Raw genomic sequence first — 113,565 nt, 5'->3', positions numbered from 1 at the left:
TTGTGTTAAAAGTATTCATATTTTTCAAATTGCTTTATTCAAAATGATATCGTACAAATTTGAGTAACATGATTTCTTAAAAATCCTTCTACTAGAAGCGTCCAAATATTCTTTTTAGTTTAGCATTTTAAAACCCTTCAAAAATAATAGGTCAAGTTTATGAACCCTATCCATTTTTAACCCATTTTAGTCCAAGTAATTTTTGGGCCAATTCTAGCCCAATTCATTTAGTAATTCCGTCTATTTTCACCGATTTCAAGTAGCAGTAGAAGTAGATTACGTAGTAGTGGTAGCTTGTGACCTCTCCTGCCTAACCTGCTCATTTGACACATAGTAAGAACCTAAAAAGTCGAATTTATCAAGTTTAAATTTTAAATCCTCATCTACAGGCAAAAAATGAGTATTAATCCAAAATAATAACAATATATTCCGCCATACAATTATTAAGTAGGAGCCATTAGAAATCAGTTGTACTATGCAATAAATAGAGTATGATGATAGTTTTTTTGATGGTTACAAAGTTACAATGGTAAAGAAATGGATCTTGGGCTTAATTCCACCTAAAAGCTAGTTTATGAGAGAAGGATGGTCCAAGTGCATATAAAGAGACCACCTATCTCATCAATCATCGATGTGAGACTTTTTTATTCTTCAACATCCCACTTCACGCAGTGACATGAGCGTCCTGCTCTTATACCATGTAAAAAAATAAATATTGGGTCTAACTCAACCCAAAAGCTAGCTCATGAAGAAAAGATTGTCTAAATTCATATAAGGAGACCACACATCTCAATAACCATCGATGCGAGACTTTTTCTTTCTTCAACAAGAATTAATCAAAAACATAAAAAAAGGCCTTTCAACATATAGGTAATTGTAATGTTGCAACACCATATTTAAATACATAATTTTAAAAATATAATGAATTCAACGCTAAGGATCTCAACGATTGAAGACATGCCTCTAATCTCGCCACTGCTTTTTATGCATGATGGAATTAATAAAATTGAATTTTTTTGAGCAATTGTAATATATACGTGGCACAAACCAATTTATTTACTCTAAATTCAAACAAGTATTATAAAATTTATTCATCCAAAACACAACTTATGAAAACATAGAAACTTTTATTACATTACAAACAAATACAAACATGAACTTGTATGGTTTTAGTGCTGCTTCAATTTCACTAGTGTCACTAAATAATATCCCAAATACTCTTGTAATTATATTTATCATAGTAATTAATCATTTCACTACTTAATTATTTATGCGTTATGTTAAGTTTGTAAAGTCCTATGACACTACTCGGACAAGATATATCTATTTAATTCTAAGATAATGAGTACAATACTTATTAGAGTTGTGTAGTAAGTTACTAAACTTTTTTTTTTTAAAAAAACTTTTTAATATTTTTATGGCAGTTGAATCAATTTTTAAAATTATCATGAGATATTTTATTCCAAGATATCTTTTTTTATCTCCATAACATAGGGGAAAATAGGCGAATGCGACATTTCATCATCAGATTCATCTAAATTTAATATTGTTGGTCAAGCGCGAAGCATAGGTTTACATGTAAAATTTCATTAAAATTGAACAAATATTAAAATTGATATAGTTTTCGAGTTTGAAATGTGCACTTTAAAACTTCAAGAAAGATTCCCTCTTCAAAAGTACTTGTTTCTCAATTACATTTCAAATGATTATTAAAGGTGTGTCGGTAGGAAGAAAAATATTTTCTTAGAAAATGTTTTGAGGAAAATAAATTTATTTTTTAATTTATTTTCTTGTGTTTGATCTGTAAGTAAAAAATATTATGCTCAAAATATTTATATATAATCTAGACAATACTATGAGAGGTGCAAGTGACGGGATATAGGGTGGTGAGGATGAAAATCAGGAGGTGCGTTGGAGGATGGAGAGGAGATGATGAATTTGGAATAATGTCACTTATGAAACTTGTTTTCCTTACTTCAATTAGAGAAGTCATTTTCTCATTATTAAAGAACTTATTTTCTTAGAAAAAATATTTTTCAAAAATTCCGACCAACCAAATATGAGAAATTGAACATACCCTAAATACTAAAAAAAAATAATCCAAAAACTTGCAATCCAGGCTAGTCTTTTAACACAAGGACAAGGAAATATTCCATTTCTTTTTTATTTTCGACTCGATATTCAGTATCAGCTTTGGACTAATGTTCTCAAGGCGACTCCATACTTAGGCTCAAATTTAAAACCCTTGATCAAAATTAGATGAATACTTACCCTCTATCACAATAATTTATGATGTAGCAGAGTTGAAAATTTAAACATTACAATATGTGGCACAACCAATTTATTTCAATTTGAACATTACAATATGTGCCACAACCAACTTATTCACTTAAATTCAAACAAGCATGATCAAAGTTCAAACTTAGAAAAGTCCATACAACATAGTAACTAAATAGTACAACCAAACACATCATATGACATAAGATAACACAAATATAGAAACTTAAATTACAACAAACACAAAGATGATCATTTTCCCCCCCAAAGCCTAGAGCTTGAATGGTTTCAATGCTGCTTCAATTTCAGTAGTGTCACTGAAATAATATCCCAAATACTCTGTATATGAAAATGATTTGAATAAAGGTGGATTGCTCTCATTTATAAGTAATTTTGCAGGTTCAATGATGCACTCAATTGGACTTATTAAGCTTCCAACTGATGTTCTATCAGAAGTTGAATTTGTCACAACTCTATGCACTCCAGCTAATAGCTTTCCATTGCTGACAACCTACACAAAATCGTTGTAGTGACGTATGCAGAATTTTTCATAAGCGATATCAATATTTAAACAAGTGAACAAATTAATAAATCACTAGGATTACAAGAGGTATGTAAAATTTCGGCGAAGTACGTGGATTGGAGCAAGGTATATCCTCAGAGTAAGATAATATTAATCGTAGGATTTTCATAATATAAGGAGGTAAATGTTTGATATTAAACAATAGGGTATATTTGCAACTGAATCTTGTGTATCATAAGGAAAAGCTAAAATAAATATCTTCATTATTCTAATTTATGTATCAAAGTTTGAATAGATACGGAGTTTAAGAAAAAGTGGATGATTTTTCATATTTGTGGTCATAAATATGTCATAATATTTGTTTGATTTTAAGACTTTTGTAACGTGTTATCTGAAACACTATATAACATTTATATGACAGGTTAAAGAGAAGTTAACTTAAATCATTTCAAAATTTTAAAAATTGTCATTCTTTTATACACGGACTGAAAAATAAAATGTTGCCACATAAGGAAGGGATATATATATATTTATCAATCAAGATTGTGGTGAAGTGGTAAAGATTTGTATTATTTTAACCAAATATTTTGGTAAGGAGCACTATACTCTTGGTAAGGAGCATTAACACCGACTATACCAAAAAAAAATTTGATGCGAATCAGAATTAGTCGATCAACAAAAAAATAATATGTGTTTGAAGTAAGAAGAAGTATGTGATACCTTTAAGATCAAACCATTGATGACAACAAGTGCACCAGGAATTGGTTCAACACCAAACCATTTTCCATCTTTGGATCTCACATGCAATCCACTTAGTTCTTGTTGGACCAAATTGATAAGTGCACCATCACAATGTTCAGCTATACCTATTGTTGAATTTGGGTCTGGACATTGTGGGTAATGATGGGTCACCATTAATTGAGTTTGGCTATGTTCTTGGCCGAAATACCCAACTTCAAGCCCAAGTCCTTCACACATTAAATCCAATATCCTCAAGCTCAATTTCCTTAATTCCAATGCATATTCACTTATCAGCTCTCTAAAAATGAAACAAAATAAAGCAAGATTAATATAAGGATGTTTTACATAAATAGTCGATTGGATTCACTGTTTATTTTCTCTAACCAGTATACAAAGATTATGAACTGGTTATATGCATATTATACATGAATTGTACATATATCATACTCTGACATGCTATTTTTAGTATATAAAAACACTTGGCCAAACAAAACCTTAGTGTGGGTATCGAACACCGACTTAGGAGATCAATATATAGTACAAGCAATGTATATAATATACCTATATTTTTGTGGTTTTTCAGGCCAAGAATTGATGACATCTTGAGTGAGGGGATGACAACCATGTCCAAAAGTGTCTTTCCAAAAGACAGTTTCCTTGACATTATTATTAGTGTTTGAGCCATTCTTGTTTGGAGTGTATTCTTTTTCAATGTAAAGCTTTGGTCTTTGGTCAATTGATGGTTCAAAGTCACTTAAGCCCTCATCTTTCTCAACAAATTTTGCTTTGTCCTCAATTGGCAGCTTAAAGAACTCTTTGCAAACTGCTAAGGCATCAGCCAATAGGGTTGGTGAAACTCCATGGTTGATCACCTGTTATAGTGAATAAAATTCAATTACGTTAGCGTGATAAAAAGTAATTTCATGATTTTATTGTTCTAATCCGAAAAGTGCAGTGACCATACATAACCTACTATTATTTAATCTCCATATTGTAATCACTACACTATATTCCTAGAATAACTTGTTCACAAATTAAACAATCCCTAAAAGTGCTATAAGATTGTCAACAACTAGCTAGTCAGAACGGCAGACTCCAAAAGTGGATATCAATGTAAAATAAAAAGAACTAGTTAAGACTCCCAAGTAATAAATATTGAATAATGGGTGAAAACTTAAAAAATAATAATAATAGTCAAGTCCCCCCCTCCCCAACTCCAAAGTAAATATCAAATACTAGGTGAGTAATCATAAAAACTAGTCAGAACCCTTTTTAAGATACCAAATGCCACATGAAACAAACAAAAAAAAAGTTCTAAACATTCTAGCCTCTATTATATATAATCCCCACATTATAATCTCAATATAACTTAACTAACTTCTAAAAGTGGTGCTAATAAGACAGTCAAACACAATCTACCTAGATCGTCGACCTGAATACATATACCAAACATTAGATGAAAATTTCAAAAAATTAGTTAGATCTTCAAAACAAATACTCAAAATTAACATCGATGGAGAAATCAAAAGAAAAAAAAAAGATTTCTTGATGTATAACAAGAAAAGAGAGAATATAATTAACCTGAAAGAGACCAAACTCAGCAGAAGCTTTGATGATTTGTTGAATAGAATGAGAAGAAGGTTGTGTTAAATCAATAATTGGAATATGTTTACCAATTGGTACATCTGCGATTACCCTTTTTTCCAATGGAACCACATATTTTTCTGGAATTGAATTCACTTCTGAAGACCAACTTGAAACTAGTGATGCCATTTAATTAATTAATTTTCTCTAAGAGAATAATAGTACTATATCTTAGATACTACTAGTAATTGCTTTGTGAGGTTCCAAGGATGTATTATAGAGTTATTTATAGTGATGATTAGTGTACATGCAATATGTCAAAAGAAAGAAGATGTTTTATGTCAGGTAGGAAAAGTGAATAATAATAATATTTCAGGAAGGAAAAGTAAATAGTTTAATAGTTGAAGTGTGTTTCTATAGATATTTAGTGATAGTACAGATAGGATACTCACACAATTATCTTTTTTTTTGGTTTATTATTCTGTATTTGGTATTTATTATGAAATTTGATTAATTTAAATTTACGTTGAACAGTCCCACTAATAAAATACTCCTTATAAATAAGGGGATTCTTGAATCTAAACTCTGTGCGCGAGTTCAAACTTTAAGGTTTTTAGATTGAATACGTCGTATTTAAAAATCATGGATTCATTATATTAACTACGGATTTGTTATATCTTCTAGTGAATTTTTGCATATAAATTAATGCTTCTTGTTGAAAATAACGGATTCAGATAAATTTATGTGCCATAACTTGCATCTCTCTTTACTAAATAAAGGTGATTTCATACTCAAAATTCGAGTCCAAAACTTTCGATGAGGAGTGAAAAAAATATATATTACAACAACACTATAATTGTTGGTGGAATATACAATTATATATGCAAAACGTTAAATCTTAATAACCTTTTTTTAACAAAAAAAATTCTGGCATACGTAAACAAAATATCTTGTTATTAATAAATTAAATTAAAAGGAAATCATTGGCTATAAGTTACAATGACATCACAATTTTTATTTTCCTTGTTTATTCAGGGGAACACGACGTCGTGTCGGAGATTATTGAGATTTGAGTATTAAACTATATTATTGTGAATAATCTCTTATTTTATTCGTTAGATCTTTCTCAAATCATGTCAAATTTAGTAATATTAAATTATCATTAAACATTCTTTATTTCTTAGGAACAGTGTTTTCAAAAGTGTTTTTGGGGCAGTTCAGAAGCTTTGGACGTATCAAAAATGTTGAAAAAATTCCACTTACTCTCTTCCTTATCCTCTAATTGCCCTCTACTTACTCTCTTCCTTATCCTTTAATTTCCTCGGCTATAAATAGCCTTGCGGATTAGAGAATTAATATACAAAATTCTCTCATTTCTCTCTCTTTTTCTTATTATCTCTCTTTCTTATTAATTTGCTAAGTTACAAAATTGTTTAGGGATAATAGGACGCCAACATATTTAAGGTGTGTTTTTGAAAATTGGACACAACTTTAGGTGATACTTTATGTCATTTTTTTATTATTTTAATATATGCATAATTAATACCACATAACTTCTTTCACTTTTTATCCCGCATAACTTATACATAGATTTCCTCATAAGTTACGTAAGTATTAATTATGTAGGATTACAAAAAACGCAATCAAACATTGTATAAAAGTAATACATGAATAACTTTTATCCTATCTGCAAACCAAACATGATATAAAATTAATACATGAATAACCAAAATTATTCATGTATTAGCTTTGTGTTTATCCCATAATCCAATCGGCCCCTAAATGAATAAGGTAATGAAACGTGGTGTTAGTTTCATTTTACTTTTATATTATCAAACAATTATTAAAAGTGTGTTTTTCAAACTAATAAGTGATAGTTTAGGTATGAAACTCACGCTCACAATATTTTAGGTATTAAACTCAAAAAAGGAAAATAATTTAGGTGTGTTTTTGACATTTATTTCTAAAATGAAGTGATTTTATTTATCAAATTAAAAGTAAAATTATGTATATTTCTTTGTTTCTCCTCTTCTGATTTTTTTCCCCATAATTCAAGAGTCGTTTGTAGCATATTTTCTCGAACGTAGGATAATTTGGATATGTTTGTAATGTATTCGATCGTCAACAACGCCGAACATCACTTTGATATTTTGATTTGATCTAGAGGAAGATCGTCTCTTGATCACTTCACTTTTAAAAAAAGACAATATTTGATGCATTCACCTCTTTAATTTGTGAATATCAAAAAATTTATGGAATATGCGCGTAACACTCCGTAAATTCGGATTAAATTTAATCTAATTAAATGCACGTGGTTGGACCCTATCCGTGATAAATTATGTGGGTATACATGTATTAACCATTATCTATTTTCCAAAAAAAAAAAAACCTTTATCTAAGCATGCTTGTACCAAATGTACAAAAAGATTGAAGTTGATAATAATCGAACAAACCGTGAGGTCTGCAGGAAAATTGAAAAATTTAAGTTGCAAGTTTACTTGAGGAGTTCACACGTTCATAAGAAATAAAGTAGTGAAAATGAGAATGTTGAGATAGATATGTGGGCATATTAAAAAAATATGATTAAAAATGAAAATATTTACGGACAAGGTGGAAGCGACCCTCATGGTGGACATGATGAAGGAAACGAAGCTAAGATAATTCGGACATGTGCAGAGAAGATGCACGGATGTCTTAGTGAGGAGATGTGAGAGGTTGGTTGTGGTGGGTCTAAAAAGGTAGAGATATAGACTGATGAAAGTATTGAGGAGATGTGAGTAGATAAGACATGACACACCTGTAACTTACCAAGTACATGACCCTGACCTTAGATAGGAGATATGAAGGTTAAAGATTAGGGTAAAAAGTTAGTAGGTAATCGAGCGTTGTTTAGTTTTTTCTTCTCGGTAGTATTACTATCACTCTTTATAATTATTTATTGTTTCCTTTGCTTTATTTACCGTATTATTTGTTATTTTCATTGTTCTTTTTTACATTATCTACTTTTTCAATTCTGTATTCCCTCTTCAGACTTAGTTTCAAAATGCTTCATTGCAGCCGATGGTCATTTTAAAAATAATTTATTTATCTTCACGAGATAGGGATAAATGTCTATGTACAAATCGATTTCTCCCGACTCTATTTATGAAATTACTCTAAATATTTATAGATATTGTAATTGCAGTAATAAAAATAAGTTTTATCTAAAAGGTTAAAAATAATCGCAAAATATACGACTTGATTAATTATAAGAGTGATGATATTTGGATGATTATCAAAAATATTATACTTGAACAATTTAGTTCAAATCGTTTGTTTTTTCCTCGTTATCACACCTAATAACAATATATTCACACTTCATAGCAATATATTCAATATAATTTTATAAGTGGGATATGAGAAAGATAATGTATACATAATTCTTATTTTTATTTTACGAGAATAAAAATAACAATTCCTCAACTCAATCAAAAAAGATGAAAATAATTTAATAATAGTAGGCAGTAATAACAACAAGATAATAATTACCTATTCTTTTTATAAATCACAACTTGTATGATATCATTTTCAACTGCATGCTCACTCTAATTGACTGTTCTAATAATTGTTGGAAAAAAAAAACATTATTTTTTACCCCGCAAATATGTCCCTCCAATTGGAAAATATAAGATAAAAAAAGAAAATATTTGTCATCACGTACTACTTAGTGTTAGCCGTCGTTGACAAGTGTGGCTATGAGCATCTTCATCGTTGATCAGTAAAATTTAAATATACAATGATTCAGGAAATAAGATTTTAGCAACCGTTGCATTATTTTAGTCCGTACCATCTTGCTTTTAATATTCTTTTTTAAAATTTCACCTTCTCTTGCCCCGTCAGGTTTTGACCTGTCCTATCATGCTCTATTACTTTTTAAATTCAAAATATAGTTCATATGTCCTGTTTCGTTTCATTAATTATTTACCTTGCTCTATTAAATGGCTAAAATTAACTTTAAATTATTCAAAATATGTCAAATTTACTCCTTCGCTAAATTGACCATTTTTTCTTTATTTTGAAACAACTGTTTGGTCCATTTGGATAGTTGGAGGTTGTTTTTTAGCCAAAAATATAACGCGGGTATCAATTTTAACCCAAAATTATCACGATAGGTAAATTTTATCTATTATAAATAGTTCAGCAATATTTTTGATCTTTTCCCCTTCTTAATATTATGGATGACGCAATAAATCAAATAAGCTAATTAACCATTTGGAAGAGTTTACCAATTTTTTTTTTTAAAATTTAATATTTATTTAGGTGCAAAGAACCTAAACAGTTCAAGCTACTATATTCTAAGCCGGATTCATTGTAATGACCCTCCAGGTCATTTTTCTAATACTGCTTCTGTTTCATCGTTTAGAGCATTTCTATAGCGATCCCAAGTCATTTATGACCTGCTGGCACCGGTAGCACGGCCGTCTGGTTGTCGTTTGGGTTTTAGACCCGTTTCCCTGTTTCAGAGCTTTTATAACTTGAAAAATTGACTTCGATCATAACTTCAGGAAAACGACCTTAGAACGGAATTCTGACGGTTCCATTAGCTCGAGAATGACTCTTTTGACTTTGAAGGTTAGCTTATGGTTGACTTTGGTCACCATTCTTGAAACACGCACTCGGATGGGAATTCTGACAACGTGGTTAGCTTTGAAACATCGAGTTTAGTGTAGAACGACCTTTAGTTCGGTTCTCGAGACTTCCAGGTTTATTTTGACCCCCTCGGTGGATTTTGGTATTCAGAGATGGGACCTACATTTTATTATAACGATCTCTGATAGGAATTTTGACTACACCGACGAGTCTGGAATATCATATCCAATCATATTCCATATAAGGTTTGTGTTTTTACGACTCTAGATGAGTCCGGAGCGTCGGAATCAAGGATTTGATAATTGCTGAAATCTGGTGGTGCGCTGGTGCACCCTCGCCTCTATTAAATCAACCAATTTATAGCATTTACTTGGAAATTAGCTTCAATTCATACCTTGATTTCTTTTTCGTTTCAAGCTCAAATTTGACGATATAAAAGTCCAAATTTAAGAGATTTTCGTGGGGAATCTAGTGGTGAGATCGGAAACGCGAGGAGAATCTTCGTGTGAGGTAAAAAAAATAAATTTAGCTATTGCTCTAGTGATTTTCGGTATTGTATTTTGTTGAAATTGTGGAGGTTGTAACTTGATCAATTATAACCCAATTTGAGTAATTTTGAGGCTAGATTGTCATGACCTAACCCCGTGACTAGTGTCCGAATTGGACCCTCATATACACACCTATTATCTATAGTCAATCGGCAATTAAACATGATATAAGATTTATATGGGTAGCACGTCGTCTCAAACTGTTACTTATATATATACCAAAATCACCTATTTCTTGGGAGTCTTAATTGTCAAAAATAAGATAACATAATATGTAAGCCGACAAGGCTTCCATTCTGAATGTAAACGTCCAAAAACATAAGTCATACTAGTACACCGGACAACATCTATATACAACCTACTCATATGTCTACAGACCTCTAAGAGGATTAACAATAGCATATGACGGGATAGGGCCCCGCCGTACCCCTAAATACATAAATATATACATTATAAGGATTAGTACCCAAAGTTTGGACTCCGAGACAATGGAGCACTTCAAACTCGTTGAGTAGAATCCTAAGCTGGCGGCTCTCCAAAATGAGTATCTGTACCTGCAGGCATGAAATACAGCCCCCCGAAGAAAGGGGGTCAGTACGAACTATGTACCGAGTATATAAAGCATAAAATACCGTAAAGGAGATCACATCTGCAATAAAGATTCAGGAGCTAATCACTGTACCTGTGTCTTATGAAATGAATACATGCATATCATCATCATATATCATACCCGGCCCGTTAGGGAACTCGGTGTCACAATTATATCAATATATCGTTATATGTATATATACATACCATACCCAGCCCTTTAGCAAAGAACTCGGTGAATAGAGTAGTGTACACTGATACCGTACCCGGCCCATTATGGGACTCGGTGCCATAATCATATCGTCATATCATCATAATATCATATTATCATATCACGTACCCGACCCTCTAATAAGGGACTCGGTGAATAATGTAGTGGAATCCATACATGATAACATACCCGGCCTATCGTAGGACTCGGTGAATAATACCATAACAATATGCACGAACAAGGTATCATTAGCAACCTTGTGAAATTTGATCATTATCGGAGACTTAATAGAATAAGCAAAACAGTCCATCATTTGAAAACCAAGACAATAGTCATTATGAATCACACCAATTATGGATTATACTAAAATATGAATTATACCACAACATGAGTTATACCAACTAGAATGGTTGGAATCATACACATGAGTCAAGACATAACAATATAAATTTTGAAAATCAAGAACGGTAGCCATCCGAGTATATCTACGAATAAGAGTTTCTTTGGAATTTAAGCATACGTCATTCGTTCGTTTCATATGGATCATGCCAAAAGAAGAAAATGTTAACTTTACATACCTTTAGCGTTTATACGTATATGCTGTCCAATATTGTCTCAACCTATATTAAAACGTTAAGCACTATGGTTAAGCTATGGACAAGAATAAAACGTAGTCTATCGTTAATAGGTTATTTCTAAAAAAAATTGGACAGCACCTTCCCTATACCGCTCACTTTTCCCACTTTCAAACCAGCCATATAATCATCAATCAACATCAACAATCCAAAATATTGACACAAAATAAAATCTATTATTGACAATAAGCCTAGAATATTTCCATCCGACTCATGTTACCAAAGCAGTAAATTCGGAAAGTCAAGTACCTCACGTTGTATCTAAATTTTGAAAATGAAAATGGCAAAACTGGACTTTATGACCTTCATGAAACATTTATATCTCTGTCTTAAGTTTCCAATGCAAAAGAAATCAACTCAAAAATCATTTTCTACAAAGAGATATCATCAAAATACGAACAACTATACATGAAGGATTTTTCAATCCAGAATCTGGACAGAATTTGTCTTATGATTCATCCTCAGTTTTCGACATAATAACAGCAGATATAGACTAAGACATAAACATAAGAGTTGTAGGTACGTGTATTATCTTTCCAAAACATGTTTAATATCTAAAATCGAAGGTCTACACAATGAGATATGCTCGAATTACTACCAGCTACTCAATTCCAAAAATGGGTTTGAACATTCACAATCTTCATACACCTTTTTCCTCCAAATTCAAGAACAACAACTCATCAACAACATCAAAACAATATCAACCATTATTATACATTATCACTAAGCTAATTCCATCCATTTAATCTACCTAAAACAACCCTTTAACCTATAAATCTCAACAAATCACCAAACTAGTTTATAACACTATTTTCTCCGTTCTAATCCGTTAAAACTCTAACTAAACTTGTCAACAATGAAAAGGAGACTTTAATATTACCTTAAATTTGCAGCACCACATAAAATCTTCTCCTTAGTGGATGATATCTAGCTCAAATTGAAGCCAATGCGACGTACAACAATTTTCTCTTCAAGAGCTTTGAGATTCGGGGCTTTAATTTTGGTCGAATTTGGTTTTTCTCTCAAGAACTTCTCCTCTCTCTCTCTCTCTGGAAATTTTTCTGAATATTTTCTTAGTCTAAAGTATGAAGGAAGAGATAAGAATTAGATTAATTTCGTGGGTATTGGGCCTGACCCGAATTAGAATTGGGTTGGGCCGAATTCACTATTTAGTTTGGCCTGTCAGACTTAAAACGTCTATATCTTATTACTACGATATCACATTTCGTCCCACGACCTATGGTTGAAAAGATATTTCAATTACCTACAACTTTCGTTTTGAGAGTTTTCCCAAATTCCCAAATTATAAAGAGGTTATAGCCTCCCAAAGTCAGCTTACCCGAAACGTGACTTTAAGAAAAACATATTTGATGGCTTCTATTTTGATTTGGCTTAAGAGTCCTTCTTGAGATGTATTTTACTACACATAAATTATTCATATAACTTGGCATCTACAACAAATCATGTTCTTTTAAAATTCAAAATTAAAAGTCCTTGAATTTATAATCGTTAGCTTACGAATAATCCAAAATGCAAAAATACGGAATGTAACATAGATTATGGGGGTTTTCGCAAGGATCGTCATAGTGAATTTGTTTGGGTTGGAAGGATCTCGATTTTTCAGAATTAGATAATCAAGAAGCTGCCATTTTTGACCTTTTATTCGAATTTTGCGAATTATGGTTGCATGCTCGTCCTGCGTAGTTTTCCACCCCGAATTGTGTTATACTATTGATTTGTGAGAGTAGGCTGACGTTTAGAACCTATTTTTGGGGTCAAATCCAAAATTTCAGACGCGCGTCCCACAGTTTTCCATTTTAGACCCTGAAAATCATGAAATTAGTGTCTAAACGACCGTAATAATGTTGCGATTCTATTTTTTGCAGCGTGGCAGTGTTTCGAGGCCATTCGGAAGGGAAAAACTCCGGCACAGTGATTTAAAACTCGCGTACAGGTAAGCTACAACCTTCCTTTCTTTAGATTGAGCCGGAATGTGTGAAATCATGTTGAGATTGATGGAATTTGGATTGGGTAGCTTATCTGTCTTAAGTGTTAGACATCATGTTTAGACTTTTTATCGGGTTTTTGGGTATCTGAAAGCATGTGTATTTTTTCGTTATTCGCCGGTATTGTTAGGAGAGTTGAATGATCATGGTGTTGATATTGTGTAGTATGTTGTCCTTAATATAGGTTGTAAACCTGCTTTAGTTGCCCCGACGTTGCTCCGGCAGACTTAGATCCTTGTAGAATGGTGTAGCGGGCTAGTGCCTAGTAGTTGACCATAGCTAGGCGATACCCTTGCTCTTAATAACACCTTTGTACATAATTCAGTATAATCATGACTTCGAGATGCGTCGGCAATATTAGATTTCATGACCATTTGGCTTCGGCTTCAGTTCAAGTTTAGGTGGTATATCAGTTGGTACATTGAGGAGGATATTCTCAGTACTGTTATTATCTAGTTTGAAAGGAGAATATTCGGCACCATGGGATAAATTATCTTCGAACATCCGAGTACCTAGTCCCAGCCTTCGTTCTGAATAATCGAGGAGCATTCGAGTATCCAGCCCCGACCTCTGTCGGCTTGCTAGTATGACGAGAATTTGGGTACCCAATCCTGACCTCGATCATATCGATGTGTTACGACGAGCATTTGGGTACCCAGTTCCGGTCTTGACAGCACCGATGTATTATGGCAAGCATCCGGATACCCAGTCCTGGCCTTTGCCATGTTGGACATTCAGGCGAGCATCTGGGTCTCAGTCCTGACCTTGACCCCTTGTTCGTTGACTCTTGGAGATTTTGGGTTCGAAAATGATACAGTTCTTCGGTTCCTGACATCGCAGATTTTTGATTCTCAACCTTGGTAGTTGTAGCTATTCTATGTACTCGGCGGGCTTATACGTGTTTGTCCGGGTTTTTATTTAACTTGCATACAAGTGTCCCTGCTAGGCTTATGGGGGCCCAGTTGAGTATAGTTAGCTGTAGTTCTCATAGAGAGCACTCTTTTCACTTTAGATGCTTATGTTGATTCCTATTTAGGCTTATTTCTCTTTTTCATATTGTTTTTACCTTTTCTGCTCAGTCGGCCTATAATGCCTACTGGGTACTTGTTGTCTTGGTACTCATACTACACTATGCATCTACTTTCGTGATGCAGGACCGAGCACCAGCTACCGGCATGGATAGATCGAGCCTGTTGTAGTCAGCTTCAAAGACTAAGGTGAGCACTTGACGTTTTTGGACCATTTCTGTCTCCTTCAGTATGGATGACCCGTCTTTTGCCTTTTGAGACTAGCCAATTGTTGTATATATATTTTCGGTCTACTTTCGGGACTTTTACTCGTCTTTTATTTTATAGAAGCTCTGTACTTGTGACTTCCAGGTTCTGAAAGGGATCTTTAGTTGTTTATATCATGTTTTATTTTACTTCCGCTTATTCTTTCTACTTATCTTTATAATTTGCCACTCTTGTTTAGTTTCTGCCCTCAAATCCATTATTTGAAGTTCAGGATTGACGGATTGGCTTACCTACCGGTGGGTTATAGTAGGTGTCATCATGACCTTAGGAATTGGGTCGTGACACTCATCCTTCATTTCATACCTCAATCCGATGCCTATGGTCAAGTTTTCATAAATCAATTAAGTCGAATTACTAAATATTTTAAATTAAAACAACCAAATATAATAAGAATTTTTGGGATTTGACATTCCTAATGTTTTTGGTTATGTTTTCATGGTTCACCATGTGAATTTAATTGACAAATTTGATTAAATCTTTAATGGAGACCAAAAGTTTATACAAACTTAAAGGACCAAACTTATTCAAAAGCATATTTAGGCTAGTTTGAACCTAACCCAAACATAAGGAACCATTGTTGTCATTTTCTCCTACATTCAACAACAAACTCCTTCCAAAAAAAATTCTCAGATTTAAGGTAATTATTTCGCCAATACATAGTTTATTGAGTTACGAACATGATTTATAGCTAAATTTTGAATGATTTAGTGTAAATTACTTCAAAATTCTTATAATGGTGGTAATGCTATGCATATGTTGCTCTAACTCTTCACAAATATTGTAGGGTGTGTATCGAATTCTCCAAAAGTAACACATTTTTGAAGTATCCGACACAGATATAGCATCATCTTTTTGGAGAGCCCAAGCAACATAGGTAGTATGGTTTGCTCTTGGTTTAATATTGTGATCCAATAGTCTAGTGGTCAATGAGTTCAAATTTTAGCACAGATAAAAAAAAATTAGTTGATTTCTTCATATTTGTCCTATTCTTGTTGGACAAAGTTACTTGGTACCAGGAACAAATCTAGGAAGGTCTGAGGAGTTCAGCTGAACCCCCTTTGATATAAAATTATACTGTTTATACATGATTAAAATTATTATTTATGTATATATAGTAAATATTGACCCCCTTTTTGACTCTTTAAATTTTTTCGTGTATTTACTTTTTCATATTTTGAACTCTTAAATATTGTCCCCCTTTTCTACCCTTTAAGTATGTGTCTGATTATTTCCACTTGAGTCGACTTAAGTCTTTCTTCCCTCGTACAGTCTTGGCTCTAGTAAAGAGAAAGATTGATCTCTCCCTACCCTACCGTGGGAAAAGTAACTTTCTATCCCACCATGCTACAAAAGAAAGAAACTTATCTAAGCACTAAAAGCAAAGCAACAATAAGGAATGGAATGGGAGAAGCTATAGTGCAGATTAGCGCTTCGAATTATTGCTATTTGAATCGGACTTGCTCTAATTAAAAGTTGAGGTATTTCAAACTATTTGTTGACATAGACTAATCGTAACTAAATCTTCAAGTTTTTATTTGTAAAGAAGAAAGTGAGGCAAAATAGCTATATTAGCCTTCCCTGACCAGGATCGCTCCACACCTGTAGCGTTCGTGATCGGCCTCCTCAACTGTGTATCGATCGAAAGACAGAGCGGCACAACCCCCAACCAAGAGAGTATAAATTGACGAAATGAACACTGTGATAGGTACAATGTGAAAGATAAATGGATAATTTGGCGCCATTTGATTTACATACTAGTTATTGAGGGATAATAATATAGAGACTATTATGCAATAAATAAAATACAGATTATTTTCACGTGAATAATAACATAAGGGTTTTTGTAATAGTTTTAGTTCAAAATTCCTATAAATTTAAATTATTTACTGTTAGTGCATATATACTGCATAATAACATCATGACTTTCATATTGCTACTACACATATTTTTTGTGTAAATATTTCCTATGAGGAGTTTTATACTAGAAATCACATATTTGTATTAGCTAGCAATGCAAAGTTGTAATAGTAATGCATAGTTTTTTTTAATTAGAACGTTTTATTAGTAACATGGAGTTTTATGATGGAATTATTTATTCACTCATTGGAAAGTAATTGAGCTCTGAATGATGGATGTGATCATGTGAATAAAAGTTTGTTCAATTCTACCTTTTTATTAGGGGTGGATAGAGCATGTATTTGGTCGTATATAGATTCTAAATTTTTTTCACATTTTTTTGGAGTTTATGGAGTTCGTATAGAATAGGCCTGTTCAAAATTGAATCGAAATGGATAAATTGAATTAAAAAAAAGTTATTGGTTTATCGGTAATGAGTTATTGGTTTTGACGGTTTGGTAATGGTTTTAATTTTTTTTATTATCGGATTATCAATTTTTTAACGGGTTAAGGTTTTTTTAACGGGTTAACCAATAACCCGATAATAACTTAATAATTTATATTTATTATCATTCAGTATATAAAGTCCTTCACTTAGAGTTTAGTTTTCATACTTTTATTTCTTGTTGTCTCAAACTCTCGGTTATTATACAATGTTTTACCTTTGCTTTTGAGCAAGATGCAATTTATCAACTCATTTGCATGGTTCATTTGGTTTGTCACCTTGTTTCTAAGTGATTTTCAGTGTTTTTTTTTTGTGTCAAATCTTAACGGTTAAATCAATAACCAAACCGATAATGATCAATAACCGATAAGTCAAATCGATAAACGTCAAAATCGAACCGAACCGATCGATACACAGTCCTAATATAAAAGTTAAAATTGTATTTGGTTATGCTTAATTTTTTTTAAAAATATTTGGAATAATGTTAATGCTTGAATGTACTTAAATACCACTTCAAAAGTGAAAAGTGAACTGAAAAATAAGTTATAAGTTATTTTTCGAATTTGAAATACAACTTCAAATTGAATTTAAAATTTTCATGATCAAACATCAATTCTCAAATAAAGTGATTATTTTAGAAAAGAAGTGAATAATATTTATGATCAATTACTTCTTAAAGCCTTTCTGAATAATTTGTATTCTCTACATTTGAACATGCTAATATTTTATCATGATTTGTTGCTAAAAGTTAGAAGTCTTTATAAATTTTAAGCTCTTTAATCTGTGCTATTATTTTTATAAGAAATCTACAAAGTTATGACAGGAAACACATATATTATAAAGTGCTTGGAAATTGCGTCCAATTGTCTTCTTTTTTTCTTATATTTTTTTATTTAAAAATGATTTTAAAAAATTAGGGTACGAAAATGAAAAAAGAGTGAAGGCATTTCAAAGCGAACGCATATCAATAAAATAAAAATTCAGATAGTCAATCAATCGAGCTACTAATTTTTTTTGTATATTTGTAATTGTAAAAGCATTTTATTGAATTTAAGGCTATTTCTAAGGCTTGAACCCGTAACCTCCTGGTCACATTGCAACAACTTTACCAGTTATTTCAAGGCTCCCATTCACTCCAAGGCTCCCATCCCCACGGCTTCTTCATATATTTATTTTTTTATATTTTAAATTTCCTTAATGAAAATTATGGTTTGGATGTCCACAGTTGTTCCTTGATTTAGTCATGAGATTCCCATTGTTGAATCATAATTTCTGTAATGATGACTGCAGATTAAAAAAAATAGTCCTTTTAAAAGAAAATTATGTAGCATTGTCTGACTGCGGTTTTATGGAAAAACATGTTTAGTGATGATTCATATGACCGATTTCAATTTATTTGGAAGGCATAGTTGTTGTTGTATAAGAACATACTGATTTGTAATTTATATATTAGATTTTGAAATGACACTCCTTTTGAATGAGAGAGCAAGACAATATAATTCTTGGCGATATACCTTTTGGTAGGAAATTAACGCTTTACTCTTCAAAATGGGACTTATGGATTTCTTGATGTGAAATCGGAGTAGTCGTATACAACATGGACAGTAGACATTGGGTGAAAAACCAAAAAATAATGAATTTCAATAGCTCAACTCATCTCAAAATATAGTTTGCGACTATTTAATTTCCTCCTAGGCTATGTTGTTCATCATCAGTCGGTTCAGCTAATTTCAAAAGATTTCTATCACCGGCATAATATGTTTATTTTTGATGGTGGTTACAGTCTCTTTCCCAAAGTTAGGCTACTTCAAAAGATCAATAGTCTAAGTAGGCGTTTGATTATGCAGTTTGAGGTTTTTGATTTGAAATTGGTATTTGTTTATGATATTTGAACCAAATTTCAACTTCAATCTGAAATTTGATTTTATCTTAAATCCTGCAAAAATGTAGGATTTTAAGCTCACATTTGGTCATAGTGTTTGAACATGAAATTTGAAACTTGAAAATTGTTGGGTTTAATTGATAGGTTGAATGGGAAATTGAGGGAAAAAGAAGTAGAGAGGAAATGATATGTTCTCTCTTATTTTATTAAATAAGCTTTGGTCCCACATAGGTGGTGGAAATGAAAAGTCTCCTATTTAAAAATAGAAGCACTCCTTCATGTTGCTAAAGGGTCAAGAAGAGGGTCTCCCCTCGCGCCGTCGTCGTCGTCGCTCGCTCGGCTTCGGCTTCGGCTTCGGATATGATTGATTGATAATCTTTTTGGACCAAATTTTCATTAAATTTTTAATTAATTAATATTATTTATTTATTTAATTAATTAAGTGGAAAAAATCCTGACCCGCGACCCGTTTCTTCCCGGATTAATTTAAAATTTCCCTCCATTTTTTTCCAACCGATTTTTGAATGGTTGCAACCTTGTCCGAAAAGTTGCAAACCTTCTCAACAGGCAAACCTTTTCCCAACAGGTGCCTTTTCTGAAAAGATATAAACAGTCTATATATATCTGTAAATCTTCAGAATGTTCAATACGAAAATTTTGAACATACCATCGTCTTCTTCTTCTTCTTTCTGCACTTCCTAAAATCGTGTGATATACATCCTTCAAGTGGTTCGCTGTCATCAAAGATTTGCAGTACCTCTACTTTGGTGAGTAAATCGTTCTATCCTGGGAGGAAAAATTCCAAAACCTCGGGTACTTTGAGGGGAATAATTTCCTTAAGGACACACTGTGCATTCAGTGGGCTCGATTCTGTTTCTGCATTAACTTTTCCAGATTCTGTATTTTATTACCTTTACTTGTTGTTACTGGTTTTAATATTTACTATACAGTGTACTAACAATCTTAAGGAAATTATATTATTATTGTTTTCTAACCAAACTGTATTCTGTCTTTGGAGACTAAAACCTGTGTGGTTTTCTACTCCGTATGAAATAAATATTCTGATTTGAAGAGTATAAAAACTTCATTGGAATATTAAAGTTCATACTTGTACAACGATTTGAAGAGTATAAAAACTTCGTCGTTGTTTTTGTAAAAGGTCTGATATTCTGAAATATTAAGACAGTTTGTCTATTTTGACAGTGAAAAGAAATGACAAGTGATACTGCTACTACTTCTGCGACTGTTGCTGCAACAAGCCGCACTTCTGTGCCACCGGCAGAAAAACCAGGAAAATTTTCTGGAGCCAACTTCAAAGGATGGCAGCAAAGGGTGTTCTTTTGGCTTACCACTCTTGGTATGCAGAAGTTCACTAACGAAGATCCTCCTGTGCCCGCTGTTGATATGCCGGCCAATGAAAAATTTATGATTACTGAGGCATGGACACAGGCAGATTTTCTATGCAAGGGCTACATCCTAAGTGCTTTGGATGATGATTTGTACAATGTCTATAGTGCTGTGAAAACTTCTAAAGAATTATGGGATGCACTTGAGAAGAAGTACAAGACTGAAGACGCATGCTTGAAAAAATTTGTGGTTGCTAAGTTCCTAGACTATAAAATGATAGATAGCAGAACTGTTGGAACCCAAGTTCAAGAACTACAACTTATTTTTCATGACCTTATTGCTGAAGGCATGGTAGTTAATGAAGCTTTTCAAGTGGCTGCGATGATAGAAAAATTGCCTCCTTCGTGGAGAGATTTCAAAAATTATCTAAAGCACAAGCGTAAGGAAATGAAGTTGGAAGATCTTGTGATTCGTCTCAAGATTGAGGAAGATAACAAAACAGCAGAAAAGAAGTTGCGTGGAAATTCAGCAATTATGGGAGCGAACATCGTTGAAGATGCTGCTCCAAAGAATAAGAAAAGGAAGCAACCTTTTGGAAAGAATCAGGAGCAGAACAAGAAAAAGTTCAAGGGCAATTGTTATAATTGTGGGAAAGTTGGACACAAAGCTCCAGATTGTCGTCTTCCGAAAAAGGACAAGAGAAAGGGACAAGCCAATATGGTGGAAAATAAAGAAGCTATTGATGATCTGTGTGCAATGCTATCAGAATGCAACCTAGTAGGTAATCCCAAAGAATGGTGGCTTGATTCAGGAGCTACTTCGCATGTGTGTGCAGTCCGAGAAGCATTCTCTACTTATTCCCCTGCAGCACCTGATGCGACGATCTATATGGGAAATTCTGCAACTGCAAAGATTGAAGGATATTTGAGAGTTTTTCTGAAAATGGCATCCGGCAAGGTGGTGACGCTGAACAAAGTGTATCATGTTCCAGAAATGCGAAAGAATTTGGTGTCTGCCGGCCTTCTTATCAAGAATGGATTCAAGTGTGTTCTAGTTTCAGACAAAGTAGTTGTCAGTAAGAATGAAATGTATCTAGGAAAAGGCTACCTCACTGAGGGTCTTTTCAAACTAAATGTAATGGTTGTTGATGATAATAAAGTTCAAGCTTCTTCTTACTTACTTGAGTCAAATAATTTATGACATTCACGTTTAGGACATGTCAATCATAAAACCTTGCGAAAACTGATTAATTTAAATATATTGCCTAACTTTGATTGCAATAAATCAAAATGTCAAGTATGTGTTGAATCTAAGTATGCTAAGCATCCTTATAAATCTATTGAACGGAATTCTAGTCCCTTAGAATTGATTCACACAGACATTTGTGATATGAAGTCTACACCAACTCGTGGTGGAAAGAAGTATTTTATAACTTTTATTGACGATTGCACTCGATATTGTTATGTATATTTGCTTAATAGTAAGGATGAAGCAATTGATGCATTTAAGCAATACAAGAACGAAGTAGAAAATCAATTGAATAAAAAGATAAAAATGATTAGAAGTGATAGGGGTGGAGAATACGAATCTCCTTTTGAAAAGATATGTTTAGAATATGGAATTATTCATCAAACTACTGCCCCCTACACACCTCAATCAAATGGAGTTGCGGAAAGGAAAAACCGAACATTAAAAGAAATGATGAATGCTTTATTAATAAGTTCCGGTTTACCGCAGAACTTGTGGGGGGAAGCTATCCTTACAGCTAATCGAATACTCAACAGAGTACCCCACAGCAAAACACAAACTATTCCATATGAACTATGGAAAGGAAGAAAACCCAACTTGAAATACTTCAAAGTGTGGGGGTGTTTAGCAAAGGTCCAAGTTCCTTTGCCCAAAAGGGTAAAAATCGGACCAAAGATCGTGGATTGTGTTTTTATTGGCTATGCTACAAATAGCAAAGCTTGTCGATTTTTGGTTCACAAATCGGACAATCCTGAAATTAATGTTAATACGGTAATTGAATCAGACAATGCTGAATTTTTTGAAAATATTTATCCGTATAAAATTAAAAGTGAATCCTCAAGTGAAAGATCTAAACGACCAAGAGAAGTTCAAAAGGAAAGTAAACCATCCGAAGAGGATCCAAGGCGTAGCAAACGTCAAAAGATATCTACTTCCTTTGGACCAGATTTTGTGACATTCTTGCTTGAAAATGAGCCTCAAACATTTAAAGCTGCAATGTCTTCTTCTGATTCAGCATTTTGGAAAGAGGCAATCAATAGTGAGATTCAATCAATTTTGAATAACCATACATGGGAATTGGTTGATCTTCCTCCTGGAAATAAACCTTTAGGATCAAAATGGATATTTAAAAGGAAAATGAAAGCTGATGGCACTATTGATAAATATAAGGCAAGACTTGTGGTCAAAGGTTATAGACAAAAAGAAGGTCTTGATTACTTTGACACATACTCGCCGGTAACAAGAATAACATCTATTCGGGTGTTAGTGGCACTTGCAGCTGTATATGGTCTTGAAATTCATCAAATGGATGTTAAGACGGCTTTCTTAAATGGAGAATTGGAGGAAGAAATTTACATGGAACAACCTGAGGGTTTCATAGTTCCAGGTAAAGAAAGGAAAGTGTGCAAACTTGTTAAGTCACTTTATGGACTTAAACAAGCACCTAAACAATGGCATGCAAAATTTGACCAAACAATGTTGGCAAATGGATTTAAGATTAATGAGTGTGACAAATGTGTTTACATTAAAAATACTCCAAATCATGAAGTCATTGTTTGTTTATATGTTGATGACATGTTGATAATGAGTAAAGACATTGCCAATATAAATGCTACGAAGCGTATGCTTGCTAGCAAATTTGACATGAAAGACTTAGGGGTTGCTGACTTAATCTTAGGAATTAGGATCCATAAAACTCCACAAGGTCTAGCATTATCACAATCACATTATATAGAAAATATACTTGATAAGTTTAAATATTTAAATTTCAATGTTGCAAAAACTCCAATTGATATAAGTTTTGCACTTCAAAAGAATGAAGGTAAAAGTGACTCACAATTGGACTATGCACGAGTTTTGGGAAGTTTGATGTATATTATGAATTGTACACGACCAGATATAGCATGTGCTATTAGCAAGTTGAGTCGATTCACGAATAATCCTAATCAAACTCATTGGATGGCAATGAAACGAGTCTTGGGGTATTTGAAACACACCCAAAACTATGCTTTGCATTATAATAAATATCCTGCAGTAATTGAGGGATATAGTGATGCAAACTGGATCACCGGATCATCTGAAGTTAAATCCACAAGTGGATATGTTTTCACCGTTGGTGGAGGAGCAGTGTCTTGGAAATCATCAAAACAGACATGCATCGCCCGCTCTACAATGGAGTCTGAATTTATAGCTTTAGACAAGGCTGGTGAAGAAGCTGAATGGCTTCGAAATTTTTTGGAAGATATTCCATTTTGGCCCAAACCTTTGGCACCCATATGTATACATTGTGATAGCCAAGCGGCAATAGGGAGGGCAGGAAATGTTATGTATAATGGAAAATCGCGTCACATTCGACGGCGACACAATACTGTTAGACAACTACTCTCTAGTGGTGTTATCACTATTGACTACGTAAAGTCAAGAGATAATATATCGGATCCACTAACAAAAGGCTTATCTAGAGAGGCTGTTGAAAGATCATCGAGGGGAATGGGGTTAAGGCCAAGGACAAGTCAACATGGCGGTAACTCTACCTAGTAGACTGGAGATCCCAAGAACTAGGTTCAAAGAGATCAAACAAAGTTATGATTGACGGTTCAACATTGTCAAATAACTCAACCCATTCTCGTGATGATGACAATGCTCAGAAACAAAGGATAAAACCTTAAGGCTTTTAATGAGTTAATAAAGCTTTAAAGGTTTTTTAATGATTATCTAAATCTGACGGAAAATAACTAGATAGTGTGTCTATAGGACTACACGTTTAGAAATCACCTATGTGAATGTGAAGTATAAGCCGCTTCAAGGGGAATGACAGTAAAGGCCCATTCTCTATGCATTCACGAAACCAGGCGGTGTTCATGGCTGAAACGAACACAACCGTGAGAACCATAGATGGTTGATGATTGATTGTGTGACTTATGTTGTCTAGTTATACAACAAAGTTCGACGGTTCAAAGATATCGCATCTACCGATTGATCGAGTATATCCTATATAAGTTCACTATGGAAAGTTCAAAGGGAAACCTACTTATCCAGATGCAATTAATTTTCGCTTGTATATCACACACTTATCCGTGCATTCCTTTATCTTGTAGACATTCCCCATTCATGTGGGGGATTGTTGGGTTTAATTGATAGGTTGAATGGGAAATTGAGGGAAAAAGAAGTAGAGAGGAAATGATATGTTCTCTCTTATTTTATTAAATAAGCTTTGGTCCCACATAGGTGGTGGAAATGAAAAGTCTCCTATTTAAAAATAGAAGCACTCCTTCATGTTGCTAAAGGGTCAAGAAGAGGGTCTCCCCTCGCGCCGTCGTCGTCGTCGCTCGCTCGGCTCGGCTCGGCTTCGGCTACGGCTACGGCTACGGCTACGGCTTCGGCTTCGGCTTCGGCTTCGGCTTCGGCTTCGGCTTCGGATTCGGATTCGGATTCGGATTTGGATTTGGATTTGGATTTGGATTTGGATTTGGATTTGGTCAATTGATATGATTGATTGATAATCTTTTTGGACCAAATTTTCTTTAAATTTTTAATTAATTAATATTATTTATTTATTTAATTAATTAAGTGGAAAAAATCCTGACCCGCGACCCGTTTCTTCCCGGATTAATTTAAAATTTCCCTCCATTTTTTTCCAACCGATTTTTGAATGGTTGCAACCTTGTCCGAAAAGTTGCAAACCTTCTCAACAGGCAAACCTTTTCCCAACAGGTGCCTTTTCTGAAAAGGTATAAACAGTCTATATATATCTGTAAATCTTCAGAATGTTCAATACGAAAATTCTGAACATACCATCTTCTTCTTCTTCTTCTTCTTTCTGCACTTCCTAAAATTGTGTGATATACATCCTTCAAGTGGTTCGCTGTCATCAAAGATTTGCAGTACCTCTACTTTGGTGAGTAAATCGTTCTATCCTGGGAGAAAAAATTCCAAAACCTCGGGTACTTTGAGGGGAATAATTTCCTTAAGGACACACTGTGCATTCAGTGGGCTCGATTCTGTTTCTGCATTAACTTTTCTAGATTCTGTATTTTATTACCTTTACTTGTTGTTACTGGTTTTAATATTTACTATACAGTGTACTAACAAAAATTTGTGTTTTTAAAATTCTATTTTTAGAACTTGAAGTTGTATTTGCACATACATTTTACTTGAGTTTTTTTTGAAGTTTTGATAGGGGAAATCCCGAAAACAAAAACTGGTTGGACTAGTTTTGGAACTTGAATTTTTTTTGAAGACAAATTTTCAATGTGATCCAAAACCTATGGTCAAACAAATATTGAAAAATAAATTTTCAAAATTTTCTTCAAATATGTATGGTCAAACAGATATTAAAAAATAAATTTTAAAATCTAGTCAAAAAATCTATGATCAAACACTAGTTGATTCCAAGTTTAAGTTTCTAAAAAATCTACCATAAGTTTATACTTTGCAGAAAAAGACTGAAATTTTTTAGAGTTTGCAAAAACCGAACCATGATCCACTTGAAGAGACGGTACCATGTTGGCGGATAATATTATAAAATATCTAGCATGTGTTCGATAAAATATTTTTCTATTTTTTTCATGTTCGGTTGGTCAAAATCTTTGAAAATTATTCTTTTCTAGAAAAATAAGAAAAATCACTTTCTTAATAGAATTATGGAAAGCAAGTTCGTCAAGTGGTATTCCACATTGATTGTGTCCATCACACCAAATCTTAATCGCTACCCCGGCCGCCCCTATCCCCACCCCTTATCCATACCTCACAGTGTTTGTCTAGATTATATACAAATACTTTTAGGATAATATTTTTTGCTTACCTATCGAATACAAGAAAATATGTAAGAAATATCTTTCAAGAAATCACTACCCAATTACTATCTTTTCTGGATGACTTCACACTTCCCGAATAAATATTTATATAGCCAATTCTAATTTGTTTGGAATTGAGGCGTAGTTGCAATGGTTGATCATTTATCTTACAATGTCCATTTTCAGTGGGAAAAATAGTGAATCTGCAAATCATGTAGGTTGTAATATTCTGCAAAGTAGGAAGTTGTCTGAGTGCGCTTTTACGAAAATACATGATAAATGAAAATTCATACAACGAATTCTGATTTATTTGTAAGGTATTATTAAATCTCTTCACGCACACATGGCGATATTTATGAAGATTCTGAGCACCATATATAAATATTATACATAGAACTATGTTATTTTAAACTGGAGTTATGCAAAAACATAATGTTGTACTAGCAGGAAACTTTTGAATGAGAAAGCAAATCAACCCATAAATTCATGATCCGTCTAATCCGTTTATTTCTTAGTAGGCTATTTATTAATTGGAATTTAAACCCGCTTAATTTAGTCTATTTTAAAACTGGGTTAATACACAATCCATATTGACCAATGAAAGTTTTTGTCTAAATATTTTTATAAAGACATTTTTTTTATTCGATGTATTTTTTATAGTCACAGTATAAGGGAAAAGGTTTCTTAGGTACTTAAACAAATTATAAGAAAATAAATTTTGAATTTAAAATTTAATAGAATTGGATGCATTGGATTATGGTTCGATCTTTAGCCCATTTCAGTCCATCCCACTTCAGCCCAAATAACATATAAGCAGATCAACGTCTCACTCATTTATTAATTTAAGGGTACTTTACTTAAATTTCATAATGAAAAAATTCAATTACCATTTATCCCGACTTTTTTGGTAATAACCCGAATTCCCTCTTTTTTTCAGATTTTTGATACATCCGAATGACGCTGATACATTGCGATTTGATAATAAGTCATTTTCATGATACATCGCTAGCTGATACAAACCAAACATTGTAATATCAATAAAACATATGAATCAGTTTATAACACCTAATTTATCATGAACACAACAAAAAAGCAATAAAACTTATGTTTTACTGATACATTTTGTGTTTGGTTTGTATCAACTAGCGATGTATCATGAAAAAGACTTATGTATCAAATCGCGATGTATCAGCATCATTCCTATGTATCAGAATAAGAATTTTTGAAATTTTTACAAATGGTAGAGAATAATTGAAAATATAGGACTATAAGGTGTGTAATTTGATAATGTTTTTCTTAATTTAACTTATTTTTACAGTTTTAAATTCAGCCCATTCTATCTATTTGATACTCTATAGTCTAGTTGTAGAAAACTGGAAACTTTCGAAACCTCAAGAGAGAAAACAACTTTTAAATTCTGCAAAATAATACTTCAGAATGAGAGTCTTGCGGCAACAATAAAATTGTGTTACGGGTTTTATGAAATAAAAAAAAATGTATTTCAAGCTTGGACTCTATTATAAGACAAATTTTAAAATATTTCAAGCTCTAGCCAACTCATTTATTTATTTATTTATTATAGCCCTCATTTTGCCAAAAAATTATATATACTGTCACGATCCAAATCCGGGTGTGATGATACTCATATCAACCTATCGAGACAAGTCAGCCTAATACCCATCTGAAACCAATGATTGCAGTAGTGTTATTTCTCTGCGAATGCTTGGCGCCCAGGCAGGTTATGCTTTTCTTTTCTAAGTAGTAAATCTATACCTACTGTGTAATATAGAAGGAAAATTAATGAGAATTAATATACTAAGTGTCACGATTCAAAGTTGATGTAATGACACTCATCTCAACCCATCGAGACAATTCAACCTAATACCCAATGGAAAGTAGATACGGGAGAAAAAGAAATAAATTAAAATTTAACTTAATCAAAAACACATAAAACAAACTCAAATTCTCCCAAGATTGGTTGTCAGGTGTACAAGCCATTAATACATTACGAAAGAAAATACAGTCACAATGTCTTTGTCTCTAGAATAGGACTAAAACATATTAAAAGAGTAAGAGATGTCCGCTAGATGAATGTAATAGTCAACACTCGAAATGACAGCCGCGGATGTGGTAGAAAACACTAGGAGATCAAGCAGATCCGGGCTCACAACCTACACAAGTGTAGAAGCAAGGGGTGAGTATCAAACAACACAGTACTCAGCAAGTGGATAACTAAAACTAAACAAAGCTCGGTAGATACAAGTACTCCTGTCATCCCAACTGAACCTCCTCAACTACAACCTGCATAAAACCAGTCCAACTCTACACCCTACATAATAATAACAATACAGTCCACGAATATTAATCGGTAGTCTTATCAAGTGAATCATATCAAGTCAAACTCAACATATACAGAGCAATAAGTGGTAAACAAGAATTCACAAATATCAACAAAATGCAATGCAATGCAATGAGATGATGCATGTCTGTCCTATCGGTACATATCCGCTGAATTATAGTCCGAAACCCACGGGGGACATTTCTGTCCATGTTACCTGTCACGGAGCGTGTGGCCCATCCCCTCAATATACATATCCTGCCACGGAGCGTGTGACCCGACCCCTTTGTGTTTCATATCACTTTTAATCTCCACACAATATGTCCGAACCAATGCAATTAATTCATGTTCATATGATTCACGATAACAACATGATAACAACAATGATTTTTCCTATCTCACATCATCATAGTCATTTCACAATACCAAAATAAATCCACAATCACAACATATCAATTCCACCAATACATGTCATTAGATCACCATTTTATACCCCTCATCTTCATTTTTAAGGCCAATCATACAGTCAATAACCCAGTCCAATTTCCATTACTCCCCATTACACATAACACAGAAATACAAGCATCTACAAGCTTAAACTGGGGTTTAGAAATTTACTTGCCTCAATTAAATTGAATAATCATTTTAAAACTTGAGTCTTTCGTAATGCTTCCAAATGATTAAAATTTGTTCAAATACATAATCTTCATAAGAATATGAATCCAATGACACCCATATTGCTATATTTATTTTCGGATAAAAAATTGTGTCAAAAAGTCATCCCGAGTCATTGAAGTCAAATCTGAAATTTTCTTTCCGATTATGTTCATTCATGATAAAATAAACTCACATGTCAAATTTCAGCTAAAACGGATCATTATTCGACCCCCAAATAAAGATTTTATGTGAAGAACCCTAGGGTCATATTTTCTTATTTCAGCGTTATTTCTCCACCAATATACCCTAAAATTATGTTCATAATCACATAAAAATTTAATGAAAATGATGAGAATAATTACCTTGACATTTTGGAATGAAAATCCCTATTTCTATCTTCTTCTTTATTTTTCTTTTCCCCATTTTTTTCTTTCTTCCTCTTTTTTTTTCCAGTTTGTTCGTTCGCTTTCACGCCGCCGCTTTATACTCACATGGCATAATGCCATCAGATTATATATATATATATATATATATATATTTGTTTATATATATTTTTATTATTATTTTTTTTCTTTTCTAAATTAATCATTACTAAAAGTGACAAACTCTACTAACCTATTTTATTAAATATAAGAAAAGTGGTATAAGTATTAAATAAATTAACACTTTAGCCCACCAATTAAATTAATTTTCTAAAATTACCCCTCAACCAATTAACCGAAGTTACCGAAAGGTCCAAAATTTTCAATTTAAATTTACGAAAAAGGTCTTCTATGAAGGAAGGAGGACTCGTTCTCAAAATGACCGGTCATTACATGTACACGTAATTTTTGGTTAAAAGTTTACCTCTGTCATCTAAAAAAGAAACTGGTAAATATATAGTAGATAAAAAAAATATTAAAGTTGACCTTTTTGATTCCTCCCTTACATGGAAATATACATGGAATTTTTTTTTATCAACTACTCCCCCTATTTTATATTAACTGATTTTATGAGGTAATACACATATATTAAGAAAAATATTTAAAAACATAATTTAAAGTATACTTCCTCTATTGCCTTTTGTAAAATCATAAATATAACTTTGCAAATAGTGTAATTTATCTCCTGCCATGTGACCAGGAGTCACGGGTTCAAGCCTTGGAAACAGCCTTTGGCAGAAATGCAAGATAAGACTGCGTACAATAAACCTTTGTGGTCAGGTCCTTCCCCGAATCCCGCGCATAGCGGGAGCTTTAGTGCACCGGGCTGCCCTTTTATCTCCTAGAAAATATAAGACTTCAATAAATGAAAGGGCAAATATGAAAAAAGTTTCAAACATCCATCTTGAACTTTGAACAAGTCAATTATTTTGAACAGTGAAATCCCTCAAAAATTCAATTAATATGAAATAGAGGGAGTAATTATTAAATTAAATATCTTACATTGATTGAAATTCCAAAGTTCGAAGAGTTTTTGTAGAGATGAATTGCTCATGAATAAAAACTCCTCTTATGATATTGGGAATATATTTTAATATAATAATGTCTCTTTTTTAATATATTTTATTTTATATTTTTACAGTACCTCAAAAGTATTTTATAATTCATTAATCCACAACTTAAAAAACAAAAACAGTCCACAAGATTTCAAAAACCAATATTCTTTTCAGACACTACCACAAAATAAATAGAAATTAGGGGCGGACACAATTTGTATTTAAACAACAAAATTCCCTATTTAGCCATGAATATTAAAAAAAAATCTTTTAGCTATTAGCAATTTAGCAATGAATTAACAAAGAATTTTATAGCTAATTTTAGTATATTTTTTTTGTAGCAAGAAAGTAAAAAGTGAATATTAACACATTTTTATAATAAACCGAATTACCAAATAGGAAAAATATCTACTTTTGCATCTACATTATATGAATATGAATAGTCAGGAATATATTTTCTTTCCTTTTTAACCTATAATGAAAAGATTGTGTTGTGATATACATTAAATAATCATATCAAATATATATTTTTAATAGTGTGTTCGAACAGTACAAAAAACTCTTTTTCTCTTTCTGGTAAACTCATTTGTACCATATTTAACATGTTTATTCAAATTATTTTTTTAATTTTTTTTTGTGTATTCACAATTGCTCATTATGGATAAGTTAATCATTTAAAATATGTCATTTCTTTTAATTATACTCATTAACCTCAATAACTTGTAAAACCTTAGGTCTGTTACAATTAAGACAGATGTTTATAATTAAAAGAGATGACATATTAATATGATTAACTTAATTACCTAATAAACGATTGAGAACATATACAAAAAAAAAATAAACATTTGAATCGAAAATGTCTAGTAAAAATATTTTATCACATGTACAAATACTCAAATAGAATAAGTGATAGTTCAAGTATCTATATGAAATTTACCCACGACTATAAGAAATATAGCTATTTTGCAAGACTAGTCTAATAGCCTTTAAGTTTAGTATTAGAGAGACTCTTTGTGTGACTTAATGGGAGGATTCTCTTGTACCTTTTCAATGGACTGATCTCTTGGATACTCTTAGTAAGAATTTTCATGTATGAGTTCATTTTTCTTCCCCCTTCTTTTCTTCTAAAGTTTATCTTATCCTGCTTGTTTGTTTGTGGTTTAATTTATTGTTGTTGCATCTTGAATTACATTAATTACATCTTTTAATTATACATTGTAGCCTCAATTGAAACATATCCGGGGTTTTACGATTTACCGAAACGAAGATAATGATATGTTTTAATTGAATAACTTATCTACATAATGAACACTTGAGAATATATCAAAAGTTTTTTCAAAATTTGATCTGAAAGACGTGCCTAATAGAAAATCTTGATCATACGTTCAAACGCTCAATTGAAACAAATCATAGTTCAAGTGTCTATATAAAATTTACTGACAAGTATAAAAAAATTATCTATGTATTAAACTAATTTAATTTATAGTATTAACATATTTTTTCTTTATTCATTTACTTATTTGAGGTATATAGATGACACTTTTAAATTTATGATACTTTAATTTAGACATTTTTGCATTATTTGTTAGAACTCCTAGTATTTATCTCAATATTTTATTTAACTTCTAAATTTATGATTTTAATGGTTTTATTATTATCATATCATTTCACAAAGTCAGACTAGAGTCAAACTCAACAAGGTCTTCTTTCCCCGCTGATTCTGTCAAGCCCGTCCCCTTGGTTGTGGTTTCACTGGATAGTAGACAGGGACAATGAGAATCACGTTAATCCATTCATGCGCGTCACTCGTTAATCCATTCATGCATGTCACTAATTAGATGACGAGGTATTCTTCTACCTTAAAGAGTCATAATTACTCCCGTCGTTTACCCACGCTTAGTTGAATTTTTTCACTTTGACATTCAAAGCAATAGACAGAAATCACATTGCGTAAACATCCGTTGGGACCATCGCAGGGCCTACCTCCTGCGCCTCGTCTGCTGAGTGCGTGGGGGGACGTTTGCTTCTTTTGAAACCAAAGCGACTCTCGGCCACAGATATCTAGGCTCTCGCATCGATGAAGAACATAGCAAAATGCGATACTTGGTGTGAATTGCAGAATCCCGTGAATCGGCATCTTATTAGAAAAATCAAATTTTTTGATTTTCGCGGGGAGTATGATTGCAAGGCTGAAACTTAAAGTAATTGACGGAAGGACACCACCAAGAATGGAGCTTGGGCCTTAATATTTTTTCCAATATATTAAAAATAGCATAGTTCAAAAAATTATGGTATATACGTTCCATGCTCTGGGGCTTACGCCTAATCCATACCAATTATATAAAACACTTCACCTCATTTTATGCTTTCATCTTTTAAAATACTGCAGTATATATAACTTAAAATCTAAAAATTAGAAAATATTATAAGACTAAAAAAACTACAAAAAGACATGTAGATATATAATTTATAGAGATTACATGGATAGCTATTGTAAATTATATCAAGATTAAAAGAGTAGATGTATCTCTATTTTATATAACATAATATTGGAGAGAAAAATTGAGGCTGTGTTTATGGAAGGATTCTCTTATTTCTTTTCAATGAATTGATTTCTTGGATACTCTAAGTAAGAATTTATATTTATGAGTTTATTTCTATTTCTTAATCATAATATCCTTGCTATCTTATTTTGCTTGTTTGATTGTTGTCCAATTTATTGTTGTTGCATCTTGAATTGCATCACAACCTTTAACTATACACATCAACCTCGATTAAAATATATTAAAGGTTTTACAATTTACTGAAGCTAATGAAAAATGATGACATATTTTAATTGATTAACTTATTTACGTAATGAACGTCACTTGAAAACACAATAAAAGTTTTTTCAAAATTGAACTGAATGTGTCTAATAAAAATACTTTATCATGTGTTCAGGTGCTCGATTCCAACCTTTTTCCTAAGGTGATATATATTTTTTTTAAAATAAAGTTTGGGTTATTAGGATATTATCGCAACGGTATATTATGATACTTTACTTTATATATTTTTTTATTATTATTTTGGAATTTTTAGTATTTCTCTCAATGTTTTATTTAACATTTAAATTTTATGATAACATTATATTGGAGGGAAAAATGATTTTAAATTAGAAAAAAAACAAAAAACATTATTATTCAGAAATTTTCGATGTTTGTCTTTGAGTGGGATAATCCTACAGAGAGAGATATATATTCTTGTTGGCAACAATTTTGTAAAACTTATCCACAGCTAAATTTTTACACTAATTAAATAATTTAATGTTAGTAGCTAGTTAAAAATTAAAGTGATAATATTTATCATTTAACTAAGATTAAGTGATATATATAATCGGTTTGGTATAAGCACAATCCTATAAGAAGAGTGCAGGATCAGAGCTAGAGAGGTGGAAGAGGTTCATTCGAACGTTTTTTTTATTAAAAAATGGTTAATTTTTATGCATATACACTATTTATATACAGATTTTTTTGGACTCTTCATAATTATTCTTAATTATTCAACTTATGCACACTACTAATATAAGAATTTTAAATTTTAAATAAGTGGTTTTACTTTTTATGAATGGTGATTAATTTCTAGTGGTCATTTATTCGACATTTAATAGGCATAAGTAATAAGCAAGAATAAATCAGATATTTCGGAGTATATGTATATATAAAAAATCATGATAAAAAATATTTTTTTCTTAAACGAGTTCTATATAGTGCGAACTTAAGATAATCGCGTCCCATTACTGATACCAGACACCAAGTGGGAAATCGAAAAAAAAGGTTTTGTGTTAAAGGATATTCATTTTACTTATAAATGGATTGACATAAGATCTTACAAAGTAACTGATTTTCCGAGCTTGAATTTTGGGATGTGGATTTTCTCTAAATGAAATTTCCTTTTTTCTTTCCATATTACTCAAATTTCCCCCCTTTTTTTTTAATTTCATTTTTTTAAAAAAATTATTTTATAATCCTACTCACTTACTATATTTTTTCTGTCTCTTATACTCCCCCTTACTCCCCCCCTACTGACCTTTTGCCTTCTCTTTTTTCTTTTAGGGTTTCATTACTTTCCTCCATAAGGATTTTCTTGATTTTAGTTCTTACTTTCTTGATTTCTCAACCCCACACATGGAAGCTCAAGATGATCAAGAAAATAATGGATCTTGTTCAAAAGGTCCTCCTTCTTCAAGTAACTTTAAGTTGAAGCTTAAGATTGCTAAGCTCATGATGAAAGATGAAGATGAGAGTCGCGGAGATGAGGGTGTTAAAGGAAAAAACTTTTTGGTGAAGCAAAAGAAAGATCATATATGTTGTGAATGTGGTAAGGAATTTAGCTCGGGAAAAGCTTTAGGAGGTCATATGAGTAGTGCACATGTTCAAGCAAATCAAAGATTAGAAGAATCTTGGAAGAAAAAGAAGAATTTTACTCAAGAAAAATCTTCAAGGTTGATAAAAAGAAGATTTGATGATGAAGAAATCCTCGAAGAAGAAGAAGAAATAGGTGATGGGGTTTTTAATAAAATAATTTGTGAAATTTGTTTTAAGAGTTTTCCATCAAAGAAATCTTTATTTGGGCACATGAGATGTCATCCTGATAGAGATTGGAGAGGGATGAAACCCCCATTTAAAAAAAACACAAAAAATGAGGGTTTTCAAGCTAATTTTCTTGATGAGGAGGATGTGGATGACGAGGATCGTTTTGCTAGCATTCGAGATGAAGAAGTTGTGCCTCCTCTGAAGGGTTGGGGTGCGAAGGATAGGCGAGGGAGATCCCCTAAGAGGAGTTTAAGTAGTACTAATTCGGATGAAGATAAGGACCTTCATGACGCGGTTCAACAGCTTATAAGATTAGTCAATGGAGACGAAAACAACAACAACAACAATAATAATAATAGCTCGGAGGTCATGATGGGCAGTAGCAATTCGGTTGGCAGTAGTGCTTCTAAAGAAACTCCTTTTAGCGATTTGAAGGATAAATCCAAGAGAAAGATGGTTGTTGATGAAGAAAATTGCGAAGAAACTTCTCTAGTTCAGGAGAAGAGGAAGCGCGAGAATGAGGAGGTCAAATACAAATGTAACGTGTGTGGCAAGATTTTCGCGAGTCACCAAGCACTAGGTGGTCACAGATCGAGTCATAACAAGTTCAAGATCAGTATCGAGAATACAATCGATCATCCTCATCATCAAGATCAAGAAATTAAGGCTAGAAATCAAGAAGATCATGGTCATCAAGATGTTGTTCAATTGGGAAATCAAGAAATCAATAATTGCAACATTATTATTAATGATCAACATGGATCTAATAATAATCATCATAATAATGTTTATAAGTGCAAATTTTGTGACAAGATTTTTCCTACTGGACAAGCACTTGGAGGTCATCAAAGGAGCCACATGACAAATAATCAAGAAGAATCATCAAGTCAAATTGCAAGTAAAGTTCTTGATTTTGATCTTAATGAATTACCTGATTTAGATGATGATAGATTGTTGTAATAGATGGTTCAAATTAGGTTTTCTATTTAGGAATTTTATTATATGGTTTTATTGAATCTTTAGGATTTTTAATTCTCCTTAGGAATAGTAAAAAAGTTATTTCTCATTGATATAATTAAGTTTCAAAGTCAATTTCATGTAATTTCCTTTGATTATAGTAGTTGATTTCTTTTGATTTTCTTTCTTTTTTTAGTTCCTTGTATTAAGTCTCTTTAAACTTAATTATAATGACTTTACGTATTGGCCTTATATACTATCCAAGTTGAGGAAAAAGAAACATGATTTGAATTGGAAATTTGTATAATTTTTTTACAGAATTGACAAAACTTGACTTGTTTACAAGTTATGCCATTACAGGTCGTGATGATTTTAGTACAATGTTTCATTCTATCTGTATTGTTAAATTATTCGTATTTAAAACTTGCATTTATCTGTATTGGAAAATTATTTACCAGGCTTGTCGGATTGATAAAACTTGCATTGTATATATATATATATATGAAGATGTATCCAAGTCTTTCCAGTCTGACTGAACATGTGAACAATTGAACAATACAGGAAATTAGTACTGTCTTCCGAATTTGATAATATATGATATAACATAACATAATGAATCGATTTCAGAATGAAAAAAAACTTCACAAGATGACAGTTATAGAGAATGACTAGCATAGAGAAGTTTTATTATATTCAAATTTCAATTTTAAACTTGGAAATCTCTTTCCTGGAACAGAAAAGTTCTCTTCTACAATAACTAATTTTCCAACGATTTTGGCAAATATAATGTTCCTTGATTTGAGCAAATCCTTTTCCATATCTTCTATAATATTTCCCATAAATAGGGATAACAAATCTTAATAAATACACCACACAATATTATATTTCCATGTGAAATTCTTCTTCATTGAAGAAACGTGTCCAAAATACAATTGTTTATAGTTATTTGCACTAAATATCTTTTTATATTATATAATATGAGTCAGTTTCAAATGCACTTTTTAAATTTTAAAATTAAACATTATACCATGTATAATAAAATACCATGTGTAATAAAATCCTACCCTCAGAGTACCCCTATGAGGTTCAATCGTAACTAAGTATATTAAATATAATTATTAAACGATAAACTAAAACAATAAATAAAACATTTTTATGAAGATACTCTTACAAATCTTAAATTGAAGATAAAAATTTTACTCCGGCCTTTTATTAAACGAGATAGGATTGCAAACGAAAATATTTGGGACAATGTGGGAGTATCCTTCATTATGAATAACATGAGGGAAGTGAGGTCGAGATTGTTTGAACATGTGAAGAGAAGATGCACAAATATCTCAGTTAAAGTGTAAGAGGTTGACCATGGTGGGTTCGAGGAAAGGTAGATGTAGGTTGAAGAATTATCGGAAGGAGATGCATGATTAGATAAGACATTATTAGCACACTTGCAGCTTACCGATGACATGAACCTAGATATGAGGATATGGAGGTCAAGGATTGGGATAGAAGGTTAGCAAGTAGTCGAGTGTTGTATAGTTTTTCCTTATCAGTGTTATAATTATTACTCTCATAATATCTTAGTTTTCTATTTATATTGTTACATGTTGTTTTCTTTATTTCAGTTATCATATTATTTATTGTTGCTACTATTCTTTCTCTATTATTTTCTTCATGGCTTCTGCACTACTATATCTTCACTACTGTATACCATTTTCATACGTACTTTGTAATGCATTGCTTGAGTCGAGAGTCTATCGAAAACAATATTTCTACCTTCGCAAGGTAAAGATAAGATCTGTGTATACACCACCCTCCCGAAATCTTACACAACATGTGTTGTTGTTGATGATTAAAAAAAGTATAAATATTTTTCAATATATTTATCTTTCGAAACTTATAAGTAGGAAAAGAACACAAATTATTTAATAAGATATACCAACTATTAGTAATAATTTTCTTGCACTTTATATGTAGGTTATTTATAATTTTATTTAATTATAATATTTTGATCATATAACAATTTCTCTCTTCTTTTTTTTTTTAGTTTATTCTTTAATGTGTAGGATTTTCATATAATATAAAAGGTATAAATATTTTTAGAAAAATAAGAATAAGATGTAAATGTAAAATTTTCATAATATAGACGTTTTAAATATTTGATTTTAATATACAAAGAGATATTTGTAATTGAATCACAATAAAAGGATGTTTAATGTAATTAACACTAAAATTCATTATAAGTAAATGTTCTTTGATTAAAATTGTATCACGTCAATATTGAATTGATATAATTGATATGTTATTATAAAAAATAATACTTTATCTATTCCAAAATACTTATCACGGTAAACTAATTACATCTCAACCTGTACAAGAACTCAGTATTACCTATGTTTTATCTTTAACGAACTCCCTTATGAAATAGGAATAAATCAATGGACTGTACATTAAACGGTTGGATAGGGTAGATTAAAGTCGAGGGAGTTTGTATATTTTAATAAATTAAAAAACGATGAATTCGATTGTTGGTGATTTGAACTTGAACCCATGCATTTATTGTTGGTGATTTGAACATTTTAATATTATTATTATTATTATTATTATTATTATTATTATTATTATTATTATTATTATTATTATTATTATTATTATTATTAAGTGTCTCATACATTGCCTCGTTATTCACATGAGTTAATGGTAGAATGTGGCTACAATTTCCCTTAAAATCATTGTAACCTCTTGCATATTATTTCTCTCATTATTCTATCTTTTTTTGCCTTGTAATTATATAACCTTTAGGTCTTTCACTTATCCTATTTACTATCCATTATCTTTCTATTTATTGCAAGGAATAATTCCTTACCTATAAATAGCGATGGTCGGTCTTACTTTGTTTTAAGATACAAGAAGTGTACAAGAGAAAGAGTGTAAGAAAAGATGAGAAATTTATATTTTGTTTGTATTTTGAGTTAGTGTAGTGAAAGAGAGAGTTGAGATAAAGAATGATATTCTAAGTCTTCAACTATATTCACTATACAAAAGAGATTATATATATATGTTGAAGGAAGGTGTTCTTTTGTGGGGCTTTGGACTCTTCAACTAATTCGGAGTTATTTGAATTATATGACGTTGTTGGGATGTTGTATCCTGGAGGGGACAAGCCAAAAGTATTACTACTGAATTGGTGTAGATTATGCCACAGTGGGCTTGAATCTCCTTAAAGAGAGCGGGATATTCGCTCATCATCCTAAATATATTTTTATTGATTCTATTTATTTTGAAGGGGAGCCTTAGAGTAACTGGTAAAGTTTCTGTCATGTGACCAGAAGGTCACGGGTTCAAGCCTTGGAAATCAGCCTCTAGCAGAAATGTAAGGTAAGGTTGCGTATAATAGACCCTTGTGGTCGAGCCCTTCCCCGGACCCTATGCATAGCGGACACTTTAGTGCGCCGGACTGCCCTTTTATTTTATTTATTTTATTTTCAATTATAATTTATTGTATTTGAGGTATAGTACACCAACATTTATTATGACATTGTACAATTGTACCTTTTGATCAGACATGCTCTTTGATGAAATATTTCCATCGTTCTTATTTTTACTCTTCAACTGCAATTTTTCACTTCAAAAATCGACGGAGACCCTTAGTTTTTGTAAAATAATAATAACAAATCGAGGGACACCATTAGTTTTCTTTAAGAAAAAGTAATTTCTTTTTATAGTTTTTGCGCAAACACCCCCCCCCCCCCCCCCCGATGAATATCCATCGATTTTCTTAAAGTCTGTCAATTTTCTTCAAAAATATTTATTTTAAAAACGACAGATTGAATTGGTTTTTCCTCGGTTCTTTGGACCGACTCAGTTCGTCACTTTAACTGAGCCACTGCACTCCACATGAGCTGAGCTATGGTGTCCAAATAACTTCTGGTGATTGAGTATCACCCTTTTGAGCAGGGGCATAGTCAGATATGACTGAGGATTTCATCGAACCTTCTTTGTGGAAAATCACACTATTTATTCTATTTTATTCACTTTCTAGTCTTTGTTGTAGTAGCCTAAATTAAAGTCAATTCCATTTTTATGCTGATGAAATTAGTGTTTAAATGAGAGCTTTTAGCTATCAAACATAATGAATTATTGTCTCTTGTTGTTAACATGTTTGGACATTGATGCCTATTTCACCTTACTCAGAAAATTCATATAATCATTTCCAACTTTATTTGGAATCAAGGCATAGCTGATGAGAAAATAGTCAAATGCCCCTTCAATCTATTCATTAATTTTAACTACACACTTATACTTTACGAGAGTCATATTATTCCTCTGAACTATTTAAAAGTGGAATTAATTCCACCCTAAAAAATCATAACCAGATATGTGTTTGATGATGATATACACGCGCCCAACAGGTATATTTATCGATTAATTTAATTTTTAATTTTTTTTTTTCTTATTCAGTTGTCTTTTCTTCCCAAATCATGACAACACTCCCTCTCAAAGCAAAACATCTCACAACAATGGCGGTACTCACTTTTTCTTCTCAAAATCTCCAATCTATTATTTTCCTCAAAATCACTACATTAACTCTCTTTGTTTCCCTAAACTCTCTGCACCATCACATTATCTTCACATTTTTTGATTTTTCGATTTCAAATCCTCCACTTCTTACCTCCAAATTCTGAACTTATCCAATGAAAATTCAAGTTCAAACCCATCAAAAATAATACTTCAAGCTTCACTCACACAACTATCAAGAATCACTTCATTGACAACTTTGCAAAACCCCAATAAATTTTATATTGTTGTCCACACTTTTTCAGATTTTTCGTTGCTTTATACAAATGATTTGGTTAATAAATTGTTCGATTTTATCAATTAAGTGCACAAAAAAAGATTTCATTTGGATCGGATTAATGAAATTGATGTGAGCAAAAATGAATTGGATTTTGTTAATGTTGGAAAAGATGGTTGGTTTTTGTCGATTTAGTGCACGAAAAAGGATTTCATTTGGATCGAGTTAATGAAATGATGTGAGCAAAAAATGAATCGGCGTTTGTGAGAGCTGGGGAAGATGGAAGAATTAATTAGGTGAGTTTTTTTGGAGAAGGTGGTGGCTCTGGTGTGATAGTGACGGAGGAAGTATAGGCAGAAAAAGAAGAAAAAAAAGATAATTAGAGAAAAAAGAAAAGAAAATACATAATCAATAAAATATATAATATAAAAATAATTTTTACTGTTATTGTTGCTTCTCACTCTATTTAAGAGAGTGAAATACACTCTGTATGCCACATCAGCATTTAGGGTGAAATTAATTCCACTTTTAAATAGTCAGGGGATAATAGAATCCATGTAAAGTAAAGTAAAACATGGACAAATAAATATGCACGAATAAAGTAAGGCTGAATCCATCGGTAATCTCTTAAAGTTTGCACCAACTTTCACTTAAACACTTCAACTAAACTTTGTTCATTTTAGACACCTCATGTCGGATTTTGCTATGTCATAGAGATGAAAATCCAACTTAACTAATTAAAGAATTAAATTAAAAGTATTTTACTGCCAATGAAAAGCTATATAAAGTAAGCTAAATGATCAAAAAAATAATAGAGGAAAAGACTACATTATCTGTCATATTCTCTTTAACATAGTTAACGAGTACATTCCCTTGTAGTGGTACTAACGATGCCTTTGCAAATTTATTTCTGAAATATATTAAAGGTGTAAAATTTACCCTCTATTTAAAGTAGGATACATTACATTTATGGATGATCCACTTATGCTTGTTTTCAAAAATAAGCATAAATTTAGTCAATTTTGATATCAACAACGACATATTAACTCCAATTATTAAGCAATAATAATAATAACAATAATAATATATTTATAAAAGTCTCATAAAATATGATTTTAAGAGGGAAGTATGGTCGCATATCTTAACCTTATCATAGAGATAGCAAGGTTTGTTTTTATTAAACCCTTGAGTCCCAAAAAAAATAAAATCCAAAAAAATTAGAAAAAAATATCGAAAGTATAAAAAATAATAAATAACATTGCCTCTAGTCCAAAATAAATGAACTTTTGGGGGTGTTGACACTCTTAGTTAATGACATTAATTAACTAAGAGTAATTTGTCAATATTACCCTTTTGCTATTTTTTTTTCAATATTTTATTAAAACTAGAAATAGTTGAAAAATCCATTAAGGAGAAGAATAATTTTAACTAATAGTAATATTAATACATTTTTAGACTTTGAAAACATCATTCAATTTGAATAATAAAAAGTTGTCATAAATTTATTTAATATTAACAAATGAGAGTAACAATATTAAGGGATAACAATTTTGTAATATTTCATTTCACATGAGTTGTGATGAAATGATTTGAATTCTCAAAATGTGCAAATCCAATTTTAATCGTGCTCTAATGCACGCCGACCAAAAACAACCCAAAAAAATCAAAAAAACAAATTTATACACCCAGGGGCAAATTTGACTTTTGATCCAATTTCATATAAATACTGAAGGAATACTGGATTACTGGAATCTCAATTCTTGTTTTCTCAGTGAGAGGAAAAAACAAATATACCAAAAAAAGTAAAAATGAAGATGATCATACCTGTACAAGAGCAAAAAAATTGCTTCAAAAAGTCTCGATCTTTTTTTGGGTTTTTCTCTAATTGTATAAAGCTTTCAATTTGGGGTGGAGATCAAAATTTATAAGGACACAAGATGAAGAAAATGGTGATGAAGAAGGAACTCTGCCATATCCCCAATATCAGGTTCACAATTTTTAAATTTTTTTTTTTTTTTTTGCTTTTTTATGCAATTGAGTGATTGTTTAGGTATTTTTACTATCTGGGCATATTTGAAAATGCTCAATTTATGCTTTTTTTTTTGTTTATTTATGAATAGAAATCTTTGTGAAGGATCATGTTACCTTTGAGTTTAATTTAGCTACTTTTTTTTCCCTTGTATTGGTTAACTTTGTGGAGTTAAATATGTACAATTCTATGTGAGTAGAAGCGGATTCAGGATTTTCGCCGAGGGGATTTGAAATATAAAGAAAGTAGACACATGAAGAAGCCAAGAGGAGATAAGAGGGAGTTGCGCCTTCACTTTTAAGACCTAAGATTGTGAATCCGAGCCAGCAAGGGAGCTAAAAAGTGTGGGAGCTCCTGAGGGGGGTAAAAAAAAAGATAAAGAAGAAGAAGCCAAGAGGATGCAACATCTATTATATGTGCATTAAATCTTGATCTTGTATATAGCACATATAACTTTCTAGCGAATGGGGTTCGTCTTGCGTCCCCTATATCGTCCCCTTTATGTATGTGAGTGTTTCGAATGAACCCCTCGAGTCCCTCTAGCTCCAGCCCTTGTTTGTGAGTGTATCGTGGTGCTTTTATCACGGGCATCGTTGTAAAATTGCTCTTCTTTTTTGTTTTTGGGCTGTGATTTTTGCAATCTATTGTTTGGTTATGGGTAACTAGGAATCTTGGAGAGATTAAAATTGTTTTGGTGATAATAAATTTAGACAGATCATTCTTCTTGATTTTAGTTAATGTTTCAAAGGAAAAATACTAGGTGATTGCTTTTCATCTGTCCATGCCTTGGTGAACAGAGTTAGCTGCTTATGGGAGATAGCAGGTACCCATGGAATTAGTAAAGGTGTGTGCAAATTACTGGACACCACGATTATTTAAAAAAATGTATAAATGGTTATCCGAGTTTTTTTCCATTATATATGAAATATGAAGAATCAAGGGAGAACCAGAAAAGGTTTGGGTTACATTACAGTGAGAATGTTGTTTTCTCCGTAGACCTCTTAAGCTCAAACGCAAACCACTAGGTTTTTGATTATGAGCAATAGTTGAGCACTTAAAAGCTCCAGAATAGCAGAGCCAATTGTACTACATCCCCAATTTCTCCTGTTTGTCATGGAAAAATTTGTCATGTTGCAAATATTTGGTGAAATTAGTTTTCTAGAATATGTTATGATATTGATGGATCTTTGAATTAGTAGTGATTTTGAGACGATAAAAGTGAGAAAAGACTCATTGAATTGGCGGTTAACAACGTCCAAGGGGACCATAACAACTTGGTATTAGAGATAGGAGTTATGGGATATCTAATCCAGCAACAATTGACACAATTGTTGACTTTGTTCCAAGAAGAACGCACAATCAATTTAGCAAGACAGGAGCCGTAAGTGCTCACTTGGATGCACTCACGAAGGATTTAGCAAATTCAAAGGCGGATGTTGAAGCAACTGAAAATGGCAGCCATAATTGAGGTTGGAAGGTAAAGCAGTGGTTGTAGCTGCAGGTTAGGGATCAGAACTATTGGGAATTCCATGATTCCTAAATATACAAAGTTGGATTTTTCACGATTTCGTGGCCACGAGGACCCCTTGGGATGGCTTAATAGGTGCAAGCATTTCTTTCGACACTTGCAAATACCAGAAGAAGAAAAAAATGGACTTGCTTCCTTCATTTGAAGAAATTGCACAACTCTGGTTTCTTCAATTAGATGAAGATATGCCTCAATGCTCTTGGGATGAGTTCAAATGTCCATGCAACCTTCATTTTGGACCAGCAATTTGAAGTCAAAAGTTGGGAGAAGTGGCTAAGTTACGCCAAATTGGATCTGTGGCAGATTACCAAGAAAGGTTTGAGCAATTGGTTTCGCGTCCGTTACCCTTACACAAGCGCAAAAAATTGAACTATACATTAGTAGTCTTCTTGAGTACATATCAATTGATGTAGAATTGGATAATCCTCCAAATTTGGCTACGGTGATGAGTATTTCCCAACTTTATGAACTTAAGGAACAAACCTTTTGTTCGCAATTATTAGATGTCTGTTGATCAAAGACAACAGATTTCTCACCTCAACAACCCACCAGATTTGTGAAGAAATTGACCAGATCTGAAATGGATGAAAGACGGTTTAAAGGACTCTGTCTCAACTGTGACGAACCTCGGGACCAAGAGAGCAAGAAATTATTCTGGATTGATTTCGTTGACGATGAGGAAGATTTGTTGAAAAAGAAGGAAATACTAGTACTTTCCACACTTAGCGCTTGAGGACAAATGCGATTTGAAGGAGGTGAGTAATGTTAGCACCCTTTAGTCTACCAACAGTTTACCCATGAAAAATGTAAAGAAATCAGAAAGTAGATTACTTCAACTTATTTATTTATTATGTTTTCCTAATACTTTGTAGCAGATATTAGCAGTAAGGAAAATATCTATTAATTATGTTGTTCTATTTCGTTGTTGCAGTTATTAGCAATAAGGAGGTTATTTCTCCACTTTCTCATTTCAGTAGTAGTAGGAAATCATTTCCTTGTTATTAGGTGGGTGGTTAATCTACCAGTGTTGTGTTTAAAGTTATTTGAATTCAATGAAAAGATAAACTGAAAATTATTTTAGTTTTTGAGTACTTTAACTCAAGAGATTTACAGGTTCTCTCTTAACGAACCAGCACCATATGTCGTAGGAAGAAAACATCTAATTTCATCTTGCAGCGTCCCATACCTAGATTCATATCAGGGTGTCCGTAACAGTGTGGTACTACTGGGATGGTCGACAAAAGGATAGTTAGAATGTTGGATATAATAGGCAGAGGAGCGGCTAGAACAATAATAGGATAGAGGCACATACCCGCCAGTGTTATCAAAAAGCAAAAAATCTCTCAAGTCCGTTGGGGCTTTATGCGCAAAATGCAAATAAATCGTGGGCTTTAATGAAAAAATACAAATATATATGTTAGTCCTAGACTAATAATTACAAGCATGAATGACAAATTATGAACAAAGAAATTGAAAAAAAAGTTACGATAAAGTGATATATCAATTGTTTAGTATCGCCTCTTCAAAAGAGGCTCATTGACAAGGGAAAGTATGTCTTAGAACATTGATGACGAGGCTGAAGTGCACATGAAGCGAGGGAAAGTGCTCAACACGTTTTGAGCCTCGCTTCAGGGCTTACGCGTGCCTTTGACAACATTAAGCACCACTGAAATGATCATTTAGGAGAGGAGCAGTGTGCTGAAAAAGTCACCAAAAAGAGGAGTGATGCTGCCAAAATGATCAGCAGAAGAGACAAAAGTACTAAAATAATGGAAAAGAAAATGAATTTTGGCAAAGCCTTCTTATGGGAAATTAGTTGGTCCTTGGCCACTACCAAGAGCGCTGAGGCTCTAAATGTACAAAGATAAAATAGAGAACACTCTTATTAAATTGGTGTCTTTACGAACTACCAAGACCGTTGAGAGCATTCGGGCTTTAATAACATGTACAAAGATAAAAGAAAGAAAAACCCTGGTTTAGTTGGTGCTTAATAAGATGCAAGGGGGTTCATGATATAAGAGTTTCGAGTAACATAAAATAAGTCAAGTTCTCCAATTGCTGAAATTCTTTAAACAAATTGGTGATCCTCATGACTATCCAAGTTATATACCATAGAATTAGGGGTTGTTTGTTGCTTTGCAGCTGTCATAGATTCAGTTGTGAATCAAGTGCAGGAAATTATCAATTCTAGTAGAAGAAATAGAAGCTCCAAACTAAGATCCATAACTGATCAAACAAGCGTCATCAAGCTAAACCCCCAATATTATAAAAACATTCCTGGTTGCAGAAGATCAATAAGTGGAACCCCAAATACTGCTTACTGCTTCGCAAATACTCTGAGACATAGAAGTGTTTTCAAAATTAGACATGCAGATTTATTCGTTGGTTGTGATCTTGATCTGATTGCCAATATGATATACCATAAGTATACCATTTCTAACTAGGATGACGTGATTTATTATCTTTCCGTAATCATGCACCTTCTTAAGATGGGCCAATATTTTTGTATATTCTCCATTAGTAACTGAAATGTCTGTTAATTATCTACCATTTGATTTCCATATCATTTGGTATCCCAAAACTCGTCCTTAATCAAATAGTATCTACTCCTTTTCCCAAAAGAGATGCTTATAAAAAAGTTGCCCCTCAAGACATACCTTTTTAAATTTATAAATTATGTTAAATTTAATATTGTCGTGGAAGAATCCGCTAAAGCTGGTGGCTTTTGATACCTCCTCCATATATACATAAATTTACCTCGACATAAATATCAAACCATCAACTATTTATCATCCATCATGAACTCACTTTCTAGCCAGATGGGCTTTCCTTGATTTGTGATTTTAAGAAGCCTACCTCTAGAGAATTGTGTTTAATTTTGGTAGTGGATTGCAAACTTGTCCTATCATACGATGAAGTAGTCTACATATTAAGAAACAATTTTTCTTTGGAAAAGGGCTATATATGGCGTATACCCCTGCACTACAGGAAATTATTAAACATTACCTATGTTATACTATTCGATGATTTCTATCCCTGCCATTACCATTTTTAATATATCTACCCCTTCATCTAACTGCCCCTTTTCGAGGGACACGTGGCTTCATCCTAAACGCTCCAACTCTTTTTTTCTTTTTGTTTAATTCTAATAGCCAAACCTCCAATTCCAATACCCAATATTTGACCCATACATGTAACCAAAGGCAAATCTAGGATTTCTAGACTAGTGCACCACATACTCAATTAAAAGAAGGAAAAAAGGTATTAAGTGGGAATTGATCCCTTGTCCATTAGGTAAATAACTCAACTTTCAACCAAGTGCACCATCTCGGCTCCTTGTAGCATAGGTGGTAGCAGATAATATTATACCAATTTTTGAACATATATACATAAAATACCTTCTCGAACAGCTGATGGTGGTCTTCTGCAGTGGAAAGAATACTTTGCTCAGTATGAGAAGGTTCTGAAGGTTTCTTGTCTCAAACAGCTGCTGGTGCCATTCAGCAGTTTGCAAATAATACATGCAGTGTAACTATGCTTCTTGATTTAACATTCGTACCGACTCTCAAAATGCTTCATGAAAGCAGTAATTTTAAGATGCTCTTAAGGTACCATAGGAAAGATTATTCAAGGCTTCTAAGCCTCACAAACAAGCAGCGATGGATGTGTAGAGTTGTTTGTGTTCTAAAACCTGGCTCTCAGTTCTAGAATAGCCTTTTCTACATCATACAGTTATATGAAGATGCTCTTAACATGCTGTCCAAATGAATTTTGCAAGGCTCATTTCACAAAAATAACTAAGCAATCTATGCCCTTACTCCTGAGTTTTCTGTTCTTTCACCAAAAAAAGATGAAAGTGTAGAGTTGTTTGTGTTCCAAACCCGATTCTTAGTCCTAGAAAACCCTTTTCTACATCATTCTATGTGATTTCTTATGTTTTAATTTTGTGTCTAATCATATGTTATGTTTATGAAAACAATGTATTCATGTGTTTGCCTTTGGGCTTAGCTCATGTACGTTGATATACATATCTCTCTTCTGCTTCAAAGGATTTTCTGCAAGTATTTTAACAGTACAGTCTTGAAGAGTATACTTCTCCTTTCCTGATGTTTGAAGGGATAAATAAGAAGATAATTTTGATTACCTTTTTTTTAAGGAAAAAACTATTGTGAATGAGCCTTTGCGGAAATGTTGGCCAGTCAAGAACTCCCATGTTTAGAAAATGCAGGTTGCTGAAGTGGGGATGTTGAGATGGATGTGTTGACATACTAGAAACAATAGGATAAAAAATAAAGAGGAATGAGGATATCCAGGACAAGGTAGGAGTTGCCTCCGTAGTGGACAAGATGAGGGAAGTGAGGATGGTTTGGGCATGTGATGAGGAGAAGCACAGAGGCCCCAGTGAGTAGGTGCGAGAGGTTGAATATAGTGGGTAGGTGGAGGGGTAGAGGTAGGTTGAAGAACTATTGGGGAGAGGTGATTAGACAGGATATGACACAACTCTAACTTACCAAGGACATGACCATAGATAGAGGTTGTGGAGGTCATGGATTAGGATAGAAGGATAGAGGGTAGTGGAGTGCGGCTTGTCGTAGTAATAGCCTTATTCTTATAGTGTATTGCTTTTGATTTCCTTTATCATATGTGTTTAGTGTGCTTCAGTTATCGTACTATGTTCATGTTATTGTTCTTTTGACTACCTGGTATGTTTTCTTCACTGTCATCTTTTCTCCTCTATACCTACTTTGATGTTCTATACTCAAGCCGAGGGTCGTCCGGAAACAACCTCTCTACCTCCACAAGGTAGAGGTAAGGTCTGCGTACCCTCCGTAGACCCTACTTGTGGGATTTCACTGGGAATGTTGTTGTATATACATAAATTATCTAGTTTTACAGAGAGACCACAGGTTCACGTTCCCCATATTTTAGCATATAAATTCACCCCTGCTCGTAACCCATTCGAAACCCATAATCTCCCTTCACTTTCTTTACACATCCTCTTTGTATTTTGCTCTCAAAGAGGAATCTTAGATTTATTTCCACATTTTCCCCAAATTCTACAGAAATTCAAAATGGAGGGTGCTATTAGCATGAAGATGTTCATTATGTTGCAGTCATGACGATAATGATGGCTATCTCCAGCGCGAACGTCATCGTTGCCGCTGATGCTCTGACACCGGCTTCCGACGCCACCTTCTTGTCTTCATTTGTTGTTCTTGCTTTTGCTCTCCTCTTCTGAGCTCTATGTATTCTCGATTCATGAGAGCCTTTTCGTAGTTTCAAAAAAAAATGTGGGAGATGATTTTCTTGTTTTGTTTCAGGGTGACTCTATGATTGTATTTTGTTAGTTTCATGTCTTTTTGTATAATATATTTGGAATATTTAGTGAGTTCTTTAGGTAATTATTATTAATAACATGAGATCTTGACTCTAGTGTTTTGGCTTCATAATGCTCATCGCCTTAATTATGTATGTGTTTTTAATGGGCTATGGGGTTTTTAGGATGAGGCCACATGTCCCTGGGAAAGGGTCAGATATATTTAAAATGGCAACGGCAGGGGTAGAAATCATCGAATAGTATAATGGAGGTTATGTTTAACTAATTTCCTATAATAAAAGGGTATATATAGCCCTTTCCCCTTTTTTCTTCTGCTTCCTCTTTCAATCATCTTTTTAATGCACAAGAGCTCATTGTTATACCTGTCTTTTATAGTCTGTCAGAGGCAGAGCAGTCCCAAACATTCATTCCTTTAATCATTCCAGGAGCATTTTAGGATCATATCATGTCTCTTTTTGTTGGTTCATGTTCAACCTTACTGAGTTCATTTCTTTAAGTTAAATCTTAGCATATTAGGTCCCTGTTTGGTTTGGATAATTATACCTGGTTTGCTGATTCAACTTTTTTCTTTAATCTGACTCCGGCTATTGTGGAAAAAACAGCTTTTAGAGCTAATAACTGACTATTACATCAATAAAACTAATTAATTTAATCTTACAGTTTAAGTAATCATAGGCGTTTGGATAATTTAATCCAAGCAGTTTAGTGGTTACTGCTTAAGTTGAAAAAGTCCTGCAGCAGCCCGTTACTGTGGTTTTAGTTTCTATCCTTTTTCGTCATGGAATAAGGGAGTGTACATTCACTATCATGCTTGGTAATACATAAATGAAGTATTTGAATTGGATTCTAAGATCAATTGATTCATGTCACTTACTCTTTTCCCTTCTATAATTTGCAAAGTATACGATCTTACTTTCTTTTTTGGACCTCACCTTCAAAATTTTGCTGAATTTAGCAGGGGTACAGAACAAATGTTTCCGTTTCCTGTTATTTTCACTTTTACATGATACGTATCATTAATTCGTTTGTGTTAAATATGCATTAATGAAAGATTTTTGGCAGGTTGAATCCGGACTATATTTCTCAGCCAAGGTTTTAACAAATTGCTTTTGATAAGGAAGATCATCAGCAGGCGATCATCTTTGTCATCTCTATCATTTAGTTTTATTCCCAGTCAGGAAGATTTGACCAAATTATTCTTGGAGAGCAATCGAAATTAACGCTTCTCCGAGATTGTACTTTTGTTTCTGTTAGAGAACCAACGGGAACTGGAATCTTTTCGAAGTCCTACTTCTATATCCTTTTCATCCCTCAACTCGGGATTGATGCCTAAAAGAAGCAGAAATGGTTATATACTTTTCCTTCCATTTTTTATCTTCCAATTACTGTTATTTTCTCTTTTCTTTTACATTTACTTTTATAGACTGATTATTTGGTTCACATATATATTGTTTTCTTGGGCTACTGTTTCATCAATCATTTTTATGCGAAGCCTGGTAGTATGAAATTTATCCTTTTAACTCTTGTGTCATAGTTGCTAATGAGATGTTGGTCAGAATAACACAATTCTAATATCGTTTTTTGTTTCCTCCCTATGTCCCATTTTATGTGGCATAATTTGACTTAACACGATGTTTTAAGAAAAAAAAGAAGACTTTTGAAATTTGTGGTCTAAAACAATCCTTAGATATTTGTGTGGCTATAAAACTTTTCATTAAGGGTAAAAAGGGAAGTTTAAAGTTGTTTCTAATCATAGAAAGGTGACATTCTTTTTGGGACGGACCACATAAAATGGGACGGAGGGAGTATTAGTATGTATAATCACAACTGTAAATTACATTTAAAGTCATTGGTTGGTGATGAATCAATTATAATCAACCCAGTGGTTGAAATCAGTGTGGTCAAAGGAACGTTTAAGTCTTGAAGCGAGGCTTAAAACATGTTGAGTGCTTCACCTAACTTAATGTGCGCTTCAGTGTCGTCGTCAAGATTGTAAGACATACTTTTCCTTGCCAATGAGCCTCTTTTGAAGAGATGACCCTAAACAATTGATATTTTACTTTATCATTAAAAAAAAATATCAGTTTCTTTGTTATTATATTTGTCATTCATGCTTGTAATTATTAGTCTTGGACTAAACATATATTTGTATTTTCTTTCCCTTTGCGCCTTTTTTAATTAAAGCCACCACTTTATTTGCACTTAAAGCCACAGCGGACCTTAGAGCTTCTTTTTTTTGTGCTTTTTGCTTTTGCTAACACTGGTGGAGACAATATCCAATTAACTCTTGGTTATCTTCTCCTAAGGGCTTTTCCAGCTTTTAAATGATTCCTTCTCCAGTGCACCATTTACTCATACTTTGAGATTTGGTTCTTGAGAAGAACTAGTTGCGTCGCATCTCAGCTCTCCTCTAAAGCAATAAGTGAACTGTCCTTAAAAGGGTGCAATTAATTCTAGTTACAACTCTATTTTGATTTGTATGGTGCTCATAGCTTATGACACTTTGCACTTTAACAATTTAGCTCTCATTAATTCACCAGACGATCAGAAATGTTTATTGTTGAATGGTCAATTGTGTCACGACAGGATTTGGTCAAAAAGAAACTGATGAGAAACACCCACATGTATGTCGGAAAAGAAAAAATAAACAAGTAGCTGCTACACTTGATTCAGCTGTTGAGCCACGGCGTTCTTCCCGCCTCCGTGAACTGTCAAATAGAAGGAACGACAGATCAGAGGTAGAACGCTTCAGTGGACTGTCAAATAGAAGGATCGACAGATTAGAGGGAGAATGCATGGGGAATGATAGATCAGATGGAGAACGCATGGGGAACGACAGATCAGAGGGAGAACGCATGGGGAGCGACAGATCAGAGGGAGAATGCACGGGGAACGACAGATCAGAAGGAGAGCGGCTCCAAGAACTGTCAAATAGAAGGAACGACAGATCAGAGGGAGAACGCCTCCGTGGACTGTCAAATAGAAGGAATGACAGATCAGAGGGAGAACGCCTCCGTGAACTTTCAAATAGAAGGAACTCCAGATCAGAGGGAGAACACCTTGGTGGACTGTCAACTAGAAGGAACGACAGATCAGAGGGAGAACGCACTGGGAACGACATATCAGAGGGAGAACGGCTCCATGAACTGTCAAATAGAAGGAGCGACAGATCAGAGGGAGAACGCCTCGGTGGACTGTCAAATAGAAGGAACGACAGATCAGAGGGAGAACGCCTCCGTGAGCTGTCAAATAGAAGGAACTCCAGATCAGAGGGAAAGTTAAACTCGATCAACTTTGACTGTTACCTGGAGTAAGTTTGTGATTTTGTGTACTAAATTATGCAATTTGGTTATATGTTTTCCAGTTTCTGTTTTGAATATAACTTTTTGGGATAATGTAGGCATATATGGAGGAAACTACCAGAGGATAAGAAAAATTTGTTTGCATGCCTTGACTCCATGTGGTTTGGCTTATACAGAACCAAACAGTATAAGTCTAAGGTGTTGAGATGGATTAAGAACAAAGACATATTCTCGAAAAAATATGTTTTTGTTCCCATTGTTCTCTGGTATGTGTTTCTGATTTGTTATCTGGCTATGCCAAAGTTACATATCATTTGAGGTTGTGCTTTGTAGACTGAGATGTCTTTCATCAGGGGTCATTGGTGTCTTTTGATCTTTTGCCATCTCGGCGAAAGTCTAGAGTCAGAATCGACAACTCCCTGTATGTTGTTACTGGATTCGTTACAGATGGCAGACCCCTTTCGATTTGCACCTGAGATAAGAAAGTATTTTCCTCGACCAACATCCTACCTTATGATTTTGGTTTTGCTAGTTATTTTACTTCGTATGCTTTGTTTTTTTCGATTTGTAGATTTGTTTCCAGCATATTCATCAATGAAGAGAGGCCAGAGAGCGAGCAGCTGATTAAGAAAATCCGGCTATTGGTTCCTCAGGTCACAATACTTTTCACTCTTGGTTCTGATGTTCCTTACTATGTGTGTCTAAGCACATATTATGTAGTTATTGATTTGATGTAAATATTCAATACGATGGTCTCTCATTTAGCACAACTTGAACGTTTCAGGTACCACAGCAGAGAAATGCCACCGACTGTGGTAAATTTGTTTTGTACTACATTAGCCTTTTCCTAGAGAATGCTCCAGAAACTTTTAGCATTACAGAAGGCTACCCTTACTTTGTGAGTACTTTGTCAAACTATTTAGATAATCAAATAAATAGAAGTGCTCCCTCTCTAAGATGGTCACACACTTCAATACGGTATCCGAGCAGACAGAGGTCCATAATTTGAGTCTCATCGCCACCCAAAAAGAATTTCCACGTGCTTGGCTCTTGAAAAAAGAATCAAGCCAGCACGTGAGGGGTGTGTTGAAGACATGATTGAATAAATAAAAGTGCCCCCTCTCTCACAGCTTAAGCTTTTGAACGAGATAATCTCACACTTCAACAATCTTCATATCAAGAAATCCTCTAATCCTCATAATCTTTTCTGTTTTATAGATGAAGGAAGACTGGTTTACTCCTGACCAGTTAGAAAGCTTTTGGCAAGAACTGCAGACTATGAACAAGGACTCATCATCTGCTGATGGAAACTCCTCAGATTCTGATGATGTTACATGTTTAGATCCATAGAAGGAAACTAAGAGGGACATGTGGATTGTTTTTCTTACAAAAATATGATACTACTCCAAGGGGCGCTTTGGAACAACGGTGGATTTTGTCTTCATGTGACCGATAGGCTCAAACTTGTTTGGGATTGAGGCATAGTAGAAGTTGTTATTATTGTGATCTATAGGTCACGAATTTTGAGCCGTGGAATCAGCTATGGATGCTTACATCACGATAGGCTGCCCATGTTACTCATTTAGCTCTTTCATGATTCCTATATGAACTCGCACGGGATGCTTCGTGCATCAGACTGTTTTTTTTTAAAATTTATTTTTAAAAAGGATACAATTGAAAGGACAGGTAACTATGGCGCATTTGGATATTTAATTTTTGGATTAGAGGATTATGCATGGATTCATTTGGTTTTTCCTTCCATTGCTCTGTGAATCTGAGTTCACTCTTTTACTCTTCCATCTTCGTTGGCCTCCTCCTGTAAATCAATATATGCAGTATTATTTTCTGTATGGATATTATTTTCAAGGGCCAGTGGTGCACAAGTCGAATTCGGTGGATAATGGATCAGCCCAGCTTTCCTTTATAATTGTCGTGCTGTGTAATTCTTGGGCGTCTTCGTGCAGCTTGGCCAGCTTCTAGGCTATCTGTGTTCACAACAATACTCCCTTCCTCAATAAGAACCTCGTCCTCAAGGTTCAAGTAGAGCTATGTCAACAATAAAAGAGTTTCACTCTCGTAAAGTGAAACATACTTCTTTGCTTCAATTCCATTAAAGGGTAGTGTGATAACAATTCCATAACTAAGATGAAGCCACCTATCTAGAGCATTGGTTGAAGATCATTTTTAAGATGAGCTATGGTATAAGAAAAGCTTTGCGAAAATTTACCAATGTAACACAAATCTTAAAGAAGTTGAAAAATAGTAGAATAGTTGATAGTGTTTCCTCAAGGAACAAACAAAGAGCAAGTTCTAGCAGTCCAAAAGGCAATCAAAGGGACAACCATTTTCTCATCCAAGACTTTCTTGTTGGCATGTCAATATTGAAAATGCCCAATCCAATGGTTAATACCACAACAGCTTAAATGCTCCGAAAAACTAGCTGAGTTGAAACAAGGAAAGCCAATCTAGAGACATGAGGTTTGGCAGTTCCAAAAGCACAGATGTAATCGTCACTCCAAGTGAGTAAACGGGATATGAAGCGAGGCATAAACATTTGACAAGGAATGAATATGATCTTAGTGTTCAGTCCTTCAGATGTAAGCCAAGATTAGCAGAATGCTAGCTAACGGAAAACTATACAGATATTTGGCAACAGGGGCAGGGACAGAATCTCAACCTTCCAAAGCAGGAACATGACAAACAGTAACCTTGAGCAAACACGTCTCTAAAGTATCACGCCTTATTTTCAGCAGGCCAGGCTAACAGCTTAACAAGAAATTTTCTTATCCAAGTTAATCCATTTACCATTGACAAAAGAACTCTGCCAACAATTGGTTGTTTCGCAACAAGCTTTGGGGATAACAGACTGAGCAAAGCTTCAACATAATAAACAGAAATCCCCAAAGCTGCATTCGACATCTCTTTTACGTCTACTCAATCTGGATCCCAAGTAAATCTATTGTTGGGACTGTCTAATTCTTGGGTCTCTTCATGGTTTAGCCCCAGGCTCAACAGCTTGACCAGCCTTCTGGGCTATCCGTGTTCACAACACAAGTAGTTAAAAGTTCGACTATATGAATCTTCATTCACCATGTTTTCTCATTTACCCTCAACTAATATTATCATCATACTAAGTTAAATATTAAGATAAGATTCGATCATTTGAATGTGTACCTAACTCACACATCACGTGCACGGTTGAACATGGAAGCAAGAATCAGTAATCAATGATGGGATCAATAGTGTGGTCATATCATATCAGAAGAAGAAAAACAATTAAGCCAACCAAGATCTGAAACTCAATCAACAGCAACAGCTACTACAGTGTTTGTGTACTTTCTTGTAATACTACACATACTATTCTTGATCTGGAATTCAATCAACAGCAACAGAAATCTCTAGGTATCACACTTACTATTCTTGATTGTGCTTGCAATCATCAGTAGACTAATTTGGAGTTAAAGCAAGAATCAGAGTTTCCCTCAAGGCAATGAATTAGTATTAACATCTAGATTTCTCTAGTACTAGTAAATCATCTATCCAGACCAAACAAGCAGCAGAAGAACTGGTAAAGAAACCATAGAAAATAGATTGAGGGAACAAGTAAACCAAGCATTGGGGAAATCTGAGCAGCATTGTCAAAATTGATGTTGTACTTCATGGTCATGTTATGGTACATCACTCCCCAGTACTGATGCACTGTTTCACCACCATCAGAACTCAAGTTGTTCTTCTTCGAATTCGATTCAGTCTCGTCGTCAAACAACTGGTAAATGTAAGCCTGAACAGCACCTTCCTTCCTGAGTGGAGTTCCAAGACCAGATTTCAAATGCGAAATCAGTCCTTGTAAGTATTTTTCAGCATACACCTGACTCTCCTCTGCATTCATGTGCTCATCATTACTTGGCCACCCTGTTTCCGTCAAAATCAGGGGAACATTCTCGTAGCCTGAAACCGCCATTGCAGCAATTACAGCATCCACCATCATATCAAACAGATTATGATACCGAACACCTGTAACAACATCATCACGGAAATTGAATGGACCTTCCTGGAACAAAGCGAAACTAATCGGAATCTCTCCATGGAGTCGATACACATTGTACGGATACACATTCATCAACAGAGACGAATTCGTTTCCTCCAAAAACTCAAGTACAGGTCTGATAACAAGCGAATTAACAGGCTCTTGAAACTCAGCTGAAGACGGAGGAAACGCCGTCGTAATCACGTTGATGAAAGAGAAAGTAGTAGAAACCGAAACAGTACGGATTCCCAAATCAATAAGCGCATGGTGTAAGTTTTGCATGGCAGGGACTAAGGCGGTAGTAGGATCAGAAACTCCGTCGCCGCCGCCTCCGGTGGAAGAGACAACGTCGGAACCTACTGAAATGAGTGAAATCCGAGCACGAGGATGAAACGGAAGTACATTGTTGTAAACCCAGAGAGTAGCGGAGGAGCGATTGGCAGCGAAGGCACCGACGAGGTAATTTGGGACGGTGAGGAGGAGGGAGATGTTGGAGTAGGAAAATGCTCGGATTAAAGTTGGGCTCGGATTAAGGAGACGTACGGAGGGGATATTGAGAGATTGAAGTTTGGTAACGACATGCTCAGGCGGTGGGGAGTTGTCGGCGGCGGCGGAGTAGGTGAAGCCGATAGTAGTAGTGATGGTGTCGGTAGGTAGCACGGCGGTGGAAGGGAGGATTCCGGTAAAGACAGAGAGAATGAAGAGAGAGAAAAGCGCAGTTCTCAAGGGAGGCATCATGAAACTAACACTGTTTGAACTAACTAACTAACTTCTCTTTTTAGTTTTTCTAAATCAGTAAATATATATATGGAAAGAAAACAAATTTCCCACCCCAAAGGACTGGGATCGCTGCCAATTAGGACTGCCCTTCAGTCTTTCTGAATCACCGAGCGTGACTCCTTCATTTTCTTGCCTTTCTATCTTGGCCGCGGGCAAACTTTTTAAGAAGACTCTGAAGCTTTTTCCTTTTTTAGAGACTCAGACTATTTTTCAATAAAGTGAATGCTCGAATTCACTTTATTATGAAGATATTACAAGACTGGTGCAAAATTCAAGCTATTATAACTTACAACCTTATAATTTTATTTAATTTTGAAGGCTAGTACATTATATATTATATAATAAGCAAATAAGATAATTAAAGACACACAAAGCTAACTATAATAAACTCTCCTCCTCTTTTTTTTCAACAGTAGAATATAATGAGCTAAGGGGCCATTTAGTTCATGAAATAAGATAGAATATTTCAGAATTAAGTTTGAGATTAAACTTATACTTCGTTTAGCTATTCTCAATCAAACAAAGTATAAATTTAATTACAAATTTAATTCTAGTATCCCATCAAACTTGATGTTATATCATCTTATCTCCCAAGTGGGATAAACTAATTTAAGAACTATAATCTCGAAATAACTTAATTTCCGAACCAATCGACCCCAAAGAGAACATTTTTTGGATCAAAGGATTATGCATCGATCTCTCTTTCGGCTTTTCCTTCCATTGCTCTGTGAAATCGATTTCAAACTTCTACTTTCTACCATCTTCATTCGCCTCCTGCGGTAAATATATGAATAATAGATTTAAGTTGTGTAGCTTATAAAGAAATTTAAGAAAATTTTAATATTTTTTTTGGTATATAGAAAAAAAAAAGTAGTAACACTAAATGTGAATTAAGGACTTAAAATATTTTACCTATTTTAATTAAAAGAAAGTCATAATATAGATAGGATACATTTTTTATGAAGAATGTTCGAGTGACTATGGTCTATGCAGTATTTACACATTGAGAAATTTTTAATAATCAGTGGTGCACAATAAACTCAATAGATAATGGATCAACCCCTCTAACTATTTGCAACTTAAATGTAACAATTATAGTTATGTATCAATTCCAAATGAGTGAACTCGACTATATGAATCTTTATTAATTATGTTTTTTTCATTTACCTTCAACGTCATCATCATACCAAAAAATAAATCTGAAAAAATAAGTTAAATATTAGACTTTTATTTGAAATAAGTTTCAAACCATGATGTGAACCTAACTCACATATCACGTGCGCGGTTTTTAGTTACCATTAGACCAATAGATCTTTCTTTTCTAATACGTCTTTAAATAATGTAAATATGGAAAGAAAACAATTTTCCTACAAAGATTATCGCTATGTTTTAATTTAGAAACCATGAGTTATTATTTTATTGATTTTCTGTAAATTAAAAAAATTCAAAAAGTATCCTCCTCAAAAAGAAGAGAACCCAACTAAAAGGGAATAACATCTATTTATTCCAACAAATAGTGAAAAATCAAATCCAATTAGTTTTGCGTTGAGACTAAGCTAAACTGAATAAAATCAAACTATTTTGTAAAGATTTTATCACTTTATCAGATACCTTCTGATAATTATGCCTCAATCAGAAAAAATGATAGCTCAATGAACGAAGAATCTCACTTTAAAGGACGAGACCCAATGATTCGAGGAAAGGCCGTATGATTAGAAGAAAAGCCGCTATACATAGCTTACATGATGCAAACATTAATGATTGATTTCACAACTTGAATTAGTGACCTAAATACCATAGGAAGACAACTAAATTGTTGGTCTAATAACGTTCCCCACCTCGGAATTAGATTCCATATACCCTGAAAATTGCATTGGTTTGAAAAGAAAGAAAGAAGAAGAGATTGGAAAGAAAATCTTCCTTTCCTTTCCTTTCCTTCAACTTAGTCGCGCTAGTGCCTTTGACAGACAATTTTGGACGTCATTGTCACTTCCTTGACATTCTTTTTTGAAAATGTGTTCTTTCTTATTCTGCATCTTCACGTGACTCAATGGTAGAGTTTAACCTATTTCAACCCCAAAATAACAAATACTGTAGTAGTTCTAACAGCAACGACAAACAAGAACTTGATTAGCAAAAATCGCTAATCATGTTGGTCAAAGTGAGCACAAACTGATCTAAATATCACGATTATCGAAAAGAAAAAAAGATATACGTGCAAATGATATTAAGAATAAAGCCCTAGAAGTTTCCTACACCTACATAATCTTAGAGGAGACTAAGGTATGAAGTGTTATGGAGCTTGGTTTAAGTGTGTCTAACAAGAAACCCAAAAGAAAAAGAAATCCTACTTTGAGAGTTCTAAGTATTCTCGAATACCAAGAGCTACGGTACTGAAGTAACCCATGACATACTCCAAGGAAAAGCTCGAACGACTTTCAGCAAGAGGGTACATGTACCCGATTTTGTAATGACGAGGAATCGATACGGATCTCCACCTTTCCGACAAACTGTAGCCTTCGAAGCTCAAGGATGATGGGCCCGACCCTCTATCCTTCATCACTTAAATATTAGACTTAGTTCATTTGGGTAAAACTTGTGACCTAAGACACAATTCCCTCGAAACTCAAATATTCTAAGAGACCATAAAGAGCAAGTAAACACAAGAGTTAAAATGAAAGCAAGCAAATGCAAGAATATGAAACACCAATGAAATTACTCAATTCAAAAGGTTTCAAAAAAGGACGTTCAAGGTCCCCAATTGTAGAAAAGGTTTAAATGCCAAATGTTGGAGAGTTAGCAACAAACCAAATAAAACTACTAAAATAGGAATAGAGTAGAAAAGCATATACCAAAGAACAGCACTACAAAACAATGCAAATAGGAGAACAGGCAAGCACCCAAACAAAGCTAATATAATGTCAAAGAACACATCCTAACTGGAAATAGAAACCTCATCAAACTTATCTGCCGTTCCTTTGTTTTTTTTCCTTTTTGTTTCCAGTTTTAAAGATTAAGTTGAGTTGATCAATTCTCACTTGGCCATCATGACCTTGACGAACTCGTCATAGTTGATCTGTCCGTCACCATCCACATCAGCTTCACGAATCATCTCATCAACCTCTTCGTCTGTAAGCTTCTCACCTAGGTTTGTCATGACATGGCGAAGCTCAGCAGCAGAGATAAATCCATTCTGATCCTTGTCAAACACTCTAAAAGCTTCCTTGAGCTCCTCCTCAGAATCAGTGTCCTTCATCTTGCGAGCCATCAGGTTAAGGAACTCAGGGAAGTCAATGGTCCCATTCCCATCGGCATCAACTTCGTTGATCATGTCTTGAAGCTCAGCCTCAGTTGGGTTCTGCCCCAGAGAACGCATCACGGTTCCAAGCTCCTTAGTTGTGATGCAACCTGCAGCATGGTTGCACATAGTTATTAAACATGTTAAGTTTTAAGAGCTTACAAGTTACAAACTAAAAGCTAGTTTTCACTACCCCATTCCTACCCCCACCATTTTTTCTCTTGCTTATGTAGACATGGGAAAAGGCTCAACATCAAGCTTAACAATAAGAAAACCTCAATCCCAAACAAGTTGGGATCGGCTCTATGAAATCCTCACTCCTCCATTCAAAGTGTTAGAAAAGAAAGAGCGCAACAGAAACACAAGTTTCATCATAATAATAAGAAGCCTATGAATGATCCCAGCAGTGGGGAATACAGTTGAACATCATCAACAAGCATTCCAGGCATCATCTCCAAATATAAGGAAGAAAAGCACAAGGAAATTCATTTCCAAACAGAAACCAAATTTGGCAAAATCACTTGAATCTGATATCATCTGAAAGCATCAACTATTTCAAGAGGAAGCTTATGAAATCCACCATCACAAACAAATTGCCAAATTGAACAAATGGAGACAATACATCAAGAAACAAAACCAAAGATACCATGATTAACCAGGTAAATCCACTATTAGAAAAGAAAAACAAAACAAAATAAGACAATTGACCTGTTTAACTTGATATAATTAAGAAAAATGCAACACCCAAAACACGCTTCTCAAAACTTGTTCACCAATAACTGCCAAGAATGATCAGCCAAAGAATTCAACACATTGACCCGAAATCTAGAAGCCACTAATTTATTTTGCACCCATGGGTATGGACTAATTGTCAATGGAGTGAGTTGATTCAAATCCCAGCAGAGTTGTGGTGGAGATAGCAAGACCCTATTGAATTAGTCGAGGCGTGTGTAAGCTATCCCGACACCACAATAATCATTTTTTTAAAAAAAAAAAAACTCTAGAAGCAACCAGCTTCACAATGGATCCATCAAAAACCAAACCCAAACACAAATTGAAACTACCCAGCTAAAGAAACAGCATATCCAAGGATCAAACACCAAATCCTACAATTTCCCCGTAATGAACACAAACCTCATAATTAGCACATCAACATCAACATTTTTCCCATCTTCATTTCCATTTCTATCAAAACAACATAACCAAGAATCAAACACCCAATCCTACAATTTTTCCCTTAATGAACAAAAACCCATCAAATCATAGATCACAGCACTGTCAATCGAAAGCAACATTAACAAAAAATAAATCCAAAAATAGGAGGCAAAATAGAACTACCCAACACATATAAATCCATCAGATCAAATCCAAACACAAAAATCAAAACTACCCAATACGAAACACAACAATTAGCAGCACATCAACATCAAATCATAGATCAAAAACTGTTCAACAAATTTTAGGATAAAAAATGAAAAACTCAACGATTAGATCTGAGGTAAAAAAAAAAAAGTTATAAAAAGGAAAAAGAAGATACCATCTCCGTCCTTGTCGAAGAGGCTAAAAGCTTCTTTGAACTCCGAGATCTGATCGTCAGTAAGCTGATCTGCCATTATCTATATGGATTAATTGACAGAGCTTTTTTTTTTTGTGTGTGTGTGTGTGTGTGAAAATGGAGAAGGCAAAGAGGTGTTATTATAATGGTCCGAAAAATTCCTAAAGTGTACATAGTGGGTATCCAAGCATCTTATTCTTTTTTTCCTTTTTGACTCAAAATTACTCATTTAGTCAAGAGAGGAATATTTCTAGAGTTTTTGAGTTCGAGCCTCGACAATAGAATAGTACTTGACATTTTAGATATAATTGAAAATTTATTTGAACCACAATGGATATCAAACAACAATGAGAACATCGAAAAAAAATCTGATTCAGCTCTACATAAATCGTATTCAACATTTCTCTATTTTCTCTTTGATAACGATGTTCTAATAGTTATCGTATCATTGTCGTAAACAAAATCTTAAGAAGCAGAAAATAATTATAATGTTGTAATGGCCAAAAGGACGTCCGAGTTAAGATATATATATAAGTCAACTTGTTTCATTATTAGCGGCAAATTTGATGCGACTGATAAATAAGTCAACATTGATAGCATGTCTAATTTTATTGTCAAACATGTCCTAATACGTATTACTACATATTTAATGTATATACATGTATTTTATTCATCATATTAAAAGTTGGATATATATAATGTATAATTTATAATTTAAAATTTGTCCTATACTATATTTTAACGAACAACTTTCCATCTGTTTATATTGTGGGTCTAATTTTACTTTTGGCTAAAGTAAAAAAATCCACTACTAATAAACTCCAACGAGTATAATGGAGTTTAATTTTAAACTATAGTCAAAATTAAAGTGGTAGATTTATAGTTTTTCCTCGATGCATTTTTATACAGAGAATCCATTTATATTACACTAGAACTTCGTTAATGGCAAGGACAAATACAAGACAATTTGCTAGAATATAAATGAACCCAAACTATAATACGTAGATGATAAAATTGAGCAATGTTCTCTAATGACAAATTTATAGCATCAGTGATTAATTAAACAAATTCAATTCGCAACTTATAAGTTATACGGGGATGACTTTGTTATTACTCCAAAATTCCTCTTCCAATAATTGTTAGCAACTATAGCAAAAATTCTAATAGTTCTTATAGAATCATCTACTTTAGTTAATCTAAAAGTGTATCAAAGGTTTCTATTTGTCCAAATGCATGTAGATCTTTTCTATTTGTCTAGCGTTATTAATGCTTTTCTTTTTTTTTCAAAATAGAGTAAGATTTTGCTATATTAAAACATAGTGGAATACATCATATCCACGCGTACATTATCTCATACTATTTTTTTCAAAGTATCAGTATAAACTGTAATACAACAATTAGATGCTCTATTAGGACTCAACTAATCCAGATTTGCCCCGAAAAGCACACTTTGGGTGATAAAATGGTTCCTACTAAAGGCGACTCCATTTCCAAAACTCTGATATCCTCCTTGCCACCTTACAAAGGAAATATTAGTCCAAAAAAAAGACTAATATGCCAATTTTCACTCCATTTACATCTTGTTTTGAGATGTACAAAATTCCCAGGGCCTTCAAAAAATAAGGACAGGAGGGAGAACTTGGAAGATCACAAAAATAAGAAATAAAAAGTTCCGCGGCTATGCAGAAAATTCACAAGATGATCCGCGTCTAGGTTTGTTTTCCTGTAAGATATACTGACTTTGTATAAAATGGAGTCCATGATTTTTGTCTTCACTGTGACATACATCATAGACATGTTCCAGTGGCTTTCTTTGAGTGATTGATCGGAATAAGTTGGACTGGAAGTGCATCACTTCTTAACTAGATTCAGACACCCGGGCAAGAAACTCACTGTCGTTCCAAGGTTTGAAGGCTCCTTCATTGGTGAGATTCTAGCAAAACACCGAATGAGATAGTACGTTACTAAATTTGTCTTTAAACAACTAGCATGCAATAAATAGAACAACAACAACAATAACAACTATGCCTCCGTCCTTGAACAAGTTGGGGTCGGCTATATGAATCTCACTTCTACATTTAAGTTCATTTCATAATATCATACATGCAATAAATAGAACATAGTGAAAAACCAGGTTGCTATATGAATCTCACTTCTAGATTTGAGGTGTCTAGATGTACATTCTCAAAGTTGAAGTGTTAAGTTGTCAGTTGAGTCCAAGTTAAGGTGTCTATCTATGCATTATGCCTTTTCTTACTTTCTTTTTTGGATAAAGTATCAACATCATCATTCTTTTGTTAATTGTTAATAAAATGATTGCAATGTTACTTGTTTTTCCAGAATTCAAATTCAAACTACAACAACATACCAAGTATAGTTCCATAAGTGGGGTTTGGGGAGAGTAAGGTGTACGCAGACTTCACCTCGACCTTCGTGAGGTAGAGAGTTTGTTTCCAATAGACCCTCGACTCAGGAAAATCATTTTTCTGGATAGTTTGAGAGAAATACAAGAGTAAAATGATGAAAATCAAATTTGAACTAGCAATAACTTTCTGATATAGTGTCTATTTGACTTAACTTATTTAAGCAACTTATAAGCTAAAAAAATAAGTTGGGATAGCCCAACTTCTGTTTTCAGCTTATAAGTTGCTTTAGATAAGCTAAGCCAAACAAACCCAATTATTATTTTGGGTTTATTTTAAGCACAAAAATGGTTTTAAATTGGCCAGCCAAACATTCAAAAAAAGTTGAAAACAACTTATAAGCCAATCCAAACGGGCTCATAGCTTTAAACCTTAAAACATATACCCATATAACAATATCTTTTGACCAACAACCTTCTTTCATTGATTAGCAACAGATGGACGTATACAATAACAACAAACTCAGTATAGTCCCACCATGTGTACGTATACATATCAAAAACTCAAGCCGAAAGAAAACCATCAATCTATTCTCCATCAATAGGGCTGAGATGAGCCACTCACCTGTAACCAAAATGAAAAGCCACACATGATCTTCAACTTCTTCTTCTCGTCCTTATCAACTTCTTTAAGTCTTTCCTTAAGGTCTGCAGTATAAATTGAAAGATGTACTATTATGTCCTGGTGTATAGTACAACTAAAGTGAAAATTAAGAACAAATTTGAATGACTTCATAGTGCCCAAACTGCCGAGAACTCAGAGAGAGCACACAAAATGTAAGGTGAAGTTGAAGATTGTCATTGATATCCAGCAGATATGAATACATCAAACTTAAAAAGGAAGAAAACAAGAAAATCTCCTACATCAGTTAATGTTTCTAGCAATTGACAATACCTAATTTCCCAAAATACCAAAGAACAACTAGTTAACATTTCTAGCAATAGATAATCCCAAATTTCCCAAACTTTCAAAGAACGACTAGCTCTCAACATTGAGCTTCCATTGTTTCATTAGGCAAACTGTTCTTATGGAAACATAAATTGTTTTACTTAAAGGAACAGTTGAACACAACTTAAATATAATCTGGTTCCTTCGTGATTCAACTAGAAATGAGCTAGTTTTTCTGTGCTTTCGGGTTCCTACTCCCAAGAGAAAAAAGAGAAGATTTAATTCTTGGTGGGCATACAAAGAACAATTTTCTAGAATTTCGTTCAGCAGTGCACTAGTTACAAATAGTCAATTTACCATATAGTCTGGAAACAGATCATTTCTTAAGTTCAAAATGGAAATTTAAAAAGAAAAAATGATTTGCAGGACGACTCCAAAGTACAATATCACATTGTTCCATTTTTCTTGAGTAGTAAGATTGTCACAAAATATAATCACAACAGAAATTCTGGTTCAGAGCAATAAAAATTTGAATAGACCTCTTGACAAAATCCACGTGGAGCATTATATCAATATTCAAACCTAGCAACATGATATCTATGGTTAAAAGCATGGGCGTAATACCATAGTTGGAGAAAGATGACAAGTATCTGAATTCCACCCAAATACAAATTTTATGAAAGCTTTTCCTTCTTTTTTGTTTGCCATCATTAAGTTTCCCTAATATGGTGCATATTAATGACCTAGAAGTCCTCCAGCTTGACAGACATTGTCTTCATATGTAATATAGGGTGAGAAAATTTCATATCTTTTGTGAAGATGTACTTAGGAACGACTACGAGGATCTCACTGTAGGAGACGTACAAAACTCTGCAAGAAACTAACAATTTAAAAAAGGATTCTTAGTTTCTTACTGTTCGTAATTCATGATTTTCTCTATTTCCTTTTCTTTCCGTATTTCATTCAGAAATAAGCCAACTGTCCTAAACTTCACTTAGCAATTAACCTCCTCATACTTGGGAGGTTGTAACAACATCAAATAGACAAATTCATACTTTTTTGGAGAAGGAATAGACATATTAATTTATTTCTTTTTAGAAGTATGAAACAATATTAAAAATAATTTTACATCTTCCTTGGAACAACTAGTCAATAGTCAACCTAATTATGCTATGGCCTATGGGTGGTATAAATGACCAGGGTTCCATAAAATCGTAAAGCCAACCAGTGTTATCAAAAGTGAAAGCGGAAAAAAGCTCTAAGGTCCGTTGGGGCTTTAAGCACATATAAAGCATGGCCTATAATGAGAAAAGGCGCAAATGGAGAAAATTTACAAATATATATGTTTAGCCCAAGACTAATAATTTATAAGCATGAATAACAAATATATGGATAAAGAAATGATGATTTTTTTTTTACGATAGAGTGAAATATTTCAATTGTTTAGTGTCGTCTCTTCAGGAAACACTCATTTGCAAGGAAGAGTTTGTCTCAGAGCCTTGACGACAACACTAAAGCGCACATTAAGTGAGGCGAAGCACTCACATGTTTTGAGCCTCGCTTCATTGCTTAAGCGCTCCTTTGACAACACTGGCCTATTCTTTTAATGCCACGTCTTTTCAGATTGGTCATCCTTTGTACTACGTAAAATCTTAAAACATTTTGCATTATTATTTTGCCTTGACAGCATACTTTAGAGAAACTAGCAAGACATCCAAAGATGAAGTTAGAGACTGCGAAATGTAAAGTGTTTTAAGATATACGAAAGAAATTACTCCAAGCAATTTGAGTTCAATGACAGGTGATGACCATTATCCAAATAGTTTGAGAAGGTATTAATTCACCAGAACAACAGGTTATATATTAGACATACACAACAGAACCCAAGCAAAGGTTCAGTGCTACCAAAACTTTGAAAACACTGAAAATCGTATTATCGATTAAAATGCAACTTACAGGATGTTGAACTTACCTGTATAGTACTCCAGATATGATTTTCCCATTTTCTTTGTCTTGTAAGACTTCACTCCCCCTCTACGCGATTCCATATTCCTTTCCACTGGTTTTTGATCGTTGACATACGTCCATAGTTCTTTGTACTCCTTTGGATTGTAAGGCTTCTTCAGAAGATCCATGACTTTCTTCCTGAACTCAGATGGCTCACTTATCTGTGGATATATATCCTTGACCTTAGTATACATTGAAGCTCATTCACATACAAGCATCATGAAGAACTATTTCCACAAACTTCAAATTAACAAACTGAGCAGGTAAGGACTAAGGGTAAAATAGGGAGGAGAAACAAAGGATGGAAGAGTAAAATAGGGAGGAGAAACAGAGGATGGGAGAGTAAAAGAGGGAGGAGAAACAAAGGACGGAAGAAAATACACTCTAGTGGTCTTTTGCTGAAAAAGCTGTAAAGTTAAAGCTTCAACCTTCTTGAGCATATCATTACTGTCGTAAAGGATTTCAAGGTCATCTTCAGTAGCTTCATACTCAATATTGCAACCGTTTCTTAACGAGGCTTTCATGCCCCGATTCTCACATTGAAGATTCTCCAGGAGTAACCCATAATCATCACATACATCAGATGCTTTTTCTTTGCCTATGGCATGAACTGGTTTACTCCATTTGTTCATCATCTTCTCCTCACGTGATTTTATCTTAGTCTCACACTTCCCCTGCCTCTTGGATGCACCAGATTTCCCCATGCTAAGCTTCCGGCTCATACTCCCATTGTTTCTCTGAGAAGTAGTATCAGAAGGCTCAATATTGCAACCGTTTCTTAACGAGGCTTTCATGCCCCGATTCTCACATTGAAGATTCTCCAGGAGTAACCCATAATCGTCACCTACATCAGATGCTTTTTCTTTGCCTATGACATGAACTGGTTTACTCCATTTTTTCATCATCTTCTCCTCACGTGACTTTATCTTAGTCTCACACTTCCCCTGCCTCTTGGATGCACCAGATTTCCCCGTGCTAAGCTTTCGGCGCATACTCCCATTGTTTCTCTGAGAAGTAGTATCAGAAGGCTCAAATATCACATTCACGCCTCCCATGGATCTATTGCTATCATACCCGAGATCAGTCCTTGGAAATCTCCGATTCTTTAGTTCATCCACAGCATCCTTTTGCGTCTCTATATCTTTCTCTTTTTTACAACACAAACATTTGCACCCATTATTACACTCACTCTCTTTTTCATACTTTATGGACACAGGAAACTCATCCTTTGTATTAACGTTAAGGATATATGACCACCCATCAGGCTTAGCATTAGCCAAAAACATCTTGTACTGAGGGTCAGTTTCATTCTCGTCCTCAACCTCAACCTCATCATAGCTGCCATCATTTCCATGTTCATTTGTGTATGACTGAGAATTTTTATCATAGTTGTAGAGTAGCTTCAAAAACTCAACATAATCTTCATCGGCATCCTCTGATCTTGAAATCTTTTGCACGAGATTATCACTAATCTTTTCTTCATCGGAATATTCTGCTTTCCTTCTGTTTCCACGTCTTGCTTCATAAACAGCATCACAATTCCTCAATCCTGGTCTCCCCATTTTAATGGAATTCAGCTCCAACAAACGAACAGCTCACAACAACAAATTCGATGCTATTTCAGCCCAATTCTCCTCATTCATAGACATAGAGATACAATAAACTTCATAAATTTCACCATCTAGGTGAAGTACCAAGTATTCTTCTGAAAACTCCAGCTGCTAGAAAACAAAAGGAATAGTCACTGTCCAGAAAAAACATACCATAAAAAATGGAAAGAATATAATCAATGTCCATGGACCCAAAATCCATGAAAACGAAAAAATTGGAATCCAAGAACTCGTGTATGTACATACATATATAGTTATATATATAATGTGTGTGTTGTGCACTTAAACAAACTCTTCATTGCTTTGTCATACCAGCATCAGATGGGTATGCCACAATATTGTCAAAGGCGAAAAGCGCAAAAAAGCTTTAAGGTCCGTTGGGGCTTTAAGCGCAAATAAAACGTGGGCTTTACTGAAATAGGTGCAAAGGGAGTAAAAATACAAATATATATGTTTAGTCCAAGAATAATAATTATAAACATGAATCACAAATATATGACAAAAGAAATTAAATAAAAATTATGATAAAGTGAAATATCAATTGTTTAGTGTCACTTCTTCAAAAGAGACTCAATGGCAAGGAAAAGTTTGCCTTAGAACCTTGGTGACAACACTGAAGCGCACATAAAGCGAGGCAAAGTGCTCAACACGTTTTGAGCCTCGTTTCAGGGCTTAAGCGTGCTTAAAGCGCCTCTTTGACTACAGTGGTATGCCATGGGTATTGGGACTCTGTAGGGATATTTCCAAATACACTACAAACTTTCTTAAAGTTGAACATACTCGCACTAGGTATTTACACACACTTCGAATACAAAGTTTTGTGAGATTGACTTGTGTTGAATACATAATTGTACCTACGTCACTCAAACATTCAAACATTCTTTTTATACAAGAGTGGTATCCGGACCGACATGTGCACACCTCGACTACTCCTTGGAATACCTACTACCTTATACTAGCACAGGTATGAATAACTTTAAACCCTCGTTTGGGTGGAAGTTTGTCAAAGATTCTTCAAAACACATTTTATTTCAAAGTTTACATACTCAAACAACGAATAAAAAACTAAAATCCAAGAACTCAAGATTATGAAATACCAAAAAAAAAAATGAAGAAATCTATAAATTAAATCCCATAGTGGTCAACCAAACACCTTTTATAACATAACTTCTTGTCATCAAACGGGAAAGAGGATTGTGCTAGGGGGACACAAATTACCCTGTATGCACAGTCAAATTACTTTTTATGTACATCTAATAAATGTTGGATTTATTGGATCTCTTGACTTCTTCTTCTTGATGTTTTGCTTCTTTGTATTTTGAATATTAGTGAAAATGCCGACTACGATGCTAACTTTAATAAACAAAAAAAGCCTAAAATTTGCAAACATACAAAATCAAACAAAACAAAGACATAGATATAAACAACATATAAATGTATGTCATTTAGCAACAACAAAAACACGCACAGAAAGACACATACACACACACAATCGTGAACAATTCCCAGAAATAAACTCATAGTACAACATAATAGGGAGAGCAAAGAAAGTAAAAAAATTTACCTCAGTGAAAGCAAAGAAGAGAAAAGAGAAAGAGCTCCACAAAAACTCAGTATGCGCACTCAAACAAACTCTTCATTGCCTTGTCATACCAGCATCAGATGGATATGACATGGGTATTGAGATCATGTGGGGATATTTCCAAATACAATACAAACCTTCTCAAAGTTGAACATACTGGCACTAGATATATACACAGTGTGTCTAACTAAATATCTGTACCTAAGTCCATCAAAGATTCTTTTTCTATAAAGCGGTGTTCAGATCAACATGTGCACACCTCAACTATTCCTTCACATACCTACTACCTTCCACCAACACAGATATCAACTAACTCTAAATCATGTTATCCCATAGTTTCCACCAACTTAATTGACAGCTAGGCTACACATAAGTTTGTCAATAATACTTCAAAAAACTTTTCATTCAAGGTTCATATACTCTGACCATAAATAAGAAAAACCAAAATCCAAGAACTTAAGATGCATAGAATACCCAGAAGAAAACAAAGAAATCTATTGTCTTTCCATACTTAAGTTTACTTGAGCCGAGTATCTATCAGACTCAGTATCTCTACCTTCACAATGTAGTGCTAAGACTACGTAAACACCACTCTCCCCACATCTGGAATTATTACATTGTTTTTTTTTTTACAAATTTCTTGTCATCAAAAAGGGGAAAGGGTTGTGCTAAGGGGAACCTAAATTACAGTTGTATATACAAGATCAAATTTTTTTAACATATATGTGAACATATAACAAAAACAAACACATGGTTATAAAAAAAAATCAAATGTATACCATGTAACAAAAAATGATAGACAAATACACACTCAAATCATGAACAATACCAAGAAATAAACTCAAGCGTCCAACATAAAAGGGCTTTCAATAAAGAAAAATAAAAGTGAAAATTTTACCTGCAAAGAAGAGAAAAGAGAAATACCCACAAAATGTTTCTCTGTGCGTCGTTTGTTGAAGAAGTGAAGGAAGAAAAAAAGATGTTTTAATGGAAAGCCGTCATTTTTACTGTAAACTTCTTTTCATTGCTATTCGTTACTTATATTCCCCTGTCTCAATCCTAGGGGCGGACTCACGTGCAAGTGAGGGTTCGTTTCGAACCCGTCGTTAAAAAATTTAAATATTTTTATTTATATGTATATATTTAATATTGAACTCTTTGAGCATAAGTCAAAGAATTAGCTCAGTGGCAAATGGGTTCAATATTTCGCCTTACCTTCTCTCAGCCCGCGGGTTTGAATCTTAATAAGCACATTTTTTTTTTCTGATTAGCGTGTTTAATTTTTTTTGAACATCCTTCATAAAATTCTTGGTTCCTCCACTGCTCAATCCCCTTTTTCTTTTTTTACACAGTCCTAGTATTAGAACCCGCGCGATTAATTTTTAGTATTTAAATATAATATTTATTAGATTATATTGAATATATTATTATTGTTATTGTTATTGTTATTATTACATAATTTGATCCGATACGAAAAGATATGGATTATGATGGTAGATAGATAATAGATAAGAGTGTGAATATTAGTAGGTGCTCTCTCTGTCTTATATTAGTTGTCATGTTTACTAAAAATATTTGTTCCAAAATAGTTGTCAATTTAAAAAATCAAGAGAGAATTAATTATCTTTTTTCAACTTTGCACTTAGCATTAATTATTCTAGAACTAAGAGGCACCTAAATAGATATAGATTAAAGTATTAATAAGGGGTATATTAATTAAATAACACTCCTAATTAATTTTTTCTTAAAGATTGTGCAAAACCTTATCATGACAATTAAAATATGACGGAGAAAGTATGTATTGATTTGTTGTCCATTCTAGTAGTCGTAGCATTAATGTTGTTTCTTAGGTGCCGTTTGGCCCTAAATAGTTTTTGAAAAAAAAAACTTGAGAACTAATGTTTAGCCATATAATTTGTCATTACTTGGCAAGCATTCCAAGTTTTCAAGTTCTAGAAAAAACTAGAACTTTGGCCAAGTTCTAATATTTGAGAAATTTTAAAAATTTAAAAATTACCCCAATTTTTTATATTTTATAAAAACACCATCATTTATTAATTCTAACTAATATTTATCTACCAACTTACTCTATTAACGTGGTCAACCAACACCATTGAATAACATGTCTATCCATTACATCCTCCGAAAAAGAATAATTTGAGCGACAAGATTGAAAAAAAAGAACAATTTATTTTTAATTCGATTAATGTATTGCCCTTGCCCGTATTGTTATTTTGTTGTTGTTGATTGTTATCAATTATGTTATAAGGATTTTTTTTAACGGAACATGTTCATTATAAAATAACAACACAAACTTATGGGTATTTTTAATAATTTTTAAAACTTACAGTTACAAAATAATATTTTTAAAACAATCAAATATTATTGGGAAAATTTGTGGTCAAAAGCCTGGTGAAACTTCACCCAAAAATAACTTGCTAAGAATATTTGAAAATTTGGAGCCAAGCGCTAGCTTATGCTTTTGTTTTTGTTATTATATATTGTTCTGTATAGTTTGATTATAGTATTATTTTGTTGTAGTATTAATCTGTTACTTCCTGTTGTTTTATTGGTGTATGTTATTTTCTTTATTTCTTTTACTCTCATATCTCTATGAAACTGTATTGCGTATGCTGTTGTTTCACTGAAAAAATTACTAACAACAATAAATATTCAATATAATTTTATAAAATGAGGTCTGATAAGGATAGAGTTTACGCAACTTTATTCTATAAAATGAGGTCTGATGATGATAGAATTTACACAAACTTTACTCCAACATCTAAAGATAGAGAAGTTGTTTTTGATAAACTTTTGGCGCGGAGAAAAACACTCCAAATGCAATCCTAAAAAAGAAAAGAAATAAGTAGGGCGATCGATCTTACGCTCAGGGCGAAAGATTGTTGTGATAATAACAAAACAATAAATAGAAATAGAATAAAAATTACTGTTATATCGAAAATAACGGTGTTTAAAATTAATTTCAACTTTTTAGAGAGAAAAAATCAATTTTAGTAAAAGAGAAGTCGCCACTTAATTTTTTAAAGAAATTAAGAAAACTTTATTTAAAAGACCCTAACAGATTTAAGTGTTAAAAATTTAGAGAAAAAGGTACGAGGTTCATATTACTATTTTAACAAGGTTTTAGCACTTAAAATAGCCGCTAACATGCGGTCATCCAACGATTTGAAAATTATTTGACTAACTTTGGAAAATATTAATTTAAAAGGAAACGAAGACTTTGAAATTATTTTTTAGAAAAAAAATGATAAAACTTAAACATTTGATTATAATATACATGTATATATATAAAAAAAAGAGTAAAAGTTTATCAATGACTAAGTAAATGTAGAAAATCATTTTAAGAATAAATTAACATGAATTGGTTTATCCTTAGGGTAATTCAATTAAGTTAAATCAAACTAATCAACTTCTACGTTAGTATAAACAAACGTAAATAAATAAATAAATTATTACAACCCAAATTAAATATAAATGAATAAAGTATGAAAAATTTGGTCCAACACTTAGTTTCTGTAAGTCTGGACTAAGTTATTGGACCATCTGCATTTTGGGCCTTAAGCCCAATTCCATTATATATCGCAGCTATATATACACTGTATTGAATTGTATATACACCATATACCACGTGTTTGTTTCCTGTAGATGTTGTATATCACTGTATGTCATTGTATATCACTGCGTATCAGATTGTATATATATTGTATACAGTTTTTATTCCTTGTCCCTGCTGCATATTACTGTATATACACTATATATAGGGTTTTTCCCCCTGTATCTACTGTATATCACTGCATATATACTGTATATAGTGTATATACAGTGTATATAACACTGTATACAGTGTTTTATCCCATGTATCTACTGTATATCACTGCATATGTACTATATACAGTGTATATAAAGTGTATATAATACTATATACAGTGTTTTTCCCCTGCACATACTATAACATTATTTCTTTATATCAAATTGTATACATACTATATATCAGTGTATACGGCACTGTTTTCCGCTTGTATTCCGTGTATACAACCCAATATCAATATTCAAACCATGGATATTACCTTTTTTTCCATGTATCAATTTTCAGTCATTTGATCAAGATGATAGGAGACTCAAAACTCAACTATATATAAGGATGAAGTCCAAAGATTGACTCGAATTGATATCACATGCACCAAAAATAAAATTACATAAACATTTACTCATTTTAAACTAAATCAAGGAATATATCATGGTATTTTGAGTTATTAAATTGATGGACACCCTAGAAGTGACTAACAACATGCTAACTAGCTTAATTTTAAAGAAAAAATCAAATCAATTAGGCCATGAAGGTTATAACTAAATATAACTTAAGCATATTTTATTATCTACATTATGTTAAAAGAAGATTTTGAAAACATGAAAACCTATATTGTCAAGAAAAACCACTTGAAAAATAATGAACAAAACTAAGTGTTTTCATTAGATAATCCTAACACATGCTAGCTAATTAATCCTAACACATGCTAACTATAAGGAATTTCTATCACTAATCTAGCTATTCTTAATACATGCTAACTAAGAAAAACAAGACTACAAATCAACTAACTATAAAACATGAAATAATATGAAATAATTAAATAAAATAAAGCTAAGAAAAGATTTTACCTTTTTTCGGGCAATGAGACTGAAGACTCGATGTTCTAAGAACACTGTTCTTAGTCTAAATTTTGACTTCAATCTCCTATTTTCCTTGAAAAAAAATATAGATTGAAAGCTAAAAAATTTCACAACTTTTAGGCTAGGGACAAGAGTCCAAAATCCTAATCAAGTTAAGAAAATTTCTAACTTTGGAGTGATTAAAGAAAACCTCTCCCTTCTTCATCTCTTAACAAGAATATGAGCCTTTATATGGGCTCCAAAAACCCCAAATCCCTCAAGGATTTTCGATGTGGGAGAATAAGATTTTTCCTTTTTTTTTTTTAGAAAAAACTAAAAAAATTCAAAAATGCAAAATATAATTAAACTAACCTAACTAACATTGTTTAGTAAAAAAAATAAAATCTTTTTGAGATGATTTTTGAATAACTACATAAAAAGTAATCAAAGATATAGTTATATAGAAATATGTATATTATACTAAATTTATAAAAAGATAAAAATAGTTAAGAATAACATGAAAATATTTTATTTTTTTATAAAAGCTAATTATTTCAAAATGTTCAACATTTAAAGAAATTTGACAGTTAATTTGCGTTGTAGATGGTCAAAATTCGGTGTCAACAATTACAACAACACAATATGATATCGAAGTACAAAAAACAATAAATAGTAACAAAAATTCAAGGACAAAAAACTACACTACCAATAATAAGATTACCAGGTAAAATATTCTGAAACAGACTTAAAAAAAAAGTTAACAAAAGTACAAAAATCGAAAGATAGTAATTAAAAAAGTGTAAATAATAACAAGTCAAAATTTACAAAAACAATATGATAATTAAGGTAAAAGAAATAATAAATAGTGACAAAAGTGAAAGGAAAATTACACGACCAATAATAAGATTACTAGCATGAATGACTAACCAGACAACATACTATTACGTACTATTATCATTGAAAAAAAAACTATAAAAGAAAAGATAATGAGTTGAAATATAACTATGAAGTTATGGTAAAAAAAAAAATCTAATTGCAATAGTCATGCTTTGCAAATTATCTTCAATTTTATTTTCTTTATTGTATGTGTGCTAATATTTGTATTACCAACTTCAAGCAACTTGTAATTGTACATTAATACTGAGCTTTTTTTTCCCACCCAATGTTTGGAATTCGTAGAATCTTGACCAAGTTCGAATCGCACACTGCAGAATTCATTTAGGGTGACACTCTCAACAGAATTTTTGACATATCCAAGGCTCGAACCCGAGACCTCAGATTAAGGTTGAAACAGTCTCACTATTGCACCACAATTCATGTTGGTTATTAATAAGTATATTGATTTGCCGTTATTTATTATTATAATTTTGAAACGTATGTTATGATTGTCCCAATTTTGACTTTTATTTTCATTCTTAGATATATTACTGTAATATTTATTGGATATAATGATCCCTCTATACAAAAACAAGGGAGATATCCAGAGCTGCAACAACTATAGAGGTATCAAGCTTCTAAATCATACTATGAAAGAGTGGGAAAGAGTGGTGGAGATGAGGGTGAGGAGAGGTGTGTCTATTTCAGGCAACCAGTTCAAATTTATGCCGGGACGCTCAACTATAGAAGCCATCCATCTTATGAGGAGACTAGTGGAGCAGTATAGGGAGAGGAAGAGGGACTTGCATATGGTATTCATCGACCTAGAAAAGGCTTGCGATAAAGTTCCACGAGAGATACTATGGAGATGTTTGGAGGCTAAAAATATACCTGTGGCATACATTAGGGTGATCAAGGACATGTATGAGGGTGCCAAAATTAGGGTAAGGACAGTAGGAGGGGACTTAGAGCACTTCCAGTTGTGATGGGGTTGCATCAAGGATCAGCTCTTAGTCCGTTTTTATTTGCCTTGGTGATGGATAGATTGACGCGATAAATTCAATGGTGTATGCTTTTCGCGAACGACATAGTCCTGATCGATGAGACTTGTAGTGGAGTTAACGCTAAGCTGGAGGATTGGAGACATACCTTAGAGTCTAAAGGGTTTAAGCTGAGTAGGACCAAGACAGAGTACTTAGAGTGCAAGTTCAGTGAGACACCTCAGGAGGTTGACGCGGAAGTTAGGCTTGGTGACCAGGTCATCCAAAAAGAAAAGTAGTTTCAAGTACCTTGGGTCTATCATGCAAGGTAGCAGGGAGATTGACGATGATGTCACACATCATATTGGGGCAGGGTGGATGAAATGGAGGCTCACTTCCGGTGTGCTATGTGACAAGAATGTGCCACCACAACTTAAGGGCAAGTTCTACAAAATGGTGGTTAGACCGGCTATGTTATATGGGACAGAGTGTTGGCCAGTTAAGGTCTCTCACGTTCAAAAGATGAAAGTTGCCGAGATGAGAATGTTAAGATAGATGTGTGGGCATACCAGGAGTGACAGGATTAGAAATGAGGCTATTTGGGACAATGTAGGAGTGACCTCGGTGGAAGACAATATGCGAAAAATGCGACTGAGATGGTTTGGGCATGTGAAGAGGAGAGACACATATGCCCAGTGTAGAGGTGTGAGGGGTTGGCCATGAATGGTTTCAGAAGAGGTAGGGGTAGGCCGAAAAAATATTGGGGAGAGGTGATTAGACAGGATATGGCGCAGTTACAGCTTATCGAGGACATGACCTTAAATAGAAGGGTGTGGAGGACCCACACTAGGGTAGAAGGCTAGTACATAGTCTCGTTATTCTTCCGTATTAGTAGGCGCATTAGCGCATTATAATTTCTTGTGCTCTAGTTTCTATTATTATCTATTACTTTCTGTACTTTGATTACTCTATTTTATCTGTGTCGCTTTCGTTATTTGCTTTTCCATATCGCTTTTAACTTTTTAGCCTTATCTGACCTCTTTTTATGCTTCTATTGAGTCGAGGGTATCTTGAAAACAACCGTCTTACCTTGGTAGGAGTAAGGTCTGCGTACACTTTACCCTACCCAGACCCCACGTCGTGGAATTTCACTGAGTTGTTGTTGTTGTATGTTCTTCCGAGAAGCTTTAGTTTTTTTTTATTATTATTTATAATTTTACCTAATATCGTATTTAAAGCTAAATTGTAATTTGAATTCATCCATAGTTATAAACAGAGAAGTTATTTTATTTGTTTTCTCATAAAATATACTATAATACCTTTCATAATTTTTAACATATATTTACGTGCATTAAAAAACAATTTTCTTTATTTTTCTAATATCAATTTTTCACTTCTAATCTTATCTATTATAATTTTCTATATGAGAAATTTAATTATTTTCTTGAAATTTAAAGTATAATTAAATTAATTAACTATAAAAAGACGGACAAACGGCAAAATTAATTTTGCGTTTTCCAAAACTTCGTCAAGTCATGTTTATGTTAAAAATGTGACCATTTCTTTGGCAACGGTGAAAAAAGTTATAATTTCTCAAGAATACACAAATAATTTATGGGCTTGAAATAATTTCTACTTCGACTACATTTCTTATTATTTTTTTTTCTCAATAAAGCAAGTCGTTAACATCGCAACACTCAAACAATAGATGCAATAATTGTGTAAATAAAAGTGCTTTAAGATAAGTAATTTATTTGTTATCTCTATATGTTCATCGTTTGTCCCTTTCAATTACTTTTTTCTGAAATAATTATGAAAAAATGAAGATAATATATATTTGTTAAATTACTTCTCTAAAATTTCTTTTCATTAATTTATTTCCTAATTAATTTGGAGATACGAAAAGATCGAAATATATGAACGTTCTGATTCCTCTCTAACAATTATTAACCTGATTTATACAGATAATTGTCAAATTCAAAGGATGCAAGCATTATCCGGAATGAGCTCATTAGTTTACCCCAAAATGATCAGTCTCAACACGAGAGGAAGAACTAATAATAGACACAAAACCATCCCTTCTCGCAATATTTGTTCGAATAAAATGCTTAGCTAATTCCACTAGGTGGCTTTTTGAGTCCACCATTCAATCCGAAGGCTCAACCACAGACAAACAAGTGGGGAATGTTGGTGTGAACCAAAAAAGATTGGGTAGAGCCGGATCTAGGTGAAACTAGATACTTATTTAGTCGAACCAAATTGACAATCAATATCTAAATTAAAGCATCTATAGGGAGCTTTTTAAGTCCGTCATCAAATGCTAAGACTCGACAACAGACGGACAAGTTGGGAATGTTAGGGTGAACCATCAAACATTAAGGAGAACGAATACCTATCGAGCAGTCGAACTAAAATTGACATCAACATCTAAATTAAAGCATCTATGCATAACATTTAGTAAAAGCTGGAGAAAGTGTACAGAAACCATCACGCCATTATAAGTATCAAAATTCAGAAAATGGACATGAGAACCTATTCCAATACATAGAGAAGAAGAAGACAGCTGATCAATCTTCTCAATGATAATAATCCATCCATGTCTCAGTTTAAGCTACAAGTGTACTTGCTGTGGTAGACTCACTGTAAAATAATGAAAACATTCACAATCAGCAAAGGTTAATTTACAAGTAGAAAACAAGAATAAACTAGATTCAACATCTATTATATATAGAGAGATATAAAGAAAAGTTTAGACCCTGTATCTACTAGTGTTGTTTAAGGCGCGCGTAAGCCCTTAAGGGAGGCTCAAAACATGTCGAGCATTTCACCTCAATTAATGTGTGCTTCACTGTCATCATCAAGGTTCTAAGGCATACTTTTTCTTGCCAATGAGCCTATTTTGAAGAGGTGACACTAAACAATTGATATTTCGCTTAATCATATACTTTTTTCCAAATTCTTTGTTCATATATTTGTATTTAGTCTCCATTTACACCTTTTTTCATTAAAGTCCAAGCTTTATTTGCGCTTTGCATTTAAACCCTAACGGACCTTGAAGCATTTTTGCACTTTTTGCTTTTGATAACACTGGTATCTACTTTGTAATTTTCGGCAAAGGGGGATGTACAGACCACCTCTGCACCCTTCCTTGGATATGGGAACCATGTATGTAGTTAAGACTTTCTTGGATAGGAGAGAATGGCAGAATTTTGGCACTATGCTAATAATGGCAAAAGGGTTTTTCAAATTAATTGCCAAAAACAAGCAGCTACTCTCTAAAAGTCCGAAAAACACTTCTAACAAAAACCATTTTCAAAGTAGATTTTGCAAGCTTAGACAAACAGGCTATAAGTGGTATAAAATTGATTTGACATATGGAGTTGAAGTCACGAAATGGACAACCTGGAAGATTGCAGCCTGGAGTTAGTGCAAGCTGACTCCCAAAAAAAGGGTTACTGACGAGAGTGTGGAGGATCTAAAAAGGGCTACTTGGACTATAGTTAAGTGGTCTTGAGGGAACAAGGGGTAACATAAAGCTATAGTATAATGAAATAGTGAAATATTATGAATTAAAAGTCATGTCAAAAGTTTACAAGAGACAACAAAGAGGTTTTAACCTAACTATGCAAATCAAACCCAATGACCAATTTGTTCCGGGATGGAACTCTAAGGTGGAACAAATCAACATCAAACTATTGGTCTTCAAATTGGTAACAGAAACATGACAAATAAACCAACATTTTAATTTTGACTCTTCAAAATCTCCTTACCAACAGGAATATATACTGACTAAAAGGCATCTCATTTGGAGTGGTAAGATAGTAACACAAAAAAGAAAGTAATGTTGCAGCTTCATTCTTCAAAACAAATCATTTCCATGCAGAATACAGATCCCCCATAACTAGCGAGCCATAATTTAGGAGTCATTCACGTTGAACCGCACAGGAAAGGAATAGACAGGAAACATTAAGATGGTTTATCTTTAAAAAGGTACAGTACTAAAGTTCTATCCATTCCTTTTCTTTTCTTACGGTTCTTTACCTAAACCATCCAATCCCTTAAATCTTACAGCAAACATACGCCAATCACATCCCCATAGAAGAAAAATATTATTTTTTCTGTATATGGGAAGTGCAATCAGACCACGGAATAAGGGGAAATGCAAAGCATTGTTAGGAGTGAAAGAGAGTAACTTACTATTTCCAGACAGGTGGAAGCTTCTTAGTTTTCTTGTAATAACGAGCAAGGCGGTGAATCCTACTCTCCACCAAAATCAAGCGGAACTTGGAATCCTTGTCCTTTCTGTTCCTCTCCAAATGCTTCCTGATGGCAACTGCCTTCTTAATCAGGTGGTATAGATCCTCTGGGATCTCAGGAGCAAGTCCTATTTAATTGTCCAAAAAAATCCATATGTTAAATCAATCAACTGCTCATTCTATTCCAAACTAATCAGTGAATTAACCATATATTCCACTCTATTGGGCACACTTCCTTCTAATTGATATATTAAACCAAATTTTATCTAAAACTAACTGCAATTGAATTTTTAGCAGCATTGATGATCTGGAAAAATATACTTAAATACCATGAGCTTTGAGGATACGCAAAATCTTGCTCCCGGTGACACTCTTGACTTGAGCAATTCCATGAGAATCACGAAGAATCACACCAATTTGTGAAGGTGTCAATCCTTTTTTCGCAAACTTGCAGATATTGTCCTCAACCTAAAATTATAGAAACACAATCATCCATATAATGATCTTAACATCTATTTGTTCATTGTTCCTATATCAAGATGTACACATTAACTACTTTTTTGGATGGTTGTTACCTAAACACAATCATTCATATATTGATCTTAACATCTATTTGTTCGTTGTTCCTATATAAAGATATAGGCATTAATAACTTGTTTGGACGGTTGTTACTTCTTGTATTATATTGTTAGTTTAAATACAGTTTGTTCTGATTATTACTTAAAGTTTACTGTATAGTATCATTAAACCCATTGCTACGTAATGATGAAATGTCCACATTTTATGTCACAATTAATTTGGTGTGATCACATTATTACCTTATTTTTTCTTCTCATTTTATCTTTATTTATATCTAATAATCTTATTTTATCTTTTACCCTGTCTTTTTATAATAACTCTAACCCTTGCCCTTCTTTTCCTATAGGTTTGTACTTCAAATTGCACATGTATACCCTTATGTAGCCACTGGAAACGACACAATCTATCTAAAAGTTATATAACAACCATATGATACAATATATTATGAAAAGATATGTAACAACCATACAAACAAAGTATAAGGGGCTGTTTGGACATACAAAGTTTCTGTTTTCTTTTTCTTCAAAAGTCAGTTTGGTTATACATTGAAGAATTTTTCAAGTGAACATTTTTAACTCATAAACTTCAACATTCCAGATAAACAATTCAAATATACTTTTTCAAGTTAATTTAAATACTAAAATTTTCAAATATCACCAAATTCATATCCAAACGGCCATAAAGAAACAGAAAAAAAGAGAGTAGATGATTTACATCTGGAGCGGAGATCTTAAGCCAACTTGGAGGAGTTCTCTTGTAAGGAAGAGCTGACGCTGAGATACCCTTACTGAAACCCACAAAAGTATGGTGAAAAAAATGAAAAAAAAAAATTGCTTCGAAGTGAAAGTATGGAGAAAATACTCACCCGCGACTGTGCATACGACCCATGGCGAAGATGAGAGTAAGCTCACTGAACTGTGTTGCTCAAAGTGTTGCTTCGGTTCTTTCTTCTAGGGTTTATGGAAGTAGTGGATTATTTTGGGCTTCAATTTTGCTGTATGTTCGGAAAGAATTGGGCCGTTAAATTCTGGGTCCAGCTTTAGACATCCAACAGGTTATTCGCACTTTTGTTCCTATTTTGTGCTGATTTTTAAGGGGTAGATTCATATATATATATATATATATATACGAAATAAAATAATTAGTTTACAATAAATATAGTTTTGTTTTATTTATATAAAAAATAGTCAAAAATCATAGGGAGTATACACTGACTATACAATATAACTTGTCAAAAATCATAGAAAGTATACACCGATTATACAATATAGCTTACCTATATATGTGTCATACACAGGGGCGGACCTACATAGGTGACAGGGATCGGCAAAAATTACACTGTATATATATGTAAATTTTCTATATTTCTGTATATATACTAATTTTGAACCACCCAATTAAAAATGAGAGATAGCCCAGTTATACTGGAGTGCACAACTTGGGCCGCAAATACTATCTCTAGTTTGCAGGTGCAATTCCTACTGGGTGCGCAGGCTGCCTAATTTTTTAAATTTAACTCTTTGCTAGTGTTGTACAGGTTCAACTACTACTTAAAAACGTAAGAATAACTTAAAACCTTTTCCCTTTGATGTTTGTGATATCAATAAAAGGTTCTCCAATTTAAATGGGCTTTGTGATCTTTCAAAAAGATTGGTTCAAACAAAGAAACATTCATGATGCACTCAAAATGTTGAATATGGTTTAACTTTACATGATGTATACACAGACTATTTAATCTCGATCAACTCAAAATTATCTCTAAACAGTCCCAAAATTTAGATATGAAATTCTCTCAATGTTTCGAGTCTTTTGATATATAATTCATTTGAAACGATTCACGTTTGCAATACGTCAATTTTTTTTATTTTTTTTAAAAAAGGAAGGACAAAGAAGAAGGAGGGAGGATGTAGAAGGAGGAGCAGAAGGGAGGTAAGGAGGGAGGTAGAAGAAGAAGCGTAGGGAGGTTGAAGAAGAAGCAACGGTACCCCATTTTTTTGGAAAAGAAAGAGGCGGAATGGTCATTTTCAATATTAAAGGGTTTATTTTTTTAAGTGGACTATTTTTTTTACAAAAAATTTAACCCAATGGGCATTTTGTTGAAGTCATTTTTTTTAATTTATGAGCATAACAAATAACTTTTTTGCGACACATTACTTTATATTTTCTTATCATAGCAAATTATGTTCCAATAAATATGAATCAAATGGCTAAAGGATGAAAAGTAAAAATTAATTAGTTGAAGCAAGTTGTAGACCCTAACAAGAAGTTTTAAAGACATACAAGTCTAGATAAAAAACTGATAATATCACTAGTGAAGTGGGATGTTAAAATTAAGCATCATGCTCTTTTAGGAGTCATCAAGTAGAAACGACACTAGATAGCAAAACTCGTAACCGGGTGGTTTACAAAAAATAATTTTGAATTTAACAATTTTTGACTTTTTAAGTTTGAAGGTGTAGTCACTTGACAACAGGGGTCTCAAAAATTCAAGATCACGTATTTCCAATGTCATTGGGAATAATTCCCTGCTTGAAGGTTTGAGCTTTTGAACTCCAACTGAGCGCAAATTGTCACTCTATAGCATACTGCAACAACAACAACATACCTAGTGTAATCCCATAAATCAACTTTGCGGAAGGTAGTGCATGCGCAGACATTACCTTAAGAGGTGGAGAGACTTTTTCTAAGATGGACTCTCAGCTCAAGTAAAATGATTACAAAGCCGTTCATAAAACAACCCTTTGGCATACACTAATAGAAATAATACTATCAAAGCATACAGTTCTTGCTATTTTGATTGATGTTACATGTATCTACTCCATCAATACACATAAAAGTTCATCCCTGCTGAAGCTTTGAATCAATAACTGAACTACAAGTAGCAACATTGAAGCGTTGAGTTAAAGATACATGGTATCTGAACTAAACATAACTGGTTTAACATTGCAAGAAGCGATACATGCTAGATATAATCCAAACATTTGACCAAAAAGTTGTTCCATGACAGTAAGGGGAAAATACAATAAAATCGACGATTAGCAAAATGGCTAATGAGAGATACACTCCAAATGCAAATGAAAGGGCAAAGCTACCAAGGGCAAAGTTAGGTCCTGTTTCTTGCTATTGAGTAATATAGCCAAAGATGCAAATCACCTGCATGCAAAAATTAAAGAAAGTAAAGTTGAGAACATTTAACTCAATCATATTACTGATCAAAATTAAGCATGATACATGTCATCTCTTATAACTTTTGACTCCTGAGTCTTAACATCAGCAAATAATTTATTTCCTTCCTGCCTCAAACTTTATTCTTAGTGTTAAATATATTAGGCTACAATACATATAGGTCATGATTCCCCCAACCTCCCAACACCAAATATGGTGGTCAAGTTAAGCAATTTGGAGGAAGCATTTACTTGATTATAACTATGTAGTAGTTATCTGTCTTACATTTTGTCTATTTCTCAAAACTCAAGTTATCGACTTTTTTTTATGGTGGTATCCGAGCCAGGTTACTTGTACCTTGACTATACCACAGAGTATTTGTTATTTGTTATCTCTGAATAGTATATCGGGCAATTCTGTCTATCAAGGCATAGGTAGATGGGAAAGAAATCATCAAGCGTTCTTTACATTTGATAGGGTTTGATTGTGGTCTTCCATGATTAAAATCTCACTTTATTAACCACTTGGTTACACCCTTAAGTGCTTATAAGTTATCTTTGATTGAGTTTTTAATAACAGAAGTGTCCAAGCCATCACGTGATTCGTGAACACCTCAACTATAAGCAAAAATATAAAGGAATAACAATGTTGTTTAGGTTTAATTGAAATGGTCAATTATAGAGCCTCTAATGATTTTTTTCAAAGATCCAATTCAAGGGATCTGGTACAGAAAATTGGTGATGTTTTTTTAATTCTACCTCCCATTCTCTATCCTTGCTTCTTATATATTTTTTTTCCAATGTGTTTTTTCAAGTCATTTTAGTGAGTGCTTAGTAAGTCGATTATTCATCACATCATTCTAGCTTCATTTAACAAAATCACATGAGCCGGAATAACAACGATGCAACTCGTAAGATGAAGCTAATCTCTCCCCTTTCCAACTCGACTAAAATGCATAACCTCAAAAGATCCAAATTTATGCTTATCATCTTATTTTTTTGGCAGAAATACTAAAGACCCCCTTGACCTTGTAGCTTTTTATGTAGTGAACACCTAAACTACCACGCGTATTAAGTACCCCCGGAACTTGTTTCTCCAACCGTCGAATACACCTGCAACATGTAAATTTCTTAATCGTGTATATACGCGCATGACACACTGGAAATACGGCTGATGTGGATGTCCACATAGATAAATAGTACCCCACCCTCTCTAATATTTACCCTCTTTCAAAAGTTTTTATTTAATTCCTCAGTTCACACAAATCAACCCTAATTACTCAATTTTTCTCTTTTACACAAATGCCCTCTCTCCAGAATCACTCATAAAAAGTCTAATAATCAGAGTTAATGGTAGATTTCGAATGTTTCTGGTCTGCTATTTGAAAGTTTTCTCCTCAAATAGTAAAATCTATTTGGATGAAGCTTTTACTCGATTTGGGTGGATTTTTTCTTCAATTTCGTATGAAATTCTTAGCAAGCAAGTGATTATCCACTCTTAAAACGTATTTTTGTTTGTTTCCTCGAATAGCTCTAGTCAATTACAGTCCAATTACATACGGTTTTTTATTTGACCATGAGATTCTCACAATTGGAGGACACCCACGTGCACAAATAAGCCTCCTATTATAATTCATGGATTCATCAATTGCAATTTCAAAAAGATGAAGGAGAAAGAAATTATAGGCAAAGAAAGAAAATGAAGGCAACGAGAGAAATCTCAGAAATTTGAAAGTGATGGAGGAGAAGGGTTCAAGAAGAATAAATAGGAAGAGAAAAAGAGAGATATTTTTTGAAAAGAGAAAAAAAATAAAGAGAAATGAAAATTTTAATGTTTTTTGTGGTTGAAGTAATCTAATGTATAAAAAAGTCAACTCCCTCACACGCCTACCTGAGCTTGTAGTTAATTTCTATGCCATGTGGGCGTTGCAGGTGTACGCAATGGTTGAAAAAACAAGTTCCGGGAGTACTTAATACAAGTGATAGTTTAGTGTTCACTACATAAAAAAACTACAAGTTCAGGGGGGTCTTTAGCATTTTTGCCTATTTTCTTTGATAAGTTGATGCTTATCATTTAAAATTAACCCTATTTCATTCATTCTGAATGCACCAAAAAGCTATCTGAAAATCACCATTTATCCTCCTCTATCAATTTAAACAATGTCCAAATATTAGTTAGGACTACTTAATAACTAACAATAATTTTGGCTCCATATTTATAGTCTTTAATTATTGGGCCACCCTTATATAATATTTAACTGTTCCTTTTTTCAAAAAGGTAAGAATGGTGAGGATCACACCCTTCTTAGCCGTTTCTCACAAGTCACAACATATTTTACTCACCCACCAACAACATACCCAATATAGTCTAGTAAGGTCTGGGAGGGTGAGGTGTACCCAGACCTTACCCCTACTTTTGTGTGGTAGAGAGGTTGTTTCCGACAGACCCTCGGTGCAAGAAAATCGTTTATCAAAACATAGTTCGAAAGAAAATGCACGTGTAAGAAGCTATGAAGAAAATATTAGAAAAGAAAAGTACTGACAACACAAATATTAAAGATAACTGAAGTAAAAGAAACAAAATCGAAAAATAAGACAGCTATTCAATACTGCCCCCACCCTACTTGTCATTATGCACTTACCTTAGTGAGTTATTTTTAGCATATCAACCATCAAAAGATGAAACACCAAGATTTTACCCAAAAAGACTTGACGCAGAATATTTTTCAACATGAAATATAAATATGAAACAATCTGTCACGGAGCCAAGATACCAAATTTATAGGTTCTGAATTTTAGAATGATGATTCAATTGCTAATTATTGTGTTCTAAATTTAATATTTATACATATTTAATGAATTTCCTAACACAAATGCACTATTTGAACAAAAACTACTAGATTCGATAAAACCTGTATCCAGGTTTCTAACTCTGCCCCTACATGTGGCAAATGCAACTGATCTTCAATCCTTTGAGGGGGTTGTATATAGCTCCAACAGAAAAAGAAAGAGGGGGTCCGGTTAAAAAAGAGCAAGATCCAAACCATATACTTTATAAAACTTGCACTTTATAATTCAGCATAACCTTGATCATGACAGCTCAGGCTCATGTAGTTGCCACAGTTTTTTCCTTTCTTTCTAGGATACTGGTGGTGTTAGAGTTAGCTAGCATGATTCTCAACTATACTACCGAGTACATGCATCCTCCAACAAACTATAACACTTATTTCCTCTATCTCTTTGCTTTCCATTTATGAAATTGCAAAGTATGTATCAGCACAACACCAAAGATCTTAAAATTGGTGTTTTGGTTCAGCGTCCAGTTTTGTTGTTTAAGTTTGGAGGTTTGAACCTCAACTAAGCATAATTTTATAACATACTATTGCTTAAAATTGTAATTAAGTAGTATTGAACTCAAAACCTCTTCTAGCTTAAAACTAGTCTAAACCAAATATAACACACTATCACTTAAAATTGTGATTTAGTAGTATTGAACCCAAGACCTCTTCTAGTTTAAACTAGTCTAAACCAATGGGTCAAGGATACATTTCTTACTTGTAAAAGTGATAGTAAACTTTTTTATCCATTCTTCTATAAATATCGACACAACTTGCTGAAAATTCTGCTTCCGCCACTGATCGTAACGAGTACATTGAATTTTGAATTTACAAAAACGTGTGTGTGTGTGTGTATATATATATATATATATATATATATATATATATATATATATATGAATAACAAGCTAAAATAAAATATTTGACAAGACATTGCAAATATGAAAATTTCCAGGGGAGTTTGATAGAAGCACTCACATGTAAAAATCACTTGGCAACCATCCTAGCAATGAAATCTTCATACCGGATCTTACCATCAGATCCAACATCAACTTCTCGGATCCACTCATCAAATTCCGAAGGCTCAAGCTTCTCACCAATACTAGTTAAAATATGCTTTAGATCCGAAACGACGACGTAACCAGTGCCGTCTTTATCAAGTACCTTGAACGCATCGCGTAATTGGCGATCAAATGGCTCCGGTTTAAGGTGTTTCGACATGAGTTCCAAAAACCGGTTGAAATCGAACGGCGATGTGAGTTTTTCCTCGGCGATTATTGATTTGAGTTGAGCTTGGGTAGGGTTACCTCCGAGTGAACGCATTAGGATACCTACCTCCGATGGGGAGATTTTTCCGTCGCCGTCGGTATCGAAGAGAGTGAATGCCTCCTTCATGGAGGATATTTGATCGTTGCTCAGATCTTTCCCCATTGTGCTCTTCGCCTTCTCTTTCTCTCTCTCTCTCTTTCTTTTCTTCTGGTGGATTTTGTCAGATGAAATGGGGATTCAAATTTGATTATATAAACTTGAGGGGTGTTTAAATAATTTATTTGAAGTTCAAAACCATATTAACCAAACATTATTTGGACTATCATAACATACTAAACATATCTAAAAGTTAATATGTCACAACAAAATACTAAAAATAGCATAAAAAAAATTCGAAAAAAAATAATCACTAACTCTAACAAATATAATACTATATCAAAATAGAAGAAACAACAGGCACTAAAATTGAAGGTCAAAAGACTACTATGATTACTAGTATGGAAAGGTAAGTGGGAGAAATGCTCAACCATCTACTAGCTAGCCCTCTTGCCAATATATGTACTCCATAGCCTCCTATGTAAGGTCCTGTCATCGATAAATTGAAAGCATGTCATAGCCTACTTAATCACTTCTCATCAATATTCATTCGGCCTCCTTTAGTTTGCCTGAAATCATTTATAATCAACTTTTCACAATTCCGTTTCAAGTTCTCAAATCATCTCATTCTTGCTTCTAACATCTCGACCTCTACTAATGCTATTCCTACCTTGTTCCGAATATCATCATTTCTAACCTTATCTCTCATAATGAGCTCACACATTTGTCTAACCATTCTCATTTCTACAACTTTTATCTTCTAGACGCGAAAGTTCTTGACTAGCCAACACATTTCCCTATATAATACAGTTGGTCTAACCACCATTCTGTAGAACTTGCCTTTATGTTTTGGTAGCGCTAACCACACTAGACCCCATATGCAAGCCTCCATTTCATCTATTCTGTACCAATACGATATGTGGCATCATCATTAATCTCCTCACTACCTTGAATAATAGCCCAAAGATACTTGGAACTTAATCTCCTTTGGATGGTCTGGGTATCAGCCTCACTTCCATGTCAGCTTCATGCGTTTCTTCATTGAAACTATACTCCAAACATTCTGTCTTGGTCCTGCTCAACTTGAACCCTTTAGACTCCAAAGTTTGTTTCCAAATCTCCATCTTAACGTTGACTCTACGACGAGTCTCGTCAATTAAAATTATATCATATTCAAATAGCATACACCATAACACCTCACTTTGGATTTGCCGCCTCGATACATTTATCAATACGACAAATAAATATGCTAAAAGTTTGTCCCTGGTGCAACTCCATCACAACTAGAAAGCGATTCGATTGTCCTCCCACTGTTCTTATAAGGTCTTTGACTCTAGCATACATGTCCTTAATTAGTCGTCCTGTTCTATGTCAAGGTACGCCTCTTTGCCTCCTGGCATCTCTAGAACCTCTCTCGAAATCTTGTTGTATGCTATATCAAGGTCAACGAACATCATATCTAAGTCTGTCTTTGTCTTCCTATACAACTCCATCAATTGATGAGAACCTAAACTATCATCCTGTTATATCAAAACACACTTCAATATTGACGTGAAAAAATATTTATTTTCAATCAACAATAAAAGTGTGTAGGTTAAGTCAACATCAAAGTGTGTTTTAATACAAAGAGAGTGATCGATAAGGTATGAAACTTGTGAAAGGATGATAATTTAAGGCCTCATTTATTTTCATTAAGATTAAGATGTTTGAATCAGAATGAATATCTAAATGATTAAAATATTGTCTATAGATCTGAACACTCAATGATTAACACTAATTTGCTTTTCAACGTCTTAATATGCATATATTTATTTAATTTTTAAACATAATAACTATATAATTTAAATAAAAAGGTAACTAATACAAAATTCTAGACCACCCATAGTAGCAAACATCTCAATTCTTCAGTAGTGTTTGAGATCACTAATTGGAAACACAGAGACAGAAAAAGATCATATTCGCCGAGTGTAATTAATACAAAGATAATCCGCGAAGGGAAGGCGGTAGTCACATCGCTGCAATTCCGCTTGCTTCTTCGTGGGGAAAGAAGAAGGAGGAGGCAAATGGGGAATGCGCATTGTATATTCTGCGGATGCATAGAACATGCGAACACAGGTGTGGAAAAATGGGGACGTTTCGATAGGCCAGCAGAACCGGGGCTCCATTTTTTCAATCCATTGGCTGGTGAATATCTTGCTGGAATTCTCTCAACTAGGATCTGTTCTCTTGATGTTAAAATCGAAACTAAAACCAAAGTAGGAGAGTCTTACAATGCCAATTTATGATTTATTTATTTTTATTTGAGTTTTTCATGGTTAATGTATGTTTCCTTTTGTGATTTGATATTGCACCTTATGGCCTAGTGGTTGATAAAATTATTTGAGAAACATGAGGTTATGTTCAAATCTTAGTAGAAGCAATAACATTAGGTGATTTATTCATATATATCCTAGTTTCGATGAAAAGAGTTATTTGGTACTTGTATTTGGTTGGAGGTAGATGATATCCGTGGAATTAGTTGAGGTATAATCATGGTGTCCTAGCTTGGACACCATGATTATTAAAAATTAAAGAATATCGGGGGCTGTTGCCTAGAAAAGAGTTGCCCATGCATGAAGCATCCACAGTCACACAGGGTTCAGGGAGGGGCAGGAATGCATATTGCGCATTCTGTGGATGCATAGAACAAGAGAACGTAGGAGTGGTGGAGAAATGGGGTCGCTTCGATAGGTTAGCAGAACCAGGCCTCCATTTCTTCAATTTCTTGACTGGTGAATACCTCTTTGGAATTCTCTCCACTAAGATCTGCTCTCTTGATGTCAAACACAAGACTAAAACCAGATTAAGAGAGCCTAACAATGCTAATAATTTTTGCTTTTTCTTTGCGCTTTTATTTCATGTCTAACTTACATTTCCTTTTACGATTTGTGTCTATCTCTTCTTTTTTTTAATGGTCAAACCATATATGTTTCCTTTTGTGATTTGCATTCTTTCATGTTTTAATCAGTCTATCTATATTAAATATTGGGGCTTTGGACACCCCAATGGATGGTTTAGTGGTCAATGGAGTGGTTGAGAACTATGAGGTCTCACGTTCATTGGTGGAGGCAAAAGCATTAGGTGAGTTGTTTCCATCCGTCCAAGCCTGGGTGGATAGAATTACCTGTTACCTATGCTGGTGGGAGCCGGGAGGTAGCATTGGAATTAGTCGAGGTGTTGACAAGCTGACCCGAACAACACAATCATTAAAACATAATATTTGGTGCTTTGGTTGCATTAAAAAAAGGCAGTCTGGTACACAAAAACTGCGTTCACACAGGGTACGGAAAGGCCAAACCCCTTAATGTAGGCAGCCTACCCTTTCACAAGCATCAATGTTTGATTACCACTCTTTGGTTGCATAAAGAGTGGTAATTTCTCACTGCACCACATGTCCGGGATAAAGTAGCTTCCTTTTCTTCTATGTGGTGTAATTCAATAGTTTTTTTTAGTTAATATGACATAACCTTTCTTGGGTTGAGGATCTAACTTTGTTGAAATGAATGATATTCAGCCTGTAGGCATTTCAAGCTTGCTGGATAACAGTAAAGGATTTGTACTACTAGCTTTTATGCTTTTAGGGGGTGTTATATGGCTGAAGGAAGTGTTTAGATGAACAGAGCACTGATGGCATGAGCTATGAATTTTTTTAGGGGATTTTACCTTCCTAGAATTTGCTAGCAGTTAATTTATTCCTTGTGTTGATAACTTTTGTGTGTTTTGTTAGTTATCATGCACTGTGCAGGTTTTCTCAATGCCAGTTACAAAATCTGAAAATTTTGTTTTCTTCTTCTTCATCTTAATGGGTTGGCATCTGTATACAGATTGAAGCATACTACATTCTTATAGATAGTTGTGCTCCAGTACTTTCTGTTAATCCTCTAACCCTCTTTTTTTCTGAGAGGTCCTTGGAAAAGTAAAAGAAAAATTGTTTTCAGAGTGAGCTGATTGTGGAAAGATAAGATAGAATTTCACCATAAAATGGTGGATGGTCAGGAGCTATTCGTGATTCAGCTGTGACAGGACAGTGATACTCACATAGAATTTGATTGTGAGGTCTCTGCGAACTTATTATTGTCTTCGCTATGAAGCTACTGTTCTTGTAGTAACTAGGTAATTGGTAAAAAGTAGTTGACATGATGGATGATGAAAAAATATTTTTTAGGAACTTTAGATAAAAATGAGAAATTCTGTTTCTTTCTTTGGAGAACTTTGACTGATATGCAATTTTCAGGACAATGTTTTTGTTCAAATGTTGTGCTCAATCCAATATAGAGTAATCAGGGAAAATGCTGATGATGCTTTCTCTGAGTTGCAAAATCCAAGGGAGCAGATTCAGGCTTATGTATTTGATGGTAATTTGTTGTGTTGCGCATTCCGTTTTATATGGCATAATCTCGCGTAATTCGTCTATTTATGCTAGTTTGATGACATGCATCTCTTTCTATGCTCCCTATATCTATTCTAGTTGTTCGAACCCACGTACCCAAATTGAATTTGGACGAGCTTTTCAAACAGAAGGATGAAGTTGGTAAGGCCGTCTTGGAGAAACTTGAGAAGGTAATTTCATGCTCTGTAGATCCTTTTGAGCTCAACTGAAGGTTTTATCTGATTTTGTACAAATTTTGTATTTTGACTCTTAGGTGAATAGAAACCTTGAATTTTATTATCTATGCAAAACGACATAAATTCTTGTTTGTTTTTTTAGCATTTCTCTAGTGTTTAAATTATTATTTATCTATTTCCAAGGAGTATTCCTCCTATTATATGGATTTTCATTGGGCTATATTGACAATTGACAATTCAGGTGAAGGTGCTCAGCATTTCAAATGTTGCACTTTCATAGAATTGTTTCTGTTGTCACCATTATTTAAAGGGAAATATGTTGTTTTTATTTTTGCTTGCTCCTTTGGTACTTTGACAATTTTGCATATTTGTAGAGCCAAAAAGGTCATGAAATTCCCTCTCTATCCAATAGAAATTTATGTTCCTTCGAGGTATATCTGATGTTAGTATTGTCTGTCAGGTGATGGGAGCATATGGATACAATAATGAGGACATACTGATGGTTGACATTATTCCTGACTCCTGTACGGAGAGCGATGAATGAGATAAATACAGGTAATGTGATGCTCCTAGTGTTGCAGATGACCATAATATCTAGTTTAAACAATTTAGCAAACCCTAACTCGAGAGTTTTTTCCAACCTCTTCAATTGGTATAAAATGGATTGTTGGTTATAATTACTTGAGTGTTTGCTCCTCCGAAGTTCTGCTGTACATATTGGAATTTAATTGTGCATGGTGCTGATGTGAATGCATCTGGTGTGTGGAAATTCAAAGATTACCATATTTATGCCATTTCTGAAAATACTTCATGAATTTATGATAAAGATGGGCAAACATATTAGGAAAATTTCTAATGTTGATAATCGATATAAAGAGTGCCTCCAAGTTATGTTGCCCAGACTCTCCAAAAATGCTGCTGCACCATGTTAGATCCTCTAAAAATGCGAGATGCACCCTTCGATATTTTTGAAGAGTCCGAGTCCAAGTAGTTTTTGTGTTGACATAAGCGCTAGATTTTAGATCATGCAGACAAATAGTTCTTGGCTCTTAACTCTACTCTTCTCCTGTGCTTGTCATATGTTGTATTGTAGCTCAAAGAATGCAGCTTGCTAGCGTATACAAGGGAGAAGCAGAAAAGATTCTCCAAGTTAAGAAAGAAGAAGCCAAGGCGGAAGCCAAGTATTTAGGCGGAGTTGGAGTCGCTAGGCAGTGGCAGGCGATTACGGATGGCTTGAGAGAGAACATATTAAATTTCTCTCACAAAGTGGAAGGCACCTGAGCTAAAGGAGTGATGGATCTCATAATGATTACACAGTACTTTGATACAATCAAAGAACTTGGAAATTCTTCAAAGAACACCACTGTTTTCTTACTACATGGACCTGGTCATGTCCGAGACATCGGTCAGCAGATACGCAATGGGATGATGGAGGCAGCCAGTGTACAACATGTCAACACTGAATAGCTCTGTTGGTTTCTCATTATACTCTTCGTGATGAATGTATATGTTTCACTTGCCTCTGGGCAAAGACTAAACAATAAAGCTGCTTCGTTCGATTTTCAAAATGTTATAACAGTGTGTATATAGAAAGTAAAAGTTGAGGAGAGTCAAGTTTTCGGGATAAGGTTTACATACACACTATACTTCCAAGACCCCATTTGTGGAAATACACGGGCTATTATGTTGTTGATATGTGCTTCTTTTGCCATTTTTACTATGTCTTGCTTTTTTTTTTTTTATGGGAACAGACCCTACACGAGGCTCCCACCTCTCGTGCACAGTCAGGGGTTGAGCATCACCCCCAAGCCTTAACATAAAAATAAAACAGAAAAATACAAGGAGGGGGACATAAACCTTACCTCCGATCCTATGTTGGTTCATAAGTCGGCTAACCTATTAAGGTCGGCTAACTCATCCCCGTAGCAAAAGGAGCTATCTATAACTAGAAAGCAGTAAACCTATGAGAGGACTCCTCCCGATACAAGTCGACCAAGAAAGCATAAATGAGGGAGACTCTCCCCTTCCATGAGAAGACAAGAAAGTAACCTACACTAGTCCTATTCAACTATGCTACGTACCATACATAGCTAAATTGAAGAAGAACAAGTATATGAACCTTCTATCTCGCATGGGGTGAAGAAGCTCTTTTCATCTTTGCCCTTTCTCGTCTTGTCGTACCAAGTGAGTCCAGATGGAAGGATGCATCAACTTCAAGATCATGATTATAGCAGCTATGGAGGATGAAAAATGGAAAGAAGTTGTTACACCCCACATTCTTGAACTCGAAAGGTTCCTACAGTTACTTAGAAGTTATCATGTAAGCCGCCTAAGTTACGACGCTATTAAACAACTCCAAGGAGGGAGAGTGTGACACCCCACTTAGAAGTTTTACTTACCTAAGCTATTTGAGTACATACCAAGCTTTCATAGCATGAATGACATAGGCTCTTAAACTAAGACGAGATTACGAACCCACGAGGAAGAGAAAAAAATTTCGCGGGGCAGCCAATAGGAGGGTGACACGTGGCATCCCTAAGCAAGCAGGTGACCCACCTGCTTGGGGTCAAGTAGGTGACCCACCTGCTTGGGGGAGGTGGACCCCGCTGCCACGTGGCAACACCCCATTGGCTGCATGGTTGAGGTGGCCCAATGAGGGCCTGGCACGTGTCACCCTAAGGGGTTGACATGTGTCACCTCATATATATATGAATATGTAATACTTCAGTTGTTAATTTATCCAAAACAGCAGCTACACTTAGAGAAAAAAAAACGTGAGAAGAGAGAAAAGAGAGGCAGCCTTGGTTCTTGAAGATTAAAGGTGAGTTTCTCAACTTTCTTCCGTGAATTAATTATATACGGTGTATATTAAGTAGGTGGATACGTATATATGTGTTTTAAGACGTTCATGGAACTAAAACTCCAGCGTTGCAACTGAAATTTGGAAGGAAAAAAGGGGAGAAAACGTGAAAAGGGGCAAGGGAGAGGGCTACGGATTTGACCCTTGTTGGGTAAGCTTCCGGGTTTCGTTCCGTGAATTAATAATTTGAAGTGTCCCTAAGTTGTATATTGGTGTTTTATAACCTAAAAATTCAATTTGGGGCAGCGAGGAAGTACCACAAGCAGCCCGCTCAATTTCAGCACGTTGAAGAAGTTCCGAGGCACAATTTCGGCTAGTTTTAGCCAATTTCGGGAAAGGTAAGTTCTTCCCCTCTAATTTGAAGTTTATGATGTTAAATTAGAGTGTATTATACACCTTATGATCTGCTGGAAGTTGGGGAAAAGGCTTCAAAAGTTCGACGTTCGAAATAAGCGAAATTGGAATCGCTATAGTTAATTGTAATCGAATAATACCTCGTGCTTGTGGTATGTGACTGCTGGTCGTGTGATGAGTTGTTAGGGTGCTGTAATGTGTGTTTCTAATGGCATGGGTGGCTGCTGGTTGCAGCCACATGACCCTCCGCTTTGCAATTAAAGAATTCGCGAAAGAAAGATTAAAAACTCTAGTTTTGGTATCTTAGTTTCGAGTGAATTGTTGAGGGTTTATATTGTGTAATGTTGTTGTAATATTTATATTTTTGGGCTGCTGGTTGTATTGTTGGTTAGCTGCAGGTGCTAAGGACATGGTTGTGTATTTGGATAGGGCACGTTATAGGGGAGGTGCTGTCCGATTTTCGTTAACTTCTTAACTGGTTAAGGAACTAGTCGAGGATGCGAGCGAGGGGACGAGCTCGATGAATACTCGTAGGTAGTCTAAGTTGCTGAAAAGTCTAAGGTTGTTAATACTTGCCTTACTTCCGTGTTAAATAGGTTTCGAGGACAATGACGTGGACACGATTACGGGGAATCCATAAGAGGTAGGTAAAGCCTATTCTTTCTCTTCTTTTGGCATGTCCTAGAGGTAAGTAAACAATGATGTGATCTCTGCAGTAATTCCATTTCTAAGTGTCTTTTATTCACTTCTGGGTAATGAACTTTTATAACAGTTAAGCTACTTTCCTTGAGCCTTACCTATACTAAGGACTTAATGAATATACGGGCTCCTAGCTGTAAGAACTATATGAAAACATATATTCTGGAGTCCTTAAGCAGTTAGCATTATCTTAGTACATGTCTAAGGACCCCGAAACACTAACTAGTATAGCCCCTAATGGCATTTAGAGGGCATTTAAGGTGATTACATTACAATCCTGATTCTCAGACAACAACTTAATTTTCTTCTACGGTTGAGTCTTCGATAATGATTTAAATTGCATATAGTTGCTCATTACTCTACTCGTGTATACTGTGACCCATCTTTCCCTGAGTCTCGGGCCAGGATATGTTCTCGTGCGTAGCTCACTGCATTATTCCTCGAGTCCCTCACTAGAGGGCCGGGATACGTGTGTATATATATGATGATGTGTGGTAATAAGGTGGTGATGACACTGGGCTGTGAAGATATTACAGATGTATCCACCGGATCCCTGATAGGTCCGGCTATACGATATAATTTAAACATGCATACTTTGATACCTCGCAGGGTACAGGTATAAGTTTTCATATGATATGTTATCCCCTACTTCGCTGTTTCAGATATGTGTTCAGTTGTGCTATATTATGTTTTACATACTCAGTACATATGTCGTACTGACCCCCTTCTCCGGGGGGCTGCGTTCATGCCCGCAGGTACAGGTACACAGTTTGGGGATCCGCCAGCATAGGAGTCCTACTCAGCAGTCCAGAAGTGATCCATTGTGCTGGAGCCTGATTTTGGTACTAAACGTGGTGTATATATTCGTTTAGTTACGGGTACGACGGGGGCCCTGTCCCGCCTTATGTTACTGTTTTCTTACTCTTAGAGGTCTGTGGATACGTATGTGGGTTATGCCTGTATATGAGTGGTGTATGAGCCGTATATAGGTTGTATATAAGTTGTATATGAGTGGGATCTGAGTTATATATACAATGTACAGCTGTACTGATATGACTTGTAATTTAGGGCGTTTCCTGTATTGTGGCAGCCTTGTCGGCTTGCGTATATGTGTGTTATGGAACGACCCTATATATAGTACTACAACCTCGCCGGCTTGTATGTTTTCATACATATTGATGCATTTTTGGTATAAACAGGAGACAGGTTATGTATAGGTGGCAGGGGTACGCGCGTCTGTCCGATTCAGGCACCCGTCACGGCCTACGGGGTTGGGTCGTGACAGAAGTGTAACAGTCAGCAATCTTGCTTTTATTCATTACTCAATGTAGTCCCTATATTTTCCATTTTTTTTGGGGGAGGGGGGGGAGTTGAGATCTTTGAGTTGTGTATCCTCACACTGAGTGTTGGCCAAATATTTGTTCATATTCGATATGTATATGACAACAGCACAATGCAATATGACAATTTAGGTAGGAAAATGGAACAACGGATATATGAGGTATGAAACTTGCAAAAAAAAAAAATGATAGTTTAAGTGTATTTTAACCATTAACTCTTTTATTATCTCTACATTTTTTTCCATAAATGTAGTATCTAAATGGGAAGTTTGGCGGAAATCAAAATTATAACAAATAATTAACGAAATAAAACAATTTATTAAAATTTGAAAATGAAATGCAAAGGCAAAGACACCCAGTCTTGTTAATAAGAGATAATGGTAAAAAAAAACACATGAAGTAAGGTAGAAAACGTGAACATCTATAAGTTCAAGTACAAAGCTCACAAAATATTGATACTTCAGGAGTGTTTTTTGACTATTACTTTTGTTAATACATATGCCTTCTTGCTCATAATACAGACAATAGGTATAAAAGTTGAAATTTTTGAAGGACCCCACATGAGTGCAGTAATTATGTCGCTCGGACTCTTCAAAATTGTCGATGGATGTGTTCCGGGATCTTTCAAAAGTTGCATAATTTTGACGAATCCCACCTAAGTGTAGCAACATTTTTGGAGAGTCCAAGTAACATAGTCAAACAATATTGGTGTTCCATCATCTTGTACTACTTATCAGGACACAAGTATTAGCAAATTCAGTTATTTTTTCGTATCTACACATTACAAAAGCCACTTGACTCTTCTCAACCATCGCAACAAAAATGTATTGACTGCTATACAAAATACTGAAAGCCTTTAATTAACAATCAATTTCGTCTATAGTTGAGTTGGTATCTAACTTGTAGGACAACTTACTAGAAATGTGTTCTCTGAAGGTAAAACTCAAGCCGACTCTCCTCAAAGGAATACTCTATCTTCTCCTCCCCATGAATATTTCCAACGAGCTTCGAATTGTAAGGTGTAACAACAGCAGGACCTGGTGTTGTTGTCAGCATTGGAACAGACACAGTTGATGGAGTAGAAGGCACGGGAATTGGCATTGCTTTAGCAGGAGTTCTGTTTTCTTCTTCATAAGTAGAAATTGTCTTTACAGGAGTGGACAATGGTGTAGTATGGTTACTTAGCGGGGTCTTTATCATCGTCTCATTATGTTTTCTGTTCACATCTCCCAAAATATTTGTTGCATTGGACTTGGAAGAACTTTTGGAAGAAATGGGTGAGAAAGGCTTCCGCATTACTGCTGTCTCGACTTCTGAACCACTTAATGCACTGATGGGTTGCTTTTTCGAAGGAAGTTCATCTATACCCAAACCTCCTCTCCTCCCTAAGCAAAGAAGCATAACAAGATCAAATTGAAGAAGGGGCAGTACATCTTGAATTCTTTAATATGATAAAAGAAAATTAGAATTCACAAACAGTGTGTGCATCAGGACAATAGAAGAATGCCAGACTTTTCTTTTAAGGTCAAATTGCCAGAGAAATGAGTTCTGACAAGTAATTTAAAAGAGGTGAGGAGAACATTACCTGCTGATAAAGCTGGAAATCCTTCATCAGTAGGATGATTAAATTGGTCAAGTTGATGAAAGCGCTCCGACTTCTTTGCTTGACATGTGTTTGGGGTAGCTTTAGTGGAATGTGGGATTTCAGTTTTACAAGTTTGCTGCATTGTTCCTCCAAGCGAAAACCTTCTATTGCTTGGAGCACCCCCGCATGACAATTTAGGACCTTTTTTGGCACTTTGGTTCTTCATAGGGCTGGGTTTTGAGCCATAACGAGCCTCTTGTTCTGCCATTAGCTGCCCCTGAAGTTTCTTCTGGTCCTGAGATAAGATGAATCACGGGCAGGTTAATGACTATCCAAAATAGAATAGATTTGAAGTCGACCAAAAGCCAGTTGAGAGTTCATACCCTCTGCTTCTTACGTTCTAGCTCCTTTTCTTCCCGCAAGATGGTATACTCTTCAAGCATAAAGAGGAGAGGAATCTGACAAAAAGAAACAAACACTTTAGGGAGATCTACATGTATGGAACCTAAGACCTCAACGTTATCATATCTTAAAAAGCAAGCTAGGAAATGCATACACCATCATAAGAGAATTGAGTTCCTCTCTCGTTTTCCCATGCTTTTGTTTTTGAGGCCAATGCCTCCACCATTGCTGTAGAACAACATTAATTTATTTCATTCATTCACCACTGAAATATCATTCTATAACCTTTATATGGAACAAAATATTCATTAACAAAAAGAAAGGTAATTATAAGAAACCTGGAAGTTTATTAACCAAAGCGCGAGCTTTCTCAGCACGCTTTAGAGTTAGGTGGGTGCCTCGTCCAGCATTGTAGCGATTTTCGTCCTAGACAATCAATCAAGGTAATGAATAAGCATTTAGGCATACTTCATGGAACATGCAAATGCTAGTTGAAAGAAAAGCAAACCCTGTTATACTCCTCAAGCCAACACTCCTCCTCACATGCAGCGATCCATTTCTCGACTCTGTCTAGAATGTCTTTCCTGCTAAAAGCTTCCTCTTTAACTTGAGCTATTTGGAGCTCAATTTGTTCAAGGACAGCATCAGCAGCATTGACAGCTCCTTTTCAGATATATGAACAAAGAAGAGCATATAACTAATCCCATAACAAGGACATAGTAATTGATTGAATTTCTACGTGATTACTACTTAAATACCAGATTCAATAGCTTCAATAGCTATATTAATTGCACTGTCTGAATCACCAACCATATGTGTTTTTCTGTAGATCTCCTCTAGTTCTGACTTCTTCTTCAGAACAAGCTCCTTCATTTTGCTTGCTTTCAATTCTTCCAAATGGCCCACTTCTTCCTCAATCTTGATAGTAAAAGATCCATCATATTCAGTCCCAAAGTGTAATTTAAAAGTCAAGCAGAATGATCAAATATATACTATTACTCACATAAGCAATGAATTTCATAGACAACATGTTAGGCTCTGTTATCTCATGTTCTTTGGCAGCTATCTTACATGTGACATTCTGAAATATCTGCTGCTCTTCAATAGGTGTATCCATCAAATTCCATAGTTCCAACATGGACGTAGTAAGATCTTGTAGCTGCAAAATCCAGAAGGTCATCAATGTCTAAATAGTGAAAAAATGTTAGGTACCTCAGGAAGAATTTACTCAACCGCATACCCGCTGCATCCTTTGTAACTTAACTTCTTGCAGTCTTTGTATTGTAGCTGCTAAATTTTGGATGGTATCATTACAAATGCTCTTAGCTTCTTCTGATCCCCCAAGACTTGGATCAACCTCATTGATAGTATGTTTGAAATCCATGCCAAGAACCAAGCATAGTGAATTTAAAGTACCTAAGTGATCCAGCACCTGTTTCAAACGTTCACTCTGCCAAAAAGAATGGAAATAGTCTAAGGCAAAGTACAGGGTCAAAGAACAATTGGCTTGGTGCGATAGAGAAATTGTTAACCTTTTCTTTTTGAAGTGTGTGCAGTTCCGTATGCAATTCTTCGAGCTTTCGTAATGATAAATCACTTTCTTCCACTACCAAGCTTGTAGAAGCAAGCCTATAGATTTCATTCTTAATCTTCTCTATCTGCTTCATAACTTCAATGAAATGATTCTTTCTGTCGGATTTCCTCTTCCGCATCTCCTCAAGTTCCGGAAGAACAGCCCTAAGTTCTGCCTTCAAACCTCCTTGGCTCTTGTCAGACTGAATACAAGATATTCATTATATAAATCCTCACCTGATCTAGTGGAAGGTAAATGCGAACTTTACTTTAAATATGTACATATCGAGTATTCAAATTCAACTTTTTCTGTATATTCTAGAATATAAGAGGAGCCTGGCTTGGTCTTCTTAATACTTTCGCAAGAATAAACCCAACCTGCGCTAGTGCAGTACAATTTATTTTTCTATTTACAGATAAGGCCAATGTGATATGACTATTTAATACAACAAGCACATATTGAAACCGTAAAGGTAATTGACTACATCATTTCTAACCTGTTTAATATGCACCGGTCGCTCCCCCATTGCAGAACAGATAGCTGCAAGCTCTGCTTCAGAATCAGCAATTGCCTGCCTTAGTTGAGCTCTGCTTTTGTTTGCTTGGTCCACTTTACGTCTATACACTTCTAGACATTCTCGCTCAATCTCAAATAGCATTCTGTCCCTTTCAGTATCACACTCCCCCACTTCATCCCATATAATCTTCAAAAACAGAAAAGCAAAAAGAATTAAAAAATGAATATGCTATCCATCATGAAATAATCAAGAAGATAACATATGATAAGTAAAGAAAGATACATGAAGAGAAGGGTAGGTCCCACTAAATAAAGTATGAACATGTTAGTGGCAATATATTCATGAGAATTACCTGCAGTTCATGTAGCAACAACCCACATGTTGTTTCCGTTTGCAGGAGTGGATCATTTTGAGGAGTTGACATATCAAATATATTTTAACTGCCAATTAAGAGTAATTCTTACAAGATTAGTCATAAACAGTTCACTCGTCATCAACTGTAACATTGGTCATAAACATACAGCAGCCTAGAATGTAAAGAAACAATTATTATGATAAATGATCAAGGAAGTAACAATTTTGTAATGTCCTTCTGATGTCTAATCTTCAAAAGAGCATGTCTAGTCCCAATATTTTTCACCTAAGATACAATTTCAATAGTTATAACTCTCCTTAAAAAAAGGAAAAGACGCCACCTTCAGCTCTCATACTCACTAATGATAGTTCAAATTTCTAGCTATAGTCAACTCTATAATCTATAGAATTCTTAAGTTCTTGAAATATCAAACATCTACTTCTCAAACTTATTAACATTAACTAAGTGTGCACTCCAACAAGCTAATCAAATGCTTAGATTTCGCCAAAAATTGAAACTGGCCATTAGGATAATCACAATGATCTTCAAATTTTAAGCTATAATCAACTCTATGATTAAATAACCAATTGAAATGTTGCGTTCTAGAGATATCAAATGAGTATCTATTTCTCTAACTTATTAACTTAATTAAGTGCTAAGTGCTCACTTGAACAAACTGATCAAATGCTTAGATTTCAGATTGCCAAAACTTGAAACTTGTCATTGGATAATCAGAATGATTCTTCAAATGACTTGAAACTTACTAATTTCATATCAAGTACTGAAAACTCGTACGTAGCATTACAACTTTTCTGACCTTAATATCTCCTTTTCTTAAGTGAAATTCATGTGCATGGGCCATTAACACATTTAAAAAAATGAAAAAATGTGTTTTAAATTATCAAAAAATTGAGACACTGCTCTGAAAATCAACGTTCATACACTAAAAATGAGTACTGAAAAATTGGAGACAATGATAGCATTACAGCTTTTATAGCCTTTATGAGTTTTTTTCCTTTTCTTAATGAAATGCATATTAGTAGGCCATTGACACATCGAAACAAATGAAAAAATGCATTTGAACTTGTCGACAAATTATGGAGACCCTGCACCAGAATTCATGATTCATACAGAAAACTCATAGAAAATGATAGGGTTCCAACTATTATGGCCTTAATCCCTGATTTTTTCCCCCCTATTTTCAATTGAAATGCATATTAGCAGGCCATTAACACATTGAAACAAATGAGAACTTGCGTATTAAGTATTAACTTGTAAAAACCCTTTTAGCACTGAAAATGAGTAGTGAAATGGTAGACAATGAGAGTGTTACAGCTATTATGGCCTTAGTCTTTGACTTTTTTCCTCTTTTCAATTGAAATGTGTAAAGATATGGCACCTGGGTCTAACTCAACCCCAAAAGCTAGGGTCAAGATTGCGCAAGTCCATATAAGCATATCACCAGTTTATTCCCCAACTAATGTGAGACTCCAACCCACTCTAACAAAATGCATATTAGTAGGCCATTAACATGATGAAACAAATGAAAACTTGCATATTAACTTGTCAAAAAACCTCAAGCATAGAAAAAGAGTAATGAAAACTAGTAGACAATGATTGCATAACAACTTTAATGGCCTTATTCTCCTTTTTATTTCCTTTTCTTAATGAAATGCATATTGCTAGGCCATTAACACATCGAAACAAATGAAAAATTTAGTAGTATTAACTAGTCAAAAAATAGTGGAGGGACAGCTTGAGCTTGAGCAATGAAAACTCCTAGAGGCGATAGCTTTACAGCTTTTTTTCTAAAGTGAAATGCATATTAATAGGCCACTAAAACATCGAAACCAAATGAAAAAATTGCTATTAACTAGTCAAAATATTGAGAGAACACAGCTTGAGAATTCATAATTCGCATTTCAGCAATGAAGACTCATAGACGATAGCTTTACAAAAAAAAAATCTAAAGTGAAATGCATATTAATAGGCCATAAACACATCTAAACAATTAAAAAAAAGGTACAAAATTGTGGAGAAACAGCTTGAGAATTCATAATTCGTATTTCAGCAATGAAAGCTCGTAGACGATCGTGATAGCTCTACAACTTTATTTTCTAAAGTGAAATGCATATTAATAGGCTTCTAAGTTCTAACACAGAAACAAATGAAAAAAATCGTACAAAATTGTGGAGACAAAGCTCCGAAATTCATAATTTGTAACTTCAGCACTGAAAACGAATTTGAAAAAAAAAATAGAAGCGAGAAAGAGGAAAACTCACAACTGAATATTTTCGCCGGAGAAAGAGAAATCGCCGGAGGAGTTGCAGGCAGCAGAGAGAGAAAAAGAGATGTTGAGCTTGGCTTCAACAAGTAATTTGAAATTTGAAAATTTGGGGGTGTTCCTGATTTGGCGTCAATTATTAAAAGCAAAATAAATAATAACGGATATTGTGGATCCGGGCTTTATGAGTGAGAAATCAACAAAGACCAAAATACTTTTATTGGGCCTTGGCTATGGAGTTGAGGCCCAATATAGCCCAATTAAGTAGTTGTTTATTAAACTACTATTTATTAGAGAGAATAATTTATAAAATTCATATAATACAAGTTTTATTCATTGATAATATATCTATCACACACTTTAATATAATTATAATATATTGTGTCAATTTCTTACCAAACAAGTATAATATATTTTAAAACACTTATAATACATTTATATTGCATGCATAATTCACTTTTAATACATGACAGATATATCATAATATTATTATGTATTGCTATAGATGGTAATAAAGAAAAAATATCGCTAAAATCAGTAATTATTTATTAAAAGGTGTTCTCCCTAGTAATTTTTTCTTCAATTTATGTGACATTTTATTCGCTCTTGTTCAGTAGTCAATCTTCATCATATCATATATTATTAAAAGTGGGAAGCTTCAAAATGCAAAGTTGAATTTTTATTTTACCCTTTCACTAAATTAAAATTTAATCAAATACTAATATTTTAATTATATAATGGCAGAATTTGAAGTCCAATAGCTACAGTTTAATTATTTAATTATAACATTATAAATATAATTGATTAGGCTAATTAATTAAATTAAAGTAGAAGACAAAAACAATACCCTTCAAATACTAAATGATTAAATTACCTTTATTAGAAAGTAATATGATTTCAAGAAACTTTGCTCACATTAATTTTTGTGTTTGTTTGTTCGTATTTTCTTGTGTTAATTATATCTTATGATTAATGATTTTTTAATTTTTTTTTGAAGGTTCTATATAACCATTTTGAATCCTCTCATAGTAATAACCAACATAGTAATAACCAACACATGCTATTTTTATTTTATTTTTGACAACACAAGTTCTATTTTTTATAAGCCAATCATATATATATAATTTAACTATTTTTTGGTAACTTCACAGAAGAACATTACTGGTGAAAAAATGATGAAAAGAAAAGCACGTCGATGGTAAAAAGCGACGGACAAAGGGACATCGTCCATCACTTATATTTTCTTTTTAAAAAAAGCGATGGACAGTGACTCTATGTCCGTCGCTTTTTTTAGCGAATTTTTGCGCTAAAAATATTTTTAATTAATAATTAATTATTTAATAAAAGGCAATGCCGTCCTTCGCTTCCCACAAAAATAATTATTTTTAATTTTAAATAATCGACGGAGTCTTCACTTATTTTAAATTTTAATTTATAATATATTTTTTTATAAAGTTTTATTTTATTATTTATAATTTTTTAATTTTTTTCAAAAATAGCGACGGACGGCGTCGCTTAATCCGTTGCTTTTTTGGTCAAAAATTGGTTAAAATTTTTTAAATGGAGCGACGGAATTTGCGACGTTGTCCTCGCCCCTACTAAATATCAGCTACAGTTTCTCCCATTTTTTAAATTTTGTATACTCTCTTAACTCTCTCTCTCTCTCTCTTCGATCCCCTCCCCCAAACTCTAACGCCCACCCCCACCCCGCCGGCATCTCCGTTGCCTTCGTCCTTCCCTCTCTATCAGGTACTCCGTCAGACCCTCTCTCTTTCTTTTCTTTTTCTCTCCTTGTTAAACTTAGTTAAGGTTTTATTTTTTTGTAAATTGAGAAAAAATTGAATTGTTAGGTAGGTTATTTCATTTATGTTGTTGAGTATTTGTTGTTAACATAGTTAATTTATAACATTGATTGTAAATTAGTGAACAAAAAGTTATACTTTTGATTTTAGAGTTTTACTTTGAATTGGGGTATTTTGAATTAGTTTGTGATTTGTTTTTTTTGAGTTGGAATTGAAGTGTTTTTGAAGTTATAATGTTATTCACATTGTTAGTTTGTATATTTAATTGTGAATAAGTGAATGAAGAGTTTTGGATTTTAGTTGAATTGAGTTTTTTGAATTAGATTGTAAATTTGGGTATTTTTTTAGTTTGAATTGAAGTGTTGTTGAAGTTAAAAGTTTGATTTAAGAAGTAATTATAGAAGTTAATTAAAAGTTAGAAACTTAGAACTTATTTAGAGCTTCTAATTACAACTTAGAACTTAATCATAACTTGTATTGAATTTTGAACTTTGAACTTTGAACTTGAATTTAGAACTTGAACTTTAGACTGAATATTTAAAGTTGAACATAGATTTTTTTGGTGTATTATTTATTTATTTGAACTTAGGTTGTGAACTTTAGAAATTGTGAATTATTTATATTGTAATGAAGTTATTAACTTTGGTTTCATGAATTGTAGTCTTTAAGAATTAATTAAGCTTAAACTTTAGAAATACGTGAATTATTGTAGGATATATGAACTTGAAGTTGTGAATTTTCATCTTAAATTTTGAACTTGAAATTTAGAATTTTTTAAGTTGAATTTTAGGATTTTTTTTAACTTGAACTTAGATTTTAGAACTTGAATTTTAGGATTTTTGTAGCACTTAGGAATTTTTTTGGTTTGTATAAATTCTCAACTTTAGAACTTACACTTTAATTATACTTGAAATTTGAAAGTTTGTACTTTAACTTAGAAAAAAATCAACTTGAACTTTAGAAATGTTGAACTTTAGAATTCTTGAATTTTTGTAAGATATGGATGTAAACTTTAAGTTGTGAACTTTGAACTTGAACTTAGAACTTGAACTTTAGGATTTTTAAGTTTAACTTTAGAATTTTTTAACTTGAACTTAGATTTTAGAACTTGAACTTTTAGGATTTTTTTTGATTAACTAGCTAGAAATTATTTTGGTTTGTATAAATTCTCAACTTTAGATATTTGAACTTAGCATACTTGAAATAATTAATTAAAGTTGGATATTTTTGTACAAAATTTTAAGTGCAAGGATACAATCTAATTAAAGATTCCAATAATCGACGCTGTCAAGCCCACTGCCACCAACCTCTCCATCTCAGTCCTAATTGAAAAAACTTGCATTTTGCTTAGGGTTTGTTTGATTTCTTAGGATATGTTTGAGTTTTTAGAGTGTGCTTTAGTGATAATGTGTTAGTTTAGCATAAGTGACAAAACTAATTGATCTTATTGATGACAAAATTGATTTTCTTGCAAGATCAATTTGTGTCCATCTAGTGTTGACACTTAGCTTTGGTTTGGTTTAGTTATTGAAATTCGTTTGTACTTTAATTTTCCAAAAAAATCCAATTAGCAATTTAAAAATGTTGAACTTTAGAAATGTTGAATTATTGTAGGATAATATATGAACTTCTAGTTGTTAACCTTGAAAGACTCTAAAACGTTGTAAATTATGACTTTATTCGTTTTAAGTGTTTAATTATGTTTGTTAATATGTATTTTGCGTATTTTATTTGCTGTTAGTTGTGTTGAAATGAGTTGTATTGATTATTATTGAATTGCATTTTAATTGCAGTTTCTGCTGTCAAAAATGTTACAGAAAAAGCGATGGATATGGTCTTTTAGTCCGTCGCTTTTCTGGAATTTTTCAAGAACACCAAGAAAAAAAGTGACGGATAGGGACCCTATGTCCGTTGCTTTTCTGGAAATTTTCAAGAACACCAAAAAAAAAAGCGACGGAAAGGGACCTTATGTGTGTCGCTTTTCTGAAAATTTTCAAGAACACCAAGAACAAAAGCGACGGGCTGGGACCCTTTGTCCTTCACTTTTCTAGAATTTTTTTTAAAAAAAATTAAAAATAACGCATTCTGTCGCTTTATATTAAATAATTAAATATAATAATAATAAACGATGTAGTCCATTATTTTTTATTTATATATTTTTTTAAAGAAAATTTAGAGGCGATGCAGTCCGTTGCTTTTAGAGGCGATGCGTCAAGCAAAAAAGCAGCGGAAGTGACTGTGTCGCTTTTCCGTCGAGTTAACCAAAAAAACGATGTAGTCCGTCACTATTTTTGCATAATTTTTTCTTAGAGTTTTTTAGTAATAGAATGACTTCATAATTTTAAATCATCTAAATGATATATATATATATATATATATATATATATATATATCATTTACAACAATTATTATCTTCATCACAAATAACTAGAATTTATATTTAAGCGAAGATCATGCTAATACACATTTTATAAGAAAGAAATACATTGATCGAATTTATGTACAACTTCTAAAAAGCACTACTTTCATTTGATAAAAACTTCTTGATATATATACATGCAATTATAAAAGGAGGAGGCTACGATTTTTTTAAAAAAATGACAAAAACTTTAAGACGTGACACATGCATATGCAACCATAACCGACATTCCTCAAATTCATATTTAAACATTATGTGTTGTTGACATATATAAAAAAAGAAATTATCTTTAAGTGGGTATATGTTTTATATATAATAATAATAATTGTATAATTGAAGTTATTCGGAATTTGCTTTCCAGATTCATTTGATAGTAATCTTTTAGTATGATTATCCTTTGCAATGACGATAAGCATCAGTTGAATAGGCTCACAATTTACCATTCTGAATTTGCATTTTCCATATAATTTTTATGCAAGCTCACTTATTATAATTTATAAAACTTTTTTTCTAATTAGTATGAGATACACGTGTAATGAACGTGTTCAAAAACTAGTTCTTTAAATAGCCACGTGAGAGCTCTGAAATTTCATTAGGTTTAGGTCCTTAGTTCCAGTCAGATCGCGAGTAAAGCTCGACACTGCTAGCGAGAAGCTCTACGGCATAGCATATCCATTATTTCCATTATAGAGCCAATCACACTACGCTCTCTCTTTACGTTGGTACGTAGAATCGTCGAAAATTTTGACTCTTATATGTAAGTAAGGAGTTAAAAACAAGTCCTTAGGAGGGGCCTTATACTCAAAAGCTAGCTTTTACTTGTATTTAATGAGGACCTATTTGATTTGATGACTTTTAAACTTTGTGATCTAAAATAAACCTTAGATATTTGTATGGTTATAACCATTTCATTAAGAGTATAAGAGAATTTTAAAGTTAAAGTTATTTCTATATATAAAAAGATAACATTTTTTGAAACAAAAGTGTTAGTATAAATTAAGACAAATGGAATAAGTGATTTGAGGATCGTTAGTTAAGCCACAATCGAAGTTCATAAAGCTTTGTAATTTTAACCACTTTAGAATAAACATTTGAAATTCGAAGTGTGGCATATTGCTTAAGTGTAGCAAACTTCAAACGTTTTTTTCTGAAGTTTAAGTTTCAATCTTCACATGGTACCTTAATTTAATTTGCTCTAATATATTTACACCAATTTAATAATACACGTCACATCATAATTAATTACTCTAATATATATTCTATTTAATATATAACTTAACCATCATAAGTTAGTATGATTTAATGTAAATATTAAACGAAGGTACATTTTTAGAGGGAGAGGGGGGAAGGGGAATATTTATCCCTAAAACATATCCTTTTGCTCTGATCCATCTCTTATTTTTGACTTTTAACAATTAAATTCTGATTATAAGGTCACAATAAATAAAATCTTATGTTGCTTAGATTCTTCAAAAATACTGTTCAAAAATACTGTCGCGTTCTTGTAGAATTCTTTAAAAATGCATTAGTTTTGAAGTATTTGACACGTACCCATTGACCTTATTTTATAGTCCGAGCAACATAGATAAAATTTGAGAAGAAAAATTATATTAGTAATGAATGACGAAGGCCTCCAAAGCGTCACAACAATCTCATATAATGTATTAACCAAGTAAAATTGTACCAATGTCCACAGTAACAACGGCAGTTGATCTATTAATGATGCAACAAACAGGTCATGGCTGGCTCATACCGACTATACCTCATACACTGACTATACATTATTATCCACTAAAAAAATCGAATATAATTTAAATTTACATGAAATGTACATTGACTATTCAATTTTGATCAACTCAAAATCACCTCTAAAAAGTCCCAGAATCTAGATATGAAATTCTCTCGATATTTCGAATCTTTTAATATATAATTCACTAAAAAAACCATTCATGTTTGCGGTACATCAAATTATTTATTTATTTTAAAAAAAGGAAGGAAGAAGAAGAAAAAGGAAGGAGGAGGAGGAAGAAGAAGAAGGGATGATGATGATGAAGAAGCAGCAGAAGGGAGGTTGAAGAAGAAGCAAGCGTCCACCATTTTTTTGGAAAAAAAGAATTCGAATGGTCATTTTCTGTAATAAAGGGTTTATTTTTTCAAGTGAGCTATTTATTATATAAGAAATTTAACCCAGTGGACATTTTGTTTAATTTATGGAAGGATTACAAATCCTAAGAG

The 113,565-nt window shown here is 33.7% G+C and overlaps 9 protein-coding genes and 1 pseudogene across 13 annotated transcripts; 3 read left to right on the top strand and 7 right to left on the bottom strand.

The window, feature by feature from the left end:
- Positions 1-2,394: 2,394 nt before the first annotated feature.
- LOC129902268 (hyoscyamine 6-dioxygenase-like) lies at positions 2,395-5,423 on the bottom strand. Its single transcript, XM_055977420.1, has 4 exons — positions 5,123-5,423; positions 4,103-4,413; positions 3,521-3,839; positions 2,395-2,788 (listed from the first exon to the last, which is right to left on the bottom strand). The coding sequence occupies exons 1-4, from the start codon at positions 5,312-5,314 to the stop codon at positions 2,549-2,551; spliced, it is 1,062 nt and encodes a 353-aa protein (XP_055833395.1). The 5' UTR covers positions 5,315-5,423; the 3' UTR covers positions 2,395-2,548.
- Positions 5,424-35,183: 29,760 nt separating this feature from the next.
- LOC129904098 (zinc finger protein ZAT9-like) lies at positions 35,184-36,836 on the top strand. The gene has a single exon (XM_055979629.1). It carries the CDS (start codon positions 35,287-35,289, stop codon positions 36,652-36,654), a length of 1,368 nt encoding a protein of 455 aa, XP_055835604.1. The 5' UTR covers positions 35,184-35,286; the 3' UTR covers positions 36,655-36,836.
- A 6,372-nt stretch (positions 36,837-43,208) lies between these two features.
- LOC129903474 (uncharacterized) lies at positions 43,209-55,481 on the top strand. The gene is made up of 8 exons (XM_055979038.1): positions 43,209-43,430; positions 51,401-51,685; positions 52,925-53,648; positions 53,739-53,906; positions 53,994-54,125; positions 54,212-54,293; positions 54,425-54,538; positions 54,859-55,481. The coding sequence occupies exons 2-8, from the start codon at positions 51,664-51,666 to the stop codon at positions 54,988-54,990; spliced, it is 1,374 nt and encodes a 457-aa protein (XP_055835013.1). The 5' UTR covers positions 43,209-43,430; positions 51,401-51,663; the 3' UTR covers positions 54,991-55,481.
- Positions 55,482-56,916: 1,435 nt separating this feature from the next.
- Positions 56,917-58,688, bottom strand: LOC129904600 (glucan endo-1,3-beta-glucosidase). The gene has a single exon (XM_055980167.1). The coding sequence runs from the start codon at positions 58,403-58,405 to the stop codon at positions 57,173-57,175; it is 1,233 nt and encodes a 410-aa protein (XP_055836142.1). The 5' UTR covers positions 58,406-58,688; the 3' UTR covers positions 56,917-57,172.
- Positions 58,689-58,885: 197 nt separating this feature from the next.
- LOC129904601 (calmodulin-like) lies at positions 58,886-63,480 on the bottom strand. The gene is made up of 3 exons (XM_055980168.1): positions 63,283-63,480; positions 61,486-61,855; positions 58,886-59,221 (listed from the first exon to the last, which is right to left on the bottom strand). The coding sequence occupies exons 1-3, from the start codon at positions 63,356-63,358 to the stop codon at positions 59,125-59,127; spliced, it is 543 nt and encodes a 180-aa protein (XP_055836143.1). The 5' UTR covers positions 63,359-63,480; the 3' UTR covers positions 58,886-59,124.
- Positions 63,481-64,766: 1,286 nt separating this feature from the next.
- On the bottom strand, positions 64,767-72,792 carry LOC129904598 (uncharacterized). 5 transcript variants are annotated; one of them, XM_055980162.1, is made up of 6 exons: positions 72,709-72,792; positions 70,541-70,640; positions 69,047-70,339; positions 68,584-68,779; positions 66,288-66,370; positions 64,767-65,233 (listed from the first exon to the last, which is right to left on the bottom strand). In XM_055980162.1, exons 3-6 carry the CDS (start codon positions 70,178-70,180, stop codon positions 65,159-65,161), a joined length of 1,488 nt encoding a protein of 495 aa, XP_055836137.1. In that variant the 5' UTR covers positions 70,181-70,339; positions 70,541-70,640; positions 72,709-72,792; the 3' UTR covers positions 64,767-65,158. The 5 variants fall into 5 exon arrangements, with proteins under 5 accessions (XP_055836137.1, XP_055836141.1, XP_055836138.1 ...); XM_055980166.1 differs by having other exon boundaries at positions 69,047-70,336; XM_055980163.1 differs by lacking the exon at positions 70,541-70,640 and having other exon boundaries at positions 69,047-70,336.
- A 7,970-nt stretch (positions 72,793-80,762) lies between these two features.
- On the bottom strand, positions 80,763-84,166 carry LOC129904602 (40S ribosomal protein S13). The gene is made up of 5 exons (XM_055980169.1): positions 84,035-84,166; positions 83,884-83,956; positions 82,920-83,058; positions 82,532-82,718; positions 80,763-80,974 (listed from the first exon to the last, which is right to left on the bottom strand). Exons 1-5 carry the CDS (start codon positions 84,055-84,057, stop codon positions 80,941-80,943), a joined length of 456 nt encoding a protein of 151 aa, XP_055836144.1. The 5' UTR covers positions 84,058-84,166; the 3' UTR covers positions 80,763-80,940.
- Positions 84,167-85,894: 1,728 nt separating this feature from the next.
- LOC129904603 (probable calcium-binding protein CML13) lies at positions 85,895-90,688 on the bottom strand. The gene is made up of 2 exons (XM_055980170.1): positions 90,149-90,688; positions 85,895-86,322 (listed from the first exon to the last, which is right to left on the bottom strand). The coding sequence occupies exon 1, from the start codon at positions 90,599-90,601 to the stop codon at positions 90,158-90,160; it is 444 nt and encodes a 147-aa protein (XP_055836145.1). The 5' UTR covers positions 90,602-90,688; the 3' UTR covers positions 85,895-86,322; positions 90,149-90,157.
- Positions 90,689-92,419: 1,731 nt separating this feature from the next.
- LOC129903127 (hypersensitive-induced response protein 4-like) lies at positions 92,420-96,835 on the top strand (annotated as a pseudogene).
- A 4,305-nt stretch (positions 96,836-101,140) lies between these two features.
- LOC129904606 (65-kDa microtubule-associated protein 3-like) lies at positions 101,141-107,217 on the bottom strand. The gene is made up of 13 exons (XM_055980172.1): positions 107,108-107,217; positions 104,823-104,910; positions 104,450-104,656; positions 103,913-104,155; positions 103,621-103,830; positions 103,384-103,539; positions 103,139-103,298; positions 102,889-103,043; positions 102,719-102,806; positions 102,535-102,608; positions 102,362-102,436; positions 101,979-102,273; positions 101,141-101,778 (listed from the first exon to the last, which is right to left on the bottom strand). The coding sequence occupies exons 2-13, from the start codon at positions 104,892-104,894 to the stop codon at positions 101,309-101,311; spliced, it is 2,205 nt and encodes a 734-aa protein (XP_055836147.1). The 5' UTR covers positions 104,895-104,910; positions 107,108-107,217; the 3' UTR covers positions 101,141-101,308.
- Between the last annotated feature and the right edge of the window lie 6,348 nt (positions 107,218-113,565).

This window comes from Solanum dulcamara, chromosome 9, assembly GCF_947179165.1.
Source record: "Solanum dulcamara chromosome 9, daSolDulc1.2, whole genome shotgun sequence".
Lineage (NCBI taxonomy): Eukaryota > Viridiplantae > Streptophyta > Magnoliopsida > Solanales > Solanaceae > Solanum > Solanum dulcamara.
This window is presented reverse-complemented; position numbering and strand designations above follow the sequence as displayed.

Bases quoted from the DNA above. Each gene is read 5' to 3' on its own strand.
- LOC129904603 (XM_055980170.1), bottom strand. From the start codon at position 90,601: ATGGGGAAAGATCTGAGCAACGATCAAATATCCTCCATGAAGGAGGCA.
- LOC129904598 (XM_055980162.1), bottom strand. From the start codon at position 70,180: ATGGGGAGACCAGGATTGAGGAATTGTGATGCTGTTTATGAAGCAAGA. The intron at 66,371-68,583 runs GTAAGTTCAACA...TTTATACTGCAG, and splicing joins ATATCTGGAGTACTATACAG to ACCTTAAGGAAAGACTTAAA. The intron at 65,234-66,287 runs GTGAGTGGCTCA...GTGTTTTGCTAG, and splicing joins GCTTTTCATTTTGGTTACAG to AATCTCACCAATGAAGGAGC.
- LOC129904601 (XM_055980168.1), bottom strand. From the start codon at position 63,358: ATGGCAGATCAGCTTACTGACGATCAGATCTCGGAGTTCAAAGAAGCT. The intron at 61,856-63,282 runs GTATCTTCTTTT...ACCATGCTGCAG, and splicing joins CTTCGACAAGGACGGAGATG to GTTGCATCACAACTAAGGAG. The intron at 59,222-61,485 runs GTGAGAATTGAT...TATTTACCGCAG, and splicing joins GTCAAGGTCATGATGGCCAA to GAGGCGAATGAAGATGGTAG.
- LOC129903474 (XM_055979038.1), top strand. From the start codon at position 51,664: ATGCCTAAAAGAAGCAGAAATG. The intron at 51,686-52,924 runs GTTATATACTTT...GTGTCACGACAG, and splicing joins GCCTAAAAGAAGCAGAAATG to GATTTGGTCAAAAAGAAACT. The intron at 54,294-54,424 runs GTCACAATACTT...TGAACGTTTCAG, and splicing joins TCCGGCTATTGGTTCCTCAG to GTACCACAGCAGAGAAATGC.
- LOC129904098 (XM_055979629.1), top strand. From the start codon at position 35,287: ATGGAAGCTCAAGATGATCAAGAAAATAATGGATCTTGTTCAAAAGGT.
- LOC129904606 (XM_055980172.1), bottom strand. From the start codon at position 104,894: ATGTCAACTCCTCAAAATGATCCACTCCTGCAAACGGAAACAACATGT. The intron at 103,540-103,620 runs GTATGCGGTTGA...TGGATTTTGCAG, and splicing joins AGTTACAAAGGATGCAGCGG to CTACAAGATCTTACTACGTC. The intron at 102,274-102,361 runs GTATGAACTCTC...ATCTTATCTCAG, and splicing joins TAGAACGTAAGAAGCAGAGG to GACCAGAAGAAACTTCAGGG.
- LOC129904600 (XM_055980167.1), bottom strand. From the start codon at position 58,405: ATGATGCCTCCCTTGAGAACTGCGCTTTTCTCTCTCTTCATTCTCTCT.
- LOC129904602 (XM_055980169.1), bottom strand. From the start codon at position 84,057: ATGGGTCGTATGCACAGTCGCGG. The intron at 83,059-83,883 runs GTAAATCATCTA...CTATAATTTTAG, and splicing joins TTAAGATCTCCGCTCCAGAT to GTTGAGGACAATATCTGCAA. The intron at 80,975-82,531 runs GTAAGTTACTCT...ATTATTTTACAG, and splicing joins CTTCCACCTGTCTGGAAATA to TGAGTCTACCACAGCAAGTA.
- LOC129902268 (XM_055977420.1), bottom strand. From the start codon at position 5,314: ATGGCATCACTAGTTTCAAGTTGGTCTTCAGAAGTGAATTCAATTCCA. The intron at 3,840-4,102 runs GTATATTATATA...TTTCATTTTTAG, and splicing joins GAAAAACCACAAAAATATAG to AGAGCTGATAAGTGAATATG. The intron at 2,789-3,520 runs GTATCACATACT...GATTTTGTGTAG, and splicing joins TCAATGGTTTGATCTTAAAG to GTTGTCAGCAATGGAAAGCT.